Genomic DNA, 126,034 nt, shown 5'->3' on the forward strand with positions numbered 1-126,034 from the left:
TTCTCTTGTTGGGGAGACAGCTATTGTGATCTCCTGAGGGGAAGCATAATGGTCAGCCCATGTTTGTTCTATTTTACATAAGTAAAATTCACCCCAGTGCTTGGCTATTTAACTGGTTTGAATAATGTCTAATTCGTCTTATTTCATATGGCAAGGGACACATGTAGAAACTTAGAGCTGTGGGCCTCCTTCTTGTTTCCTTTAATGTACTAGATACAGGGATAGCCTCTATGTTGTCATTCACCTGCAGTCCTCTAACCTTGGCTTGCACCCTCTGGTGTTGGACGGATCACTACACTCTGAGATTCTGCAGGATGATCCTGGTGATTAGGGCAGGGATGAGGGGTAAACTCCAGAATGCCTTCCCTGTCCTCCAGAGGTCCACCACTGCTCACGCTGACACTTGTCTCAAATTCTGGACAGTTTGTAGGGTTGAACATCCCAGTTCCTTTATCGTTGGACAGGGCTCTGACTCGCTCTAGCCAGTGGGTAGCTGAGTGGAAGCGATGTAAGTCACTTTCTGGCTGGAGCATTTTCTTTAGTTTGTGACTCACACACTTGCTTAACCCCCTACTTTGCCACCCCCCAACCCCGCCCTAGAGTTCTGTTTTTTATTAGCATGGCACTGGTGGCTACTCCATCTGTCTGGGACCCTAAGTAAGTATGATGAGTAGAATCTCCCTAACAATCCTGAATGGGCAGAAGCAGTGAGTGAAAACTAAGCCTTTGTTTCTGAGTATGGAGGATTGGGGGTTCTTGCTGGAGTATCATCCAGCCCATTCCAAATGTCAAAATGATGGCTGAGAACCCATTATCAGAAATCTGATCATTATAGCATTTCAGCATTACAGTTGGATTGAAGTTGTAATATGAGGAGAAAAGTATTTGTTATTTTCCTAGTGTGAGCTGAATTCTACTTTCCAGTATATTCCCTGATTAGGAGAGTCATACTCTTAGGAGACAGTTTAGAGATTGGAGTTGACCACTTCAGCACCTCTGAGTCCTTTGGCCTCAGGGCTGAGATCTGTATTTCCTGTGAGCAGGGAATAAATAACTCCAAACCCTACTTACTTTGTTCTGGTTAATTCTGTCTGAGTTGCTCTGGATCAGTCTCATCTGTGACAGTTCTTGGTGTTCTAGCACTGTAGCATTCATTGTCTTTAAGATTAAGAATGAATGCTCCTGCTGAGGGTGCCCTATGTTCTGAGGTGAGGGGGCGAGAGGCAGTAGGAAAGCCTTAGGATCAAGGGATTGAATATGCTGAGAAAGTCAGTGGCTTGCTAGAGTCAGAATGCACGAGTTCCTGAGAGAGCAACTCTTGGCTGGAGAGTGGCCTATTCTAAACTGAAATAACTTAACTACTGGTGATGGCAAGTTCAAGATTTGAACATGGAAGTGAAGTAACTGAGGAAGTAAGGAGCAAAAACTCACACGAGGAATACAGGTCTAGAAATGTGTGGTGCTCAAAGGAGTTACCAGAAAAGAATTTTAAGAGGCCAGCATTTATGCTTATCTGTATTCCAGATCTTTTAATTTTAACTTTTAAGTCATCTTAATAAATTATGTTACTGATCAACGAATTTGTATTGAATTAGTCCATCATGGAAATTAAGAGAACAGCTTCCTGAGTTAGAAAGACCTGTGTTCACATTCTAAAATTTACTGTTCATTACCTGGGTGGCTTATGTCATTCAAGTCACTGAGCCTGTTTCTTCATCTTTAAATTGGATATAGCAATAAAACCTATTTCCATAGGCTTGTTGTGGAAAAAATAAAGTGCATGAGGTAATGCATGAAAAGCAGCACCTTCCTGGCACACAGTAGCACTCAGACAATGAGAATACCTCTTCTGTCTTCCATTTTCCTAAGAGCGCAGAAGCCAAAGAGGGCGGGAGGATTGGAAGGCAGCCAGTCAACCCTAAGGCGATGCCCTTATTACATTATAGCGCATCACATTGCATATTACTGCATAGCATTTATTTTCAAGCTAACTACAAGATTAATTTTTTTCTTTCAGCAGTTTCTAGCACAGCATTTCTACCCCATAAATTATTCTGAGAAAAAAAATAACACACATACAGACACACCAGAATGCCACAAACTCAATTTGCAAATATTGACAAATTAGATAGATATTCATAACATGATGAAATACGGCTTTTTATGGAAGTTGTGTATTGCAGCTGTTAAAAATCCTTCAGGGCTGTGAGGAAAATCTCAAAACTAGAGCAGATCTTTCTAATTTTCTTGATAGGGAAGTGGTGTGTGTCCTCTGCCTCTGTTCTGTCCTTTCCAAGCCTTGCCATTCACTGAGTCTCTGTAACTGCAGATGCCCAGGACTGATAAATTAGGAGTACTCCAGTGCATTCATGAGATAAAACACCTGAGTTCAAGAAATAAGTTGAAAAAATTCACAGCAATGGCTTGGGAGGCGAGGAAGGAGGATGGCAAATTCAAAGCCAGCCTCAGCAATAGTGAAGCCCTGTCTCTAAATAAAATATGAAAAAGGGCTGGGGATGTGGTTCAGTGGTACAGTGCCCCTGGGTTCAATCTATATAACTTAAAAATAAATGAATAAATAAATAAAACCTGCCATGCTCTTGAAAGTCATTATACTTTTCTGTTCCAGTGGTTCTCAATTGCCTCATATCAACCCTGACCCTCCTCTTTCTTAAAAAAATAAAATTAAATTAATGCCCATTTATTATGCTGAAGTGAGATCCGTTGGTACTATAACCTTATATATACATAAGTAAAAATTATCAACATAATGCCTTAACTGGTACACAAAGAAACAATAAAAAGGGAAGTGATTTGTAATAACATATTACATATTTGAGTCTGTAAATGCTCAGGCTCATCTGCATTAGAAGTCATAATAAAGCAGTCAGACCTGTGTCCTCGTACATTGAATCAGCATGTAACAACTACCAACAAAGTCTAAAACAAGTATGTTTTGTTGGCAGCTCTGATATCATGAACCACTGTAGGTGGTATATAGCAAATACTTGCTCTGAACAAAATGCAATCTTCTCTTCATTTAGTGTATAGAAATCACCATGCAAAAATAATTATTGTACTTTTATGTAAAAGGAGTTGAATTCTAGATTAGGTGATTATGAACAAGCTTTTCAAATACCTAAATGGCTTGCAGGACATGCTAAAATCATGGAGAATGAGGGAGTGATTCTCCATCTTATTGTTACATGTCACCTGTCCTTCCCCTAAAGGACTGCAGTGCTCCCCACTCATTACGACCATGACCCAGTGTCCCACAAAATACTCCTCCAGGCCCTGAGGATGATACCATTTCCACTGAAAACCATGTTCTAAATAAATTGACTGGCATACGTCCAAGGAAAATGTTTTAAAGTACTACAACCCATCCTTACAGATAAATAAATCCACCATTGCCCCCTCATCTTTATATATCAGACAGGTCAAAATGCATATCTTATCTTGTTAACCCCAGGGCCAAGATTCTTAAGACAATTTATGACCCCTGGAATTGAGGATAAGTCCTAAATTCTTAGCACAGTCTCTGACCTCCTCTGATCTGACCCTTGCTGACTTCATCTGGCCTGGTGCCTGTCATTGTGCTCAGATATTTTGTTGTTCTTTCTTAATCTGCTAGACTAACTCACATAGTTCTCACTGCTACACTTACAACCATACAACCATACAGCCTTTTTTCTCAGTAACTCCTGTTCTCCTTTAAATCTTAGCTTATTGACCACTTCTTTGTTAAAAGTGTTTTCTAATCTCCCATCAACTCAAGGCTGCCATGTGAACTTCCACTTATAGCATCCACTGAGGCTCTGATTTTCCATATATTTGCTTACTGTATTCATCTCTGTCTTCCCAGTAGCCTCTGAGCTTCCTGAGGGAAGGAACTAGCTTATTTTCTCTTCTTAATATCTAAAATAATGCATTATCAAATATTCTGTTGGGCGCATGTGCAAATGATTAGGTAGACAAAGGAATTTTTTTTTTTTTTTTTTTTTTTTTTTTTTTTTTTTTTTTTTTTTTTTTGCTTTGAGCCAAGTTTATATCCTGTTGCTTGGAGAACTTAATACTCTCATGCATGACCTATTTGGCAAGAGCAATGTATTAACCTTCTAGAGTGAAGTGGGACTTGTGAGTACTAAAAATGCAAGAGAAGATGGAATTCGCTGGGTTAGGAAGTCTTATTCTTCAGTTGAACAAGCAGTGCATAAACATACAAATTCTTACAGATTAAAGATCCAATAATACCCTGAAAGAAAATGCCTCCTTTTACCTTCCATTTCTCTGCCCCAAATAGCTGTAATTAACAGTTGGATGGCCATTTTTATGACCATGGCCTCTGGATACATATACATATGTGTGTATGTGTGTATATATATATATATATCTGTGTGTGTCTTCAGATACACATGCATGCGTGCATATGTGCATCTGTCTTTCTCAGCTTTGTCTTCTTTTGGAGTCCTATGATATCATATCATGTGTATTTAGCTATAATTTTAAAAATCTATGTATCTACTTAAAGTCTATTTGTGTTTTTTGTATATGAGTGTGCATCTTTTTATTGCAGGAAGTAAATATTTCAGGTATAACAAAAAAGTAGTGAAAAAAGTGAATAACACTTGTGTTCCCATGAGCTAGGTATATATAATATTACAAATACAGCTGAAACCTTCTGATGAATCAAACAGCTACATCTTTTTACTCTGTCCCCATTCCACAACTTCTTTGGTTTTATTATCAACTCTTTTGCCTGCCTGCAACTTTTTATGAATCCCTTCTTATTCTTTTTGGCATCGACATGGTAATTAAGGGTATCAAAGTGTGACTTTTTAATGATTTACTCGTGGATTTGTGGATAGTTATACTGTTTCCAAGTGCTCATTTTTACAAACAATATAGCAATCCTCGTACTTCTACTTGCACTTTTGGACTCCTGAGCAAGTGTTGGAGCGTTTCTACAAAATAGATGAAAATGTACATTCAAAAATTGCTAAGATCCTGCCAAATTAGCATCCAAAAAACCTTGCCAAAGAATCCTTCCACAGCAAGTCCTGAGAGTGCCCTTTCCACATATCCGCAGCAAAACAAAAGATTACCTGTGTAGTATTTTTCCAAACTGATGAGCGAAAATTAAATCTTATTGTTTTATGTTACCCCAACAACTTGCAAATGCATGCATCTTTGGTAAGCTCACAGATGATTTTTAATAAAAATAATAAAAATGAAGAGAAAAGAAAAAAAAGATATATATATATATATATATATATATAAAACATATATGACATGCCCTATGACAACAGGGGCTACGTCTGTCTCATTCTTCACTATAGTCCAAGCGTCATAAATATGCATCAAATATTGATTTGTATGTTAACTAATGGACCAGAACCTCATCTATACTTAAACATTCTCTAAAAAGATAAGAGAATATGAACTAGAAATAATTGGTGGAAAATGAGTCCTAAAATGTTTATGGAACACAATGTTATGGAATAAATAGTGAGGCTGAGGGTGGTTAAGAGCCCGAAACTTTGTGGGTGGGAAGATAATGCTTGAATTGAGTTTTCAAAAAGACAATGGAATTGATGAGGACAGACTTCTATGGCCTCTGTTGGATGTAATACTCTCAAGTCTTGTGCAAAAAATAGCCCATTTGATTTGCAAGTAGATGATTGAAGTATCTGAAAGCAGCACTTTGATCAAAAATGGATAAGTACACATTACTGTAGCAAGTGATGTAACCATATTTCCAAGACAGTCCATAACAGTATCCTTCATTACATAATTTATTCAAATATTTGTTGGATGCCTAGTATGTGCCAAGAAAACTCACAAAGCCTCTGCATTGATTATGAACACTAAAATATACAATATGTTAGCTAAAGGCCATGAAGAAACTAGAGCAGCGTGGAGAATCTAAGAGTGACAAAGTAGCCTGCATTAGTCATGGTGGTCAGGAGAGTCCTCTTTGATGAGGTCACTATTAACATAGACCTAACTGAAGGCAAGGAGGGAACCCAGTGGACATTTAGAAGGTGAGTATTTTGGGAAGGAAATGCTTCACATGCAAAGGTCAGAGTGCACTTGATATATTGGAGAAATAGTGAGGAGGCTTTTGTGGATGGAGCAGTTGGGAGAAAGGATAGCTCAAAAGGTGCCAAATTCCATGTACTCTTGAAGACCATGGTAGGAATTTGGGTTGAGCTAGAAAGCCATTGAAGAATTCTGAGAAGGGAACACACATTTTCTGACTCAGGTGTTGGAGACATAACTCTTTTGTGTGGAAAATAGACCATAAGGGCTGGGAGTCGAAAGACAAAAACTTACTGTAAGAAATAAACTTGTACTAAATAGGTTTGAGGTGATGGTGGCTTGGACTAGTATTAATTGTGCAAATGATAAAAAGTGGCAAGACTTAGGATGAAATTGTAAACTCTAAAGTATCCCTAGAAGGGAAAAGAATTTGCAAGATATATTAAAATTATTACTTCTTTATGGCAACTTCAGGTAGATGGACAAAAACTGAGAATCTGTTCCTTTAAGCTTGACAGCTTAAAGCTACATTTACAATAGAATTCTTTTTTTTTTTTTTTTGCATCAGGAGCACCAATTAGTAAGATAATAACTGGTTGGAGACACAGTACTTGCAGATTCAATGTACTTATCTAGAACAATTTTATGAACAAAGCTAGATATATAGACAATGCATTTTGCAAAAATAACTTGTGCATTAGGAATATACGTTTCATTTGAAAAATTGTGGAAAGGTATAAAGAAGAAATTCAATTTCTTCTAAAAACATCACCTAGACATATCTATGTTGAATGCATGTAATTATAATATATGGGTTTAATGTAAATGTGTTGTTGCGTGTGTTAGTATCATTTACCTGTGTATGTACATACATACATACATATGTGAATAGGTATGTGCCTATGTATATCTCATATATGTACCAAGCATGCATTTAAATTTTGCTCCATGATAATCAGGTGTAAGGAATCAAACATTTCTTTCAACCTCTAATTAACTTTTCTATGTACCTTTCGAGGAAGGTCTGAAGTGGAAATTTAATCTTAGTCACTTTGTGGACCTCTTCTTCTTTTGGGGTCAAGCTGGAGCGTTAGCTTTTCAGTCTGCACTGGCCACCAACCTGGTCCCCTCACGGTGGTAGACTCTGCTGCTTCCATGTCAAGCTGAATACTGGGGCCTTTCATCTGAGTGGTCTGCCTCTGGGCACTGAGGGAGAGAGTGAGGTTCCTTCTCTTTTTGAAATCTGAAACCCTGCCTTCTGCAAGTCATAGCTCTTGAACCTCGTCCTTCCCCAGCTGGCTACTTCTGAGTCTAGATCAGGTGATTTTGCTCCTGCCAGGAAATTTTATTTTCAGCCCTGCATCTTGAAAAACCCAGCTAAAGTTGCTGAGAACCCAAACACAAATCTTAGTGATGTTCTTGGGAAAGAGAAGGAGGATAACCTCTCATTCCTTCTAAACATTTTGTGGTTTTAAGAAAAAGTTCACAATCTTAATCTCTCAGTAGTTTTTTTTTTCTTTCTGGATTCATTAAAAATATACATTTTTTCCTACAGAAAATAGAGCTTTTTAAATGTTTTACACCTATTTTTAGCATTGTAGAGTATTTATGAAAAAATTTCCCTAGTCATTAAATATTCTTTTCAAACCTGGATTTCAATGGCTGTTTAAATTGTCTATGTAAATGATACCCAAATTGAGACATATAGATTGTTTCCACTTTTCCCAAAAATGAACAACATTGTTGGGAATAATAATGAAAATAAATCTTTATGTACTGCTCTAATGATTTGTTTTTTTTTCTTTTTTTTTTTTTTTAAGAATGCATGCTAGAGGTGGAGGTTTGGAGCATGAATGCTCTTAAGGCTCTTTCAACTTTTGTTACAACCATCCTGGGGACATGCTGTAGGTAATACAGTTCACAGGTTTGTCAGGCTGGAAGGTCACAAAAGGCATTATATTTAAAAAAAAATTTTAGTTGTAGATGGACACAATACCTTTATTTTTATGCGGTGCTGAGGATCGAACCCAGGGACCCACAAGTGCCAGGAAAGCGCTCTAATGCTGAGCTCTACCCACAGCCCCATAGCAGGCATTTTAGATGCACCTACTGTGGAGGACTCTCTTTGGCTTTAGAGAGGCCTAATAGCATGTGCAGGAGGAGAAGAAATGAGTAGGTTTAACCCAGGTACTGAACATCCATGTCTAACCTTGGGTAATCTACCATTATTCTCTACCTGCCGTCCTCCATCCCCTGTCCTCCACAACCTTCTCTCCTGCATTGTGTGAGTAATGGCACAGGGAGGGGGGTGCAAGCTCATTGATGGTGAGCTACAAAGCAGAGGTTTAAAAAATTCTGCTATTCCATCAAGATATTGGATACTCCCTACTTCTTTTATGCTTACAGTAGCTCCACATGCTCCAGATTCCTACACCTTTCATTTGTATGAATTTTCAACTTCACCTTCTTTCTTTTTTTCATATCTTCATACATGTATTTTGTATAATGATGACCATCTCCCTTAACTTCACCTTCTTTCTATGAACTTTCGGTACATTTTTTTTTTCTTATCTGCTCTGCCACATTTGCTTTTCTACAAGTTCTGTCTGGAAAATCTTCAATACATCCTTATTCACCATCTCCATTCTCTGGATGTAATTTATACTTGTCATTTCAACAGGCCCCTGCCAACTTACAACATTCTGTTATAATGATCAGTCATCGATCAGGCTGAGTATTTTCCTGTACTGTGAACTAGAAGGACCAGCTCTAGCTAGTATATATGTGAAATGAAAAGAAAAAATGAAAAAGAATAGATAATATCTATAGAGTATTTACTACATGTCAGACAATATTCTAAATGTTTTATGTGTATTTCCTTAATTCTCACAACAACTTCAGTGCCCAAGAGATGACTAGAAAATAGTCTAGGAAGAACTGTTAGCCTTTAGTGTATGACCTGTGACAGGCCTCTGATATGCTCTGGAGAAACTTATGAACTCTTTAGATGTTGGTATATGAAGCCAATAAGCTGTAACCCAAATGGGTGTTTGGTGGGCATGATACACCTGACTCAGGGAGTGGTTTAGACACAGGATTAAATAGGACTATTGAGTTGTAGAAAAAGGGAGAAAAACACCTATGTTGATTATTAGAATTTAAGCTTCTTTTGGGTGAGGGCTACCTTGTTTGTGTTTTTATTTGTTAAATATGTTTGCTGTGCTAGGCTGTGCCAATACCAAATGAGTAAGACAGTGTGTGCGGGGGGAGCATCTTTAAATGAATAATTAAAAATACCGTAATAAGGTATGATATGTAATTATAGGGTGGCATAGAAGTTTTTAGAGACATACTGGGGTGGAGGATGGCCTCTCATAGAATAAGATATTTCAACCAAGTACCAAAGGACATGAAAGGGCTTACCAGGTAAAGAAGAGGAAGAATAGGAAGAGATCAACACAGGCATGACATCTACCTGAAGATTTGTTATTTTACTGAAATTGTAATGGAGAGACATTACGGGATTTTTGGACCAGGGGGAGAGATTAGCAAATTTTTTTCCTGAAAAAAGAAAAATCCACATTTTGACATCCGTGCTGAGAATGGTTGGGAACAGGCTGAACCACCAATGAAAAGGTAGCTCATTTGCTCATTTATCCATTCATTCATCTATTCTACAGATACCTTTTCAGTGCTGGCATGTGCTGGCCACTCTTTTATACATCATTAAACGTGACAGACCAAGTTCCTGCTTTCAGTGATCTGACACTGAAGTCATTCTAGGCTGTGTGTGGAGTGGCACACGCCAGGTAACAGCTGTGAGATCAATAATACAAGACAAAGGAATGAGGGAAGGGGAGGGTCTATTTTAAATGTGTGTGGCCAGGAATGTCTTTCTGCATGGGTGAATCTGAACAGAGACCTGAATGAAGTGAGCCGGTGAACCGTGTGGATTCCTCCGGACAGAGAGCCAGGAGGATGGAGGGACTCAGGTGAGGGCAGCATCAGGTGAGAGACCTCAAGTGAGAGCATGTCTGGCTCATTCTGGGAACAACAAGGAAGCCGGGAGCCTTCACAGATGGAGCAGCATGGGAATGGAAGAGAATGGTAAGAGCAGAAGTCAAAGAAGCAACCAAGAGCCAGTTTTGTAAGATCATTTAGGCTGTGGCAAGGGTTCTGCGCTCAGTGGGATGACAAGCCACACAAGGGCAGTACCCAGGAGATGAATAGAAAATAGTCTAGGAAAAAGCTCATTGTGTCTAGTGGGTGAGGAGTGGACTGGGTGTGGGAAACAATAGGATCAGCAACACCCTTTGCAGTCACCCAGGGGAAGGAACATGATGCACTTGAAACTAGAGAGACCACAGCAGAGCAGCTGGTAAAGGGTCAGAATCTGGATATATTTTGATGATAGATCTGAATTATTTGCTAAAATATATGCAGTATTAGAAAAGAGGCTTGTCAATATTGACCCCAGGGTTGGGACTATAGCTCCTTGGTAGAGTCCTTGTCTAGCATTGCCAGGCCCCCAGTTCAGCCCCCAGCACTGCAAAAAAAAAAAAAGGAAGGAAGACAGACAGATCTCCAGATTTTAGCCTGAGCGATTGGAAAAAACAGATCTGCAACTTGTTGAGACAGGATAGGAAGCCAATTTAAATTTAAATTTCTGCCATGTAATAAACTAATGGCTAAAGACAGAGTGAGTAGTGGGATATCAGTGGTTGGGTGGTTGGGGTAGTCTAGCGAGGCAAAGACAGAAGAAAGACCTCTGTTAGGTTAGAGACAGCAGTTTGAAGAGAAGTAAGGAGATCTAAAGGATACTCAAAGTAGTTAATGACCTTGGTGAAGGAGAAGGAAAAATTTGTTTAAGATGCTTCTTTTCTGGCATGGTCAGCTGAAATGGTGTTGCTTTCCACTTAGTGAGAGAAGATAGAGTGAATCCCAGATAAATTGGCTCCTTTTGGAGGGTTTTTTGTTATTACCTATGAAACTAGTCTAGAAACTTAGTGGCCCTATTCTATATTCTTTAGACCAAATACCACTGGATCCAAAAGAGCAGAGTCACGGAACTTTTTCCATAAAGCTCCAGAGAATAGTTTCAGCTTAGCTGACCACACAGTTTCTGTCTTAATTACTCAGTTTTGCCTGGGTAGTGTGAACATAGCTATAAAACAAAACAAAACAAAAAAAACCCCCAGACATTCAGGTGCAGTGGTTCATGCCTATAATTCCAGAGACTCCAAAGACTGAGGCAGGAGGATCATGAGTTCAAAGCCAGCCTCGGCAACTTAGCGAGACCCTGTCTCTAAATAAAACATAAAAAGGACTGGGGATGTGGGGGATGTGGCTCAAGAGTTAAGTGCCTCTGGGTTCAATCCCTGGTACAAAAACAAAACAAAATAAAACAAACAAACAAAAAAACAGATACACAGACAATAGAGGTGAAGGTAAAGCCTCTCTGGCCATTGTTTGGCTACACTACATAGAATAACATTAAGCAGTTTCTTCCTTCTTTGGGACATTAGATTTTTATGTAATCAGAGGCAAGGGAGGGAAGGGAAACCATAATACTTTGCAACAGTTTGCAAGCCAGGATCCTGGCTAAATATGCAGTCTTGAATGCTTTGGCAATTGAAACCTGAGACAGACCAGCTGCAGCAAAAACTTAGGGTGCAGGTCATTGTTAGGGAGGGGAATTCTGCTTTCCTTGAGTGCTTACCCTTGGGGTAAATGATCAACCACAGTGGAAACGCTGCCTGTGGTCCAAGCTTTTTTCCTGTGCTGGATTTCTCACCATCACAGAAGTAATTTCAAGGAAATAATCAGTCAAAAACTGAAAACATGCTATGTGTTTTACTACAAAAGAGGACATTTCTGTGCTTTTGGGGCATGTTCCTGAACAATTGTGGGTAAAGAGACATTTGCAAAACAAACCAGAAACCCTATATAGAATCGAAATGTAAAGAAAAAGAAATTATCTCTGGAACTGTTTGCTCAGTTACAATCTTGAAAGAATGACTTGTCTCAAAGTGAGAGCTACCCCTTTAATGCACGGGCACTATCATTCAGCATTTTGTTTCCAAGAAGGAAATCCCTGGTAGTTAACACACTGTGCAGCAGTGTGGACTTTCACAAATATAGATGTCACCTTGTGGCATCTGTTATGACTTGGGTTTACATTTGGTTGTGGCCTTAGAGAACAGTGTCTTTGATCTTGCTATCCTTTGTATTTTGGGTAGCTTTTAACTCCATTACGCACTATACAGACTTTGAAGTTTTTCTGATTGCAGCATGTGTGATCTTTGGGTCCTCCAAAACTCTATTAAGAGCTTGCCATAAGAATTTTATTCCAGATGTTCACAGTTCAAAATTGCCTAACTTCACCAGCTGTGCACCAACCACCCCTCTTCTTTTCCTCTTTATCTTTAAGGTCTTCAAAAACAAGGAAAGAGTCCTTTTAAAATTACATTGAAATTTCATTATGCATGATTTCCATCACAGGGGATTTATTTCTTATTGTTCTCCTATTTTCCATAGACAGCATGTTTTTTTTTTTTTTTTACAAGGCATATGAAGGTATCATTATCAACATTTGGTATCTTAATTTTCTAGACAAAAAGTCAAACTTTGTAGCATGTCTTTTTATGCTAAATTTATTCAGTTACAAATTAGCATGCTTGAGACTTAATGGAAATAGCACTGGACTTGCAATCAAAATGTAAGGGTTTAAACCTGAGGTCCATTACTTGATAGTTGTATGATATTGTCTCTAAACCATGATGCATGCCAGACTCTTCTGAAAAAGGAGCATCAAGATGTCAGATCACATTATAATTGTGAAGATGAAATGAGCCAACATTAAAAAAGTCTCCTTAGTGTATTACTTGTCATATGATAGGTGATCAATAATAAATCAGTGTCAAAATCTACCCAATTCCAAGCAGGGGCTCTGAACCTAGTAACAAAAGGACATATTTTACAATGTGGGAATGAAAATTAAGATTAAGGGCATCTTTTACAAAGTTCTAGGTCAATGGCTCTCTAAGTTGGGACCCTAGACTGGTAGTATCAACATCACATGGCAATTTGTTAGAAATGTAAAAATTGTGGCTCTGTCCCTGATGTACTGCATTAGAAACTGGGTGGTTCCAGCAATCCCTGCTTTCACTAAGCCCTCCAGATGATTTCTAATGCTGTTGGCCAGTCTGAAATAATATTGCTATGATGCTACTTATTATGGAACAATTCTTTACAAGTGGTCTTATTCAGTCCTTCTGTAAAAAAAAAAATGGGGGCTGGGGATATGGCTCAAGTGGTAACGCGCTCGCCTGGCATGCGCGGGGCGCTGGGTTCGATCCTCAGCACCACATAAAATAAAATAAAGATGTTGTGTCCACCGAAAACTGAAAAAAATAAATATTAAAAATATTCTCTCTCTCTCTCTCTCTCTCCCTCTCTCCCTCTCTCCTCTCTCTCTAAAAAAAATGGGGAGGGGAGCATATTGTTAAAAAATAACTAGGAGAACTTGAAATTTCCAGGAAGAACTCAAAGTAATGTAAAATGAATGATAAGAAGAATTCTATTCTCCAGAAAGTCTTATATTTAATTTTAAAATGTATGACTAGTTTAAGTATAACATCTAGAATGTATCTTGAATGCAGCAATAAATGAAGACAACACAAATGAAAACAAACAGAAGGTTTTATTCAGAGTATGCTACAGCAAGAGGGTCAGCTACCAACTCTTGCCAAAGCCTGAAAGATGAGTAAGGAAGCAGAAAAGCAGTTTAGTGAAAAAAGCCTTCGGGTGCTCCCTGATTGGAGGTTGCTGGTGGGTGAGAGTGGTACAGTAACAAGAAATGGGCATCTTGTGTAGTTGGTTTTGGAGCCTACTTGTCTCTTTCTGGTGGTTCTTGATTTGAACATAAGTGGGAGTAGAAAAATAGGGAAGCCTGTAGTCATAGATCAAGTCATAACCATTCTGGACCATTTGCAGCAGAGATTGTCAGAGTGTGTTTGTTATCTATGGTCTGGCAGTTGTCCATTTGTATGTTCCAGTCTTTCAAGAAACCTGGGATGGAGGACAGAGTGCATATATATATGAAGAAAATGACTTTAAGAGGCTACAGTTACATTGCTGCTTGAGTTGGTTATAGGGGGGAAATAATTAGCACATTCATTGTCTGTACTATTTCTACTTTAATGAAAAATGTCTTTTTATTTTTATTGGTGCATTATCATTATACATATGATGAGATTCATTGTCATAAATTTATACATGCACATAGCATAATTTGGTCCATTTCATTTGCCAGTAGCATCCCCCTTTTCCTCTCTTCTTCCCTACCTCTTTTCAACTATTCTTTTTTGTATTTTCTTTAGATTCCTTTTTTTTATTCCTTTTTCCTCTGTATCTTCCACATATGAGAGAAAACCTATGACCTTTGACTTTCTGAATCTGGCTTATTTCAGTTAGCACGATGCTTTCCATTTCCATCCATTTTCCTGCAAATGACATTATTTTCTTCTTTATGGCTGAGCAAAACTCCATGGCTTATATATACCACATTTTCTTTATCCATTTATCTATTGTTCCATAACTTGTTTATTGTGAATTGTGCTTGTGTAAACATGGGTATGGGTGTATCACTATAGTATTCTGACTTTAAATCTTTTGGATAAACACTGAGAAATGGAATAGCTGGGTCATAAGGTGGTTGCATTTCTACTTTTTTGAGGAAGTTCCATACATATCTTTACAGTAGTTGTGCTAATTTACAATCCCATCAACACTGCATGTTTCTTTTTCTCCACATCTTCTTGAGCATTATTATTGGTGTTTTTAATTCTAACTGAAGTAAGATGAAATCTCAGTAGAGTTTTGATTTGCATTTCCTTGATAGCTAAATATGTTGAACTCTTTTTCACATATTTATTGGCCATTTTTAATTTCTATTTTGAGAAGTGTCTGTTTGGTTCATTAGTCCATTTATTCATTGGGCTATTTATAAAAATATATTTTAAAAATTAATTCAGATAAACATAAGCACTGGGGATGTAGCTCAGTGGTAGAGCACTTGCCTAGTGTTTGTGATGCCCTGGATTCAATCCACAGCAACACCAAAAAGCATTACTACTACTGCTAATAATATTTTTTGTAAGATATTGCTAATGCAAATATCATGAGTTGAACTCTCCTGCAAGCACTCCAATAGTCATGGATTATGTTCATGGCAAGTAATGAAGAAAGAACATGCATGACATAATTAGTTGTAAAAATGGTGAGTACTATCAAATAAAAAATTGCTTGTAAAACTGTCAAGAGACTTTTAAAAAGCTGTTCATCTCGAAAGGTCAAAGAAAGAATTCCAATTACAGTTGTCTAAAGTGCTCAAAGAAAGGGATCTCAGGGTCTCCAGAGTCAGGAAGAAGCCTGTCTAAAGTTTAATCCAGCTGAATGGAATGTTGGGACCATCTTGGTCAATACCAATCTCATCACTGTAGAAAAACCCACGACCTTACATTTAAGATTAATAAATTTCCCACTAGAACAAAAGTAATTTTAGACATATTATCTCTCTTAAGTCAGAATGTCTGCAATCTTTGTTCTGGCTGTTTATTGGTAAGAGAAAGCAGGCTGGTCAGGAGGGATGGAGGAAGAACTTTCTTCAGGAGCATTTGTGCTGCTTGGGATCTTTTGGGACATGCTGTGTGTATTTTCAAGGATGTTTCCTGTACAGAAGGCACTCAACAGATGGGAGAGGAGGCGCTTCTTTGTGTGTGTGTGTGTGTGTGTGTGTGTGTGTGTGAGAGTGATCAAGAATAATTTTTATTTAGATTATTTTTTATTTGCTCCTTTTAGTTACACATGACAATAGAATCTATTTTGATCTATTTATACAAACATGGAATATATCTTATTCTAATTAAGATCCCAGTCTTGTGGATGTATGTGATGGTGAGATTCTCTGTGGTGTATTCACATATGAACATGCGAAAGTTATGTCCGATTCACTTCAGTCCTTCCTGTTACCGTCCTCCCTCCCTTCCCTTCATTCCCCTTTGTCTACTCCACTAAATTTCTGTCCCCACCCCTTATTGTATGTTAGCATCCACATATCAGAGAAAACATTTGACCTTTGGTTTTATGGTATTGGCTTATTTCACTTAACACTAGTTTCCAGATCCTTCCATGTACCATGTGAATGTCATGTTCCTGGGCTGAAGCTGGACTCTCTAGCTAACACTATTTTATTGCAAAGCTAAATATGTGAAATGCAAAATAATTGCTCTGGTGCCCTGTCTACTTTGCTTCCTTTATGACCAGAAGTGGTCCTCCAGTAGTTCTGGAGAACTATCAAGAACACTTGTTCTTTTTTTTTCTCGTCACTTCAAACTTTCTTTTCTTGGTCTTGCAATACCACACATTCTTTTGGCATTCCTTGGACATTTTGGACATGTTCAGTGTCCTCTGCCAGCTCCTCCTTTTCTATAGCATTACATGGTACTGGAGTTCTTAAAGACCCTGACCTACTTCTTGGGTGATACATCCCTCTTCAGAATGCTCAGTCCCAGAGAAATGCTGGCCATCCTGTGTGCACTCCCTGCCTAGTCATTCCCTCTGAATTCCAGATACATATCCAGTCTCCTATTTCACGCCCCCACTTGAATATCTTAGTTATTTCACACTTTACATTTTCCCTTCTCATTAAACTGTACCAACATTTATCTAGGTATGCAAATTAGAAATGTTTTGCATTTTTACTTTTCTGCACTTACCCATGCAATCTATTAGTTTTATCTATTCTTTATCCCTCAGATATACCTTTATCCCACCCATTTCTCTCCACTTCGGCCACCCTGATGTAGGCCACTTCCTTTTGGACTCTCACAAGGACCCCTGGCAGTTTTACTTCTCTGCTCTCACATGTTCACTCCCTACCCTGCTCATTGCTCTGCTTACAACACTTCTAGTCTTCTCATTTACCTTCCAATAGAACGTCCACTGCTCACCAGAACAGAACAAACTCTCAGAGTATATGTAGCTCCTGACTCCTTTTCTGAGCTTATCTCAATAGTTCAGCCCCTGCTGTTCCCCTGTGATAGTGAACACAAGGTCTTGCCTGTCTCAGGGCCTTTGCATCTGCTCTTCTCTCTTCCTCCCGAATCCTCTGATTTCTCACTTCTGAATCCTCTGCAAAGATCAAAGTTCAGCCAAACATCATCTCCAGTGTTCTCTGGCTACCAGTCATTGCCCTCTATCCTACTCATCTCTGTCACACTGCCATGTTTAGGCCTGTTATAATCTTGCTACTCCAAGTGTGATGCAGGAACCAGCAGCACCAGCATGACTACCTCCAGCTGGACAGAAATACAGAATCCCAGACCTCACCCCAGACCTACAAAGCCAGAATCTCCATTTTGATAAGATCCCTGGTAGGTTTATATAAACATGAAAGTTGGAAGCACTGATCAGGCTGCACTGACTGCCTTAACTGCCCTGTACATTGTCTGTGTCAACCCACAGTACGACGAGCTCCGTGAGGCAGGGACTCTGTCCATTTCCAGCACACTACTTGGCAGGTGGCTGGCGCTCAATACATATTTGATGAATGAAAGATTCAATCTAACTTTCTCAATTAGTCCATGAAGAAAGAGGCTCAGAGAAGTATTTGGAAGTCACACAGGTTCTTGTTAACAAATCCAGGGCAAAACCAATCAAAAAGTATCTTCCCGCCTGTGAAAAGAGAGAGAGAGAGAGAGTGTGTGTGTGTGTGTGTGTGTGTGTGTGTGTGTATAACACAGCATAACCTATAACTTCCTCTGCTATGCGGCCTGTATAGGCTTCTGGTATTGATGACAATTAGTTCTTCGTATTGTACTCTGTCATTTACAATCTAGTCTCACATACACTGACCTATGTGGAATCTTGCCCAGAATTAATGTCTTTATGTTTTCTTTCATTAAAAACAGAGGAAATGGTAAGCATAGACAACAAATTGTGGAATTTCTTTATTAATGGATTGAAAGATCACTGAAAAAGCTAAAACAAAGAAGAGAAAGTAAAAGTTTTCATAAGATTAGCTGTCAAGGAATCAATTCAGTGTAGGGGACAACTCTTTGGCCAGATGAGAATCAGCTGGAAGTGAGTAGTTGACAGTATTCTGAGGGCGTCAGAGGCAACCCAGGAGGCAAAGGTGAATTTACAAAAGTGATTCCTAATTTATTTTAATTATTGTTATTGGATTTACATTTAGTTCAATGGACAATTCTTCCTAATTAAAAGATCTCTTTCTATGGTTGAATTTTGCTTGTCACTCACAGGTTACAGTTTAGCTATTTCTGGCTCTTAATTGGCCTGTCACAAATGAACTATATCTTGAATTTGGTGCCCTCTGATCCTGACATCTGCTTGATTTGAAATATATATTCTCTGGAGCCCGATGTGTTCATCCCAAACAGTCTGAATCTTTCCTCCCACTAGGGTATGTATTTAAATCATTGGTTGTAGACAAGAAAGGGACCTAAAACAACCCAGCCCAGCCTGCCCCTAATATAGGAGCCCCATATAGTGTCTGGGCATCTGATCATCCATGTATTCTTTTTTATTATAATAAAATATAAATAACATGAAATTGACCATTAATATGTAAAACAAGCATTTTAAGTATATACTTCAGTGATATTAAGTACATCTGTAAAAGTGTGAAACTGTTGATACAACTGCCTATTTCCTGCATTCTTCCATCATCGCAAACAGAAACTCTATACGTATTAAATAATACTTCTCCATTCCCCCTCAATTCTGGGTTATGAGGTTCTACCTCTTTCCCTGTAAGAATTTGCCTATTCTGGATTTCCATATAATTGGAATCATATATTTATCTTTTTGTGCCTAGTGTATTTCATTTAGCAAAACATTTTCAGGGTACACTATCCTGCAACATGTGTCAGACCTTCATTCCTTTTTATGGCAAGAAAATATTCCATAGTATGTATATACAACATTCTGTTTATTTATCTGTTCATGGACAATTGGGTAATTTCCACCTTTGAGCTCTTATGACTGATCCCACTGTGAACATTGGTATGCAAGTGTCCATTTGTATCTCTGTTTTCAAGTATTTGAGATACACTTTTTACCTTTTGAGAAACCACAAAACACTTTCCAGAGTGGCTGTACCCTTTTACATTCCCACCAGCATTGTACATGGGTTCCAATTTTCCTACATTCATGCCAACTTTGTTATATTTTTATTTATTTATGTATCTTTCTATTTATTTTTTTATTTAATGGTTGTCCTCTTGCACATGAAGTTGTATCTCAGTGGGCCCAGGTGTTCTTCAGTTCTTTCTGTACTGGGGAGCTTAATATAACACCAGGAAGCCATTGCAGATCATTTTTAGTTGCTAGGTGATTGTTTTCATCCACCACTAAATCTGTCCGCTATCTACTGAGAGCACTCAGCCTTGGTTGCACATCAGAATCACTGAGTGCTTAAAAAAAATCCAATATTCAGGCTGCAAGCCACACCAGTTAAATCAGTGTCTTTGTGAGTGAGGCCCCAGAATCAGCATTTAAAAAATCTCCTTGGAGACTCTGCAGCTAGGGTTGGAAACCTCTGCTTAAAGCCCACTCACTGATCCCTCCTAATCACAACCCAGGCATTATAAGCTGTGACATCTACCACTGATCCCTCTCTGACAACCCCTATGCAATAGCCAGCCTTCACGGGCAGTCCTGACCTCCTCACCCTTCCAGATTTTCTCCCTAAGACTGCATGTACCAGTTGGTATTTCTCATATTTTCATGTGTATCTGTTTATCATCTGCCTTCTGAGTTGCTTCTTGCTGTTTCCCTCGGTCATATGATGCCCACCATGGAGCAGGTGCTCAAAAAATAATGTTGAATGAGTGAGTCTGTAAACCTAATTTTTTTTTTCAAATGACAGTCCTTCAGGTAGTTTAAAAAAACAGCTTTGTCTTATCCCTGGGACTTCTCTTTACTAGATAAAATCTCCCATATACTTTCAAGCAATTTTCAAAAGTGTTGAAAAAACAAACCTCACCATTACGAACATAATCTGTCTTTCACTCAATCAGCAAATAATAGAGTATTTATTGTGTACTACATATACCTATGTGCTACTAACACCATAGACTAGATATTGTGCCAGGCACTGGAAGAGTGAAAAAGATAACCAAAGTCTGGGTTGGGGTGTACCTCAGTAGTAGAGCCCTTCCCTAGCACACACAAGATCCCTGGGTTCAATCCACAGCACCAAAAAATAAAAGTAACCAAAGTCAATATGTGGGGGTGATAAACAGAAATAATCAATAAAAAAAGTCATTTCAATAACAACAAATGGTATAAAGAAATGAAAAATGTTTGTTGGCAGTAGCACATTAAATGTGAGTTGAATTTGATATGAGATCTGAATGACAAGGAGTAGTCAGTCAATTAAGGAGCACTTGAGAAAAGAAATACATCAAATACAGAGACCTAATGGTGGGGGGCAATGGTTAGAGGGACTGTGAGTCAGAGCCTGTAAGCAGCACAAGGAAAAGAACCACCATCACCTCTTTTGTTGGATACTTCACCTTACTTGATATGGCCTAAAATCAAATAAGTTTTTCCATGGCCACATTACCCTTTTTATGTCTTTTTCCACATTTTATTAAATCTTCCCTGTCCAATATTTGTACTGTTGATAGTTGGCACTTAAATGTGGAAGGGTGATTTAGGTGAATATACCTTTTCTTTTCATCTGTATCCCAGCCCTAGATATTTAAATTAATCAATCTGTAGAAACCCTTCTTAGCAAATTGGAGGAACTTTCTCATTCTCCAACCACAGTAAGGCTGGTTTCTCATCCCATTTGGCACTTTGTCTCCTGTGCCTGCCTAAAGGAAGAAGTTGGACCAAAGCCAGGGCCAGACTTGACAGACTGCTGCCCTTGAGGGTCGGTGCCTACCTTGATTTATCAGCCAAAGGAGTTCAGTAAGAACAGATAATCCTTCATGTCTGGACCTTGCGTTCCCAGTGGTGGGCTCCCAGGACGAGCAGCCTCTCCCAGCCTCTAATGTGTTCTGACAGCTCAGATCCCCTAATTTCCCCCACATTTCCCAAATGTGGGGTTTGGGTTCAGGAGTTTTAAGATCCTTTGAAGCTTCATTAAAACAAACATTTTATTAACACAATTAAAATAAAACTTTTTCCTGTAACGTTGGAATAACCTGCAGATATTATACTTTCGTTAATAGAGGTCACTCACTTCAAGTTAATAAAGCAAGTTTTTTACTTAGACCGGGAAGGAAGAATTTGTAAATTAAATCAGATGCTGAAATTGATGAGAAAATAAATTTGAACTGTAAAAAAGTGACATCTGCTAGGTACCAAGAGAAGTGGAGTTGAGGGCAGCTGCAGAAGCCCCTCAGCTCATTGGTTGGCTACTGTCTGTCCTCTGCACCTCAAAGAATCTGATCTCCTCTCCTTGGGGCAGCCCACTTATGAACAGTGGCTTCTGTGTGGGCTGGACTCGGGTACTGAAAACAGAGTGACCCTTGTATGCATGCAGACCCTGGGTCCAGGTACAGTCATTCATTCATCCAGCGCCATCCTTCCTTCATCTGACAAAAGTGAATGACACATTAACTATACAGCAGTGAATACAACAGCTGAGGTCTTGACTTGTGCAGCTTATAATATAGTTGGATTAGACATGTGAAACAGTAATCATCCAAATACATTTCTGAATACCTGCTGAGGTGTAGTCTCTGAAGGGAAACCATGAATTATTATCTGATGGAGAATAGCTGTGCAACCATTGGCTAGTGTGTTCACCTCTTTGGCCTCATCTCCTCATTATATAGAAGTTAGCCAGGATGGCCTGTCCACTGATGGGTTCAGACCCTGGCATGTATTCAGTGCATGATAAATGTCTGCTGCAGCTGCTTCCTGAAGGTCAATGAGGAAAAGACAAGTTTTCTTTCCCATGTCTCAGTCCCCAGCAATTCTTTGTGTTTTTGTGTCTTCCAGTTCCAAGGAGGGCTTTGGTTCATTGGAGAAGGTCTTGCTGCTCACGTTTCTCTCGGCAGTCATCCTGATGGCCATCCTGGGCAACCTGCTGGTGATGGTGGCTGTGTGCAGGGACAGGCAGCTCCGGTAAGCCACTCCAGGGGACCTCCTGGGGAAACATGAGTGGAGTTCTGGAATCTCCCTGGAGAGCTGGGTCTCAACATTTTCATTGTAATTATGAAGGAAAAAGTTCACGTGAATAGGGAAGAGGGATGACACACAATCCTACAACTCTAATATCTCCAGTATAAGCACTGTGGTGTACCATCTGTTTCCCTGTCATGGCTTTTAGTAGTTGTGATCACTGTATACACAATTGTGGAGAGCACATTGAATCTAAGCCCCTGACTTTACCAGTGGTTCTGGGAAGAGGCAGTTGTCTAATGATGGTTCTAGATTTAAACATGGATCTTCTTATGTTTTTACTTCATTATTACCACCCCTGCCTACAATTAGAATCACCTAAAACGCTTTTTTTTTAAATGTTACTATGTGGTGTAATTATGTCCCATGCAATATTTTGGACATACTTATAAATATATTATTAAGATCCACATTGAACTGGGGTTTTTATCTGAAAATCTTTGTGAGGAGGGAGATAATAAGCAACCAAGGTCTATGAACTAATGGAACTGGGATGTAGCCAGGAGCACCAAGATGTATTGAAATGCACTGTGTAGTTCTTGTGTGCAATTTGAAGTCAGAGCCACTGAGTCACCAAAGGGGACACATGACACAGTTCCTTTCCGAGCAAGGCCAGCACTGATCAATAATGATGCGAATGAGGTGTAAAAACACAATCCTGACTGGTGGTACAAATGTGAGGCACACAAGAGTCAGTCTCAGGGTGGAAAATGGTCGAATTTGCTGTTTGTAAGGGGAACACATTTCGAGGGTCCCTAAGAATGCCCTGCTCGGGGCTAAAGTGAGGATGAGATGTAACTGGGCCAGTAATTGGAGAGAGGGAACCCATGCAAAGACCCTTGGAAGGGAGGATGCAAAGAGTGACCAGAAGGAAGAGGGGGAAAAAAAGGGCTTTTGACCTGAGATGGGTCTGAAGAAGTCAGAGAGGCCGGACCACTCAGGAACTTCTCAGCGTATTACAGAAGAGCAGATGAGCACACAGAATCTCAGAATATGTTAAATGTGTGACTTCTTTCCTTTTCCTCCCTCCTCTCTCTCTCTCTCTCTCTCTCTCTCTCTCTCTCTCTCTCTCTTGTCTCCCTTATACTTTTTCACTCACAGGAAAATAAAAACCAATTATTTCATCGTATCTCTTGCCTTTGCGGATCTTCTGGTTTCGGTGCTGGTGATGCCCTTCGGTGCCATTGAGCTGGTTCAAGACATCTGGATTTATGGAGAGATGTTTTGTCTTGTGCGGACATCCCTAGATGTCCTGCTCACAACGGCATCAATCTTTCACCTGTGCTGCATTTCCCTGGATAGGTAAGGGGAGAGCAGGGTGTCTCGTGGAGCTTGGGTATGGAGGAAGTGACCTTGTGTATACTGGACAATGTCTTTTCTTCTTCTCTAACTTATTGCAAGAAATGAATCTCAGAAAGGCAAATTTGGTTATTCAATTATTCATTCAATTTACAGAGGACCCCATTTTAGACAGGCAGTTTCTAAGGTTCCGCAGATCTAGATATTAGAAAGACCTAGAACCTGCTGCAGAGCACTTACCAGATATCTAGATAGCAAAAGATACTAGCAGTCATGTTTACCCTATAGCTCTAAATTCTGTACTTATGGCATGAACAAAATTCTAAGGGAACCAATTGACAAGAATTAAGGCATCTTAATGAAGATCACCTTTAAGGAGTGAGGGGTAGGGTTTTGCCTTAGGTATGTATGTCAAGATGTGGTTGGACATTTTTCATGGACTCAGCATCATGAACATGTGCTTGCTTATCCTCCCCAGAGTGGCCACTGCACACAACTGTAAAAGATTTCCCATTGTCCCTATCAGTGGCGTTTGATGGAGTAATTATTATTGCATGCCAAATGGTTTGGAGGACATTGATTCAAGGAAGCATTTTCCTGATAGATGAAAAAAATAACTCAGAGTCATCTACCCCTGCTGGGAGGTTATGCAGTATATTATTAGCATGCAGTGTATTATGTAATGCATAATCAAAATAAAATGAAAAAAGAAAAAAAATAATTAATACATCTGCCTGATGGGCAGCTGAACCAGTTCCAAATGATAGTGCCTTATATTTGAACTTGACCATTCCCTAAACTACATCTATGTAGTAATATCTATGCATGTGCATGTGATTTTGGAGTTTCATTACCAGAAAACTAAAGATGATAATAAAATTTCCAATAATTACCTGTTTTGGGTATCCAGGTCTAGAATTTCATTTCTATTGCATAATTTTGTTCTTTTTCTTCATATTTGACTTCAGGAGGTGTAATGAGTTGCATCTCTGCCTCATTTGTTGGAGATTTTGTATATTTATCACTTGTATCAGCACTTTTTGTTTTCCAATTCCTACTTATTTTTATTGAATAATAAAGGCAGAATGCAATTTAAAGGTCAGATGATTCCAGGAACATATGTTTCTAGTCATAGCTAAGGATGTAGTTTCCAAAAGAAAGTGTGGGGTGCAGATTCCACGCATTCCCCATCTTGGGATAGATCACTGTTTCTTTATTTGAAGACTAGGAAAAGCTGTTGGCCAAAATTATGGATTGTGGAATACCTAAAATATTTACCTTAAAACAGTAAAATTATAACCTTCCCAGAGAATTATACTGGGAGAGGGGGTGTTGATAGGGACTGAAATCAGTACAGAGAACAGCAGATTCATCTGGTCTCAGGACATCTGCTCATTGATTGGAATGGGAAGCATACTGGCCTGCTCTGTTTAAATTGCTCACTTTTCTTCTGCTAAGAACATATAGTTGAAGGTGCCTAAGTTACATGCTTGTATAATGAAACTACACTGTATGGCTAGAAATAAAGACAATGGTAAAATCAAACTGCCAGATCCCTCACCTGTCATAGTTTGACACCGTGTTTATTTGTTTTTACAACAGTTCAACTTTAGACAGTGAAAGACTTTTTAAAAGCAGTTGGCATATACCACATGAAAGTTTATAATATAGGAAATAAAATGTGAGAAATAAAAAAATGCATGGATATCTTGAAGATAACCTGCATGTATGATTGTTGCTGAAATGAACAGTGAGACTGAAAGTATCAGAGGAACGTAGAAAGACAAGGCTGGGGGTACAGGATGGCTAGTGATCACTTTGAGGATTGGGAAAAATCAAGGGTAAGAAAATAAGCCATGGAGGAAGAAATGGGGGAAGTATGGGACCACCTGGAGCAGAGTGTTCATTCCAGTAGGATATTAATAACGGTAAGATGATCCCTCCCCTCAAAGAACTTGCATTTGAAATGAGATATTGGCAAATAGCCAGTAATTATGTAAATGTTTACTTAGATATTTGACAAATGCAATTGAACAGAGTGATGGGCACATTCTCTTTGTGAGCACTGCTGCAAAAATTCCATTTCTTTCTCTGATAGTGGACATTGAACACTCCAGTACCATAAGTGAGATGGGGTCATATAGCTCTGTTTTGTTTTGCTTTTCTTTGGGAGCCTGGGAAACTTGTCATTTGTTTCCAGTGCTCCCTGACCCAAGATTGATACTCTTATCGGGCTGGAGGGTTTATCCTAAATATTGCAAGGCAGTGTTTTAACTTGGAAGAGTATGGTTTTATCATCCAGTTCTTGCTGTGTGCCTCCTTGTCTGGTATCTGAGCAGGGCCTGGCTGTGGCAAAGAACACAAAGCAAGTGTCTCATTGAGGTGCGATGTCCTCGCTAGCCATGAGATTCTTGGCAAGACATCCTGTCTTCTGGGGTGACTGATGCAGGGTAGTACCTTTGGATCAAGAACACTCACTTTGGGTTCCTAATTCCATCCAAATGAGTCTCCTGGATCAAAGCAGAATGCAGAACTCTTTCAATATGACACAATGCCTTTCTCCAACTACTGTTCTCAGTCCCTTGTTCTTCCTTGGCACGTTGAGAATTGAATCCTTTTAATGAAAGCTTATTGCCTCCTTAAAAATTATTTTCAAACCACAACTAAAATTAATGCTTCTACAGTATGGATCATGAGAGGTCAAAAACGACATTAAAAACTTTATAGTGTAGTTGACGTTTTGAAATCTGAAGTTCTGTGGTTAATGAAAAAACAGCCAAGTAGCTGTACTAGAACATTGCTTTAAAAGTGGAATATTGGGGGTGGGGTTGTGGCTCAGCAGTAGAGTGCTCACCTAGCATGGGCAACGCCCTGGGTTGGATCCTCAGCACCACATAAAGTAAATAAATAAAGTAAAGATATTGTAGCCAACTACAACTAAAAAATAAATAAAGAATTTAAAAAAAACAGGAGCTTATTTTTAAAAAAATAAAATGGAATATAGTGAAGACATTAAAAATCATGAGAAATAGTGTGTGTGGAAAGAGATCATAGGTGTGTCACGTGAGAAAAAGCAATTTTCGGACCTAAATGTTTAACATAATTCCACTTTTATAAAATAAATATATAGATGAACATTTAGGAGTAGTGGTGGGGGAAGGGAGTGAGGTGAGGGGAGAGAAAGAGAGATTGAGAGGCAGGGGAGAGGAAGGGGAGTGAATTTCCACCAGAGCATTAAAAGCTAAAGTTATGAGGGGGTGAGAGGAGGGCATGGTGTTGGCCACGTTGGATGGTCAATGGCATTAGGGCTGACTCATTATTTTTACTAATTTTTAAAATACACCTTTAAACTTCAATTTTCCCTTTGGTTGACCTTAACCTTCTCACATAAAAGTGCACCCGGACTGGACTTTAGCTACAAGTGTTCCTGGGGCGTCACATTCCTCAATTCTTTGAGAACATTCTAACTTCAGTGCTGGGAGTCCCCTGTGAAGTCAGAGCAAGGCAAAGAGCACAGGATCTTCCTGGGTAATGTTTTCTTACAAAATACCCCTAAAATACTCCCTCTGAGGGAGCCCTTATTATCTCCTCTGGACAGATTTCCTTCACATTCATTTTTGTTCACCCATCCCACAACTCACATTTGATCTATTTCATCTCTTTTCTAATAGTCACATTAAAAAAAAAAATCTTAACTCAAAATGACACCTGAGCATAACATGTGTAAAGATATCTTAGGTTTACAAGAACATAAAATGTCCCCAGTTCTCCCCCATCACCTCCACAGCTGCATGCCCTGAAGTGACCACTGTAAATTGTAGCACTTCATGTGCATTAAGTGGACTTGTTATGTGAGTATATTTCAAGTTTATGTTTTAAGTAAGTTTTTAAAAAGGATTTTCTCTTGGATATATGCCAATGAATTGTGTGAAGAGAGTGTCCTTACCAACGTGCTTATCGGATAGCCTATCAGTAAGGCCTCTTTTCAGCAACAAATGACTGGAACTAAATTGATTGGTTCACTCAACTGAAAAATCTGGCAGACATGGCTATCTATAAAGAGGGAAGCAATGTCAACAGATTTCACTCTGTCTCCTCCTACTCTGTGTCTCTATCTTGCCTTCTCTGTCTTCCTCTCTGCTTCCTTATATCTATATCTTCTCTCTTTTTATCTGTCCTCTTTGTCCCCATTCTGTTTCTCAGCTCTGATTTCTGTTGGATTCATTTTCAAGCTGGATTCTTCCACCAGGAAAGCAAATAGCTTAGGGAACATGTCCAAAACCATTCTCAACACATAAATGCGTAGGACAAGAAACCTAAATGCTGTTTCTCAGGGAAGAACTTTGGTTGGCTTTGCTTGAGTCACACCTGCCATTTTTAGCCAGTCACCATGGTGTTGGGATGACACATTCTGATTACTGGGCAGAGGTGAGGCAACATGACTTTCAGCTGTACAGAAGCACATGACTTGGAAGATTGACAGTTCCCACAAGAAAGAGGGCTGTTGGGCAGACAGGAAGAGCAGATGCCAGCTTCTGTTAGGTGAGTGAAGTTCAAGAGATATTTTTCTGGAGTCTCCACAAAAAAGACAGAGATGTGCCATCCCCAGGTTTGCTCTACATTAGACCAAATACCCCTCCATCTTTCCACTGGCCTCATGTGCTATGTTTTTCAGACTTAACCATTCTGATTCCCTCTCTTTGAACATGCTGCACTTTGTCCTATATTTAGAATCAAATGAAATTGCCTTTAAAAAATACTTTTCTTCATTGAGGATGCTGTTCTGTGTAAGCATTGCAAGATTTTCTTTGTGATATGTTCAACCGAATCATCACTCTCTGGGCAGTCCAGAAACTTGATGTGCTTTATCTGCAAAATCCTCCACCAGGTTCTTCAGTCACAGATTTTCTTTGAAAACAGGTTTACATATAAAATGTCTGATTCTGACTCCAAGGTTGCATATTTTATCCTGTGCTAGATGTAAGTGTGTCTACATTTCTTAATGTTCTCCCTGGAGTATAGCTCAATTTTGTAATGTATAAATGAAAAGTGTCAGTCATGGTGAACTCATATCACACAATGACATTTGTTTTCCCAATAGAATTGAGTATATTTCTGCAAGAAAAGCATATTAAAGGTTTCTTTTCCTCACACATTCTTTGCAGGCAGGTTCATGCTTTGTATGTAATAGTAGTATTTGTTGGATTGAATTTCAGGCCAGAGGATCTGAACTGGTATTTTTATATTCATTTCATCAAATATTTATGGAATGCTTACTAATTGCTAGGAGCACTTCTGGGCACTGCAAATATAGTGGTGAATGATTAAAAAAAAAAAAAAAGCTCTGAGCCGCAGAGCTTTTAGTCTAGTGAAGAATGCAGAAATAGGAAATAGGTAATTGCAGTAAAATTACTGATCATTGAAATAGAATAAGTCAAAAAAGCTGGAGCATGCTGTCTCCACAGCAGGGAAGGCTCCTGAGGATGTGATACTGAAGCTGGGATCTGTGGATGATGTAGGTACCTGTAAAGGAAGGGGCAGGAGAGGGATTGTTAGAGGAAGCAGCATGTGAAAAGATCCAGAAGCTTTTTCAGTGATACCTTATGAACTAAAGGCTAAATTCTTAGCTTGGTTTTCAGTGTTTTTCCCAATATGTCCTCAGTTTGCTTTTCCTACCTCACCTCCCACCCATGAATGAGCTATTATCTTCCCCTAAGTTATGTCTCTTCATAACTCTGTGCCTTGAGTCCCTTTTCTTTTCCCGGTGAACATCACCCTAAATCAGTTACTCAGATAAGATGTGTCACCTTCTACAATGACTGAATGGCTTCACTCTCAAGGACCTGTCTTTTCTCCCACTGAGCACCCTCGGAGCATTGAATATAAGCAGAGCATCTCAGTTTTGTTATCGGTTCCTTTGCCTGTCTCACCCCAGAGTATGAGCTCCTTGGGAGTTGGCCCATCTCATCCACTGCTGTGTTCTATTACAGGCACACAGTGGATGTTCCCAGAATGTTTGTCTGAGTGTGTAGAAGGCTCCGAGGTATGTCTTGTACTTGTTTGATATGACTCTAATATTAGTTTTTCTATATTTTTAATAAGGAAAGTGGTTGAGAAGAAAGCTTGGGGTGCTAGACTGCCTAGATTCCATCCTAGTTTGACCAGAGGTATAATCTTGGGAATATTACTTAAATTTTCAGGGTTCCACCTAATCTGTAAAATTGTATTCATTTGTAGTATCCCCCCCACACACACAACTTTGTGAGGAATAAATAAATGAGGGTATGCAGAGCAAATAGACCAGTGCATAGCATTTAGTAGCCCTTCAACTAACATTAGCCACAAATATTGCTACATTATTGCTTTCCTTTCCAAATGCAGATTCTTAGAGACTGCTATTATGGCTCTTGCCTCACAGCTGAGTGTTAAGTCTTCCAGCCCTGGGAATCTCCTCTCTTTCCTTTAGAGACCTCACCCATCTTATTTTTCAACTGTACTTTGCTCTTGGTCTCTCCTTCAATTTTGCCTGACATTGGTCTCCAAGGTCTTATCTCTACCTGCCTGTTAAACATCTTGCCTTAAGCATCTTCCTGGTCTCTCAAATCCAATGCTCAAAGTGAAAATTTCCACTGTAAATTAATATCCTCTTCCACTTTGTGCATCAAACTGCATCTATTAGTCATCGTTTTGTCATTTAAATGCAATTCTTTGAGGTCATCTTTTACTTGTCCACCATGATCACACCGATGCCAAATAGCTGCTATATTTCCATAAATAACTTTTAGATACATCCTCCTTCTTTTTATTCCTTTTCCCTATTTCTGAATTACCACAAAAAGGTTTTTCATTATTATTTCTGAATATTATCTGATCTTCCAGGTTTATTCTTAAATACGCCTTTTTCCTGTGTCTTCAGGAAAAAAAAAAAAAAATCCTTAGGCATTGCATAACATCTCTCCTCTTCCTAGATGGAATTGTTATCCTCTGGCCTTGTCCCACTTCTCAGTATTAGAAGTACAGGGACTTTGGAAGTTGTGTTTTAAGGCCCATTTCTACCATATCCTGGTTGTATGAACTTGAACAAATGTATTAAACTCTCTGATCCTCTGTTTCCACATGTTTGAAATGAGCGTGTTGAGAACTGCGTTGCAGAGTCATTGTAGGAATTTCCTAATCTGTGAAATTCTAAGGCACACTATGTGGTAGAAGATATTTTCTGCCTCATAGTGTGCCCTCAATAAGTTGGTGGTATGTGTGCAGGAGTGGTAGTAGTTGTAGCATCAGAGAATAAAATGAGCAATTGCAATACAATTAAAGAAATGCAGTGTCACAGACAAGGTCCTCCACTAAAACAGGGCAGAGATTGGGAACAGTCACTGCTTTCAGGGCCAGAAAGGGTTTTCCAGGGCATGATACCACTGAACTCAGTCTGGGAGAATTATTGGGATAATCAGTCCGTATTTGCTGGCAGATTAATCAGTTCATAGGCTACAAAATATACATCATTAACCTAGGTAAACCCCTGCCAAGATGTTTTCAGATATTTGTGGCAGATTATCCATTTTCCTTTAGTAGTTCAAGAAGACACCTTTCCTAGCAGCTGACACTCCTCTTGTAAGTTCTCTTATCGTGAATGTCCAGAAGAATATTTAACAGAAAGGACACGGTCAACATTAAATCTGCAGATTGCACAGGGGATTGAGATTCCTGCAAATACCCCATCTCACATCCTCCATATCTCTAACAAAGTGACTCTCCTCCTGTCTCCCCAACCCTATGGTTTTTCCATCCTAGAAACCAAGGTTCTGCCTCTGCCCTTGGATACATTCTCAGCCCCCTTCCTGTCCCTGGCTCCTGGTGAGTGCCCCTACTGACAGCTTGCCAAGCCTGGGGACCACAGGAAGAGGCCTTTAGTTCTCTCTTAAACCTACTGCTGCTTTTCTCTATTTTCTACCTCCTCAGAGGGAAATGAAAAAAAAAAACGAAAATATAATAAAAGCAAATACCAAGAGCAGAAAGGCCAGTTTCTTCATCCGGAGTCAGATCTGCCATGAAACATGCTGGGCTATTGCCTGGAGGAAGAACTGATGTCCAGCCAGTGAATCCCACCATTACCCAGGCGATATCTGACCTGCCAACCCCTGCTGGGTGATCCATCATTATGTAACATCAACCTCCAAACTTAGAGACTTAACAACCGTGTATGCCTTTCATATCCTACACAAGCAACTCCTCTGCTCATAGCACTTCACCTTCAACTCAATTCACCTTTTTTTCCTTAGAGTCCACTATTGGGAGAGATGTTAAACCAAGTAACATCAATTGTATTTGTTAGATAGTGTGGAGATCCTAGTTCCAAAATGTATTTTGGAATATAATTTAAAATGCAATTTATAATATTTATGAAATAAATATGTATTTGTTGCATGTGTATGTGCAAATATATGTGTGGAGGGAGAGTGAGCAAGCCCTATGTGCTAGGAGCTTCCTGTGTTTTCAACTATAATTAGATCAATTCGCTCGCTAAGTGAATCAACAAGGTAGGAATAGTTCTCCCCACTTATAGATGATAATGTATCTTCGAGAGGTTAAGTGTCTGACCACAGAGTTAATAAGTAGTTAAGTAAAGATATAGTTAGTTCCCAATTGCAAAGACACAAAGTTGACTGCTGAGATCGCTGACAGTTCTGAAAGTATAGGATTCCAAGTTGTTCTCCTTGCTTCTTCTGTCTTTTCCTGTAGTTGGGAGGGCAGGAAGTGAGGAGGTAGAATTTTCTTTAATTGTAGGAATAGCAGGGAATGGATTAGTATAGAGCTTAAAATACTCAGCTGTCTTCTAAGAGTTGTCAAAGTAAATTGTGTCCCCAGAGACGTTTAAAAGCAATTTGATCACACATTTGCACATGGCTATAGTTGGGGAAGCTGGTAGCTGATGTACAACAGGGATTTTAATGAAGTTTTATAAGCAATACTTTGAAATGTTTTGCATAAGAAATTACTTTGTAAATAACCTTGCTACAGTTTAGTAAATCCTGGCCATCTGGAAACTTACCTGTCATTTGAATATTCATTTTACTACTTCATAAAAGTTTTTTAGTTAAAGAAGAATGGAAAATGTCCCATGGTGAACAGACCTTTATGAATTAATATGTTCTGAGATGAGATAATTGCTTTACCTGCTCAACACTGTCCATCTAGCCTGCAAATCAATATTTTCTTGAGAATTTGTCGTAATTCAGCTAATTTTGACAGACAGTAGTGTTGATTGAGATGGACATTTTCTAGTTCAAATAATATTTTTAACTCCTTCTAACCTAGCATTCAAAACTACTAAGATAGTGGGCTTTGGAGTATTGTCCCCAATCCACCAGCAGAAGCCTTACCTGGGAGCATATCAGAAGTGCAAATTCTTGAACCTTGCTCCAGACTTATGAGCAATCTGTATTTCAACAAACCCTCCAAATGATTCTGATACACAAGAAGCTTTGAGAGCCTCTGCTCCAAGACCTGCCCAGCCTGTTTAGGTTTAATGCCTTAAAACCCCTATGATCCAGCTCACTTATACTCTGTTTATATAGTATGTGGACATATGAGTATGTGTGTGTATGTGTATATATATATATATATATATATAGAGAGAGAGAGAGAGAGAGAGATACATACATATATAGATATATACACTATATAGATACACACACAGCTTATATTTGTTATATTTTTTATGTGCATATTATATCATATATATATATATATATATCATATGTAAATTATATCATATATATAATTTTATTATCCAGGCCTTTCTGCTGCCTATAGCACCTGGATTTCACTTTCTCCTCTACCATTGTTTTCAAGTCTCTAAAAATGCAATTTAAAAGACATGTAGCTATGTAGATGTGACCTGTTCTATCTCTAGATCATGAGTTTGAAGACAACTTCAGCAACTTAATGAGACCCTGTCTCAAAAAGAAAAAAAAAATAATAAAGGCTGGGGATATGGCTCAGTGGTTAAGTGCCTCTCAGTTCAATCCCCAGTACCCAGACACCCCCCCCCCCCAAAAAAAAAAAAGTTGTGATGGTATGGTGTATGGTGGAAGGTGATCTTGTAATCTTCTCTGTAGGATTCCCCAGAGTATTGTGCTCCTCTTATGGCACCCCACTCCTTTTTTTTTGTTCTTCCTTTATTTTTTAATTTTTTAAAAAAATTAAAATTTTTTACAACTCTTATTACACATATATACCACAATTTTTCATATCTCTGTTTATATGACACCCAATTCAAGTCTTTATACATGTACTTTGGATAATGATGTCCATCACATTCCACCATCCTTTCTAATCCCCTGCCCCTCCCTTTCCCTCCCACCCCTCTTCCCTATCTAGAATTCATCTATTCCTCCCATGCTCCCCCTCCCTACCCTACTATGAGTCAGCCTCCTTATATCAGAGAAAACATTTGGCATTTGTTTTTTTTTTTTTTTTTTTTTTTTTTTGTTTTTTTTTTGGATTGGCTAACTTCACTTAGCATTATCTTCTCCAACACCTGCAAAAAAACATTTACCTGCAAATGCCATGATTTTGTTCTCTTTTAATGCTGAGTAAAATTCCATTGTGTATATATACCACATTTTTTATTCATTCATCCACTGAAGGGCATCTAGGTTGGCTCCACAGTTTAGCTATTGTGAATTGTGCTGCTATAAACATTGATGTGGCTGTGTCCCCCACTCTTAAGAGATAATGATATGTTATAGAACAGAAAGGATATGGAATGTTTACTAATGTGAAAATCACCTCATCTAAACCAGTGATTCTCAATTCTCAATCCCAGCCCTATTGACCTATAGACCAGATAATTCTTTGTGATGGGGAACTTCCTTATGCAGTATGGACTATTTAGTAATATATTCCTGAGCTCTACCCACTGGGTACCAGTGGTATCTACTTCCCAGTTGTGATAACAGAAAACTGTTTCCATAGATTGCCAAATATCTCCTGATAAGCAAAATACTTTAGTTGAAAGCAACTAGGAATATTTTTACCAGCAGAGAGTAAGACTTTAGAGGAATGTAAACGTTCTCTTCAGATGGCTTTAAGACAAACATGTAGAAAAATAGTTACAGATAGAAATTTTAAATTAAACCAGAGGGTAAATTGGAAGTTACATAAAGTCGATATTAGAGGTAATTTTCTTAACTTCAGGACACCTAAAGTTTAGAGTATACTGTGATAGGACTTGGTGAATTCCCAGTCTCTAGCCAATTTACGCAAGCTTGGATACACCCTTCGTATTTGTAGAATTTGGTATTTCATAATTCTGAGCATCCTTTAAGTCCTGATTTTTTTTTTTGTTTGTGTTATTTTTAGAGTAACTTTTTCAATAATTAAATCTCTTGAGGATTTGGGAGAGACAGAGGAATGAGGTGACAGAGATTTTGTTCTGGTCCTTGAGGCAGACTGCCTGGGCCCAGAGCCAGATTGACTCTTCTTACTTCTGAGATCTTGGAAACATTCCTGACCCTTCTATTTCCATTTCCTCATCTGTGAAATGGATGCAATTACAGTACCTCCCTCAAAAGGAATTATGAGGATTGAATAAGACAATAGTAGAGCCTTTGGTAAAGAAATCGGTAGTAGCTATGATTTATTAACTCAGCCAGTGTGCTTTGGCTGACCTCCCAAACCTTGCAAATTTGACTAGCAACTTCTGTCTAGTTGTGGTGTGTGTGTGTTGCAGGGGAAGTTCATGATGGGACTTTTTTGTTTGTATTGTTAATAACAAGGTCAATGCAAGCCAAATATAGAAATTAAAAAGCAAACACAATGAATAAAAAAAATATTATTCAATTTCTATCTAGACCTTGTTCTGTCAGTAAATATTAGTACTTTAAGGAAGCTCCCTTAGTCAGCTAATACTAAGACTCGGTTTTTATAAATTATTTTATCCAGTGGTGTTCGTGTTCACATACTTAATTCCAGTTCTCAAGTGAACCTTTTCTAGATCCTTTGCTTGAAAGCAAAGATCGGAAAGATATGAGGAAAAATATTGAGAGGATATGAAGTGGCTTATTTAACATTGCTGTCTCAAAGGTGTCAAAGCTTTGGTAAAAATCTTGAACATTTAAGTGGATGTATAATTTGAGCTTCAGATAAAAGCCTAATATTTTATATGCCATGCCCTAAAAATCATATTTATTGTAAGAGAAATAGGATGAAGATGTAGAGAAAAATTCAAGTAAAATGTATCTAGACATGATTGCATATTTTTTCTGTGTATATCCTTTTATAGCAATCATAATTTGGCCAACCTAATTTAAATTTAAATAAGATTCTTGTCTCCCTTTTAATCATTGCTGATTTTTAAAGACAGAGATAAAGGATTTTCCCATTTTTTTTTTTTTTGTCAACCTACCCCAGATCATGCAAGAATAATTTCCTAAACTGTCTGGGTGAATGGACACTTCTGTTCTGTATCTCACCTGAGTTCCCTATGGAAGGAACTCTCTAGGCAACTTTATTGCAGGCATTCATTGTCCAGAGAAATGATTGCATGTATAAATGTATAGAGGATTGGTAAACTGAACTCTATATCCATAGCATGCCTCTCAAAGTTGAATTGAAAAGAAAACATATCACCACTTCCTATTTCTCTGTAGCAACAGCTCCTAGTAATGTAGATAATGCAAATTGGAACAGAACAACTTAGCAGAATACTGAGAGATCTCATTGTTCATGGAATGTTTATCATGCCACAGGAATCGGCAATAACCTTGGCCAAGCTAGACTTAGAAACGTCTTTCATGGGCTGAGGCTGTAGCTCAGTGACAAGAGTGCTTGTTTTGTACATGTAAGGCACTGGGTTCAGTCCTCAGCACCACATAAAAATAAACACAAAATAAAGGCATGCTGTCCATCTACAACTATAAAATTTTCTTTTTTGAAAGAAAAGACTTTCATAAAAATGTTATGAGCACCAGTATAATCATATCTTCTAAAGTTCTCTTCTGTAAATTCCATGTAAATGTGAACATCCTTTGAAATCAAAATAATCTCCTCAAGTAAGATATCTTCCCCAAACCCACTTACTTTCTTGCAAGATATTTAATTTAATCTTTTTCTTGAAGTTTTGGGTCTTTGTGACATTGGAGGTTCAGCCACAATTTCTCAAGTCTGCTCTTTTCTCAGTATCTTGGTACCTGGTTTCAAACCTCAAAGGTCATAAATAACACAACAACAAAAAAGGCACCTGTTCTTCATTTATTCCTCTGTTGCTTCTTTGGAGTGGTAGTTGAAGGATAACCTAAGCTATCATCTGGAAGTGTCTTGAATGAAACAAGAACTTGTTTGAAGATATGAAGGACATATCTGGCATCCAAAGCCATCCGCACTCCTCTGTATGAGGCAGGGCCTGGGGTTGCAAGCAACAGACTGTCTTTCAACAATGGTGTTTGTGAAAGTTGTCATAACAAGGGTCAACAAAACTGATGGTTTAAAATAACAGAAATCCATTATCTCTCACAGCTCTAGGGCCTTGAAGTCTGCAGTGAAGTTGCACCAAGGCCATGTTCCCTCTGAAAACTTTAGGGGAGGACTCTTCCTTATTTCTTCCTAACTTCTAGCATCCACATTTGATATCTCTTGAGTTGTTGATGTATCACTCCGCATCACTCTGGTCTTCTTCCTTCACAGGGCTATCTTCCTTCTGTGTATAACAGTGTTCATGTCCAAATTTTTCTTTCTATGACAGTGTCAGTGGAATTTGATCAGGGCTTACCCGAATGACCTTTTTTTGACATCCTCTGTAAGGATTCTAGCTCCAAATAAGGTCACATTGCAAGGTACTGAAGGTTGAGACTTCAACATGTTTTTTGAGGCAGGAAGAACACAATTCAATCCATAACACCAGTTTAAGCAAAATGGAATTTATGGGTAAGATATGAAATTGTTTATTTAATTGATGAAAGGAGAAAAGAATGAGAGCCTGAGAAGAAGCAGGACCATAGCTGCCCAAAGGTCCAATGGGCAGGAGCTAATCCCCAGTCCTGCCCAGAGGCTGCTGTGGAATGTGGCCACAACACTGGCTTCCCATCTTTGTCATCTCCATGACACTGAGTCCCAGAAGATGGTCTGATTGGGTTGCTCCTTAGGTAGAAAAGTCAGAATCCCATTATTATTCCCAGTAATACTGCAAAAGAAAAGAGTTAATTCCTAAAGGATTTGAGATACTATTACTAAGAGCAAAGAGAAAGAATATTAAGTAGACCCCCCCACACACACCCCAAGCAGGAAATGAGGCAAGGGGCAAATTTACAAAAAAAAAAAAAAAAAGGCATCTTTTTTATCTATTCTAAATCTGTCATTAATTCTATGTTAATAATAAACCTCTAATGACTGTTAATGTCACCATTTAGAAAAGTCAGCTACCCAGCTATATTTGCCTTTCTTATAATAAGAATATGGAGGGAATTCTAGCTCATCGTGATTCTTTCCATTACCAAATGGTCTTTAATTCTAATTTGTGACCATGTCAGTTTTGCAGTAGAAAACCTGAGCTCCTGAACAAGCCCCTCTCCCATTCTTTTCCCCATTGTTCAGGTTCTCTGGTCCCAATCAGCACACCCCACATGGCATGCTGGCCAGGCAACGCTTCCTGCAGGATATAGTCAGCAGCTCCTTGAGACCCTAGAGGGAAGGATAGACTTTGTCCTTCCCAGCTCCAGAAAGATCCAGCTCTCCTGCTCAAACTCTGGGCTCTTTCTAATCCACCCTCTCTCCCCACCCATCCTACCACCACCTCTTCAAAGAATATATCCATTGTTATATTAGTTATGCTTTGAATTAAAAAAAGAAGAGGCGGGAAAAATTAACAAAGTGAACTGCATAAGATTAGGGGCATGTGGGGGTGGCTTATTATTAAATAGTACAAAAATCTTTCATAAAAGGCTTCGTCTCTAGCCTGTCTTTTTGTACTTATTTTACGACTCTTCCAAAGAGAAGTAGTTGATCTACCATAGTCTTGTGCATGTTGGCAAATTCCTTACCATGCCTGGGCATAGAAGGGGTGGTCTCTCAGGGTGAAATATCATGTAGGGGCATAGTATCTGGGAGATAGAGAAGAGGGCTCTTTGTGAAGCAGATTCCACCTGTACCTGGAAGTAGGAAAAAAGTGCTGTAGAGAGGATGTGGAATCAATAAAGGGTGAGCAGTGAGTCCCAGGAGGATAGGGGTTCTCAATCAATATGTAGAAAATGATGGAGGAGACAATATTTGGAATTTTACATTCTTGGCATCAGAGAAACAATTAGATTGGCTGTCCCAGAAGTAATGCATGTGAATTCTGTTCATGATTCATGGGCCCAAACCAGTCACTTGGTTCCCCCAACTTAAGGCCAGGAAGTGTATGTGCCCCTAAGAAAGACATAGAACATACTTAGCAAACAACAGCAATGACTCCTGTGGTCACATGCAGACTCCAGGTGGCTCCAACAGGCTCTGATTCAGAAGACTCTTGAGCTCTGCATTTAAAAAAAGGCCTCCTCAGGTGAATTCTGATGCAGGGTGAGGAAGGGAGAATAGAGAGGAATCCCTGGACCACACTTAAAGAATGCAGACATAGAATACCTCCTCAGTGCAGGCAGGTGATAAGAAGAAGGGAACAATAACTAAACTGTGGAAGCAACCTAGATGCCCTTCAATAGATGAATGGATAAAGAAACCATGGAATATTATTCAGCGGTAGAGCACTCGCCTGGCATGCGCTAGGCCCTGGGTTTGATCCTAAACACCACATAAAAATAAATAAACAAAATAAAGGTTTGTATATCACTAAAAAATTTTTTTTAAAAGAGAATAAAATTATGGCAGGTGAATAGATGGAGTTGGAGAATATCATGCTAAGCAAAGTAAGTCAATCCCTAAAACCCCAAAGGCCGTGTCAGGCATGGTAGCACATACCTGTAATCCCAGTGGCTTGGGAGGCCAAGGCAGGAGGATAGTGAGTTCAAAGCCAGCCTCAGAAACAGCAAGATGCTAAGCAACTCAGTAAGACACTGTCTCCAAATAAAATACAAAATAGGGCTGGGGATGTGGCTCAGTGGTCTACTGCCCCTGAGTTTAATTCCCAGTACTCAACAAAACAAAACAAAAAACCCAAAGGTTGAATGTTTTCTCTGATAAGTGGATGCTGATCCGTAATAGGGGAGGGTGTGTGGGGAAAATGGGCAAAGGAAAGGGCGAGGAGGGGAAGGGCATGGGGACAGGAAAGATGGTGGAATGAGTTGAACATCATTACCCTAGGTACACGTATGACTGCACATATGGTGCGACTCTACGTCATGCACAACCAGAGAAATGAAAAGATGTGCTCCATTTGTGTACAAAGACTAGAAATGCATTCTGCTGTCATGTACAACTAATTAGAACAAATACAAAAAAAAAAATTTGAAAAAAAGGAAGGGAACAAATTTGACATAGGACAAAGCCTGGGTCCCTCAAATTGTAACCAGAGAAGCTACGATGCCTGGACTTGCAGCCCAGATGGCTGGGCAGAAGCTCCTAAATGCCCAGGCATGAAGATATCTTTGAAACTGTGCCTGAAACTGAGAAGACCCTCAGATGTGTCAGACATCTCCAGATAATGGGTGATCAAGTGGGATGTGGAGCCACTCCAGGTGACCGTTCTCAGATGAGATCTAAAGTATATTTTTATGAACATTGGCCATATGTTAACATATATTATCACATAATTGCTTATTTTATTTCCTCTGTTCTTTTCTCCTCCCTTTTTCCCTTCCTGTACTGTCTGCTCTTTCCTTTATCTCCCATTATTCTCCTTCCTTCCTTCCTTCCTTTCTTTCTTTCTTTCATTCTTTCTTATTTTTATTCTTTGCTTCTGTCTCCAATTCTTCTCGTCTACTATTTCCCCTTCTCTACACCCCTCTCTTCCCCTCCCTCTGTCCCCTCTTCTCTCATCTATTCTTCTCCCTACTCCTTCCCTTGCCCATGGCCCCATCCCCTCCATTGTCTCCCCAGGTATTATGCCATCTGCTGCCAGCCTTTGGTTTACAGGAACAAGATGACCCCTCTGCGCATCGCATTAATGCTGGGAGGCTGCTGGGTCATCCCCATGTTTATCTCTTTCCTCCCTATAATGCAAGGCTGGAATAACATTGGCATAGTTGATTTGGTGAGTATCCACACAAACCCCGCAGGTTTACCATCTGATAAAGTTTGCTTGGAATTTTCAATAAATAATACTAAGCTGGGTGAATGCTCAAAGGAAGAATCTGACAGTAGCCTCAAGGACAGTTTGTTTAAAAGCTAACATTTTTGAATGCTTACTGACAGAGTCTCCTCGACTCAACTTTAGTCATGGTCTTCTGAATTTTCTTCACAACTAGTCCTCCAATTTTAGTCTTCATATCCATCTTTACATTGCTGTTTTAGCAAGAATCTTGTTAAGTTGACTTAGCCAGAATCCTCTGCCCTCAATACTGGTCAGGTCCTTCATCCTCCATCATCCATAAGTGACATGTGATCACCCTGGCCTGGCTTCAGGAAGAATCCTGTTATGTTGGTTTAATTAGGATCTCCTTTACCACTGATATTTCCTCTTAGTGATTTTTCCATCCACTGATTCTCACCCACCATGCTTCTTGGCTATAAATTCCAACTTTTCCTTGATATGTTGGTGGAGCACAATCTCTGTCTTCTACTGCACAACTTGATCATGGTGGTCACTGTTGAATTTTCATAGGGGGTATTTTTGGTGATACCTGTATTTATAACAACCCTAAAGCATAGTGCTAAAGTGCTGGCTAGTGTTTCCAAGGGCATGAGCACTGTGATGTGAATTATAGGAAAATATGCGTGTGTTAGGTAAACTTTATTCAGGACATTTATTTATTTATTTATTTTTGGTATTGAGGATTGATTCCCAAGTACTCTACCATTAAGCTACATCCTCCCTGCCTTTTTTTAAAAAAAAAAAAAAATTGTTCTTTTTAGAAATACATTACAATAGGGTGTATTTTTACATATTATACATACATGGAGTGTAACTTATTCTAATTAGGATCCCATTCTTGTCCCAATTTTTGAGACAAGATCTCACTAAATTGTCAAGGCTGCCCTCAGACGTGCAATCCTCCTGCCTCAGCCTCCCAAGTAGCTGGAATTATAGGCATGTGCCACCATGCCAAATGCCTTAGCACTGTAACAATATCATGAATAATCTTTTCTTTAACCTTGCTATATGCTAAACAGCACACTACTTTACATATAATCCTAACAGCATTGTTTTGGAAATAGTATAATTTTTTCTCCTCTTACGGATAACAAAACCTAGGCTTACAAGGTTAAGTAGCCCTCTCGATGCTGCACAAATTGCAACTAGTGGAACAGAAATTCAAGGCTTAGCAGTCAGATCCCTGGGTTTGTCATATGTTCAGAAAAGTCTTTGTCCCACTTCACATTGAGAGTCTATATGGCCTCCACTGACCTGAAGAGGATATTTCATCTGGATGGAGGCTGCCAGGAAATGAAGAGAGCCTTGGGGCAGAAACTGAGAGCACTTAACCCTGAGCCCAGCTCCATCACTGTTCTCAGTGGGAAATAGTGTTTGCCAGGTATAGGAGGACATGTGACCTGTGTGCCAGGCATTTCCCAGCCCTTGTTTATGGATTTATCATAGAAACAGAATCAATTATGTGTGTGTGTGTGTGTGTGTGTGTGTGTGTAAATAGACAGAAACAGTAGAGAGAAACACAGAAAGAGATTTATGATAAAGAATTTGCTCATGTGGTTATGGAGGTTGACAAGTCTCAAGATCCATAGTTAGCAAGTTGGTGACCCAGGAAAGCCAATGCTTCAGTTCAAGATCTAAGGCAGGAAAAAAAAAATATGTCCCAGCGTGAAAGCAATAAGGTAGCAGGAGGTTCCTCTTATTCAGCCTTTCTGTTGTATTTGGGCCTTCAACAAATTGCATCGGATTGTATGAGGCTTCATGTCGGGGAGGACTATCTGCTTTATTCAGTCAACCGTTTCAAATGGAAATCTCAGCCAAAAATATCCTCATAGCCAGAATAATATTTTACCAAATGTCTAGGTACTCTGTGACCAGTCAAGTTGACACACAAAATGAACCATCTCACTGTGTCTAGATGCTCTTTAAGAGGCCAGCGTCTCTGATGCACCAAAATCCTAATGAAAATCAAAATCCATAGTATTCATCAGCAGGGATATCTATTTCCTCAGGAAGTTTTCAGGCAATCAATTTCAAATCAGTTTTGGGATTCCTTTTAATGAAGGATGGGGAATAGAGAGGACAGATTGAGGGTGAGCTCCAGCTCCACAGGACCCATGGGAGAGGGAACTGCCCCTGCCTCTCTCTACCCCATTCTTAGCTCCTAGTCCTGCCTTTTTCTTTGTCCATGAAAATACACCCATATCAAGGCCTGGACCAGGATTTTCATGTAGTGTGTCAGAATCAGAGTGCTTGGGCTTCTGAAAGAAATACTAGAGGCAGGAAAGTGGAGAAGTAGAAAGAGGATTCAAACAGGAAGAGCATGAGAGTATTTTCTAGTATCCCAATCCAGTTCTGTCAAACTGTGAGTTTTATCATTCTTGGAGAAATGAAATCCAATTTTCCAAAAAATATTGTTATTCCAATAATAAAAACAATAGCAGCCAACAAAAGCTGAATATGTGCTGTGTATCAAAGCCCATGTTAATCACCATTCTTGGGAATCTCACTTGTGCGTCACAACAACAGTATGAAGTAGACACTATTACTGTCCTCGTTTTATAGATCAGGAAATTGAGCCTCAGTGAGGTTAAGTTATTAACCAAAGTCACTGGTAAGAATTGGTGGTGACTATATCTGAGCCCAGGCTTACTGCATTCCAGAGTCTATGCTATTAATTTTTCTGCAACATTTATTCCCTGGTGGAGAAGACCTTTGGAGCATATGCTTTTTGTTCATGGGGAATTTTTGTGAGGGATCAGCATTTTTACTATCCTATGAGGAAGTTCCAAGGGAAATAATTTGGGAAGTGTTTTTTCATTCATGGGAATGAGATAGAGGCACCCCCTATTTACTTCACCTAATCAGTTAAGGGGGCATCTATTTTCTATTAATATGCTTTATATTTATATCTCTCCACTCATATGCACATTGAACCTGCTAAAAGATCCCAATACATATACAACTCATTGTTATTTATAGTAATTACATTTTATAAAGTCACTACATACACTGAATTAGGAAGTACTAAATCTTTGTTCCCAGGGGAAATAGAGGGTTAGATTTCAGCAAGTCACATTTTCATCAACCAATCAATACTCAGCCTTATCTTCCCTTTATATTTATTTAAAGACACCAATTAATTCATATAGTTGATTTATTAACATTGAACTGATGGTTAAGGCACTATAAGTCATGCCTGAATGAAGTTTACCTAACACATGCATGTTTTTCAATAATTCACATCACAGTGTTCATGCACTTGGGAACACTAGACAGCAATTTAGCTTTAGGGCCATTATAAATACAGAAATCACCAAAAATACCCCATATGAAAATGCAAAATATGTGGCAGTAAAGAGCAAAAAGAACACTTGAGAAGTGGAATGAGAAGATAGAACATTGCTGTTTGACTTCAACTGGGAACATGGCTATCAGGCACTCAGATTCTACATTGTTCTGTGCACAAGTGTGTCTGAAAATGAAACACCATACGAATTGATCTTTGGAGACTACAAATAAATTTTAGTGAGCAGGTAAATTTACAAATATGTAATCCATTAATAAAGAACAAGTATACTCACATGTTTAAATCTGCACACACATACATAGAGAGAATGCCCAGGGCAGGAACCTACTCCAAAGACTTACTTTGCTCAGTTGACTCACCTGTTCTTTTAAAGGTAGACTTGTCATAGAATCTCTACTTTATCCACAAATTGTACAAGTCAGCAACCACACCAACTCAATGCAGTTATTTACATAATGTAAAAGAAGCTCCCTAAAAATTTAAAGCCCCTAAAAATTCACATATTAATAACTTAGACTGTTTCTCCACTATGTTCCTAAACCTAGACCCTACTTAGTAATATTATTTGATTTTTCATCACTAACATTTATTAAGTATTTTAGGCAATATACTAATATTTTTACATGTTAATTTTATCTAATCAACACGTTAATATTCATTTTAAAAAGGAAACCTCATGACTTTGAAATCCAAGTTCACAATATATACCCTATTCGCTCATTTTTCTATTCAGGCAATAGTAATTGAATGCTGACTATATTCTATAGAAAACTGCAAAGTCAGTGGTGAAAAACATTTCAACTCTTATGGCACTTAACATCTAGTGAGGAGAAACTAATATATGTCAGGGGTTACATTTTATTTAAAACAAAATTAAATAAAAAATGATGAGTGATAGGAAGATGCTATTATTTTGCACGTGAAATTTACCTCTAATAAACAAAGACCCTTACAAGAGTATTCAAAGGAACAAACAGTAAGGAAGAAAACAGAGACAAATTTCTTGGAAGCCAAATTAATAACATATTAAAATTAAGAAAGAAGAATTAGGTTCCTGCATACAATGGAAACTATCATAACTATAAAACTGAATAAAAGACACTACATTATTACCTTAGATTAAGTAGAGGAGAGTTGAAGGGAGGAGAGGATATGGAGATAAGAAGGATACTAGAATGAAACAGACATTACTACCTTATTACATATAACTGCATGACCAATGTGATTCTACAACATGTACCGTCAGAAAAATGGGAAATTATACCCCATCTATGTATGATATTTTAAAATGCATAAATGCATTCTACAGTCATGTATAACTAATTAAAACAAATTTTAAAATATTACAATAAAATGAAACACTGTTTGAAGGCATTGGAAAGTAACCAAGGCAAATAAGACTTGAGTAGCTATTATTCCAAATAGAAAAAGAAAATTTTATCAAAAAAGTCTTTATTGATTCATTAATATGGAGATAGAAGGATAGAAGCTGAATAGAAAGCAAGAGCCTTGGGCTTATAGTTGTCTCTCTAAACTGGGAGAATATTTTGGAGATTAAAGGTGCCAATTTACCTGAGATTTCAGTGATTGAAGTTCTAGAGAGGTGAAAACTTCAGAGATATAAATGTGAAATTTTAGTATACATTTTTTTTCTTGAATCATCTGCTACTACTAAAGTAAGAACCAAAAACAAAGAAGAGAAAAAAAGCAACATTACATTTTCATAGGCAATCTGGATAATGGAGTTATTACATAAGAACTTTAAGTAACTGCAGTTAATATAGGTAAACAGAAAAGGAGAAATATGGAGAACTTTACTGGAAGACTAGAATTTACAGGAAAGACAGAAAGAGGCAAAAAGAAAGGACAGAAGGAAGGAAGAAAGGAAAATATAAATTAATTTTGGAACTAAGAAATACAGTGAATGAAGAGTGATGATTTTAATTGTAGATAAAACACAGATGAATGTACCTAATCTAAACTGGAGTGTAGGTGTGTAGAAACCTCCAGATTGAGGAACATAGAGATAAGTGGATAAAAATCAAAGACAATTATGTCACATGCATACACGCGCGCACACGCACACACACACACACACACAGATATTCTCCAGAAGAACAGAGAACAGAAATAATATTCAAAAAAATAGTGGTTAAGACTTTTTCAAAACAGACAAAAAAGCATCAGTCACAGATTCAAGAATTTTCATGAAACCTCAGTAGGTTAAGTTAAAAAAGAGAAAACTATCTAAAAGATACATATTTTCAAAGCTGAAAATTGAAGATGAAAGAATAAACCTCAAAGCAATTAAAGAAAAAAGATAAATTAATTTTAAAGGGAAGTTAAGACTTACAGCTGACCCTGCAATGAAATGATAGCAATGAGAAGGCAATGGAATGATATCTAAAAATGATGAAAAAAATTTGCAATATAGAATTCTATATCCAATGAGAATACTCTTCAAAACTTAAGATGAACTAAAGACATTTTCAAGCAAGCAAAAACAGGGAAATTTTCAGCAGCAAAATATTTTTTAGTCAAAAAATAAAACAACAACAATAAAAAAATAGACAAATATGTCACATAACAGGAAAGAATGCAGAAGTAGGTAGGATAAAAGAATATTGAAAGTTCAGACAACACTAATATTAATGTTTTGTGACTTTTAAAAGCATACATAGAATTAAAATACATGAAAACAATACTATTAAAGGCAGGAATTGGGTAGGAAAATAGAAGTAAGGAGCTTACAATCTTTGCATCGGCAAGGACATGGTACATGTATTATGTAGAATGAATTAAGTTGTAACATCTAAAACAAAGTAGTGAAAGAATGTATAACCATAACCTAATAGAGGGAGGAATATCAAGGTGATATCTTAAAAATTGATTATTCCAAAAATAACACAAGAGATAAATATAAAGCAGTAAGAGAGTAGACTGAAATCTAAGTCAATCTGTGATTACAGTAAATATTAATGAATAAACTCTTCAAAGAAAAGCTGCTAAAAGATAAAAATTTTTAGACTGAATCAAAACAGAATACATACATATGCTACTTGAAGAGATGCCCATTACATGTAAAGTGACAGAAAGGTTGAAAATAAAATAATGAGAAAATACATGCCATACAAGTACTAATAAAAGATATGGTATAGCCCTACTGTTTGTGGTAAAATTTAAGTAAGTAGCATTACTTGAGATAGAGATATTTCATAATGTTAAAGTCATCAATCGAATAGGCAGACATACTGTCACATAATACATTATAAAACAAGGTTCTAAATATGTACAAAACTAATAAAATTTTATATTTGTGTATCATGTATGTATATATATATGCATATGTGTTTTATATATACACATATTAGATGTATGTACACATACATTTTTTCCATGTCTTTATTCATGTATATAATCACAATGGGTGTAGGCTGACCCCAAGCAGGGGAAGGGACACTGAAAGAGGCTCCTTTCAGTAAAGGTCTATTAGTAGAGAAGGTTACTGAGGTAGAGCTGTCAGCAATCCGTGTTCACAGTTGGGAGAAAAGCTTGCAGTCTTAGAAATCTAGTGTCTTACAGTGTCCAGGACAAGTATAAAGGAATGTAATTAATTAATGTAATTTACTAGACTACTAAAAAGAAATGGGGGAAAATCCCCATGACCCATCTCACTACTGCTAACAATGAATTGATAAAATACAATATTCATCCAGGATTAAAAAATTTAAAACCTCATTAAACATAATAATAAAAGGAAACTTCCTCAATTAAACTGTCAAAATTCATATAGAAAATGTCATACCTAGTAGTAAAATACTGAAGGTTTGCTCCCTAAACCTGGAAATAAAACAAGGGTGTCTACAATTACAACTTTTTCTTTCAAAATTATAATAGAGATACTTTGAAGTTCAATAAAGCATGAAAAATGAAATGAAAAGTTAATACTCATGTGCATATTCATGGAGAAAACTGACAAGAATCTAGAGATGAATTATTAGTTAATAACTCATTTAGTCAAGTTGCTGAATGCATAATCAATACACCAGAAGATCTTCACAGAATTCCACATACAAGCAGCAATTTAGGATAAGAATTTTAATATGGTATCATTTATAATTGAATAAAAATTTAAACACTTAAGAGCAAATGAATAAAAATGTACAAGATGTTTATACAGAAAATATAAAATATTACTGAAATAGATTTTAAAAGACTTACATAAAGGGAGGGATTATTGCAAAGATGTTCTGACTCATATTATTATAATTCCAGAAACCAAAATCTTTGAAGATTTCCATGGAAATTGATAAACTATGTCTAGATTTGATATGAAAATACTGAGATATAAAAATTACCAAAGCAGTCTTTAAGATGATGACCCACAGTTCAAAGATTTTAATATGGAGTATCCAAAATTAATAAAGTTACAAATTAAAATGGTATGGTGCACAAAGAGACAAATCAAGAGAACAAAATAGAAGATTCAAGCACGGAGCCATGGATGTTTGATTCCCTGATTTATGACCAGAGACATACTGTGGTGTATCTGGGGAAGGGTGGTCTTCTAATCCATGATACTGTGTTAATTGGCTATCCATAAAGTAAAATTTAAATCTTATCTCCTACATCACACCATATTGAAAAACTAATTCCAGGTGGGCTAAAGAAGTCAATGCGAAAACTAGCACAATAATATGCTAAGATATAATATACGAGATGTCTTTAAACAGATATGAGAATATCTTTATACTGAGGTGTAAACAAAGATTTCTAAAATAGGCCACAATGAGTGTAATTAAAAATATAGGTTCTTTTAAGAACTTCTATCACCAGATTCTAAAAAGAGAAAACTGTTCAGACTTTAACACATAAATTTGATAAGTCATATCCAGAATATAGGTGAACTATAAAAAATAAATAAGAAAGAGAAGGACAACCCAGTTTTTAAAATGGGAAAATACCTGAATAATCACCCCAGAGAGGATATCTAAATGGAAAAATGGTAATTGATAACACTAATCATTGGAAAATACATAGAAAAATCACCATAAGATTCTGAAGGGTCCTGATGAGTTTAGATTGGATTCAGATTATTTTATTTGATCTAAATTTTAATCAGGCTGGTGGGGGATGGCAAACAAGGAACAGAGGTACAGAGAGCAGAGCACATGGAACTTGAGATGACTTACTTGGCTTGAGACTGAGGATACGACCCCAAGAAGAATGTGCCTATAAGAGCTAGGCAGTGTCTCATCATATAAAGACAATACTCTGGTCCTATGAGGGAATCAGTGATGATCATGAAACAGAAGCAGAAATTTAGTCTCACATAGTTTCTAAAGAAAGCGATGTCAGTGCACCGTAACCACCCGGGAAGGGATGCCTGGGACGATTTTGGTCCAAAGTTATAAAATATGACAAATCCTAATCTAAACATATCGGCAGAGTCACAGATATGTGGAGTGTTTTACTGATGTAATCAAATCCACTTTACAACCATTAATGGATCAAGCAAACCCACAATGAGATAAGACCCCACACTGACGATACCAAGTGTCAGTGAGGAGACACTGTAAGTGGGGCTCTCCTAGCCTGGTGGGAGGAATGTCAACTGATAGTCCCTTTGGGAGCCTTTTGGCTGTACATACAAAGGTGAACATACATTTACCTATGACGCAGTGACATCAGCCCTAGATATATACCTAAGAGAAATGAAGGCTTACATATACAAACTTGTACAAGAATATTCATAACAATCTTATTCAAAATAGCTCAAACCTGAAAACTATCTAAATGTCTGTCAGTAGTGAAATAGATAATGACTGAGGTTTACTTCTCAAATGCCATGAAAAAGAAGAAATTATCTGTGGTTTCAGACATCCACCAGGGAGGTCAAAATGTATCCCCTGTGGATAACAGCAGACTTCTGTACGTAGATTGAGTGGGGCAAGACCATGAGGGAACTGGGAACTCAACCCGAGTGGAGACCTAGGTAATACTCACTGTTTCCCATTCTCCCCTGAACCCACTAAATTCAGGTATTCATCCCAATCATTTTAAATAAGGCATCTTATCCTTGTCTTTAGAAGAAAAACAAAGTGGCTGATATATCTTCTTTCTTTCCCTTTCTCTTTTTCTCTAATTCTTCTTTTCCCAATCCCCTTCCCTTCTTTCTGTTTTCCTATCCCCCCCTTTCTCTTCTTATTTTCTCTCTTTTCTTATATTTTCCTCATTTTGTCCTCCCGTTTCTTCACTTTTTCCTTCCCTTTCTCCCTCCCTTCCTCATTTCCTGTCTCCCTCCAACTCTCAGATAGAAAAAAGGAAATTCAACCAGAACTCAAACTCGACCTACTGCATCTTCATGGTCAACAAGCCCTACGCCATCACCTGCTCCGTGGTGGCCTTCTACATCCCGTTTCTCCTCATGGTGCTGGCCTATTATCGCATCTACGTCACCGCCAAGGAGCATGCCCACCAGATCCAGATGTTGCAGCGGGCAGGAGCCCCCTCAGAGGGCAGGCCCCAGCCAGCTGACCAGCACAGCACTCATCGCATGAGGACAGAGACCAAAGCGGCCAAGACCCTGTGCATCATAATGGGTTGCTTCTGCCTCTGCTGGGCTCCATTCTTTGTCACCAATATTGTGGATCCTTTCATAGACTACACTGTGCCCGGGCAGGTGTGGACTGCTTTCCTCTGGCTCGGCTATATCAATTCTGGGCTGAATCCCTTCCTCTACGCCTTCTTGAACAAGTCTTTCAGACGTGCCTTCCTCATCATCCTCTGTTGTGACGATGAACGCTACAGAAGACCTTCCATTCTAGGCCAGACTGTCCCCTGTTCAACCACAACCATTAACGGATCCACGCATGTACTGAGGTGAGTGTTTAGGGCCCATTTGGTTCATTTGCTTTATTTATAAGGGGTAATGCTCCAGCCTTCTGTTTCTAGGAGGTTTATTTCTGAAAACCTGCACAGGGTTTGCAGAGCTTATGGAAGATTGTACCATTTGATCATGAAATAAAGTAGTGGGATAGGACTCTGGCTGTGGAGGGAGAACTAACCCACATTCTGACCTGATCTCTTAGTTCTCTGACTTTAGGGAGGTCATTTAACAATTCTGAGCCTGATTTTTTTTTCCAGATTATAATTGCTTTATCTACATCACAGGATTTTTGTGAGGATCAAATTAGCTACCATGTGGTGCACATAGCATAGATCCTGACACCTGGTAAGCACTAAGGAAAGGTGATCTGCCACTCTCTAAAGGTAGTATCTCAAAGGAGTAATCAAAAGCATGGACTTAAAGCAGGCTGGTCCTTATCCTGATTCTCAGTGCCCCTACTCACCTTCTGTATAATCATTCTTGCATTTGCTTTCCTCAAATATAGAAACAACAATAAGGATAGTGTCATTCTCACTGGATTTTTGTGACAATTAGAAATAATGTATTTATAGGGCCTGACACAGAGTAAGTGCTCATACTATTACTAATAATCTGATTAATATAAATAGAACTGTTAGTAATCTCATAGTGCCTGATAGTCTAAGATAGCCCTAAAGTAATGTAAACAACTCAAATAAACAGAATAATATACAATAGTAATGCCATATGATAAATGATGTAATGGAGGAATGTACTACCTCAAAGAAGGGTATGAGTAGGAAGAAAGCTGATTTTGGCTGAAGGAATTCAAAAAGGCTTCACAGAAAGGCATTTTTATAAGAATTTGAGACATGGAGAGCATATCAGGAAGCAGACAGAAGAACAGGAAGAAGGAAATAGAATATGAAAGCATAGAGAGGTTAAGTGACCTACCCAAGTTCACACAGGTTGGTGGAGGTTGAAGTGACATTGGAGCTGAATGTTCATAGCTAGTCCCTGAGAACTTTCTGGTCACACTGTGATAGAATTTTTCTCGACTATTAAAAGTCATGTGTAATACGGATGTTCATTCTGTAGCAAAGTGAGTTATCAGTGGTGTTTTCTTTTTTGCCCTGAGAGACATTGGAATTCCTAAAGAGCAGCTCCTTTTTGACACAAGCATTTAGTTATTCTGATGATGTCAGTATTCAGCTGTGCTGGCAGCTGAAAATTAGGGAATTTTCGTTTACTTGTGTTAGAAAAGAAGAAGAGAAAACAGAACTACTGTGAAATATAAACACAATGTCACAGAGACTCCTCAGAAGCATGAATCCAATTTTTAGCTACCAGTGTGGGCAGTCTTGGACCTAAAGCCTTAGTGTGGGGTGGAGGTCCCAGCTGGTGGAAGCCCCCAAAGGATCCTCTAAGAGTTTGATAGTCTCTCCTAATTATTATGCCTTACTGAGTGTCAGAGAAGGAATCCAACCACAAAGTGAGTATAAGAATTTCTGTGTGGGTGCTGGAGAGTTTTTTAGCTATTTAAGCTCGCAGTTACCTAAGTACAGGCTGTCAGTGAGTTGCAAACATCATATGTTTCAGCAATACGTGTCCTAACACCGTTGTTTATAAGTTGGTGGCTTTTTCCCCGCAGACACCAACACAGAAAGAACTTGGAAGTTTCTAGGGCAGCTCAAGAAAGCCTGTTTTACTAACATGGTACAATTTTTTTCCTCTTATTTTTTAGTAATGTGTAGTATGTTATCAAGCAAAGAGATGGAGGTTTAGCAATAGCTTACAGATGTGTCCTCCGTATTCATTCCTTATACCTCGTCATGAGATCATGAAAGTACAGGAAGCCGGATGGAGGTATTTTTCTGTGGGGATGAGGAGTCTTAGTAAAGGGAATGAAGCCTATGCAGAGAAGAAAAAACTATTTCCAACCTGAATCCACTGCAGGGTAACTCTTACAGGGACAGGAGTTGTGCCCATTTGATTCACAGAAATAAACAAAATTGTCAACATGATATACATATAGGAACTTAAACTTTTGATGAATAAATCACAAATGAGCTCTCCAAACCAATTGTTTTAACATAATGCATCTTAAGATGATTCTGCAATTTTCTTAAAAATTCCTCAAGTACATCATCAACAAATTCAGGTGAATTCAAGAAATATAAAGCCAAAAAAAACCAAAAAGTAAAATCAATTTTTATCCTGCTAATGCTTATCCCCAGAGACAACAATTAACATTAATCTGGAGATCTTTTCAATGTATTTATAAACATTCATAAAAACATAAAATCATAGCTTTTTCTCCCATTACTTTATATAAATGGTACCACTGGATGTGTACTTCTCTATATCTTGCTTTTTATTCTTTAACAGCACAGTTTAAAGATAATTCTATTGGAGAACGTACAGATATAGCTCATTCTTTTTTAGCTGTTCCATACTCTTTTGTACTAAAAATACATATTAAATGTATTTTTAATTATTTAATTATTTTCCATTAGTGGGCACGTAGGTATTTCCAAATTTTTGCTATTACTAACTGTACTATATAGAGCTCTGAACATATTTTTTTGTGCATGTGCCAGTATTTCTTTCTGAGAGCTACAAAAAGCAAAATTGTTAATTAACATGTGGCCACATTTAGGATTGACCTCCAAGAACACTGCGGCAATTTTATGTTCTCATTAACAGGATATGAGAGTGTTCTTTAGTCTTTTCCCTCACCAATATTGATTATTATCCATCTTTTCTCATTTTGTTAATTAAAAAGACACTCTCATTTAATTCACAATTCTCAGATTTCTTGTCAGGTTGAAACTATTTTAAATTAATTCTTAACTCTTCATATTTGACCTTCATGGACTATATCTTTCTATGCTTTATCCTTTTGGTGACAACTTTGTTGTATTTTTCTTATTAATTTCTGGTGTTCAATATAATATTCTGGATATTAATCCTTTAGTATCTGATTTGCAATACATCTCCTCTTCTTCTGCTTGGTTTTTAACTTTAGACAACTTTTATCTTCTAGATATTTCCAATTTTGAAAACAGTCTTTTTCTTTGACCTCCTGAAGTCAGCCCAGCTTGTTTCTTAAAACTCCTCCTACATCATATTTCCTAAACCTTGCAGTTCCCTGGTTTTCCTCCTAAGTCCTAGCAACCCCTTCTCCATCCCTCTGAGGAGCTCTTCCTTCTCTGTCTGGCCTCTCGCTGTTGGAACTGTTCAGTGCCTGGTTCTTGCTACTCTTCTCCACCATACTCTTCCTCTGTATGATGGACTGCACCACCCAGTGCAGTGCCATCTTCATGCTGTCAGCTTTCCCTTTGATTATAATCTCAAGTTTGCAGTTCTCCTCTGGGCTCCAGATCAGAAGATCCAATTTTCTTCCTGAAAATGTACACTATGTAGATGTCTGTTAGGAATCTCAACTATAATGCAACCAAACAGAACTCTTGGTTCTATATTGCTCCTCCATCTAGCCACAAGATTCCTGAGTCTTCCCTATCCAAGTAGATTCAGCTTCTATCATGTTTCTTACATTTCTGAGTCATTTCTTTAGAAGGATGACTGAAATATTTAAAAAGAAAAAATAACCAAAGTGTGATCAGGAGGCTACTTGTGCTAATATCACCTAATAGCTTGGAAAAAGAACAGATTCCTGGAACCCATTCACTCAATTCATGGTCAGGCTAGTAAAATAACATTTTAATGAAGATGAATATTAAGCTTATGAATATTAAGCTTTAAGAATGACAGTCTCCTGGAGCTCCAGTGGCACAATCGGTTAGTGTGTGGTACTTATAAGAACGACAGTCCCAGATTTTCATGGATCAGAATGATGAGTCAGGGATTCAGGTTATGGCACATATTGTAGCTTGTTGGGTTCTTATAATGTCTCTTAAAGGGTAATAGTTTGATCTGAGGATAACTAGTAAAGTGCAATAGAAAGTTCCTTTTGAAAGCTTGCCTCAGTTCAGCCATGCCCAGTTTAAGACAAATGGTTCTCCTTAATTTGGAGACAGTATGACTACGTAGACATGCCTTGTGGCCACGACTAGGTGACAGGTGGTAAGAACAGGTTATTATAATTTGATTTGGGATTCTTTGGGGATTTGATTTTGGGGTTCTTTGTCTATTGAATTAATGCTGAGGACCTTGCTATTCTTGTTCACTGCTGTTTCCTGAGGGCCTAGTTAAATGTGCCTGCAACACTGCAGAACTTGGCAAGGGGTTGAAGGAAGGCTTCTTTCCTGGCCTTGCTTCTCTGTTTAACCACCTCTATGATGCTTAGCTCAGATAATGCAAGGCAGAGCAGGGACTCAAGGTGCTATTACTTTAGAAAGAGATTCTCTCTGTGAAATCTGCTAAGGATTTCAGTTTTGGTTTTGTGGATAAATAATCCCTGACTTCCTATCTCACTATCTCATTGTGAAAATCAAACAAAATAGTGGATGTGAAGTCATTTTGCTAACTACGTAGTTCTATCCATACGGGAAAGATAATTTTAAGAACAGACTTCTGATAAATTAGGCAACACAGAGATTGCATACAGAGTTGGGCTATGGAGATGGGTTTTTCTTCTCTCCTACAGGACTTAGATATCTTTTCTATTTCCCAAGTTCAAATCTAACTCAAACTTAAGACATGGCCAATTTTTAAGAAGGTGAGAACCTCTGGAAGTACTTTCCAGAGAATTCATTGCTCATCTAATTTATTTAATGGTGATCATCCTCCTTTATCCTCCCATAAGCCCCAAGATAGGCAAGTTTTCCATTGACTTAAAGATCGCTAGAGCTGTTATGATTTGGATGTGAGGTGTCCCCCCAAAGCTCATATGTGAGACAATGCAAGGAGGATTAGAAGAGAAATGATTGTTATAAGAACCTTAATCTAATCAGCTATTTAATCCCTGATATGGATTAACTGGATGGTAATTATGGGCTGGTAGAGTGTTGCTGGATGAAGTGGGTTCCTGGGGGTGTGCCTTTGGGTTATATATTTTGTTCTTTTTGAGTAGAGCTCTCTCTCTCTCTCCTTCCTGGGCTCCATGTCCTGAGCCATTTTCCTCCACCAAACCCTTCTGCTATGATGTCCTGTCTCACCTCAGGTCCTGAGGAATGGAGTTGGCCATCTATGGACTTTGAATGCTGAAACCACAAGCCCCCAAATAAACTTTTCCTCCTTTAATTGTTCTTGTCAAGTGTTTTGGTTGCAGCAATGAAAATCAAAACAAAACTGTTTAAAACAGCTGTGTAGACTAGGGTAACCACTAGCCACATGTGCCTGTTTGCATTTTATCATAAGTAAAAAGAAATAAAACTACAAGTTAAATTACTTGGTCATCCCAGTCACATTCCAAGTGCTAATTAGCCTCTACCTATAAGTAGTAAATTGGCTTCTGGATTAGACAGTGAAAATGTAGAACATTTCTAAGATTACAAAAAGTTCTAAGAGTACAAAAAGAGCTCTAGAACTTTATGAACATTCTCTCTGGAAGGAAGCAATGCGACTTTTCTTCAGATTTTCTAACTCTTCTTATCAATCAAAGCCAAATAATAAATAAATCAATTCTAGTGGATGTACTATATAGATCTTTGACATTTCCATGCAGAAGGTCAGTACATTCAGATTTATATAGAGTCAACAGAAAAGGAAATTATCAGATAGATAAAAAGTAAAAATGAGAAGAGTCAAAGAAAATGAGCTCCTCCTCCAAATAAATAAGAACTATTCTTCTGGGTTATTGCCCTTTATTGTTTCCTTTGTAAGTAACAATTATCAGCATTTATAATTGCATTTTTATTAAATGATTGTCTGTCTCTCCAGACTGTCTGTACATGAGGGCAGTAACATGTCTCTTTCACTCCCTAGTTTACCCAGGGTGCAGACATTGCTCAATTAATAAATTTGTTGAATGGATAGATGAATAGCCTATTGTTTATCTGAACTGTATGCTGGAATAAGTTTTCATCACTTAAAATATCCATTATTGGGTTCACGATGTAGCTCAGTGGTAGATCACTTGCTTAGCATGTGCAAAGCCCTGCATTCCATCCCCGGCACCACAAAAAAGTATTATTGTTTTTATTATTATTATTACTATTATTTCAGTATTGCAGGTGGAACCCAGGGGCATTTTACCACAGAGCTATATCTCCAGCCACCCACTCTTTGTTTTGAAACAGGATTTTGCTAAGTTGCTGAGACTGACCATAAATTTGTGATCCTCCTGCCTAAGCCCCCAGAGTCACTGGGATTACAGGGATGTGCCCCTGTGCCTAAATAAATATCTATTAATTTAGTGGCTAAAATGGTAGTTTTCCACCGTGAAAATACTTGTCAACTTTTCAAATCATCACACCCAGATTTTTTTTTTTTAAATAAAGGTTTTTCACAATGAATTGGAAGATTTTGACCCATAGATAAAGAAATAATTTACGTTTGATTCACTTTGGAGCCTTAGAGGTTTCTACTAATGTTGGAAAGGTTCTTGACATTTAAAAGACATTTCTTATGCCCTTTAACTTGAACTTTGGAGATTACAATTGGATTCAACATTTACCTCATTGTTTTGAGTCAAAGCAGACTTAATCCAGGTGAATCAAAGATAGATGAAGATGACATTGTCTTACCTCCCTTAACCCCTTGGATCAGCTACATAATTTTCAGGCCCCAAACAAAATGAAAATATGGACTGCTAGTTCAAAATACCAGAGAAAATTGCCCTGAAGTACTAAAAATATAAAACTTCCATTTTCCACTGTGCCTCTCTATCTCTTTGTTGGTTTTTATATCTATTTACCCTTGTTTAGAAGAAAAAAAATAGTTATTCCCATAACAATTAAAATTCTTCTCTATATCATACAATACTAGTTTTAAATGAAAATATAGAATCATTTAATGTATACATAGAATTATCAAAATTACACAAGTCATATTTTCTGATGTATTTTTTGTGTGTGTGTGTTTTACCAGAACAGAGTACAAAGCTAACTCAAACTGTTTTTATTTCACTTCTTCATATATACATATTCCATTGATTTTCACAAGTTCAAATATAATAGTTATTGAGAATTTCAAGATGATAACAGCATAGCATTAAAGCCAGCCCTGGATCCCTACCTGACTGCACCCACAAATTGGCCCTATTCCCAAACCTGCTCCAATTCTAACATGAAATAACTTCTCAGAAAACATAATCTTGAAATCACACAAGGAAAACAGGGACAACTTCCAACGAGCTCCACTTGCCTCACTGAATACTCAGGATTAGAAAAGTTAGGACTGTTTTTGGAATGTACCTGTTAATCAGATGGCCTAAAGTCACCTCCAGGATAAATGGTTTTAGGCTGAAACATTTCTCTCCCATTGAGATGTTGGTGGAGGATAAGTTCCTGTCTTTGATATAGTGGCTGCAGAGGCTAGCATTTGGCAGACCTGGGGTCAGTCCTGCCAGTTATCTACAGATTAGTATCAATATGACTTCGAGCATGTGGCCAAATATTCTGGGTTTGTTTCCTCATGTGAAAATGGAGATAGTATTAGAACTCATCTTACAGGGCTTTTGTTAAGGTTAGCTATGATGACATGTGCAGGGCTAAGCCTGGCCTCTATTACATAGAAAGCACTCAATGAATCGAAAACATTATAACTATTGTCATTGTATATATATAGCATCCTTCACATCTAGAAAAAACAGCCTTCTCCAGTTTTACAGCTGTTTTCTCAACTTCTTTTTAAGTATCTCCTAAGAAATGAGTCAGTAAAAAATCCCTATTTCTAAATGCTGCTCTTTAAATAAGGAATGCAGAGCTCCCTCTGCTAAAAGAAAAGCCAGAAATTAGTTAAATTAATCACACTGTTTATAAATAATTATTTAAGCAACATGAGGCAAGACTTGTTTCCTGGGTACATCGTGCCCTGTGCTGAACAGTTGGACTGTTATTTTGAATAAGCCTTCTGGCTTCCAGATTACCTGTAGGCATTTCTTTGACCAACATAAAAGATGCTAACCATACCACACAAGCTGAGTACACTGTGTGTGTATTTGTTTTCCCTCTTTTGCTCTGTAGGTGTACCTCTCCTCAGGGTGCTAGAGTTCCAAGTATCAGCCCTCTGAGGTTGGCACCCACAGTGAAGAGGGATTATGCATGCTGGTCTTATGCAGGGCAAGCCCCAAATAATGTTTAAATCTTGAAATGCCCAGAGTGGTATATCTGAGGTCAAGAATGGAGGCAGTATGGTAGAAGGTACTGGTCCTCCATCCTGCCTGCATGTTAGAGCTACTTGGGAGCTCTTAAATAATACCTGGGCTCCATGTACAGAGATGCTATTTTATTTGGTCTGGTTGGAGACCAGAAATCCATATATTTTAAAAGCTCTGTTGAACAGCAGGGTTGAGAATCACCAGTATACAGAAAGAGCAGGATTCCTGTCTTCTAATCCCTTATTGATTACCAATCAGACCTCATCCTCAGCAGTAATAAAATGAGGAAATTGAATTAGATGATGCTCTCAGTAGGCCTAGATTCATATCTTAGACTACGGAGATCATGTGAGTTTAAAGCCATAGTTCTCAACTGATGTGATTTTGTTTATCAGGGAACATTTGGCAATATCTGGAGGCATTTTTGGTTGTCACAACTGGCATGTCACTGGCATTCAGTGGTAGGAGGCCAGGGTTGTTGGTAAAAATTTGATAGTGCGCGGGACAGCTCTCCACAATAAGTAATTGCCTGACCCCAATTTTCAAGACTCTGCCAAGGTTAAAATAAAAACCTTAATTTAAACTAGTCACCTGGGTTTTACAACAGAGAATTTCCGGTCATTGCCAGGGGACAGTAGGAGAGTCTTCAACAAAGCTAGGAGGCACAGCCTCTGTACCATTTGGATCTTTTTAAGCCCTTACCATTCTCAAGACAAGATGAGCCCCATAGAAGATGATCAGAGCTCTCCCTGGGAGAAAGGGTGCTGAACTTCCATGGCTGGAGTGTTGGCAGTAACCTTGCAGATAAGCCTTTCCACAAGGCAGGCTCTATGCTCTTGTTCTCTTACAGCATGTACTTGGCAAGGACACAGCCCTCCCAATTTAGTCAGAGCAGCTGTTCAGGAAGGAATCGCCTCCAAAGCACACTAAGAGACCCACTGGAAAACCATACCCCCATGGAAATGCGTGTTTGCTCCATAGTGAAATGATGTAGGTCCCGGGCCTATGAAGTAGTAGGAGCTTATCTTATAAAAGAAAATGACAAATGGGAGTATTTTTGGAAGAAGGTAGATACCATGACTTTTTTCCTGCAGGGTTCAAGATATATGAAGAACAGTGGGAGAAACAAGGGATGCTGGGCTTAGAGAAAAGAAAACTCAGAACATAAGCATTGTTTTTATATTTAAAGGGCTGCTATGGGAAAATGACATTTGATTTGTTCTTCATGGAGTAAATGATAGAAATAGGATACAAAGAATTAGGGTTATAAGAATACATATTTTAGTCCAAAGTAGAATAGTAGGAACTTACTTAGAATAGTAGGAACTAACTTAGAATAGTAGGAACCTTACTCAGGGAGTTCCTACTAGAGTGGAAAGAGAAAATTGGATGACGGATGACCAGTAAAAAGTGCTGACTGCCTGTCAGCCACCAGTCAGAATTTCTGAGGAAGGGGTGAGATATTGAATGAGATGTTCTTAGATCTGCCTTAAAATTCTATGAGTTCCAGAATCACAGGCATCTTCTCACAGTTCAGCTAAAATACAGGAAAGAACAAAATCTACTTCAGTCTTCTCATTTGGTTGAAGCTGGAGAACATCTGGAAAGATTACCTGTGAGTAGAGATGTTGTAAGTGATAATGGAAATTTCAGGGGTCATTGTCTTCTTTTGATGATTCTTCTAGCAATCTGTGGCAGGTGGGAAATTTAGACACTTCTAAAGGAGACAGTCATCCAAAGTTCTATAGATGCTCAGTAGTATAGAAGTGATTTAATACCTGAAATTGCACTTGGGGAAGAGATTAGTCCTACCCATAGGTCAGGATAACTTTTTGTTGTTTGGACCTTGAATATTAATGGAATTACTGCTTAAAGATTTGCAATGAAATGGAGTTGGTATTAAGAAGACCTCCCCTCCTTTTTTTCATATAGAGACAGTTAGGACAAGGTCCTCAGCCTTTGAAAAGCACAGGCAGCATCCTAGTCTGGGAGGAACCTGTTTACCATTGAAGAAGTTTAGTGTTAGGGATAAAAGCACAGGAGTTAGCATTTGATAAATCCATTTGCTTCTGGTCCTGCTTCCTTGAAGCTAAGTGATTCTGGGTATGCTAACTAATATCTTTCTGAGCAAAATAAGGGCAAAGATGGTTCTGACCTAATAAGACAGTTGTGAGGCTTGTATGGATACTGTGCACACCGAGCCTGGGGCACATCAAATTATTGATAAGTTGTATTCTCTTAATCGTAATCATCATCCTCTTATAAGACAAAAAGGCAGGAACAAGCCTTCTATTTCTAAAACACTGGTTCACTCTCAGAATAGGGTATGAAAGAAATGGCGTGTTGTCAAAAATAACCATTAAGTCTTCCTGAAAAAGAACAGGGTAATTCCTAGGTAGTGGGCTGGTGAAGAGGAGGAAGCATGCTTCAATTACAAGGAGGAGAATTGAGGGGTAAGGGGGCATGCAGAAAGTTCACGCTTCTGTCCTTCTGGGAATGCTGCAAAGTCTTTAATCCTGGAGCAGGGAGCCTCATCAGATGGCCTCTCCTTATAGAAACAGACTGAGCACACTCTGCGTTATATTCAACCAAAGTGCCAGGAATCGACTTTTCACAAAATTATTTCTGAATTGCTGTTTCTCTTTTCCATGCCTATTTCAGGTTATTTTTAACAAGATTCTTAGAAACATTTCACAGTTAGAATTGCTCTTGGAGAGTTTTTTTATTCTCTAAGAAATGAGTGAATCCTTATTTTGATAAACCTGACAAACAAATATATTTGGTGTCTGCTCATGTTCTTTTATGAGCAGACTCTCCTCTTCTTTGCTGGCTGGTACAATTTTATTTTTCCCTCTGTTTGTAAAATGGCATGTCTATCTTTGAGTTTCTTTTTTATTTTTTAAATATTTATGCTTTAGTTGTAATTGGACACAATACCTTTATTTTATATATTTATTTTTATGAGGTGCTGAGAATCGAACCCAGGGCCTCACAAGCACTCTTCTGCTGATTCACATTCCCAGCCCTTATCTTTGAATTTCTGAATTTGAGGAAAGAAGTATGTGGGTCTTTGTGTGTGTAGGTATAAATACATACACACACATAGACATGTATGTGTAAGCACACATGAACACATACCTACACACTCATATATGCACATATATAGTTATATAGTGTGTATATATATGTATACACACACACACACACAGACATATATATATATATATATATATATATATATATATATATATATATATATATATGGATTGTCATGTGTAATAAGTAGTTACTTAGGTACTATTATCCCCATTTCACTTATGGGGAAACTGAGATTCAGAGAGATGAAATAACTTGGCCAAGGTCTCATAACTGGTGAGTGGTAGGAGTAGGATTCTAACACATGTCCTTCTGATTTCAAAGTCCTTATTAATAGTCATTATGTTCCTTGATAGTTAACTCAAAACTCTTGGAAGAAGGCAGAGCTGTTGATTCTCGGTTATGAAAACAGCATCAGAAGTGATCTGGCCAGATATCCCAGCTGTGTTAATCAGCTCCTCATCATGAACACTGACTTCATTAATTTACGAAGAGAAAAGTTTTGTTTCGGCATAGTTTTGGACATTCCAGTCTATGATTGAGTATTCCCATTCCTTTGGGTCTGTGGCAAGGTAGTACATTACAGTCAGAGCAAGTAGCAGAGCAAAACTGATGACTTCATTAGCCAGGAAATAAGAGGGAAAGAGAAACAGAGCAAGGTTCCACAGTCCCCTTGGAGAACACTCCCCCAATCACCTAAGACCCTCCCAGGAGGCCCTGCTTCCTAAACATTCCACCATCTTTTAATAGCGCCAATCTGGAGAAGAAGCCTTTAATACGTGAACTTCGGGGGAACATTCAATGTCCAAACTCTAATACCAACCAATAAAGTGATCTCTTCTACAACTCTTTTGCTAGGTAGTTGTGTATTTCTACTTCCAATAAGGAATAGTGTGTTATTATCTAAGGATTCTATTGTTCCACCAGTTATAGTTGTTGCAAAATTTGGTCAAATCTTACTTTCCTGTATCTTAGTATCATGAATGATTAAAATCTTATTGCTGGAAGTGATAACAGAGTTCAAGTAATGCAGTGGTTTTTAAACTTTTCTTTCAGGTGTAGTAACCTTCTTTTTAAATGGAATCTTATTGGTAAGTATGAACAATAAAAAGGAACTGTTTTAATCAAAACAGGTATTGGTATGAAGGTATTGTGTATGCACATAATTATGACGAGGTCCCAATCCATGAAATGTCTACAGTGGAAATTTCAGGAGCTTATTTGACTAAGTCTTGTAAAATTTAAAAAAAACTGAAATAAATTGCTGAACCCAATATTTTATAGAAAAAAAAACTTGAGGTTCAGAGGATGTAAGTTTGCTTAAGGTGATATAGCAGAAGAACTCCTTTGTCCAACTCCTTGTACAACTTCTCACCTACTCATTCATTCATCAATTCATACATTTTTGTCTTATTATTAAATGCCTAAATAGGGTTCAGAGACATTGATCTAGGTGGTTGGAATATAGTAGAGATGTATGTAGGCACTATCCCTGCTGTTAAGGAGAATAGCCAAGCTTTTACTTTCCCACTTCTTTTTTATGGTCCAAGCCTTCCCCTTAGAACACACACACACACACACACACTCACACACACCACATGCACATTAGTCAGACCCATTCTGGGCAACTTCCTTATTCAATTCAGTTCTTCTATGACTATCGGAAAGTGTGTGCTACATTGAGCACAAGCCCATCCAAGTATTTTGGGAATTTGGGGAGCTCTTTCCTTGACAGGGTTGCAGATTATAACTTATTTTATTTTATTTTTTCTGACTCTGTTTTCCTTTGGGGACTGTGTCTGATATGAACATGGAGAGAGAAGCTGTTTTGCATGCTACCACTCAGAGGATGGAAAGGCCACTCACACATATGGGATTTAGACGGCAAATGCCAGCTGAATTGGGTTGTATTAGAGTAACCTTGAGCTGTGATAGTGTGGCTTACAGTGAGCTAGTAATGAAAGGCATATGAAACCCTTTGGCCTTACCCAATCTCGGTTTCCAGCTCATTTCCCTCTGTTCTCCCCGCTCCCCCTGTAGCCCTGCTGCCCTCACCTAACTCTTTATGCAATAAACATACAAGATTGTTCAGCTTTCCCCCAGATAATTAGTGAGTTCTCCTGCTGCTGACCATTTGGCTGCCTTGAATGCTCAGTCTCCCTTTCTTGCCTTGCACAAGTCTAATATTTTCTCCGGGCACAGTTCCAGTATGATCTTTCTGAACTTTCCTCATCCCAGACCCTCCATCTCTGAGCAAGAATTTATCACTTCTTCCTCTGGACTTTTGCCATTTGCTTCTTCTTCTTTAAAAAGCTGTGTTCATCCCATGAGACTTTAAATATTTTTATGCACCTGACACACCCTCATTTACCTGGAAAGCAGATTGCGACCAGTGTCGGGTGGTTTAAGGGTGCCTGTGTGGCTGGTGCTCATTTAAAGGTGCTGGTTCAGTGACACTGAATTCAGATCCCAGCTCCATTGCCCACTAGAGTTCTACCTGGGCAAGTTTGTTGACCTCATTCTACTCAACAAGAGCTGCAAATAATAAAACTTCTGTGACAGGAATGTTATAAAGATTTTATGAGGGAATCTATAGATCTTATATAGTAATCTGTATCACTCAGTAAAAGTTGGCTGTTTTTACTGTAAATCCATGGCTTAAAGACATTTTCTTCTAAATATTTTTAGAATCTCTCATGTTGAAATGATTCAGGAAAAAAGGAGACACACACAGTTTGGCCCACACAAAGACAAAGTTCTAATCTCTTTATTTGTTAGTTAGGAACTGTGATAGACAATGGTGAAAAAACTCACAAGGAGATTGCCTTGACCTTTCAGTTATATATGCACATTGGGAAATAGGGACAAGGTATATTGAGATTAGAATAGGTCACACTTGGTCTTGCACTTTGGCATGTTGGGACAAATACATATCTGAGGCTAGTGATTAAAAGAGAACCTGGAAATATAGTTTTCTCCAGAGACCACAAGGATTGGTATCCCAAACTGTGCAAACTAAGCTATCTGGAATCCCTTCTTCAAGTCACGCAAAATAGTAGAAAGAACAGTGACCTAATAAGCCCTGGTGTCTGCCCTAAAGATATGTTGCTTTCTGGAATGAATTGCCCTCTGCAATTTGGTTTTCTCATCTGTCTGATAGAGGCTTTTATTGTTTGCATATACTTTCACAGTTTTTTAAACATACTGAACTTCTACCCATGCTAATATTTACTTGTTTTTTTTCTTTAAATGCATTTTAAATCTAAATAAGTGTATTTAAAAAGAAAACTGCATCATAACCTTAAATAAAAAAAACAAGATGATATTAAAATAGATGCAAAGAAGACAAAAGATAGTTATCAAAACTTAACATGATCCTTTTGCTTGCCAAGGACTCTGATCCTGAGAGCTACTCTCCACTTGTTAGAAATTTGGGACTTTTTAAAGGTAGAGTGGGACCAGGAGTTTTTCTCTTTAAAGTAAGCAGAGGAGTACAAGAAATAATTTGAATTCCCTTGTGGTGATTCAAGCTGTTTAATACTGTCCCACTCTCAGGCACCCCCATGGAGCACAACCATGTTGGAAAACCTTGTCTTCCAGCAGCAATATTCTGTTCTGATTAATGGTAAATCTAAGTTAAATGCAATAGTTGACCTGAGGCATCGCCTTTTGAATATGCAGACTTCCAAGAAGTTTGTTAAATAATCAGTGCACTCACTATTTTTGTACAACTCAGATTTTACTCAGCTTATGGTACCTAAGCATTCTATTTATCATCATACAAAGAGCACCTAGAAAATATTGTTTTGCGTATGTCTCGTTACATATTTTGCTTTCTCATTATTATGATTTGTTACAAGTGCCTCCTTACCTTTTCATCTTCAGTGTCATAAAAACCAATAGATAACCCCTTGTCCACTTTGCTGACATGGATGCTTTTTAGTTTGTTTCATTGCTTCCATTCCAGTCTGTTCTGAAGAACCACTGAATGCCTTGTACTTCTATCTCTGGCCCTTTGGATTAATCTGTTCATTCTCTCTACTGGCCCCTCCCCACCACCTCAGCTCTCCCTCAGGTATCCACATGCTTAGGAAATTCCTACTCCTGTATGTATCAGAGTCAGTTGAGAGAAATTTTCTAAAATGCAGACTTCTTTCCCTACCTTCCTAGGGCTGGTGTGAACCTGGGAATCTGTATTTATTGAAGGTAACTGATATGATCCTTATGTAGATAGTTTTTGATCTTTGGGAAAAAAATGACTCAGCTAGGGAATCCTCCTCCTCCTCCTCCTCCTCCTCCTCCTCCTCCTCCTCCTCCTCCTCCTCCTCCTCCTCCTCTTTCTCCTTCTTATGGAACACAGGTAATTGTGCCTGTTTAATTGACTATTAATTAAACCTCATTACAAAACTCTTCCCACCTCACAAATGATTTCTGTTTTTCCCAATGGATAGAGAATCCCAATTTGGGGGACAGAATTTACAGCACGAGATCCACCATTAGCTGTCAGTCCATGCCTCTACATTGCACTTTGCTCCTGCTCTGAAATGGAAATAATACTCTGTATGTTCCTCCCTTACAGACTTGTGTTGAAGATTTAATGTAGAAAAATGTATGAAAATGTGTTATAAATTGCAAAGGATTTCATCAAAACTAATAAAACAAGAAACTGCATTTAAAAAGCTCATCTGTTAGAATATTGGAGAAGGAGTCTTTTTAAATGATGTTTTGCATCAGGGACTTTGAGTAGCTCTGCCAATGTTTTTGATCAAGCATATGTTTGAGGAGAGACAGTTGTGATCTCACTGCATTTTAAGTTGTGGCATCTCAGCCCTACCATGTCCTATTATACTCAGATATGTTTAACAGCATTGCAATGTAATTTTACAGATTCAAAAATTGAGGTCTTTCATCTTCTTTAATACAAATGCAAAAAATAAAATTACCCTCTCTGGGTTTCCAGCAAACCCTCTTCCCTCCACATAGAATATAAAGTATCAGATACTAACAATAGAATATTAAAAGCCAAATTTGAAGCAATTACCCACAGCTTTGGAGAACAGTCCCACACACAGCTGCCACCCAATCAGAAGGCCTGTGTCTGTCACCCACCATCCCTGCTACTCACAGAATCAGAATGTCAGAGCTGAAAAGGATCTTGGAGATTATCCTCCCCCTCACTTAACAAATGGGGAAAGTGAGGCACAGGAAAGGGACTGTGTCATCAGAGTCACTCAGCTGGAGGCTAAAAGGCTTTAGAAGCCTTGTCCCTGTCTTCTGATATATTGCTTTACTGCTCATTGTGCTGTACTCTGCCCCTTCATGTGCTGGTTTAGTTGAGGGACCTTGAGCTGAGAATGAAAGGTGTCCCCTGGGTGTTAAAGCCCTGAGCATGGAGTGTGATCTGCTGCACTGGAAGACAGTCTGTACTGGTGTGGTACAACACATCCTGAATTTTTTAATCTTGTATGAAGCCCTAAGAGGTAGATGACACTAAACTGTTAATTGTTAATAATTACGTCAGTATCATAAGGTGAACATTGACTGTTATGGGTCAACCAGGACATTAAGTCACTTTTTCTCTCTTCCCAAGTCCCTGTTGGCCCCACTGACAGGGAGATGCTGTGAGTCTTCCATGGAGTTAGAGGCTGGGCTGCTGTCCTTTCCACATGCCTCTATTTGGCTATATCACTGTATTCTGAATAAAAAGGAGTGGCACCAGCCATCAAATAGCAATTGTAGAATGTTTTATACAGGTTTTTCCTTGCTGTGACCAAACGACTTGACAAGAACAATTTTAGAGGAGGAAACATTTATCTGGAGCTCCCAGTTTCAGAGGTCTCAGTCTGTGGACAGCTGGCTTCATTGCTGTGGGCCCAAGATTTGGCTGAACATCATGGCTGTAGAGTGTGGTGGAGAAAAGTGGCTCAGGACCTGGCACCAGGAAGCAAAGAGAGTTCCTTACCAGAGACAAAACGTATACCACAAAGGCAAGGCCCCAGTCATCCTCCAGCCACACCCTACCTGCCTACAGTTACCACCCAGGTAATCCTTGTCAGGGGATTAGCACACTGATTAGGTTAAGGCTTTTTTTTTTTTTAATTTTTTATTGTTGGCTGTTCAAAACATTACATAGTTCTTGATATATCATATTTCACACTTTGATTCAAGTGGGTTATGAGCTCCCATTTTTACCCCATATACAGATTGCAGAATTACATCAGTTACACATCCATTGATTTACATATTGCCAAAGCTGGGAATGGAGCCACCATTTGACCCAGCTATTCCCCTTCTGGGTCTATTCCCTAAAGACCTAAAAAGAGCATGCTACAGGGACACTGCTACATCGATGTTCATAGCAGCACAATTCACAATAGCAAGACTGTGGAACCAACCTAGATGCCCTTCAATAGATGAATGGATAAAAAAAAATGTGGCATTTATACACAATGGAGTATTACTCTGCATTAAAAAATGACAAAATCATAGAATTTACAGGGAAATGGATGGCATTAGAGCAGATTATGCTAAGTGAAGCTAGCCAATCCCTAAAAAACAAATGCCAAATGTCTTCTTTGATATAAGGAGAGTAACTAAGAACAGAGTAGGGTCGAAGAGCATGAGAAGAAGATTAACATTAAACAGGGATGAGAGGTGGGAGGGAAAGGGAAATTGCATGGAAATGGAAGGAGACCCTCAGAGTTATACAAAAGTACATACAAGAGGAAGTGAGGGGAAAGGGAAAAATAATACAAGGGGGACAAATGAATGATAGTAGAGGTTAAGGCTTTTTTAACCCAATCATTTCACCTCTAAACCTTCTTGTATTTTCTGCACACATGAGCTTTTGCGGGGACATCTCATATTTAAACCGTAACAGAGATACTTTTCAATCTTTATTTGACTCCCTAGAAGAATTTTACAAGACAGCCAATATAAACTTTGGGGATACTTCTCAAAGACCCTGTTGCCCTCTCTCCAGGCTCCACACACCCATTCCACGCCCCCAGCTGTGCCTTTCCTCGGCCTCTGTCTTCCTGCCTAGTCTTCCATCCTTTCTTCTCAAGGATCTTCTTTACCATGTTTACTTACCCTGCACCTCTCTTTGAGTATGTGCCCCCTAATTTCTTCCCATCTTTGCAGGGTTTTTGTTTTTATTTTCCTTTTCCACGAGGTGTCTTCAGTTGTATGTCATAGAAAAAAACATGAGCCCTATTGGCAGTGGCTCTCTGTCGTGCAAGAGAGGTTATGGGGAAGAGTCCCATCTTAACCTCTCAGGCATACTGTGTTGCAATGAAAGGGGAAGGCATGTCACGCTACAGGCTTCCCACAAGTGGGACAGATATAACATCACCCCGTACATATTCGCCTTACCCTGGAGTCTGCTTGTAGGGGGACAAGGAAATTCGAAAGACAGCAGAACTGAACACTGGATTTAGTGGGATAGTTCTCAAGATAATAACAATATAGCATAACAACTAAAAGCACAATAATGCACCATAATTTCTAGGTATCTAGAAATTATGCTACCTATAATTACTGCTACCTAGAAATTATGATCTTCCCATGTGCTTGCAAAATCCTTAAAGTCTAGTCAAAATAGACCCAAATGTAAGTTCTGACCTTGTCATTTATTAACTGTCCACATTTGAACAAATTATTCAAAGTCTCTGAAAACTCAATCTGGTGAATGGGCACAAAATACATGAATCAATTCATACAATGCACCTGGTTTAGTGCCTGACCAGGGGTGCTGCTCTAAGGGGTGGCTTTCTTTATTATTGCTAGTTGTGATAACAATAACAAATATGCTACAAATAGAATTTGTAAAAGAGATGTGCAATCCTGTCTTCCTTCTTTCCTTCCTTCCTCACTTCCATTAATTTTTTTTACTATTAATAATCATGTTCAACAAATGAGATAGATAAAAATATAAGGGACATATAGAGACATGAGGGCACATCTTGAGTCATCCAGATAACTTCCACTTTCAAATGGCACATGGAATATGTGGACTATTTTGATTCAAGAATGAATCAAAAGCTATGTTCAGAGCAAGTAGCAAACCCAGAAATAGTTAGATCTCATTACTTAGGGAAGAAATATTGCATATTCTGCTGCAATAAGAATAGACTTCTAACTGTAAATAAGAGCCTTATAGGAAGAAAGTTGCTGTCCAGAATTGGTGGAAAGCATTTAACTATCTCTGAGCCAAGACATATCATGTAACTCAGGATCTTAAAGGCTGGTAGATAACACCTCTGAATGGTACTGTGCTAGGACTGGGAAAATAGTGGAAGCCCAGAGACCAGTAAATATTGCCCCAGCCTTCTCAAGAAAGATGAAAACTAGATTCCAGAAACTAGACTCAAATAAGTTTTTACTAAAATTCTAAGACATCTATTGCACAAATGATTCATGAAGAAGAATCAGTATTATTTCATTTAAAAAGTTCGTTCCAAATAAGTTCTCCATCAATTAGGACAGACTTGATGTTTAGCAAAATCATTTCAACAAGGCAATGGGCAACATCTGCCATAGGTGGGTCCATTTTCAGGCATGTTGGGGGTTATGTTCAGGGGCGGGAAGCAAGTCTGTGGTGGTGTACCATGATTCTCTGTTTTATCCCTGTCCTGCTCAATATTTCACCTTAACTGAAAACCTAAAAAGCAGATGACAATACACTCTAAGACCTAGGTAGCACAATAGATTGTTTGATCTTCCTATGTGCTTGGCAGAATCCTTGAAGTCTAGATTTAGTAGGTGCAAAATAATTATCATCTTAAAAGTTGAAACTTCTGTAATTTAGAACACTCTCGATTGACCAAGCCTATAAAATGAAGTTTAACTGAGACAAATGTAATATTCTTTATTTTGGCTCAAATAAATAAATAAAGGCTACTATAATGACAGAGGAAAGAACCATAGGAAAGGAATTGACAACTGTTGTGTCCAAAAGATAAAAGTTGGCAGCAAACTCAGGATCAGCCAATTGTATATCACCCTTGTTAAAAATGAACTGAAATTGATGCATTCATTTAAGTGAACTAAACTCATAATGAAATGTACATGATATGCCAGGCTCACTGTGAAAATTTGTGTTTCTTCTGTTATTGTATGTTGAGAAAAATCATCATAATATGAACTGTGATCAGAAGACAGCATTTATTATGGGATATAATCTGGAAACCTGTAATATATAATGGATTATTAAATAAAGTGGAAATGTATATGCAGGCTGGAGAAGAGAAAAATTGGAGGATATAATCGGCAGAGGGCAGAATTTTGAGTGAGTCTGGAGGGCATGGTAGTTTCACTGGGTAGAAGTTGTACGAAGGCAGATCTTGAAACCTCAGTAGACTATTTTTAGCAGCTAAGGTTGTTCAAAACTAACTGCAGGCTGCTCTGCCACTGGAGAGTCCTAGGTGGAAGCTGAGCATGGCGCAAAAGCTTCCTGCGTTGGGTGGGCTCTTTCACAACCTGTTCCTTGACATCCAAATCCAACACTGAGGTTCTCTAATCTTCTCCTCTCCAGGGATGCAGTGGAGTGTGGTGGCCAGTGGGAGAGTCAGTGCCACCCCCCAGCAACTTCTCCTCTGGTGGCTGCTCAGCCCAGTGACACTTAGACCCCGGGGACAGTGACCCAGAAGACAGCTGTGGCTCCAAGAGAGGGCCAGGTCCTAAGCTGCTGCGTGTGCCTGACTGCACCTGGCATTCACGTCACCAGAGGCCTTCCTCCGCGGCTGGTGCAGGCACCCCTCGCACACCGGGCTTTTCCTCCGAAATTCCAGCAGGCGGCGTTTTGAGGGAGTCAGGGGACAGAAAGGCCTTGGTGCACTTTTCATTCTCCAACATTCCATCTTCGTGGAGTCTCCACTCTTGCTTGACAGTCTCTAGTATTCCTGACATGTTGCCCTCGCTGTGACTGTGTCTCAGTCTTGTTCCAAGCACTCTCGCTCACTGTGTCCTATCTCAATCATAGATGTTTCCAAATATGCCTTCTTTGCTGTGTTGGCTTACAGAAAACACATCTTCCCTGTGCCTGTCTTGGCCATAGTTGTGTTCCAAGAGCTCACATTTCTGGCTGGGTCACATCCGTCAGAGTCATGTCCAAACTACCTTCTGTTCCTTCTTCATCCTGTTCTGTCCCAGATGTTCACACTCTTTCCTCCCTGTGTCTGGGTCCAAACGAGCATCCTCTTGGCCAGCCCCTGTCTTGGTCACAGACTTTTACTTGCTCTTTCCTTTGTCCACTGTCAGTCTGTCTCTTCAGGACATGCTCCATTTATTTACCACAGAAGACATAGGAGCAGAGACTGTCAGTGGAACATGGTCTCTGCAGCAAGCCTGGAGTGAGCTGAAGACAGACGGTTTATCCTAGTGCAGGGGCCAAGGGCCCATTTGCTCTGAGATGCTCATCCTTCTTTTGGGTTAGAACCGGACATCTCTTAGCGAGCCTAGGGCAGGGTATCAGCATTGTACATGTTTACTAAGAGACTTTGAGATCTTTTCTGTGAGCTTGTGGTGAAGGCCACGGTACCAACTGAAAATCCTTAAAACTGGGCTTATTCCTCCCACAGGAGGAAACTTTCGGAAGTTCTCACTATGTGACCTGGTCACCCTCACAGTTCCTCAGGTGGGGGAGCACAGAGCTCAACAATGCTGGGAACACAAAAAACAATGTTTGACTTGAAGCCAGAGGATCTGATGCCAGCTCTGGCTCTGCTCCTGATAGGCTGTGAGATCTTAAATAATGTCCTTCCATCTCCGAACCTCACTTTCCACAGCTGCACCCCGAAGCTTGGACTAGGGTAGTAAGATTTCCTTCCATTTTTAGGATAACAGGAAGCTGTTACAGCCATCTGCTACCTCGAAAAGCCATGGCCTGCCTGCCTTTTGGCTTTGTTCCAAAGGAACTACTATCCATTTGGGCCTCCTCAACCCCTGACCTTGTCCAATCAACCTGGTTGTCATTCATGCACTGATGAGTCCATGGCTCTTGCCACTGGCCTAGAGTAAAGGTCCCAAGGAGAGAGGGCCACTTCCCAGAGCTGCTGTGGAGCTTGAACATTCATCGTGCCCATGGTTTGATAGCATCTCAGGATTATTTATCATACTCTTTCATACTGTCTTCTCTCTTGCTGCTCATGAAGCATCACTTATCATTTCCGTTGACGTTTACTCAAGTTCTAGGATCGAACTTGACAGGAAAGAGACTTGGAATGAAGAAGAGAAGATTCTCTGTCTTGTGAAGGCTTAGTTTTGTTGGGCAGAAAGCCACGCCTTAGGAAGGGAAGCCGCGGAGGGTGCACCCTCATTGACAGCCCCCGACTGCTGCTGGGAAACTGTGCTCCCTGCCGAGCCACTCCTTGTGGAGCCTGGGACTCTTCGTCATCAGTGTAGCAGGGGATCTATTCTTGTCAAATGTGAAGAGAGCTTACTTAAGTTCTAACTTGCACCCTGACACTGTGGTGGGACCAGTCCCCTTTGATTTTCCAAGTCCCTGCTCTGGGGCCATCACCAGGCTCAGCAACCCCCGCTCACTCAGAAGCAACCACCATTTTGAGGATAATTCTTCTGTAATACAAAGAAGGGAGCATCAAGTTTTTGAGATCGCAGCTCCAGACCCAATGAAGAGACTCAAACAATCTGCCCTGGCTGCCCGTGCACCCTACCTACCTGCTGTCTCCGTGAGCACGCTGCTGAAGAGGGCTGTAGCATAGAAGTGGCAGGTGCACTGAATCAATGAATAACTGAGTGAATCAAACTAATTGCTGAACACCTCTGGCTTCAGGGGGAATGTCTTCTGCCTATTTCATAAAGTTGATGTGGAGATTCAAAAAAAAAAAATCTTTGTGAATGCATTCTATGAATCATAAAATGGCATCCCACCGTGTTCTGGATGTTTTGAGTTACTGTGATTGTGCCTGAGCTCTCAAGGGCTGAGTTTATTTAGTTTAGAGAATGAGCTTTTTATGTCAAAAATGATATGGGGGGGTAGGAGGGTGCTTTTTAAGTACCAATTCTTCCAAGTCTGCCCCTCCTCATTTGGTCATTCCAGGTTTCCCAAGAAACAAATTCTTAAACCACAAACACATTCATTTAAAGGGATTTTGTGGTTCTCAAAGTAAAGGGGTGGATGGAGAAAATGGAAGATTATAGGCTAATTTGGGTATGAATGAGCCTAAATGTTCATGTCATATCAACTTAATTCACATGCCTGCTTGTCATAAAAAATATATATATATTTGAAGGAAAAACTACCTGGGCCATTGAAATCATTTCACTTTGTAAATTGAATATATATATACATATATATATATATATATATGAATTTTATTAAAAAAGAAAAAAGCAAACATGGACTACACTATAAATGACCAGCTGAAAAGAAGGTTGCATAAATGTCTACTAAGATACTGAACCAGATAACTTTTGACATTGTTCCTGTCTGTGTAAATGATGTTAATTATGGTTAATGCTATTTTAGCAAACACCTTAATTTTGTTTACATTTTTAATAAAGTAGAGTAACAAATGGGACAACTTTGTACAGTTTATAATGCACTATTCCCCTTGTATAATCACTATACAAAATACATGTGGGCCATGATGCGGAACATGGAACTTCATTTTACAATTTCAAAGGATTACAAACTTTGGTGATGGTTGTATCTTTGGTTTTATGAGATTGCTACTTCTGTCTGTGATTATTTGTAGCAAAGACTTTGAAAATACTGGGATCAATTCTAACTTCATTCCCATGGAAAGCTCCCTTGGCTTTATGATCGCCTATTTTTTGATGCAGTTCCCATGAATGTGTTCTTGGAAAAACAGGAACCTACACAGTTTTTTTTTTAATAGATAAATTCTATTTATTGATTAAGTTGATAAATGACATGTGTTTATATGAATGCATTCTGTACATGTTTCTATAACTTATATATTAAAGGAAAAGTATAAGTCCTAAAGCTAATAACTGAATTTTGAAAATGCAATAAAATTCCAAAGTCGATTCCCATGTCTCAGAACTCTGGAGCTTCTCTGTTGTCCTAGGAGCTCAGTGCATTGCCCAGAAGCTTCATTTGAAGCAGAAGTATTTTGTCTCCAACACCAGTTCCCTTTAAAACAAAGCTAGAAGCTCGGGGCCTCCATTTGATATGATCCTACCTGTGCAGCTAACTCTGTGTCACTTTCATCAAGTCTGCAAGCACTAAATCTGACCTCTCTGACAAGGTCACCCCGTGAGCAGAAGATAGTGATTTCACCCAGTCACTCAGGACACAAATCACAAGGAGCCCTTCACCGCAGTGAAACAGTTGTATACCTAGAGGTCTTGGCATGAGAGGTTTATTAAACATTTGCCTCTGGACTGAAAGTGGTTTTTTTTTCCCTTTAATTTCTTGTTATGAACTGCCCAGGAGCCTGGAGTCCAGCTCTCATATGACCAGATTATGTGTCAATGAAATCCAGATCCCTTCTCTTCTGATTGTGGGGCAATAGAGAGATCCCACCAATAGTAGGGAGCAGAGAGCTTTTGGGGCCTCTGTCTTCTTCCACTTAAAATGCAGGAAATAAGCAACAATTAAGTTTTCAAGTCAGAATCCTTTCTTAAATCCCATTGCATAAGCAGTTCAAGCAGGATGGAGAAGAGTTAGGTCTGGATCTCCATCTTTGCTGGTTCAAACCATGCCCTTGAAGGAGCCTTCTTGGGATCCTAAAGCCTGGAACAGCTGGACCAGGAAATTTCCTCTAAAGGTCTGTGAGAGCACATGTCCCCTCCCCCCACCCATTCTTAGTTTTTCTGAAACAGTGTTCATAACATTGCTGTGAACTATTTTTTCCAGATGACAACCTTTACTTCAGAATCATTCTTCTCACTTAGTTAAGAAACCTTTTTCTCTATATAGAGATCACTCTACCTCCTGAACCTTCCTCCCTAGAATGAAACCGGAGCCTTCACCATGTACAAAAAGCACCTGCTGCATCCAAGCAGATTACAAGACCCTAGAAATGTCCTGCACAAGCTGTCTCCAGACCAACCTACCTTGAGAGACTGTCTTTCTCACTTTTCTCTCACATTGTCTCTCTTCACTTTGGAAGAGACATCCAAGGGAGAGAAACTAGCATTGACATTTCTATTTGTGCTACGGTTTTCATTCAACAGTTTTTTTTTTTTTTAACACAGTATGCTAAGGTCTATTGCCAGAAGTCTGACAAAGTCTCCTCTGAAAGCTAGAAAATAAACAAGGAAACACGTACATCTGAATAAAGCAAGTTTAGATACTGACATATGCTTTAAAGAACATAAATAAAGGGCTGGGGATGTGGCTCAAGCAGTAGTGCGCTCTCCTGATGTGCGCTGCGCTGGGTTCGATCCTCAGCACCACATACAAATGAAGATGTTGTGTCCGCCGAAAACTAAAAATTAATATTTAAAAATGATCTCTCTCTCTTTAAAAAAACATAAATAAAAAGTAGGGATCAGCAAGGGAATAGTGGTGTACTTTCACGTGGAATAATTAGGGAAGAATTGAAGGAAGAAGTAAGCCCAGTGACTGGGGACAAGAAGGCATCTGTTATGTATTTGATCTGGAGGAATATCATACTGGGCAAAGAGACAGCAAATGCAAATGCTCTGGGGGCAGGAATGAGCTTGAGGGGTGTCTGGTGCTCAGTGAAAGCAGGAAAATGGCAAGAGGTAGGATGAGAGAAGTAAGCAAAGCCTGATCCTAATTCACCAGTTATTTATGTGTGTCCAGCTTGTCCAGGTGGGAAATGGTTACACATTACATGGTTTAGTCCTATAAGGTAAGTATCCTTTTCCTATCACGTGGATAAAGAAACCAAGCTGAACAGAGATGTTAACCTGGCATTTGCCCAAGGATGCAGACACTCCCTGGAGCTGGAAATGGAAAGCAGATCCTGCCAGGTCAAGCCTTCATCCCCACCATCGCTTACTGAAACCTCAAGGTCCACCTGTTCTCTCAGCAGCATGAACTACGTCAAAATGTATGGACTCTCTCCTTGTGCACTTCCCCCTTGCCTCCCTTTCCCTCTCCATGGAGTGTTTGGCTGTCTGTCAACAAATACAAATAAATTTATAAAGAAGTTCTTCATTTATAAATAGGTTCTTCATTGGTTTTCAGTTAACTAATTCCAAATAGTATCTGATTAGAAGGGAAAAAAACAAACTCTCAGCCAGCCAGAAAGTGGTTTCCTATTAAAACTATTGATCTTATCAGAAACAAGGGAAATTCAGCTTGGTTATATAATCAGGTCTTCTCTAGCGGGTCCTTATCTCCATTCTTACTGACATCATCCTTTCATGATTGACATGATCTTTCATCTTGACTTGGGCTTTAGGCTCTAAAATAAAACTTTTTAGAGTGTTCCATGACCCCATCAAAACCCCTCACGGACTCTTCATCACCTACCAGATTCTAAGCTCTCCATTTTTCTAAGTGTGATGATGACAGTTTTGCCTCCACTTATTTCTCCTCATCTCTGCAAAGCAAAGCAGTCTGCTCCGTGTTCCACATGGCTTTCTCTGGCCTTTATTTTTACATTCAGGCTGCGGGTCCAGCTGTTCTTTCCACTGGGCACATGTCCCTTGGCCTCTCTTACATGGTGCATCTCAAATGCCACTTATCCTTGAAGCGTTTTCTAGGCTCCAGTACAGCAGGAAGGTTTTGACCTATTCTAATCCCCAAATGCTTTATTCTTCTCTAACATTTTGGTATGCTTTTCAGTGTCTCTTCTTCCTGATGCCTTTTCTGAGCTCCCCTACCAAATTTTGAGATCCTTGAGGAATGGCCACTTTTTATTGCTTACCTTTATTTTTTTTTTCCTCCTTAGTGCCCAACACTAGAATTTTATACACTGAAGCTACCCAGTAAATTCACTGAATTTATTTGTCTAGAAGAATTCAAAGCTTTAAATTGTTAACGACATCTTCCCTGCATCATCCCACTTTATTCTCTCAGCCCCAAACTTCACTGCGGCCTGCTATTTAATACTCCACCCACTGCAAAAGCTGCAGTCTTCTGATAAGAGGAAAATCTTTCTGTGACAAATTTTGAATAAAATCAAGATGTTTATCATAGTTCTTGCAAGTAGAAAAAGGATTAGAGTTTTAAAATACCATTACTTCCCTGCTTTATTGCAAGTTTCTTTTCTGGTCCATGTCTGTCTATTGAAAACGAACTTAAGCTTAGAGGTTTGTATTTTTAGAATGTAGAGATGAATCAGACTGAAATTGTGTGGGTTACTTGACATTATATAATCCTAGAGGACACTGGCTACCATTTTACCACCGATGGCATTTGTTAATATGACATAGAGTGAACAAAAGGTGAATTAGGTCATGAATGTGGCCGTCCATGGGTGGGTTACTCAGGCTAGGTTATAATAGAGAATCTTCAAAAGATGTCAGCATCTTCAAAAGATGTCCCCCCAGCATCCTTACTAAATTTCCTTATGTCAGGGCACAACCTTGCCCATTCTAACTTCAGTTTTGCCATCTATAAATTGAGATATTTTCTCTAGTTAAGAACTTGGACTTTGGCATTAGCTAGACATAGATTGACATCCAGGCTTTACTAGTTACTGGTTGTGTGACTGCAGCCAATTTTCATAAATCTTTGAACTTCAATTTCTTTTTTTCTTTTTTCTTTTTCTTTCTTTCTTTATTTTTTTTTTCAGAAGAAACACAGTGGTATAAAGCAGATAAAGAAGGGCACACAGTCTCTGGCACACAGTAAGCTTTCACTGAAGTGTAGCAGTTGCTATTGTTACTCTGGATTCTGTGACATTCAAAATTCATAAACAGCATGTCGAGTCATATGGTGAGGGTATTGAGAAACCAGGAGCAGGGACGTGGTGGAAATTGCAGACAGTGACTGTTTCTGTGCCAGGTATCTAATCTGGCAGAGTGCAGGCCAAGAAGACAATAAAGAAGACGGAGATGTTAAGGGATGCAGTTATGGAGTCTGAGAAGGATACTCAAAAGGATACCCTGGATGGAAAATGAAGTCTAGCTGTCATTCAGTGCCTTGTTACAGAGAGTCTAAGAAAATGTCTCATGATCTTCTCCAATTCACATGCCTTTTTCTTATAGGTAACAGTCATGCCTCATGTTCTAGGAAGGTAAAAGAATGAGACTTTATTGAGCATCACAGAAATGTCAGTACTGCATAGACACTTTACATATCTAATAATATTTAATTTTTCAAAAAAGTATCAACTGGATTGACTTCCAGCTTTCCAACTTGTTAGTTGTATTTCTTTGGGCAAGTTAATTATTTTCTCTGAGCTTTAGTTCCTTCGTAAAAATTGATAAAAACAGAGATAGTTAATAGTACCTACCTCATGAGGTTGTAAAATAAAATTACATATATGTGTATGTGTGTGTATTATATGTGTGTGTGTATATATATATACCCATATATATGTATATACATATATATATATAATATATATATATAATATATATAATATATATATATATAATATATATAATATATATATATAATATATATATATAATATATATATAATATATATATATAATATATATATATAATATATATATATATATATAATATATATATATAATATATATATAAAATCGCAATTAGAATGTTGCCAGTCAAAAATCAATAGTTTCTATTATGCTTTTTATTAGTAATTTTACATAACTCCCATTTATGGAAAAGTTAAATGAGGTTTAATGAGACAAAGTTTCTGACCAGAGATCATACAAATAATAATAAGCAGAGCCAGGACACAAACCTAGTTTTGCCTGTCCTTAGAATCCACACTTATTTTCCCATGTGTCTAGAAGGTGAGAGACAGAAGCAATAGAATCAACCTTGAAGACATATTACCTTTCCCTAGCTTAACATTTTGTAATATGAATAACTGTCTAGCAGCTTCTTGGACGAATAGCCATTTAAATTGATCCAGAGCCTTGAAGGAAAGGAAAGAATTGTCTATATTGTTTAGAAACTCAACATGTTGAGATTGGATAATTTCATTCTAATTGAATCTTTCTTAGTACAAGTGTCACTTATGTCACTTATGTCATTATAGCCTTGGCCCCCTGAATTAGCCTGATAGTCATCAGTATATGATCTCCTTGTCAACAGTGTCCAATCAGGGCCCATGTGCCATTGCTTAATAATGGAATTCTTAGCCAGAACACACACCCACCCTCCACACCACATTCTTTCTCCAAAGCCTTACAGCAGTCTCTCTTAATCATCTTCAGGAACTTACCACAGGGTACACTGTGAGTCATCAGTAAGTTTTGTAAAAGGGAGCTCAATCAGGGTTTCATAATTTTGAGTGGAAAGCTTGTAGACGGCCGAGCTAGTGGGACCCCTTGTCACAGCCAGATAGAGCATGGGCAGTTTGGGGGGTATGAGTCAGCGGAAGGGACCAGGAATGAGAAGTCTTATCAAGGACACCCTGATTACTACCTCTTCTTTCCTGAACACAAAGCCTCTGGAAACACTGAGCTTGTAAAGCTAAAAGGCCAAAATCATTCTAGAATTCTGCCTCATCTAATAGTAGCCCTCTCAATAGAAAGCAGTCTGTTTATTCACTAATTTCCTGGCATTTCATTGCTATTCTGATCTTCCTGTTTCAGCTGATTGTTTTACTGTGGTTGCCTGACTAATGGAAAAAAAAAAAATGGATTCTGATTCCACCTTGCATTTTGCACTCACCAGTTGGGTGGATGCTGGCAAGCCACTTATCTTTCTGATCTTGAACTTCTCGTGAAATAAGTGAACTAGATTACCAAATTGTATTCATTTATTTCACCAAATTTTATTTGTTCACCTGATGAATGTTTTGTGCTGTTAAAGGAGAGATACATAAATTAGTTTTGTCCAATGACCTTTGATGACTTCCAAGTTAATGGGAGTGAGAGAAGAGCTATAGTCACAAAAAACCAAAAGCCAAGCAAGAAGTGTTGAGTCCAGTAAGGTTAATTGAGATATTATATTCTAACAGGTATGAGACTGGACAACAAATCTAATATATGACTACTTTTATTCTTGTTTTTCTAATATTTCAGGTGGGAATGTAAGGAATAATTGTTACCAATTTCATTGTTATGTTTATCTTCATTTAAATAAATTTTTGTTAAATGCCTACTGTTCAGTAGGCATTGCTTGTTATGGCTGTCTCTGTGGGCCTGATTTTGGAGCTAAAGATAAGATGGAAGAAATTTTCCACTTCTGTTTTCTTTGGTTGCCTTTATGACTGGGTTTCCTGAGTGTGGGTTGCCGCATCCAGCCTAATCTGATGTAATTAGCTAGATGGATATCAGACCCAGAAAGCCATGCCAGGAGTAGAACTGTTGAGCTACTGCGGGACACCAGGCAGATATCCTGAGGATAAAACAGAGCTCCACACTGACAGAAACATCTAGAAAACCTAGTGCCAATCACTATACACCAACAACTTACATCTTTCCCCTTTTCTCGTCAGGTGTAAACTACATAGAAACAAGATTGTTATAGCAATAATATCTAAGGCCTTCATAAAACCTTTGGAGTGCTTATGAAATAGTTGGCATTTCTCTAAAATTCCTCACATGTGCATAAAAAAGTTTAAACACATTTCCAAGTTTTCACTTATCTCAAGGTTAAATAAAAATGTGAGACTTTATTGGTGAGTACAATAATGTTGATTTATGATGAAATCACAAAGTTCTTTCTATTGTTCTGCCTCTGGTTAGTGATATATCTATTTCAAAGTCATAAGTAGAGTCTTTAGTGCCACTTTCATTAACTGAATTATTATTTATAAAGATGATATTTCTTCACATTAATATTTTTCCAATACTTCTACACAAACTATCTCATAAGTTGCTTTTTAAAAAAAAAGTTCCCTTTAAACTAGATTAAGGAATGAATCATTATCTTCATTTATATCCTCAAACACTAAGTCCAGAAGTTCTGAGCAAATGATTGAGATCTTGAAGAATGACTTAGTCCAATCAGAAATCAGAATTATTTCACTCAATAGGGATGTATCTATTGTATGCCTGCTTCATGTTGAGCACTATGCTAGGATTTGGGATTGCTGAATTTCAGCCTGTTGTTTTGTCCTAAGGTCTATTCCAAGAGGGAAAAGCATATTCTCTTTGGAAATTGTCTGAGGTGAGTAGTCCCTCACCGCGTGATCATACCTTATATGTTAACAGCATACCTGGAGATAGTGTAGTGTGCACTGACACAATTCCTGAGAGCACACACACTGGAATTAGAATCTTGATCTCATCACTTCCTGAATGAGCTAAGGCAAGTTACTGAAGCTCTTGATCTTTAGTTTCTTTGTCTATAAAACTGAAATTATTTCTAGAGCAACCATTGGCAAACTGCAGAACTGTGGGCCAAGTTCAACCATCAGCCATCATTGGGGGTGAACTCCAAGCTAAAAATGGCTTTTACATTTGTAAAGAAGTGTAAAAACAAGTAACAACAATGATGACAACAACAAAACAGACAACAGGAAACAACAAAAAAAAGGGAGTTCAGGAGTGTTTGTGGCTCAATATCTATTTCCCCATAGCAAAAGTTGGGCAAATACTGTTCTAGATTCAGAATGCCTGTGTGTGAGTCCTGCATGTGGCCTTTCAGCAGCCTGATTGTGGACAAATTATTTAACTTCCATATCTACTTTTCCCCATATGTAAATTGGAAATGATAATGGTACCCATTTCACATGATGTAAGGTTGCAAATGTTGATAAGCTTTAATGCTTAAACTGGAGGCTAGTATATGGGCAAACATGTAAGAAACGTTGGCTGTTCTGATTAATATCATCTCTACCATAATCATCAAATCCTCAAAAGTTATTTGAGTAGCGAGACAGTACACATGGAACACCTGTATGATCACAGGCATTCAATAATTGTCAGCTGTCAGTATTGTCATCACCATCACCATCATCTTCATCACAGTTTTCAAAGCTCTTCATATACATCATCTTGCTAGAAGCTCCCAACAGCCTAGTGGTTGGTGTTATGATCTCTCTCTAATAAATGAAAAACTGTGAAGCTTGGAGAAATAGAGATAGACGTGGCAACACAAAGAGAGCATGTGGACTTACACCAGAGATTTTGCATCCCAGACCAGTGAGTTCTCTTCCCCCACCACCCTGAGTTTCCACCAAAATATCCGAGGATCTGTTGTTTGTTAGTTTTCCCCAAATGATATGCTTTGAGTCATGGGAGCCTGAGGAGGAGGCAAACATGACCACGTTCATTCCTCCCTAGTTGTGCTTGGCAGACAGGAAGCTGGGATAATTGAATTCCAGCCATTTGGTCTCAGGATTGCATTTGTAACCAGCCAACTGCTGATGAACAAACTTAATGGAAAAAGCCCTGACCAAACAAACACAACCCCCCAGGAGGAACTCTCTGTTTATGCTGCAACGAGGGTTTAACCAAAGGCAGCCAGTGCTTTCCAATGGACCCTGTCCAGGGCAGAGCTGACATCCGAATGTGCCAAATCTCAACCTGCCACTGGGGACAAACAGAGGCACCTGGAGTAAAGGAGTGTTTGGATGAAGAGCCAGGACATTTCTGACAACAGAACGGATGTGATTAGATCAGAACTAATTTTTATTTGGTTTGGGCCAAAGACAATGGCAAGGCTCATTTACGCAGGGTGCCTTCAGAGTGATATTTGTAGAGAGTGTTAACAGCACAGTGGTTAAGCATCAGAGTGAGCTGATGACTATAACAGTAGGTAACATTTCAAAGTTAGCTCCTAAAAGGTGTCATTATACCTATGTGTCACCCTGTCATTTCATGTAGTACTTACGCCAGCTTTAGCTTATCTGTTTTTTGTTTTTTGTTTGGTTTGGTTTTTGGTTTTTCTTTAAGGCAGTGGACTCGAATATGCTCCATTTCTAAGCAGTATGTAAATTTGTGTTTTATGGTAAAGTTGCTGCAAAAATAATAAAAATTACCCCTAAGAAGCTTTATTATTGTTTCTGACACATTGAGTGGACTGAATGAAATACATTCTGGAGATAGGGACTCATCATGCTCAGGTAAGCAAATAACATCTGCCTGTGATGGTACAATAAGTTTTGATCAGAAATAGCTCTGGGACTTACTCTCCAACTGTTGTCCAGGAGATAGAGCTCTCTGTCTGAAGAAGAAGATGAGATGACCTCCTTGCCCAGGGAGACACACCTACAGGTCCCTATGGTAGCCAGATATAGTCCTTTCTTCTCAGGTGATGGAAAATCAGCTCCACAATTGTGGATAAGATACTTTTAAGTAGCAAAGCTATCCTCAAGGGTAAAGGGCATAGAGTAAAGAGGGAAGGTCAGGGTTCTTAGAATGTCAAAGCAGGTCTAGGAGTGGAGCAACTGGAGCACCCTGAGCTATTACTTCGGGGCTCTCACTCTCTGCATGGCCCTTCCCTCTGTCTGCCATGTAAGCCTTGGCTTTGAGTTTTTTAGCACCCACCACCAGGCAGTTGGCTAAGCACCATCCAATCCCTGGCCATATCACATCACCAGCCAAATGGCAGCCAAGCTGCTGCTTCTGATGCTTCTTCCTGCTTCTCCCTATCTCAGCTCTGTGCCAGGCTGACAGGCTAAGATTCCGCCTATACCAAACAAGCCTCAACTTAAGAAAGGGGTGGGGTTGTAGCTCAGTGATAGAGTACTTGCCTACCCAGTGAGGCACTGGATTTGATCCTCAGCTGCCGGAAGCCATCCATGAACTCTGCATGAATCAAATCAACATGGAAGCCATTGGGTAGGAAAGTCTGGTATCTGGGCACCCCAAGGCACTCCTGCTGGTTTGAGATGCCCATAAGATGTGATATTCTACCTAACTCTGCCAGGGTCAGCACTGCACTAGAGTTAGGGTGATCTGCCAGAGCCACATAGCCACACAGCCTCTCAGAGATGGGTGTGGCTTGCAAAGATGCCAATCAACCTGTTGACTGCAAGACACCATGAAGCAAGAATCTACCTGCTGAAATCTCATCCCTGCCTTTGATGTACTCTCCCTTAAATAAAGGACTGCAGCCGTTTTCTAGTCATTCAGTATCAGTTCCTATGTGGACTGGACCTATCAGGTGCTCCACTTCCTTTAAACCTAATTTCTGGCCCTGTCTCTTATTTATTTACTAAATATTTCAGAATTTCGTTTTCTCGGGTGGCTCACAACCTTCTGAACAGGGAACTACTTTGGAAGGGTGCTGGCCATCCCACAATAATCAGTATCATATAAAAATAAATAAAATAAAAATATTGTATCAATCTACAATTTAAAAACAAAATGGGGATGTGGCTCAGTGGTAAAGGGCCCCTGGGTTCAATCCCCAGGGGAAGAAAAAAAAAAAGAAAGGTAAGATTAGCCAGCTCACACAGGCTAGTGTGGTCATTTGAAGGATTTTTGATTGTGTGGGTAGGAGGAGGGGAGGCTGACACTTCATTTGTGTTCAAATTTTGAAAATATCAACCTCATGGTATTGTGTTGAGGAGAGAATAAATTAATGATGATAAAGGCTTTTGTAAGATCACATTTTTCACACAGATGTTAAATGTCATTTAACATCTGTGTGAAAGAGCTCTGTTTGAGCTCTTTTACATGCTCACTCGAGCCAGTGAAAATGTAAGCAGCCAGAGATTGCAGTAAAACTCTGCAAATTCAGAAAGATTGTCATAGACTGTAATGGGTGTTACAAAAATTGTACTGCTTCCCCAAATCAAAAATTTTATATTAGAGTAATATTTAAATTTCATCTTCACGTAAAAAAAAAAAAAGCATTTGCCAGCATCACATCCCCTTCTGTGGTTTCATAAGAAAATGTTCTTTTTTGCCAGAATTTGCTCAAGACTTTCATATATATTACTCTGAAAAGTTTAGTCATTTGACTTTTAAGGTTATATCCAAGAAAAATAATTTTTTTTACTTAAGTTGAAAAGAAAATATAGGAATGAATTAAATTGTAAAATTTGCTGAATTTTTAAACTATTATTAAGCTCTAATAAAACAATAACATATAAAATATAACATATGCCAAATATTAGTGATTTATAATGGTTTCTAGTAATATCATCCCATATGTAACACTGAGCCCCGTATGAATACTCCAATCCCCAGCTGTAGGAAGTCCGGAGCAGGGTTTCAGCATCGTGCACTGAGACTCAAGGCTCCTGATGTGTAAGTGACTGGGTTCTTATTGCCTAGAAGTTGATTTTCAGAAAAGCATGTTGAGCAAACAGTCACTCAGAAGGTAAAATCCTTAGCTGATTATTTATAGTCATTGGAAGTTTCTGAATTTCTCCAATTTTCTAATGATTACATATAATTATTAAATTGGAAAATTCTATAAAAGAGTGTTCAGATGGTACCCTTAGGCATCTTTGTTAGTTAAGGCTACCAAAGCTAAGCTAAAGACAGCCTATTTAAAGACCGGAGAGAACCAGTCAAAGGAAGAAAACAAGCGGAGTTCAGACCACCAGTTCATCAGGCATGAAATTCACTTAAAGTCTGACTGAAATAACATGAGCTGATTTTTATGAGCACTCTTGGCACAACGCAGCACATCCACGATGAGCACATCTTGCTTCACCTACTAGTCACCGTAACTCTCTGAGGGAAGTCCCATTATCACCTCTGGGTGGTGGATGTGGAAATTGAGCCATGGGAGGTCTAAGGCATGGTCTAAGGCATAGGTACTAAGGAATGGAACTGAGATTAGAATTCTGGACATTTGACTCTCAAACACCATTCCTCAGCTAATGGTCAGTGAAATCCTTCACTGTGCTGGATGAATAAGTCATGGCTTCTTTCTCCCAGAGGTGTGTAATTTATCTGGAAACACGCTATTTAAATGAATGTACAGTGGCATTTAACAAGCTACAGCAAGGGCTGTTACAAGACAGTTTATATTGTCAAAGGAATCAAAGAAGCAGAAAATACTATGTTTATTCAAGAGAGGAAAAGGGAATATCATATTAGACGATCAGAAATGACCACGTGTGGGCCTGGGGTTGTCGCTCAGTGATAGAGCATTTGCCTTGTGTGTGTAGGGCACTGAGTTCTGTCCTTAGCACCACATATAAATTAATAAAGCTTTTGTATCCATTTACAAATAAAAAAATTTTAAATAAATTTATGACTACATGCAGGTTTCGACTGTATTTTCAAAGATTTTTCAGCATAGACATATCATAGAAGGTTGGGTAAAGAGGATGAAAACGGGAGGCTAAGATTCTATATTTGGTCAACGAAGGTAGTAACCTATGAATGCCCCAAGTTGTTACAAGACTAATATGAGATATTGTCTGAAAAATTTCTTTTTATACATACAGCGTGGCATAACTATTGTGCCATACTTACGACCCTTTCCTACCCCTTAAAAGTACTTTAAGAATACTGGAATGCTCACTTAAACTGAGATCACATGTCTACTAACCTCCTTGTTTCTTTTTTTTTTTTCTTTTTCTCTTTTTTTTTTCTCAAATCCTGCTTGGCTCTCCCTCATCTATGGCTGTTTTCTGTTTCAAGTCAAAGTGGCTGTTCCTCTGTCTCCAGCTTCTTCCTGCTCTTCTGCAATAGACCAGTTCCTGTTTAACTCTGAACGTGCTCTGTAAGTCTGTCCCTGTCTGTACTGTGAGTCTGTCCATGTCTATCCATTCATTTCTTCATGCAAAATATCCATCCTTCATGTTCATTCTCCTGTCCTCACTGGGTGAGGCTGAGTGTGCACCTGGAAACAGAAGCCTCATGGTCATTGGCAGAGACCTGCCAAGCCCGAAGTTTTTCCTGGACCTTAATTGCTGTTGACTTGACAGCCAAAGATTCATATGGTCTGGGAGATTTGCTTTATCTCTCAATTTCATAATGATGTTTTTGGCTTCTCCCCTTATCTGGGAGCAGAGCCTTCTTGAGTGTGATGGAAGATGAGCACTGGGATGCACTTAATTTACCCAGTGTAATCGTGGTCCCTTATCTAGACTATCATTCATGTCCCAATTTGGCTTTTATTCCCTTCCCATTTCCTAAAAAAATGATTGTAACTAAACCAAAGTACTTTAAAACACGTTTTTGAAAAATAGACTTTAGTTTGTATTTTTTTTATTGGTTGTTCAAAACATTACAAAGCTCTTGACATATCATATTTCATACATTTGATTCAAGTGGGTTATGAACTCCCATTTTTACCCGGTATACAGATTGCACTTGTTATACAAAATTACATATAAGAGGTTGTGAGGGGAAAGGGAAAAAAAAAACAAGGGAGAGAATTGAATTAGTTTGTATTTTTTAAAAACCATAATGGAATATATCTCACTTCAACTAGGATGACTGAAATTTTTATTTTATTTTTTTATTTGTTATTTTTCAATATACTTGACAATAGATTATATTTTGACATATCATACATACATGGAGTATAATTTCCCATTCTGTGGATGTACATGATGTAAAGTTACACTGGTCATGTATTCATATATGAACATGGGAAAGTTATATCTGATTCATTCTACTGTCTTTCCTATTCCCATCCCTGCTCCCTTCATTGGATTAGACTTTGGTTTTTAGAGCAGTTTTAGAGTCCAAGAAAAACGGAGAGGAAGGTACAGAGATTTCCCATATACTCCCTGCCTGCAACGTGCATAGCCTCCCTCATTATCAATATCCCCCACCAGAGTGTAAATTTATTACAACTGATGAACCCATGTGGACACCTCAGTATCACCCAAAATCCTTAGTGCTCATTAGGGGCTTTTGGTGTTGGACATTCTATGCATTTGACAAATTCATAGTGACATATGTCTACCATTATAGTCTCAAACAGAATATTTTCTATCATTTTAGTATTTTATAGAATAATTACATTGCCCTAAAAATCCTCTATGCTCTGCCAATATATTTGCTTCTTCTTTTCCTCCCTAACTCTTGTCAACCACTGATATTTTTATTGTCCCCATAGTTTTTCTTTATCCAGAATTTCTTATGGTTGGAATAATACAATATATAGCTTTTTACAAATTGGCTACTTTCACTTAGCAATATGCATTTATGTTTTCTTTTTTTAATGTGTCTGCATTACATTACCCATTTTTTAATCTCTTATTGATTTTATTATTTTTTTAAATATACAACAGCAGTGGAACGCATTACAATTCTTATTACCCATATAGAGCACAATTTTTCGTATCTCTGTATATAAAGTATGTTCACACCAATTTATGCCTTTATACATGTACTTTTTTGCATTACAATTCTTAATCACATATAAACCACATATCTCTGTTTGTATATAAAGTATGTTGACACCCAATTCAAGTCTTCATACACGTACTTTGCATAATTTTCTCTGTATTTTTTCATGAATCAATAGCACACTTCTTTTGGGCGCTCAATAATATTGTGTGGTGAGATGCACTACAGTTTATTTATCCACTCTCCTGCTGAAGGACATCTTGGTTGCTTCCAAGCTTGGGCAATTATGAATAAATCTGCTATAAATATCCATGTGGAGATTTTTGTGTTGACATTGAGTTTTCAATCCTTTGGATAAATATCAAGGAGTTCAATTGCTGTGTTATATGGTAAGGGTATGTTTACTTTTATAAGAAACTTCCACACTGTGTTCCAAAGTGACTGTTCCATTTTGCACCCCAACCAGCAATGCCTGACTTGCTGATGCTTTCCATCCTAATCAGCACTTGAATTTTGGCCATTCTAATAAGTGTATAATGGTATTATCTCATTGTTGCTTTAATTTGCATTTCCTTAATGACATGTGGAACATCTTTTCAAATGCTTATTTGTCTTCTGTATATCTTATTTAATGAAGTATCCGTTAAGACCTTTGATCTATTTTAAAATCACGTTGTTCAATTTCTGATTATTGAGCTTTAAGAGCTTTTTGTATTCTTGGAACAACAGCCTTTATTAGATATGTCTTTTGTAAATGTCTTCTCCTAGTCTATGTCTTATATTTTCATTCTCTTGGAAGTATCATTTGCAAAGCATGAATGTTTACATTTAGTAGATCCCAGCTTATCAATTATTTTTTTCATAGACTGTGCCTTTGGTATCTAAAAAGTCAACACCAAAATCTAGGTTTTCTCCTATAATATCTCCTAGGGGTTTTCAGTTTTGTATTTTACATTTAGGTCTATGATCTGCTTTGAGTTAATTTTTGAGAAGGATGTAATGTGTTTCTAGATCCTTCTGCATGGGAATGTCTAGTTGTTTGAACACTCTTTGTGGACAGGACTATCACTTTCCCACTGTATTACCTTTCTTCTTTTGTCAAAAAGCAGCTTACTGTATTTATGTGGGTCTGTTTCCTGGGCTCCATATTCTATTCCATTGGTCTATGGGCTGTTTTTGTCCATTACCACACACTGTCTTGTTTACTGTGGGTTGCTAGTAGGGCTTGGGTGGTGTTAGTCCTCTCTTTTTGTTCTTCAATACTGAGTTGGCTACTCTGGGTTTTTGCCTCTCCCTATAATTTTTAGAATCAGTTTCTACCTACCAACAGAATAACTTGCTGAGATTTTGATTGCGATTTTGATCAATCTGTACATAAAGTTGGGACATGCTGATATCTTGGCAATATTGGACCTATTGGTATAGAATGTACCTCCATTTATATAGTTCTTCCTTAATGTTTTTCCTCATAGTTTTATAGTTTTCCTCATATAGATCTTACAAGTTTTGTTAGGTTTATACCAAAGCACTGCATTTTGGTATATAATATTCCATTGTGCCACATTTTTGAAGGGTGCTTACTTATAATGTAAGTAGCAATATATTTGTAGTTTCAAATTCTACTTGTTAATTGCTAGTGCATAGAAAAATCCCTAACTTTTATATATTAACCTCATATTCTGCTGACTTGATATAATTGCTTACTAGCTTAGCAGGTTTTTTTGTAGATTCATTTTTCATTTTTGATATAAATAATTATCATTATATCATCTGTAAAGAAAGTTTTACATATTCTTTCTTAATCTACATAATTTATGTTTCCTCTTGTGTTATTGCAATCTGTGTGACTTCCAATATGATGGTGAAAAGTAGTGGTAACTATCACTTTCCCACTGTATTACCTCATTGTGGCTTTAATTTGCATTGTTCCTGATCTCAGTGGGAAAGCTTTCATTTCTCACCAGTCAATATGATGTTAGTTGAAGATTTTTAATAGATGTTCTTTATCAAATTAAAAAGTTCCTATCTATTCTTAGTTTAATTAAAGTTTTTTTTGGAGGGCCTAGCCAGAATAATTTATTTTTTATTTACTTTGAAATTGATTTTATTTTTTAAATACATGACAACAGAATGTATTACAATTCTTATTACACACGTAGAGCACAATTTTTCATATCTCTGTTTGTATATAAAGTATATTCATACCAATTCATGTCTTCATAAATGTATTTTGGATAATGATGTCTATCACATTCCACCATCATTTCTTACCCCATGCCCCCTCCCTTCCCCTCACACCCCTCTGCTCTATCTAAAGTTCATCTATTCCTCCCATGCTCCCCCTCCCTATCCCACTATGAGTCAGTTATCTTATATCAGAGAAAACATTTGGCATTTGGATTTTTGGGATTGGCTAACTTCACATAGCATTATCTTCTCCAGCTCCATCCATTTACCTGCAAATGCCATGATTTTATTCTCTATTATCACTGAGTAATATTCCATTGTGCCACATTCTTTAATCCATTCATCCACTGAAGGGCATCTAGGTTGGTTCCACAGTTTAGCTGTTGTGAATTGTGCTGCTATAAACATTGATGTGGCTGTGTCCCTGTAGTAGGCTGATTTTATGTCCTTTGGGTATAGACCGAGGAGAGGGACAGCTGGGTCAAATGGTGGTTCCATTTCCAATTTTTCAAGAAATCTCCATACTGCTTTCCATATTGGTTGCACCAATTTGCAGTCCCACCAGCAGTGTATGAGTGTACTTTTCCCCCCACATCCTTGCCAACACTTATTTCTGTTTTTATGCATAATAGCTGCCATTCTGACTGGAGAGAGATGAAATCTTAGAGTAGTTTTGATTTGCATTTCTCTAATTGCTAGTGATGATGAACATTTTGTCATGTATTTGTTGAGTGATTGTATATATCCTCTTCTGAGAAGTATCTGTTCAGGTCCTCGGTCCATTTATTGATTGGGTTATTTGGTTTTTTTGGTGCTTAGCTTTTTGAGTTCTTTATATACCCTAGAGATAAGTGCTCTATCTGATGTGTGAGGGGTAAAAACTTGCTCCCAAGATGTAGGCTCTCCGTTCACCTCACAGATTGTTTCTTTTTCTGAGAAGAAACTTTTTAGCTTGAGTGCATCCCATTTTTGATTCTTGGTTTTAATTCTTGCACTATAGGAGTCTTATTGAGGAAGTTGAGGCCTAATCCAACATGATGAAGACTGGAGCCTACTTTTTCTTTTTTAGATGCAGAGTCTCTGGTTTAATTCCTATGACCTTGATCCACTTTGAGTTGAGTTTTGTGAATGGTGAGAGACAGAGGTTTAATTTCACTTTGTTGCATATGGATTTCCAGTTTTCCCAGCACCATTTGTTGAAGAGGCTATCTTTTCTCCAATCCATATACCTTTGTCTAACATAAGATAATTGTAATTATGTGGGTTAATCTCTGTGTCCTCTATTCTGTACCATTGGTCTACCAGTCTGTTTTGGTGCCAATACCATGTTGTTTTTGTTACTGTTGCTCTGTAGTATAGTTTAAGGTCTGGTATAGTGATGCCACCTGCTTCACTCTTCCTGCTAAGGATTGCTTTAGCTATTCTGGGTCTCTTATTTTTCCAGATGAATTTCCTGATTGTTTTTTCTATTTCTATGATGAATGCCATTGGGATTTTGATCAGAATTGCATTAAAACTGTATAGTGCTTTTTGGTAGCATGGTCATTTTGATAATATTGATTCTGCCTATCCAAGAGCAAGGTAGATCTTTTTGTCTTCTAAGGTCTTCTTTGATTTCTTTTTTTAGGGTTCTGTAGTTTTCATTGTATATATCTTTTATCTCTTTCATTAAGATGATTCCCAAGTATTTTTTGAGGCTATTTTAAATGGGGTAGTTTTCCTCATTTCCCTCTACAAAGATTTGTACCTGATTTACGGAAATGCCTTTGATTTATGGGTGTTGATTTTATATCCTACTATTTGCTGAATTCATTTACTAGTTCTAGAAGTTTTCTGATGGAGCTTTTTGGGTATTCTAGGTATAGAATCATATTGTCAGCAAATAGTGCTAATTTAAGTTATATATATATATATATATATATATATATATATATATATATATCCCTTTAATTTCATTCATCTGTCTAATTGCTCTGACCAGTGTTTCAAGAACTATGTTAAATAGAAGTGGTGAAAGAGGGCATCCCTATCTTGTTCCAGTTTTTAGAGGGAATACCTTCAATTTTTTTCCATTTAGTATGATGTTGGCCTGGGTCTCTTGTTTTTAATTCGATCTGCTAGCCTATGTCTTAATGTAGATAGCTTTTATGATGTTGAGATATGTTCCTGTTATTCCCAGTTTTGCTAGTGTTTTAAACATGAAGGGGTGCTGTATTTTGTCAAATACGTTTTCTATATCTATTGAGATGATCATATGATTCTTACCTTTGAGTCTGTTGATACGATGAATTACATTTGTTGATTTCCTTATGTTGAACCAAACTTGTATCCCTGTGATGAATCCCACTTGATAATGGTGCACAATCTTTTTGGTATGTTTTTTTATTCAATTTGCCAGAATTTTATTGAGAATTTTTGCATCTATGTTCATTAGAGATAGTGGTCTAAAATTTTCTTTCTTTGATGTGTCTTTGCCTGGTTTTGGAATCAGGGTAATATTGGCCTCATAGAATGAGTTTGGAAGTGCTGCCTCTTTTTCTATTTCCTGAAATAAATTGAAGAGTATTGGTAATAGTTCCTCTTTAAAGGTCTTGTAGAACTCAGCTGTGTATCCATACGGTCCTGGACTTTTCTTGGTTGATAGGCTTCTGATGGCATCTTCTGTTTTATCACTTGATATTGGTCTGTTGAAATTGTGTGTATTTTCCTGATTCAATCAGAGAAAATCATATGACTTAAGAAATTTGTTGATGCCTTCAATATCTACTATTTATTGGAGTATAAGTTTTCAAAATAATTTTTAATTATCCTCTGTATTTCTGTTGTGTGTGTTGTTATATTACCTTTTCATCACGTATTCTTTCTCCTTCTCTTCATTAGTGTAGCTAAGGGTCTGTAAATTTTATTTATTTTTTCAAAGAACCAACTTGTTGTTTTGTCAATTTTTTCAATTGTTTCTTTTGTTTTCATTTCATTGATTTCAGCTCTATTTTTAATTATTTCTTGCCTTCTACTGCTTTTTTTGTATTTTTTTATTGGTTGTTCAAAACCTTACACAGCTCTTGACATATCATATTTCATACATTAGATTCAAGTGGGTTATGAACTCCCTTTTTTACCCCAAATACAGATTGCAGAATCACATCGGTTAACATAATGCCATATTAGTAACTGTTGTATTCTGCTACCTTTCGTATCCTCTACTATCCCCCCTCCCCTCCCCTCCCATCTTCTCTCTCTACCCCATCTACTGTAATTCATTTCTCTCCTTGTTTTTTTTCCCCATTCCCGTCACAACCTCTTATATGTAATTTTGTATAACAATGAGGGTCTCCTTCCATTTCCATGCAATTTCCCTTTTCTCTGCCTTTCCCTCCCACCTCATGTCTCTGTTTAATGTTAATCTTTTCCTCCTGCTCTTCCTCCCTGCTCTATTCTTAGTTGCTCTCATTATATCAAAGAAGACATTTGGCATTTGTTTTTTAGGGATTGGCTAGCTTCACTTAGCATAATCTGCTCTAATGCCATCCATTTCCCTACAAATTCCATGATTTTTGTCATTTTTTAGTGCTGCATAATACTCCATTGTGTATAAATGCCACATTTTTTTTTATCCATTCATCTATTGAAGGGCATCTAGGTTGGTTCCACAGTCTAGCTATTGTGAATTGTGCTGCTATGAACATCGATGTGGCAGTATCCCTGTAGTACACTCTTTTAAGGTCTTCATGGAATAGTCCGAGAAGGGCAATAGCTGGGTCAAATGGTGGTTCCATTCCCAGCTTTCCCAGGAATCTCCATACTGCTTTCCAAATTGGCTGCACCAATTTGCAGTCCCACCAGCAATGTGCAAGAGTACCCTTTTCCCCACATACTTGCCAGCACTCGTTGTTGTTTGACTTCATAATGGCTGCCAATCTTACTGGAGTGAGATGGTATCTTACGGTGGTTTTGATTTGCATTTCTCTGACTGCTAGAGATGGTGAGCATTTTTTCATGTACTTGTTGATTGATTGTATGTCCTCCTCTGAGAAGTGTCTGTTCAGGTCCTTGGCCCATTTGTTGATTGGGTTATTTGTTATCTTATTGTTTAATTTTTTGAGTTCTTTGTATACTCTGGATATTAGGGCTCTATCTGAAGTGTGAGGAGTAAAAATTTGTTCCCATGATGTAGGTTCCCTATTTACCTCTCTTATTGTTTCTCTTGCTGAGAAAAATCTTTTTAGTTTGAGTAAGTCCCATTTGTTAATTCTTGTTATTAACTCTTGTGCTATGGGTGTCCTATTAAGGAATTTGGAGCCCGACCCCACAATATGTAGATTGTAGCCAACTTTTTCTTCTATCAGACGCAGAGTCTCTGATTTGATATCAAGCTCCTTGATCCATTTTGAGTTAACTTTTGTGCATGGCGAGAGAAGGGGATTCAGTTTCATTTTGTTCCATATGGATTTCCAGTTTTCCCAGCACCATTTGTTGAAGATTGCATGCTTTTAGTCCCTTTATCAAATATAAGATAGTTGTAACTTTGTGGATCAGTCTCTGTGTCCTGTATTCTGTACCATTGGTCCACCCGCCTGTTTTGGTACCAGTACCATGCTGTTTTTGTTACTATTGCTCTGTAGTATAGTTTGAAATCTGGTATCACTATGCCGCCTGATTCACACTTCCTGCTTAGCATTGTTTTTGCTATTCTGGGTCTTTTATTTTTCCATATGAATTTCATGATTGCTTTCTCTATTTCTACAAGAAATGCCGTTGGGATTTTGATTGGCATTGCATTAAACCTATAGAGATCTTTTGGTAATATCGCCATTTTGATGATGTTAGTTCTGCCTATCCATGAACAGGGTATACTTTTCCATCTTCTAAGATCTTCTTCTATTTCTCTCTTTAGGGTTCTGTAGTTTTCATTGTATAAGTCTTTCACCTCTTTTGTTAGGTTGATTCCCAAGTATTTTTTTTTTTTTGAGGATATTGTGAATGGGGTGTCTTTCCTCATTTCCTTTCAGAAGTTTTGTCATATACAGAAAGGCCTTTGATTTATGCGTGTTGATTTTATATCCTGCCACTTTGCTGAATTAATTTATTAGTTCTAGTAGTTTTTTTATAGACCCTTTTGGATCTTCTAGGTATAGAATCATGTCATCCACAAATAGTGATAATTTTAAGTTCTTCTTTTCCTATTTTTATGCCTTTAATTTCTTTCGTCTGTCTAATTGCTCCGGCCGCCTTCTACTGCTTTTGCTGCTGATTTGTTCTTCTTTTTCTAGGGCTTTGAGATGTAATGTGAGTTCATTTATTTGTTGACTTTTTCTTCTTTTAAGGAATGAATTCCATGAAATGAACTTTCCTCTTAGTACTGCTTTTATAGTGTCCCAGAGATTTTGATATGTTGTGTCTATGTTCTCAATTAACTCTAAGAATTTTTTAATCTCCTCCTTGATGTCTTCTGCAACCCATTGTTCATTCAGTAGCATATTGTTTAGTCTCCAGGTGTTGGAGTAATTTTTATTTTTTATTTTGACATTGATTTCCAATTTCATTTCATTATGATCTGATAAAATGCATGGTAATATCTGTACTTTTTTGTATTTGCTAAGAGTTGCTTTGTTGCATAGAATATGGTCTGTTTTAGACAAGGATCCATGTGCTGCTGAGAAGAAAGTATATCTGCTTGATGCAGGTTGAAATATTCTATGTATAACAGTTAAGTCTAAGTTATTGATTGTATTATTGAATTCTATATAGTTTCTTTATTTAACTTTTGTTTGGAAGTTGTACCAGTGGTGAGAGAGGTGTGTTAAAATCACCCAAGATTATTGTGTTGTGGTCAGTTTGACTCTTGATCTTGAGAAGAATTTGTTTGATGAACATAGCTGCACCATTATTTGGGGGCATATATATTTATGATTGTTATGTTTTGTTGGTGTGTAGTTCCCTTGTGCAGTATGTAATGTCCATCTTTATCCCTTTTGATTAACTTTGGCTTGAAGTCTACTTTATTTGATATGAGGATACAAACCCTGCTTGCTTCCACAGTCCATGTGAGTGGTATGATTTTTCCCAACCTTTCACCTTCAGGTCTGTGTATGTCTTTTCCTATCAGATCTGAGTCTCCTGGAGGTAGCATATTGTTGGGTCTTTTTAAAATCCAATCTGCTAGCTTATGTCTTTTGATTGGTGAGTTTAAGCCATTAACATTCAGGGTTATTATTGAGACATGGTTTGTATTCCCAGCCATATTTGTTCATTTTTATTATTTAACTTGACTTAATTTTCTTCTTTGATTAGATTTTCCTTTAGGGTACTACTTCCCTCTGCTGATTTTATTGTTGGTTTTCATTTCCTCTTCATGGAATATTTTTTCCAAGAGTGTTTTTAGTGCTGGTTTTCTAGCTATAAATTCTTTCAACTTTTGTTTATCATAGAAGGTTTTTATTTCATCTTCAAATCTAAAGCTTAATTTTGCTGGATACAAGATTCTTGGATGGCATCCATTTTCTTTCAGAGCTTGATATATGTTGTTCCAGAGTTTTCTAGCTTCTAAGGTCTGTATTGAAAAATCTGCCATCTAGTTTTTCTTTATATGTAATCGGATTCCTTTCTCTTGAGACTTTTTAAATTCTCTCCTTATTCTGTATGTTGGGCATTTTTATTATAATTACCTTGGTGTGGATCTGTTGTGATTTTGTATATTTGGCATCTGTAGGCTTCTGGAATTTGGATTTCCACTTCATTCTTCATGTTTGGAAAGTTTTCTGATATTATTTCATTGAATAGATTGTTCATTCCTTTGGTTTGGACCTCTATGCCTTCCTTTATCCCAATAACTCTTAAATTTGATCATTTTATGCTATCCCATATTTCTTGAATATTCTTCTCATGGTTTCTTACCATTATCACTGTATGGTCTGTGCTCTTTTCAAGATTATATATTTTGTCTTTATTGTCTGATGTCCCATCTTCCAAGTAGTCTACTTGTCTACTCTGTTGGTGATGCTTTCATTTGAGCTTTTAATTTGGTTTATTGTTTCTTTCATTTCAAGGATTTCTTTTGTTTTTGAACCTCTATCTCCCTGTTGAGGTGATCTTTTGCTTCCTGTAATTGTTTATGTAGCTTCTTGTCGAAGTGATCTTTCACTGCCTTTGTTCTGTTATATCTTCCTTGAATTCACAGAACATTTTAACCATGTACATCCTAAACTCCTTCTCTACAATTTCTTCTGCTGTGGCTGCCAATGATTCTAATGATGTGTTGTCTTGATTTGTTTGGGGCACTTTCTTCCCTTGTCTTTTCATGTTACTCGTGTGTCTTCCTTTCTAGCTCCATGAGTCTGGGGTGTTATTGTTTTTACCCTATAGGTTTGGAGTGCTCTTTTAGGGTTCCAAGACCTCTCCTGGCCACTGAAGATCTGATCTGGGAGCTGCCCCCACTGAATATGGCGAGAATGTTGGGCTTTCAGCACCAGGGTGTCTGGTGGGGTGGGGGGAGCCGGGTGATGGCTTATTCTGTGGGTAGGTAGCAGCTGAGTGACCTGCATGGGAGCGGAGTAAAGTCTTGGAGATCTGCAGATAAGTTGAAAGGTGATTCTGCTAATGCACTCGCAAGCCCTGCATTGGATAGAACTTCGGACTTTGGGTGTTGGGAGCCAGGAGTCCTACTCAAATGCTGAGCATCGTGCTTGAATGCTAAGGCCTGGAGCCCTGCACGGGGTCACAGCGCTGGTGATTTCTGCAGAGAGCTTATGGATCGGGGTCTTCTAACACTCTCAGAGATGCAGTATTCTGATTAGGTGAGATCTGGATCACAGAGCAACACAGAATGCGGCCTCTCTCCGGCACGCCATTTTCCTTCTTACTTAGAGTTTTTTAAAGAAGGATTTTTTTTTTCCTCTCCACACAGCAATAGTGGACAAAACACAGAAGATTTATTTTTTCTCAATCCCTATTCCTTCCCACTTTTACTCCCCTCCTCCCTCCCCCATTCTTCTTCCTCTACACTGATCTTCTTTCACTCCTTCATTTATTTATTTTTGATGGATACTTTCTACATATACATAATGATAAAATTCCCTTTGGTGCTTTTGTGTGGGTATGTAATGTGATTTTGTTTAATTTACTCCATATTTATTCTTCTTTCCTTTCCTCCCTCCCTCTCTCTTGTTTTACTCCACTGATCTTCCCTTTATCTTTATGATAGCCAATCCCCTCCCTACCTTATTTCTCTTATTTTGCTCTGGGAAAAAAACACTTAGGAGAAAGCATTTGGCTGATTTTCTGAATCTGGCTTATTTCATGTGGCATATCTTTCTCCATTTCCATCTGTTTACTGACAAATGTCATTATTTCATTCTTTTTTGTGGCTGAGTAAAAGTAAAACTCCATTATGTATACATGACACATTTTCCTAATCCATTTATCTATTGATGGACATCTTCATTGATTCCATAATTTGCCTATTTTGAATTGTGCTGTTGTAAACATTTCAGTGTTGTATCATTATAGCATGCTGATTTTAATTATTTTGGATAAATACCAAGGAGTGAGATAGCTGGGTAATATGGTGGTTCCATTCCTAGTTTTCTGAAGAATCTCCATACTGCTTTTCAAAGTGGTTGTACAGATTTGCATCCCCACCAGCAATACATTTTACTCAGAGTTTTTACTCATTAATGGGTATTGGGTTTTGTCAGATCTATATATATATGATCATGTGTGTTTTCTTTTTTAGTCTGTTGATGTGATGAATAGATTACATTAATTGGTTTTCTAATGTTAAATTTGCCCTGCATCCCTGGGATAAACCCTGTCTGGTGTTGTACAACCCTTTGTTACACTGTAAGATTTATTTTACTAATATTTTGTTGAGTTTTATGGGATCTTTGTTCATGAGTGACTGCTATGGCTTGGATATGGTTGCCTAAAGATTCGTGTGTTGTAAGGTTAATTCCCATTATAATGATATTGCAAGAAGATGAATAGAGGTAGTGCTAGTAGAAAGCCATTAGGTGGAGGTACCTTCCGAAATTAGTAGGTCAGGTCTCATGGGACCAGTTTCATCCCTATGAGATTAGATTTTTCAATTTCCACTCTCCTGGCTCAACTTCTTGGTTCTTCTTTCACCATGGTAGCTCTTCCACATGTGCCACTTACCATGTTGTAATGCAGCCAAAGGGCTCTCACCAGATGCCAGTGCAATGCTGTTGGACTTTCCAGCCACAAGAATCATGAGCCAAATAAACCCCTCCTTTTTTTTTACAAGTTACCCAGCCTCGAGTATTTTGTTATGGCAACACAAAATGGACTAACAAGAATATTGATCAATCATTTTCTTTTTGTAATGTCTTTGTTTGGTTTTAGTATTAGGGTAATACTGACCTCATACAATGAGTTTGAACATATTCCTTCTGCTCTTATCTTCTGAAAGATATTGTAGAGAATTGATATAACTTCTTCCTTAAAAGTTTGGTAAAATTCACCAGAGAACACATCTGAGTCTGCTATGTTGTGTTTCAATAGGCTATTAATTAGGGATTCAGTTGATTTAATGAACATATCCCTGTTCTATTAAGTTAAGTAGATATAAGCCAATTCTATTTCTTCTTGGTGAATTTTGATAAGTTATGTCTTTCAAGGAATTGGTCCACTTAAATTTAGGTAATCAAATTTGTTAGTATAGAGTTGTTTCCTTGAATTACCCTTTTTAATGCTCATGGGATTTGTAGTGATGTCCCCACTTTCATTTTTGATAATAGTAATTCATTCCTTTTCTCAGCTAGATTGTAAGCTTATCAATTTTATTGACCTTTTCAAAGAACTAGATTTTGGTTTCATTGATCTTTCTTTTTTTAATTTTATTTATTCTAATTTGTTATACATGACAGCAGAATGTGATTCAATTCATATTTCACATATAGAACACAATTTTTCATGTCTCTGGTTGTACACAAAGTAGAGTCACACTTAGGCTGGGATTGTGGCTCAGCCGTAGAGCGCTCGCCTAGCACGGGTGGAACCCAGGTTCAATCCTCAGCACCACATAAAAATAAAGGCATTGTGTTGTGTCCATCTACACCTAAAAAGTAAATATTTAAAAAAAAAAAAGTATAGTCACACCATTCGTAGCTTCATACATGCACTTAGGGTAATGATGTCTATCTCATTCCACCGTCCTTCCTACCCCCATCGCCCCCCTTCCCCTCCCTCCCTTTGCCGTGTCTAAAGTTCATCTCTTCCTCTCATGCTCCCCCCACCCCCATTATAGTTTCATTGATCTTTTTATTGATCTACTTTTAATTACATTGAATTCTGCTCTAATATATCTTTTGTTGAACTTACTTTGGATTTAGTTTTCTTTTACCCACTAGTTTTCTGAAGTAGAAAGTTAGATTATTGATTTTAGATCTTTTATCTCTTCTAAATATGTTTTCAATGTCTTAAATTCCCCCCCCAAGTACTGATTTCATTGCATCTTTAGAAATTTTAGGTTATGTTATCATTTTCCTTTAGTGCAAAATATTTTTTAACTTCTTTTGAGATTTCTTCTTTGACCCATGAGTTATTTAGAAATAAGTCAATTTCCAAGGTTTCTTTTTGGTGAGGGAGGTACAAGGGAAGTTTTCAACTATCTTTTTTTAATTGACTTCTACCTTAATTCCACTGTGGTTTTAGAGCAGACATTATATGATTTCTATTTTTTTTTTGATTTGTTGAGGTGTGTTTTATAAAGCATGTGGTCTACAATAAAGGATTCTTCATATGAGCTTGAGAAGAATGTCTATTCTGTTAAGTTAAATTATATATATAAATTTTATTGATTGATAGTTCTGTTGAATTCAACTATGTCCTAAATCTCTTGCTTCTGCCTCTGTACATTTCTGATAGAGGAGTATTGAAGTCTCCAGTTATAATAGTTGATTCGTCTGTTTCTTCTTGAACTTTTACCAGGTTTTGCTTCCTGAATTTAGACATTCTGTTGTTAGATACCTACATGTTAAGGATTATTATGTCGTCTTGTAGTATTTTCCCATTATTATGTAATGTCCTTCTTTATCCTATAGGTACACATACACACATATTCACATACAAACATACATAATGGAATACATTGTTGCAATATTTGAACAAACTCTTATCTGTCAGATGAATTAAGAAAAAAACAACAGGTTTTATTTTATCTTAACTTTTTCTTAGATGCTCTCCTTTCTTTGTGTAAATATTAAATTCTGGTCTCTATTATTTTCACTTTTTCTAAAAAAATTCTGTTAACATTTCTTGCAAGATATTGCAAGTATAGTGGCAAGAATGAAATTCCCTCAATTTTTTTCTGGAAAAGACTTTATTTCTTCTTCACTTTTGAAGAACAATTTTACAGGGTCAGAATTCCAGATAAGTGTAGATTTTTTTTTTTATTTCTCTCAACACTTTAAATATTTTGCTACACTATTGTTTTGCTTGCATGGTTTTGAGAAGTTGAATGTAATCCTTATCTTTGTTCCTCTATAGATAAGGTTTTCTTTTCTCTGGCTTCTTTCAGATATTTTTCTTTATCTTTGATTTCTTTAGTCAAATATTATATGCCAGGTATAATTTTATTGGCATTTGTCCTGCTTGGTATTCTCTCAGGTTCCTGGATCTGTGGTTTGGTGTCTAATTTTAATTTGGGGAAAATTCTCATTCATCATTGCTTCAAATATTTCTCTTTTTCTCCCCTCCTCTTCTTCTGGTATTCCCATTGTGCATATTTTTATCTGTTGTAGTTATGGAATAGTTCTTGGATACTCTGTTAGTTTCTCAGTATTTTTTTTCTCTTTGCTGTTCAGTTTTTGTGTTTTCTGTTAAGATATTCTCAAGTCCAGAGACTCTTTCCTCAGTCGAGTCCAGTCCAGTAAAGTCTACCAAGGGCAGTACTCAATTTTGTCACAGGGTTTTTGATCCATAGAATTTCTATTTGGTTCTTTCTTAAAATTTCCATGTCTTTGGTTATATTACCTGTATTGCATGCTGTCTACTCTATTCATGAGAGTTCTTAGCATAGTAATCATAGGTGTTTTAAATTCTCTATCTAGTAATTCTAATATGCCTTCCATATCTGTTTCTGATGCTTGATTCACCCTTTAAACTGTATTTTTTACCTCTTGGTATGCCTTGAATTTTTTTTTTTTTTTTTTTTTTTTGATAGCTGGATATGATGTGCTAGGACTGCCTTTGGAGATGTGGTGCTAGGGTGTGAAGTGGGAAACTGTTCTACAATTTTGTCTTTTACTTCAGAAGGACTTCTCAGCTCTACCCCTGCCCACACCTTAGGTGGAGTACAATGGCAAGATGGGGACAGAGTTGTATATTTCCCTTCCCCGACATCAGTTGAGCTCTGACCAAACCCCAATAGATTCGGCTCTGTTAAGCTGTTTCTCCTGAAGGCAGACCTCGTTAAAAAGAACAGAATGCTCTAGGATATTTTGAAATACTTACTGTTCCCTCTCCCTGCCAGATGCACAAGGAGATTTTTCTCTATTGACTATGAAAATTCATTGAGCTCCTGGAAGCAAAACTCACACAAATGTGGGGGGTTCCCTATTACCAGGGTCCCCTGGAGTTTTCTCTCTCAGACTTGCCCAATCTGAGCCTCTAGCAATTGGCTAATTGCAGTTTAGATATTTCTACTCTGGCACTGATTCCCAGGGAAGTTTCTGCTCCAGTCAATTTTCTTTTCTGTATCTGTCTGTCTGTCTGGAGTCAGTAGTTTGCCCAGCAACCTCACCTCTCTAACATATCTAAGAAGAGCCTTTGATCTTTTCAGTTCGTCCAACTTTTAGCCTAGAAAATGCTTTTATATTTCAGTTGTACAAAAACATTTTATTTTGAAATAATTTTATTTCTGTAGAGAATAGAAATAGTACAGAAACCCTGTATACTTTCCACTCAGCTTTTCCTAATACTAATATTTCACATAACCACGGTACACTTATCAAAAATAGAAAACTAGAGTTGGCCCAGTACTGAACTGTAGACTTTATTTGGATTTACCCAGTGTCAAATAGTAGCAAATCAATTTTGAAATGACTTTGTTGAGGTAATCTTTTCAAATTTCCGTTAAATTATCCTGTAGTAAAGTAATGGCCTTGGGAGATATGGAAATATTTTTCTAAAATACAGTTAATGGCTCCCGTAGTCTTTCTGTGTTGATTTTGTTGTCTTTTATGGTTTTTTTTCTCTTTGCTAAATGTCAGCTACCATTTCCTTCCATCAGTTCATTGACTACTAACATTATATATCTCCCTTCTCTTTCTAGTTTCCAGTCTCTGTTCTCCTGTGTGTTGCAAGAAACTAAGCTTAAATATTTTCTGAGAGAAAAACTGGGAAATACAACAAGACAAGTCCAAACCTTTTGTGACAACAGTGCTATGACTCAGAGTCCTTTAAAAACAACCAGTGCAGGTGTCTAGATAGTGGAGATGCTGCATCACTGAAGGGCTGCTGGAGGAGGCCCATACAAACACGCATGGCACACTCCCTGGCTTTTCAACCACAGGGTTTCCATGGTAATGTCCCCACTCAGGATTTGTGAACAAGATTTTTCTAGTGTCCTTCACAGAGGGAAACCAAAACTCCAAAACAAGTCTACATCAGGGCTATGACTGAAAAAGGACTGTGTGGAGGGGATTGTACCTCCCCTTACACCCACAGAGAAGATACAGCATGGAACACAGAGAAATGGAAAGAGACATTACAGATGCAGAGATTTTCTGCATGTGTAACACATAAGGGCTCAGTAAAGATCAACAGGAGAATACTTGCCCACATCTTTTGTAACTAATTCAAGTGCCCAGCAATGTTAAAAGATCATATCCTTCTGTTATCTAGTCAACAAATATTTCCATAGATTCTATGATATTCTTCAGCATCTGTGAGGTATCAAGGGCTATATTTAAAATCTTAAAAATAAACAAGACTGAGAATCACTCATAGGATAAGGGGCTCTGGATTCTAACCTGCCAAGGTTCCAGGCCTGGCTCCACCAATCACCCCTGAGGGGCTTCTGGCAAATCTTCAACTCCGAGTTTCAGTTTCCACAGCTGTGGGATACAAACTTATAAACTAAGGGTACTGACAGCATAGACAATAAAAACATTAAATACAGTAATTTAAAAGCACACAGTGCAGACTCAGCTATAGGGCTGAATGATTGTCTTAAGAAAAGATGTCTCCTAAGATGTAAACTGTGCCTTTCAGAAACATCAGAAGGTCAGACGTGTGCCTTATCTGACCCCTGACATTAGCAGATAAAATTTGTGTTCCTACAGAAAATAAATGCTGATAGATGTGTAGGTGGCTTCTGGAAGGAGAAGGATGTTGATCTGGGTCAAAAAGTGTAGGTAGAATTTAGATGTGGTAGAATGTGAGAAGATGGCATAGACAAGCAAGTCAGGCATCATGGGTGGTACATCATTGAGAACACTTTGACCCTCAAGGATTAGAATACCTACTTGAAATTAACATAAACAATGAGGTCATTTATCAGGTTTTTTGCATCTTTTTGTTTTGCAGTTTTGGTTTTTTTGTTGTTGTTGTTTTGTTTTGTTTTGCATATCTCCACCCTGCTTCTCAGTCTGTTCTTTTTCATCTTAGGATGACCCCCTCGGGGTCAAAAAAGGGCTGCCACAGCTTCAGACATTGCATCCTCCTAACACAACCCCAGTCACATGAAATTCTTGCATTATTATTTTAAGCATTCTCCAGAGGACTCCCCTAGCAGACCCTTAGGTTTGGAGAAAAGATCACGAGCCGGTTCCTTAACTGTCATGCACGTGGTGGCACGTTTGCTCTTGCAGCAGGTAGCCTCTGCCAGGAAGAAAGAAGAAAGTGTGGGTGCATGCTCTCAAGAATGTCAAGCACAGGTTATAAGTCCATTCATACGTACTAAAGAAAGACCAAAGACACATTTGTTGGAAAGATACAGGGATGTCTAATGGATTGCTAGAACAAGAAGTATTCTGGCCTTCACTGGTAATTAAAATAAGGAGCATGGGTTTCTTCAGGTTCTAACGTTCTAACTCAGATCATCCATTTTCAAGATAAGCTGATTTGAGAGTCGAGCAACCAACACGTTGAAGAGGAACAGAAACCCTGTTCTGTGAGAGTGCTGATCACCCCAGGTCCAGCTCCTGACAGGGGCAGTGCAGTCGGGGAGGGGACCCTGTTGTTAATGGCATCTGTATTCACTTTCTGGCCCACCTGAAAACCCAGACTTGCCTTGGACACCGCTTCTCAGCCAGTCCCACCTGGAGTCAGTGATGGCAGCAGGCCCATCGCCCTGTACAAGGTCTTAATCTCTCCTGCCACCTTTACTGCTTCTCTTGCTCAGGACCTCGTCTTTCCTCTTCTAGAGATGGGTCTAGAGATTGGGCATAGTGTCACAGGTTTATCAATCTCAGCTACTTGGGAGGCTGAGGCAGGAGGATCATTAGTTTGAGGCCACTCTCCCCAGTGCAGCAGTGTTCATTTCACTCTCCATCGCCTAAGCATGCAGCCTCCTCCGTCTGCTAAGACCCTCAACAGTGATGGCCCCACCTCCTTCTGGGCCTCATCTCTCGGCATTCTCTGCCCCGCTGTGTGAGCTCTCCTCACCACTGCTCAAGTACGGCTCACCACTCCGCACCATTTCCTGCCTGGTGCCTTTGCCAGCCCATGCCTGTGCCGGGAAAGCCCTCACCGGCCCTGTGTGCAGTGCATCCTCAGGTCCTTTCAGCTGAACCTTCAAGGTGTATCCTGAAGCCTGCTACATCTCACCACCTCCACCACTGCCACTCTGAGCCACAGACATCTCTGGACACCTCAGAAATCACCTGTGGGTACCCAGCCTAGTGGCACGCACCTATAATCCCAGCGATTCGGGAGACTGACATAGGAGGATCAGAAGTTCAAAGCCAACCTGGACAATTTAGTGAGACTCTATCACAAAATAAGACATCAAAAGGCCTGGGAAGGTAATTCAGTGGTCGAGTACACCTGAGTTCAATCCCCATTTTTTAAAAGAAAAAAAAAAAAAAACACCTGTGGTCAGTAAAATAATGACCACCCAAAGAGGTCCACATCCTCATCTTCAGCACCTGTGAACATGTTATTTTATGTGGCAAAAGGGACTCTGTAGATATATATGATTTTTTTAGGCTATGCCTCTGGAGAAGGTGAGATCGTCTGGGATGGTCTGGGTGCGCTCACTGTAATCACAAGTATCCTTAGAAGCAGGAAGCAGGAGGGTCAGCGTCCCAGAGGGAGCTGTGATGATGGAAGCAGAAGTTGGAGCAGTGGGCCTAGAAGTCGAGGAATGTGGGAGTTCTCTACCAACTAGAAAAGGAAAGGAATGAATTCTTCTGCAGAGATCTCCAGAAGAGCACAACTCTGCCTACACCTTGGTTTTAGCCCTGTAAGACCCATTTTGGACTCCTAAGCTCCAGAACTGTAAGATAATTAATTTGCATCATAGAAGCCACTAAGTTTATGGTACTTTGCTACAGCAAGAACAGGAGACTAAGATTCCCCGTAATTTGCCTCTGGGCTCACACTTCACCCTCATTCCAGTCCAATCTCCATACCACAGCCAAGTGACTCTGTAAAACATAAAGTCCTCCTGAGCTCCCTCTGCTTACAGCCTTGGCCAGCTTCCCACTGCTCTCAGGATGAGGACAACAGTCCTTAGTTTGGTGGCCTCTGGGGACTCTGCACCTCATCTCAGACCATTGTCCACCCTGTTCTGTCCCACCACTGTGAACCTTGGCACTTGCTGGTCCTTTGCCTGCATGCTCGTCCCCTTGGTCTGGTTAACCCTTTATCATCTTTCAGTTCTCCTTTCCTGTCATTTCCCCGGTGACCCTACCCTGACAAGGCCACATTCCCCTGACACACTCTCTTAATGCCACCAAATATCTTTCACTCCTAACATTTCTCAGGACTATGATTTTACACCTGACTGTGGGTCTCTTACTCTACACTGTGAGCTCCAGGAGGACACCGTAGTGTCGGAATCACAATGGGATACACAAAATACTTTTTTTTTTCTTTCAGTGCTAGGGATGGAATCCAGGGCTTCACACATGCTAGGAAATCACTGTACCTCCGAGCTAAATATTCAGCCCCTTTTTTATTTTCAAACCAGAGTTTCACTAAGTTGCCCAGACTGGCCTCAAACTAATGATCCTCCTGCCTCAGCCTCCCAAGTAGCTGAGATTTATAAACATGTGACACTATGCCCAGTTCAAAATACATTTTAAAATTAAATGGCTGAATGAAAAAAGTCCTAGGACTTGAAAGTCTCATTTCTTCCTGAACATTGAAAAAATAGCCACTGTAAAATCTTAATATCTAAGTCTTTAAGACTCCAGCTTTTGCGGGGGAGAGGAGGTTGGCGTAGAGGTGATGGTCCAGGAGCGATGCTAGGGATGGAACCCAGGACCTTACACAGGCTAGGTAAATTTTTGACCACTGAGCTACAGCCCCAGCTGGGGATTGAACCTGCCTGAGGATTGACTCTCTTTAAATTGAGGCAACTTATATTTTAATAATTAAAACATCTTGCGTGAGCCAGCACTGTGGTGCAGGGGAGGGCTGTGGTGATGTGTGATGCAGTCTAATCATTTCCTGATAACGCCAGGCTGGGCAAGCTATTACCACGTTACTAATTACTGTGTCCAGGCTGCTGTAAGTGCAATGCTAATTGCTCAGTGAATGGATGGTAGACTCAGGTAATTACCAAACCTGATGTGGCTCCTGTCATATCTGAGTAAATTATTGTAAAGGGAAAAAGCAACCCATCTTGAAGGGAACTGCCTGGTGGACTGCCGTTGCTTGGGAAACCACAGTGCTTCTTCGTAAGGACCCAAAGCTGCCAGGTACACTGATTCACCTGGGGGCAGCTTTCCACCAAGGGAGCTGCCGGACACCCAGTCAGATCACTCATCAGAGTTGTGAGAGTTCGGCCACCCTGACAGATAATGATTTCTCTTTGGGGATGATTATTTGTAAAGACATCTAAAAAGTCTCTTTCAGCTATGTGATCAGTTAACAGTAAGCAAACACACTTGATCAATTCCTAAGGAATAGATTTTTGCAATGAATCAGTGCCCAGATCAACCAGAATAATCCAGAGTTAGTAAGTGGCCAAGCAAGGATTTGAATTTGGCATTCCTCCTCAGGAGCTCATTTCACCTTACCTACTTTTTTTTGACTCTGAGAAAATCATGTTTTCTGAACCTTGTTTGTCTTTCCAGTGGAGATTCCTCCACTCACTGTGGGTTCTCTTCTGCTAAGGCATTTGTAGATGTTAATTTTAGGTGTTAGGTGAGTGGGACTAATTTCCATGTTTAGGTCACATAACTAGCAGATAGGGATTTGGGATTTGAACTGTTCCATTTGCCTGCTGTGCTACGTGCTTTCTTTTCTCTTGATATTCCCCACATCCAGGATGTGTAGATGCCCATGAACATGTCCATAGACTACTGGGGATTCCAGTCCCCTTCTTAGAAAAACATTGCAGGAAATTTTCCAAAATTACTGCAACATTGGGGCAATCTACCTGAATTCAGACAGTATGCATTTATGGGCAGCCATCCAGATGATTTCCAAATATGCTCATGTTATATACTATCAAAATAAAAGCACCAAAATTAAAAATATGTACCACATGGAGACTTGGGAATGCCCCACCTAGACAGTACCTCAGAATGGGATGCAATTGAGATGCTGTCTTGACGTGGTGAATTCTGCCAAAAGGCTAAGACTAGTCCCTCCTTTCTGTGCATGTCACCCACCATAATCAGGCAAGAGGTCCACCCAGATGTTGTGAGTAGAAAATCTATCCATCTTCTCCCCCTACATCTGCAGAGAGCTGCTGCCTCTCAGCTGGTCTCTGAATAGAGGAGTCTGCACTGAGTGTCCACCGGAGTCCTACCCCTGTTTTCTAGTCCTCCTGGCAAGTGACTTATTAGCACATGGGAAGCAGACACTCAGGAAAGATGTGTGGAAGGCTGCTGTGGAGTACACAGGGCTGTAAAGTTTCCCTGCATTCTGTGACAGTGCATCTTCATACATGATCACAGCTATGGGGTTGCCTTCTCAACCAGGGCACCCTGTTTGTATGAGCAGTGCTAGGGGTGGAATCCAGGGCCTCACACATGCTAGGCAATCACTCTACCTCTGAGCTAGATATTCAGTAATGGTGTCATTTACTGTCAGGGAAAGTGATCTCTTAGCTGTAGAACAGGACAAAGTTGGGGAATATGCTTTGAGATGAAGAGTATGATTATCATGCACACTGTGACTGCTTAACTGCTCTGATCCTCAGTTTTCTCATCTGTAAAATAGATCTTAGTAGGGTGCCTGCCACTTACAGTTACAAAAAGCAAAAGAAATAAATTAAGTCATGTATGTAATTATTACAAGTTGTACCTGGCATGCATCCAAATTCCTGAATATAATGAGCTGTTCATGATTTCTTACTATGAACATTAAAGTTTTTTATGCATAGGCATCTGTTTTTGGCATATCACTCCCACTCAGATACCAGAGTACAGCCACACTTTTCAGGGGTTTTGGATTGGAGTCCCCTTTTGAAGATCCATATTTAAGTCATTAAGCAATGCTGCTCAAGACAAGCCAAGGGTGGGAGTCTGACCTGAGGCCTGGCTGGGCCCTGCCTCTCACCATGATGCCCAGGATCCTCACGCAATTGCTTGGAGCCCACTTGTTTTTTCTTTATAAGATTGGTCGTTTCGCCTGCCTGGCTTAACCTAAAGACAACGTGACTACGAAAGGAGTCCACGGATGGGGACAACAATTGCTTTACATGTACAAAAGCCAAAGCCTTACAGGGATCTGTGAGCCCACCTGACCACCTGGCTCTGAGTACCTTCCATTGCTCCTCTTGATCCTTTCCCCTCACTACCTCCTACCCCTGCTGTTTTTCCAAATGCCAGGCAGGATCTAGACTCAGGACCTTTGCACTACTGTTCCCCACCTGGAATATCTTTCTTCCAGGTATGCACATGCTCCCTCCCTCAGTATAGGTAACAGGGTTCTGATCACACCAGCTATTAAAACAACATTGTAATATAAGAAGGTGTTAACTAAGCATATAGTTGTTATCTAATGAAATGGAAAAATATCTCATGGTCTGTTTCATGAGTGATGGAAAGACCATGCACAAGACTCAGCAGCCCCTCTGGGAGGGCTCTCCTACTGCAGGTGAAGAAGTGCGGCAGGGCTGATGCTCATAGCAGCCACCACAGATGGAATGACACGGGGAGCAAGCCCTTTTCCTTCTCCCAGCTCTGGTCTCCCTCTAACATTCCCTATTTGAGGAGTTTGACAAAAAGCCAACAGAGCAATTCATTGGATTTGCAGAATGACAGTGTCCGGAATAGAGGAGGGTTTTGAGACGGAGAATGTACTGCTCAACAGCAGCAGCGCTAACTTCACTGAGGTCTGTGTATCTCATGGGGACCTTTCCTGAACACCCCAGCTAACGATACATGATCTGAGCCTTTCTTCTTTCCTGTTTTGACTTTTCCCTAACACTCATCTAGCTGACTAGCAGTAGCAGATGCTTTTTGTTCTGTTCGCCACATCCCCCAGCCCACCTCTGCCATGGCAACAGCTGCAGTGGACACCAACTCTTGTCCTTCCCTATGTCTGTGTCCCTCAGTTAACATCTGCTTCTAGCCAGCTAAGAGGACTGCTTATTCTACATCAGGGCTTCTTGATCTCACCACATTTGGAGCAGTGTTTCTTTGTTGTGGGAAACTATGCTGTGTTGTACAATGTTCAGTAACACTCCTGGTCTACCCATTAGATGCCAGTAGCATCACCCCTTGATGACAATCACAAATGCTTTCCATATGGCCCTGGAGGCAAGGTGCTCCTTGTTGAGAACTTCTGTTCTAGATGTAGACTTATATGTGGTCCATGGTTGTGCGAGGCCCAGATAAGCAAATCTGTGTTGGCATCAGATTGAGTGGGTTTGATTTCATACGATGTCATATCTTACCTTGGGCAAGTCATTAACTAACCCTGACTAGGCATCATTTTGTCCAATTATAAAATGAAAATAATACTATCTCATGGGGCTTTTGTAAAGATTAAAAAAAGAAATCCATAAAGAGTGATTAGCACAAACCGATCAATACAAGTCAGTACTAAGTTATTGTAATTCAAAGCAAAGCATCAAGGCACAGCATGAGAAGCCACATTGTTTTGCCAACAAATGATGCTGAATATCTAGTAGGTGTTTATCTCACTGCTTGGGCTTGATGCTGGTTTCAGGGAAGTGAGTGGTGATCATGCTACTAAACTGCACAGATTTCATATGAGTGACTGTCAGATGCTAGATTCTGGGTGACTGTTAAGGAGACACTCCTGCCATTGAGATGGATTTAAAGGCAATTAACATTTTGAGTGCAACTGTATGACACTGAAGAAAAAGAATAAACACTTGTTAAGCAGTAAATTTCACTGCAATGCTTAGAGTTAACTTGCTGTTTGCTTCAAAATCAATTTATAGTTGTAATGACACCCAAAAGAATCAAAGTAACAAATACATTGAATTTCAGGCCCCTGAGTGGTTTATTCATCTCAGTATTTGACAGTGCTGAATATGAAGCTGTTGCTGGTAGAGGAAGCTTGACCTATTCCGATAAAAATCCATTCTGGTGAATAGCACAGGAGTCCCAGGCTTTGGAGGAAGGAAAGAAATCTGGGTCCCCGACTAGCCTGCTACCCACTCACTCCTCCAGAACAGTTTCCTCACCTTTAACATGAGCAATCCAGCCGAGTTCTTTGGCCTTCTGTGAAGTTCTATTCCATCCCACTCCCATCTCACCACACCCTCAGAAACATGCAAAGAAAGGAAGTCAAGAGCAGAGGTGGTGCTCTCTTTGGTGCCTATGAAGGATGCCTGTTAAACTCTTGTGCCTTCTTTCCTTTCTCCTTAGGTATACAGTTCTGCATAGTGAACATCACCAAGAACTTGAGAAACTGCCCATACACATCGACCCAGAGTCCCTGGAATCATGCTTCTGATAGAGGATGTGGCTCACCATTTGGTCATTCATTCCCATTCATGTTTGTACAAACAGGACACCTTGGCATCATGCCTGATCCTCATCATCACCAGTAAGGCACGAGGCAGTGGGTCCGAGGGCCCTCTGAAGGTTCACAGAAGAGAGTGTTGGTCAGGACCCAAGGTCAGAGCATCGAGGATCTCAGAGTTGTGAAGGGATATTCCAGGCATCTTCAGATACAGCCTCCCACCCAAAGCAGAAGTAGCACTTTTCATTGCTTCTCTGGAAGTTGGTCAATTTCAGTTTGTGTGTCTCCAGGGACAGGAGCTCACTGCCTCCCAACGTAGTCGCTTCTGTGCTGTGAAAGTTTTACTTATAAAGAAGTTCTGTCCATCAGGGGCCATTCAATTGTCCCCTCTCCCCCTGAAAGCCCTTCCATACTGGAAGACAATGGCCTTCCATCCACCACCTCTTTCAATCTGCCCTCTATACTGAACATCTCCCATTTCTTTCCCATTCTGGCCATTTTCTTTTGGGTGTGCTTTGGTGGGTGAACTAACTCTCTGGATGAAGTTCAGATGACATCCATGCCAGGATGTCGTCCAGAAGCACTGAAGGACTGACAGTGAAGCATCAAGAGTTTTTGTTTATAGTCATGAACACTTAAATTTTCTTCCTTCTTTTGTCTCCCATCCTTTGGGGATATACTTTGGAGATGCTGCTTAGGTTTTAGATCCATTACCAAAAGGCATCTTCACAGTTGATCTGGTGTGTGTGTGTGTGTGTGTGTGTGTGTGTGTGTGTGTGTGTTTGAAGTTGGCATTTTCTTACTGGAAAACTGGTGATTGGGTCATTTGAAATAAATCCTCATTCCCTTCCCTTCCATGACCATGACCGTGGGAAAACTATCCTTTTCCAAGAATGTTGATTGAGAATGGGGGAAATGGTGTGTCCCATGGGACAACTTTTAGGGACATTCAGGGCCCTGTGCTGAGTAGCACCTGGGTCCAGTCAGGAAGGTTTTCTCCTTTGGGAAGAGATATAACCACAGGGGAAATGTCAAGCTCCCAGGGCTCCATTTTCTACACATTCTAGTAGCATCATGTTCCCGCCAAACTTCTAAGCTACTTCCCATTCAGTGTTGAAGCCATCACCTTCTGGCTTAATCTTAGTTAAATATGCCCCACGTTGAGACTCTCTGAGCCATTTTCTTCTAGCTGCCTTTCCTTTGTTTGCAGGGGGGTGGGGGTGGGGGTGGGAACTATTGAAAAGATTTAATTGCTGGTCCTTATGGTGAAACAGGGAGGACAGGGAAGGTGGGTGGTGGTGGGAAGGTGGGTGGTGGTGGGAAGGTGGGTGGTGGGAAGGTAGGTGGTGGGAAGGTAGGTGGTGGTATGGTGGGGTACATACATAACACATACTGCAAGGTAAATTTCTGCCTGAAATTTAAACTTCACAAGTTCTCCTTGTCCTCTCACTTGGTCTGTTGATCCTTTCTCTTCCTCGGGTGTTTTAGTTAGCTTTTTTTGCTGCTGTGACCAAATGGTCTGATAAGAATAATTTTAAGGAGGAAAAGATTACTTGGGGCTCATGGTCTTGGAGGTCTTAGTCCATTCCTTGGGGCAGGAGGTGAAGCAGAGCATCAAGGTGGAAGTGTGTAGCAGAGGTGACTCTGGGGTTATAGAGTTCTCCACATGCTGTTTGAACATGACCCTGTTCTTGAAGCATAAAGCACTCCTTAGGGAAAGAATAAAACAGAAATGAGAAGAATCATATTCCAGTGAGTAGAAATACACTTAGAATTTCAAGGAGCTGGTAAACTTTGATGCCCTGCACATTGATGGGCTCTACTTTTTAATACAGGTGTGCATTTACACATACTTAAACACAGTAGGATTTCTTTCCTGTGAAATACTTCTCTTCCCAGCAGCTTAGCAAGCACATCTATCTGCTCAAGGAAAATATTATTTCTCAGTGGCAGGTATTCCATATTAAGTAGTGACTTGGATTCAGTAGGATTCCAAAGATGACAACATAGGAAGGAAAATGAGATGTCCCTGTGTGGAGGCCCTCTCCCTCTCCCTGACTCTCTCTGGTCATGCTTCTGGGAGCTGGCTCATGATTGGTGTCTATGGAGGTCACACACAGCCCCAGACTAGGGAAGGACAGCAATGGCAAAAATAGTAGCACTTGTCATTATCAAGAAAGTGGTCTCCCTTGCAGAAGAGAGCTTCACAAGCAAGCTTTGCTATCTCTTTGGACTAGGGTTGAGATGACATGGTGATAAGCCAAATGCCCACAGTCAAAGGATAGGATCAAATTTGTTCTGCCTGGACAACGGCCAGCCTGGCATTAGTTAGAACTGTGGCTTCCTGGAATCCAGATAACATATCTTGTATGGAAGACTCAAAAGGAGAGGACTTCTAGCTGTTCAAGGATGGGGCGTGGGGACCTATAACTTGTGCTCTTCTCTAGAAAGGCCCTCCTCCTCCTCCTTCTCCAGGAAGCTTGCAATGTCATGAAGAGATACTCCTGGGACTGAGGGTGATACAGCCCCAACCAGTCTGCCATATTGTCTTGACAGTCACCAAGGTAATGGATGCTGCAGCCAGACCGTCTCCATGCCTGAGACAAAATCTCCCCTTGATTCCAGTCCAGAGGACTGTCCACCCCCAGGCTCTCATTCCAGCCCTCTCCACTAGCAGCTAGGAAGCAAATGAAATAAAACCCACTCCTTCAACTGTGTGTTTGTAGAAAAGCGTTTTCTTTCTGAAATTCACCTCGCCTCACCATTTTCACTTCATGCTGCTAACCTGCTCTGTCGGGAAGCCAACTGCTATCTATCTGGGGCCTGTGGAGTGGGCGTGGGGGTGGAGGAGGGAGGGGCAAGGGAGTGGAGTAACTAAATTGCTTTCAATATTGTCTTCAAGTAAGAACAAAATAATAATGTCTTCTTGGTGCTGTGTTGTCTACTCATTTATCTCCTTGGTATTGGAGCTCTCTGGTGAAAGATCAGCGTTGCTTTGCTCTTTCTATTACTCTGCGTCAAAATCTTTCCTGAAACACCTGATCTAGGAAGGAAAAAAAAAATTAATACATTTACTTCCTTGGGCCAAAATTTGCAATCTCTTTTCTACCCAGCCTTGAAAACTCAGGCTCCATATTTGGTTTGGATTTAAACAACTGAGGTGCGTCTTGCCGCTTTGGTCCTTACTGGGCACTTGCCTCCTTGGTGTGGCCTTCATATTCTCTAAGCTGGGAGGGTCATCACAGTTGTCTCATGCGGGTCACTGAAGGCCTCTGTTAGGAGTTTTACCAAATATATGCTCTTCCTGTACTATTAGTTACTTAATATCATTATTTAAGTCCCTTTAAGTTTTCCTTTGCACAAATTGATTTTAGAAGGAAACATTATATCGGTATCCAAACTAGACAAGCAGGTTTGCTTGCCATAAATAGAGAGCAGCCATAGAGATAAACAAATGAAAACAACACAAGGCTATTAGGTTGGAGCCACATGCCAGCACTTCCACCTTGTCCTCAACTTCTATGTTGACAAGTGTCCAGTGTCCTGTCCAGGAGCTGTTAGAGGTACCCCACCTCCCCTGTGGGATTCTGCCTGGTAATTGGAAGGGTAGGATGATATTTTATAAGAGAATGAACTTATAGACTTTAGGAGATCCTGTGATTTAAGTACATGCTGCATTCCATACTTTGGGGAACATAAATGGAAACTATGTAAAATTTTTAACTACTGTTCAATTTCATTCAGTTTAAGTTTCTCCTTCCCTTTACCTTTTCTTTTGACTCACCCCAGAAAATATCTTAATAATAATAACAACAACAACAACAAAAGTGAGAAAAACTAACATTTTATTTATCTATTTTTTATTTTGAACCCAGATGTGCTGCACTACTGATTTATATCACAGCCCTTTTTGTTTTTATTTCATATTTTTTATTTATTAATTACTTTGAAAATTTTTTTGGTACTGGGTGTTGAACCCAGGGGAACTTTACCACTGAACCACATTCCAAGCCCTTCTTATTTATTTATTTATTTTTATTTTGAGACAGGGCCTCACTAAGTTACTGAGGCTGGCTTTGAACTTCTGATCCTCCTGCCTCAGCCTCCCAAGTTGCTGGGATTACTGGTGTGCACCACTGTACCCAGTTTTATTTTATAATTTTGAGACAGGGCCTCACTAAGTTCCGGATACTAGTCTTGAATTTGCCATCCTCCTCCTTCTGCCTCTGGAGTCCCGGGGATTACAGGTGAATGCTATTGTACCAAGCAAAGAAGTTATTAATGAGCTCCATGGTGCTAGGCACTGTGGATAAATGCTTTACATGAATTATGTCATTTGAACCTCATAAAATTCTTAGATAAGTGCCAAAATTACCCCCACTTTACAGGTGAGCAACCTCAACTGAGACACCTGTTAATAACCCTGGGGTGTATGGATTTTTGAATGCAAATTCGGGAAGTCTGATCATAAAGTCCACAGTACTAAACATGCCCAACTGTTCTTATTTGGTTGGATTAATTCAATTCATATTCATGTGTGAGACCCTGAGCTAGGAGAGAACTGTAAACAAGCTCTCACCTGTGGCCTGGGTATTTTTCTTCTTCATCACCTGCAGATCTGAAGAGCATCTCCAGATGTGGCTATTCCAGTCTGAATTCTGCCACTCAATTGCTCTCTTCTCTGGACCTCAATTTACCTACTTGAATGGTGGAGGGATTCAGGTCTAATCAGGTCTAATTCAGGACTAATCAGCAGGAAAGGCTCTCTGCACTGATCTTTCATAGTCTTTCTAGTACAGACATAGTAGCCTGGTGTTATTGAACAACCAACAACAGACTGTGAGGCAAAGAAAGCATGGGTCCTTTATATTCCAGATTCTCACAGGGACTGCTCATAGCAGGAGTGGCCCCTACCGAAGGCTGTTTGACTTCCTTGCATTTCTTGGTTGGAACCTGGAACATTCTTTGGCTATGATCACACTTGTCCCAGTAAATATCAACTCTCCACTGCAGGCACTTGACGTCCTGTCTCTGAGTCTCTTACAGGAGCTTGTGGGGAGGCATGGTTGATTTCATTTTACTGGAGAGGAAAAGGACTTTCTTGGTGCAAGTGTCTTCCTGAAGACACAGAGCTTATTATATGGGGCAGAAGTCAGGATGGAAAACACTTTAGGTCCCTTCATTCTAACAAAGTGCTTTTGTTTTTTCCATCTTCTTTAAATTTATTTCTAAATATAAAAATGAAACATTTTAGATTATATAAATTATGGGTTTACACAAATGATGCATTTATGCAGTTGTTCCCACTATAAAAAGTTCTAATTCCATGGATGCAGCAAAATACCCTTTGACCCCAACTCAGTCCCACTTGCCTCCCCAGAAATAATTGTTCTTATCATTTGGTTAATATAATTTAAGATTTTTTCTAGTTAGTTATTATAATGTACAAATAAAAATATGAGGTGAGGTTTTTTTTTGTTCTTATATATAAATTAATGAATCTGTATATGATTTGCAACTTTCCTTTTTAACCCCAAACTTCACTTTACACAAGTTATTCTTTTTTTTATTGCTACTGTTGTGTATGAATTTTCTGTTTCAAACATTGTATACTTTGCAGTGTTGTTTCTTTTAGTTCTAGTTACATCTGTGTGTGAGCCAGGGATCCAAGTCCTGCATCAGAGAATCAGCAGCCTCCTTTTGCTGGGACTGTGCTAACCATATGAAGGGTAGCTGGACTGGTTTCAAATTTAAGCAGCAGCAGCAGCAGCTCTGGTTTGGCAGCTTTGCTGTTGGGGAAGGTCCTGCAATGGACCTCACCAAACCTCCTCCCACTTTGAGGGACTGAGAAATTGCCCCAGCTGTGCAGGCTTTCGAGTCAGACATATGACACTTCCACCAATTCGTAGATGTGTGTTTTCTCAACCTGTTAAACCCCACCTTCCTCTAAAGTATGATCATACGTTTTCTAAAATGTTAGTACAAGGAGACAAAAGCCCTTGGTAATCACTTTAAAAAATGTGAGCTTTCGTTTCATGCTTTTGTTATGTCCTCTTGACAGCCTCAGTTGTTCTGTATCCCACCATCCGTCCTGGGGTCTGGTCTAAAGAACGGGTTATAGAAAGATTAGTCCAAACCTCCCCTACCTTTCATAAGGGGAATTATGAAAGTAGAAGCAATACTACCTCCATTTGCATCATGTTGTCCAATTCACTTCCGGTTCTCATTGGACCTTCACGACTGCCCAGCAGGTGAGTAATATTACTTATTACCATTTTACAGAAGAGGCTAAAGGGCAAAGGTGGTGACTATTCTCTTGGCCATCAAGCAGTTGTTTGAGGAAGTCAGAATCTGCATCCAGTTCTTCTGATTCCATATATGAAGTCACAGTTATGAGGAATTGTGGTGCAAGTTGTTATTTAGAGAAAGTTTTAGACTCATACCTGGCAGCAAGAGATACAAGAGTCTCTTTCTGATACTGACATTTAATTACATACCATCAAAATCAACATTAATTCAGTCATAGATCATCAATATTGATACTAATTCAGTCATTTGTCATCCATGAAATATTTCTTAAGGCCTTTAAAAAAAAAAACGCACACCAGATACTATACAAGCTGGTAACATAACTGGAAAAATAGGATAACTCAGTTCCTGATGGCAAGTCTGTGCAAACTGTGGCCTGAGGCCATATTTGGTCAGTAAGCCTTTAGGATGGCTTTTACTTTTTTTTAAATGCCCGAGGAAAAAAACTCAAGCATAATATTTGGTTAAAATTATGTGGAATTCAAATTTGTATTCCTAAATAAAGTTTTATTGTAACAGCCATGTCCATTCAAATATACTCAAGACATTAGTAGATCTCCCAGAGAATTGTGGTCCATTGAGCCTAATACTTACCCTCTGACCCTGTACAGGAAGTTTGCTGACACCTGCTGTAAGGCAATTTTTATCCAAACAATTAGTCTGTACACATTTACCAAATGCCACAAAAGTGGGCATCTTCCAAGGTTTGTGTTGTTCAGTTGTCTGGTCTTGTTATATTCACAATCATTTCTGTGCTTGTTGTACTTCCTTACCAAACAGGGTTAGAAGATAAAAAGATGAGAAGGATACACCAAGAAAAGTTGAAAAGCAGCGGCCTCTTGTGGCTAATGTATGCATTATTTAGAGGATTTAATTGTTCCTGTGACAGTTAACAACAACAGCAACAAAAATAGGCCAGGTGAAGTGGTACACGCCTGCAATCCCAGCAAATGAGGAGGCTGAGGCAGGAAATTAGCAAGTTCAAGGCCAGCCTCAGCAACCTAGTAAGGTCCATAGCAAGACCATGTCTCAAAATAAAAAATAAAAAGTGCTGGGGTTGTGGCTCAGTGGTTGAGTGCCCCTAGGTTCAATCTCTGCTACCCAAAACAAAACAGGATTAGATTGGATTTTTGCTAAGGAACCGGGGATTCCATATTGTTCTGAAATATCTGGGATATTCAGATTATTACTGATTATTAGTTATAACTTGACTAGTTGAATTACACCTTTCTAATTAAAAGGAAAGCTAGCTGAGTTAAAAACAATGTGATAAATAGATGAAGGAATGAAATACTTATACTTTCTAAGGTAATAGGTAGAATTTTAAAAGCCTTGAGAAAACAAAAAGAGACCTTTGAAAAAAGAGACTGATAATCACTCAAATACTTTAGTATTAGGAAAACTTACTGGCAACCGGCCTTCCTGTTAGTCATAGTGAAGGCAGTGTAGTGGGAATAGACACTTGGCTGCTTGTCCTACCCAGCCCACACCAAGCCCTGACCATGGGTGAGCCATTGTCCCCTGGGCTTCAATATCCCCTATAAATGAAGGGGTTGGACTAATTCTGAAGGACTTTATACCTTGTACAGACCACAGTTCCTTGAGTCTATTTGGAAAGTCCCCTTTTTGTAAACAAAGATAGTTCCATCAAATCTTAATCTGTTGCTGGTTTTGTTGAAGGTGCTATGGTAATCATGGTAGTGGTGTGTGTCGTAGGATGGTTCTTCTTATGGCATGGTGATATAGTGGGTATGTTGTAAATTGGAATCAGAGCTAGCAGACCAATTAGGAAGGGAAGAATCCACTATTGAAGATTTATTACTGCAAACCAAGATGAAGGGGATAGAGAATGGATAAATTGTGTTAACCGTTGTATAGTGTTATGATGTTCTTGTGGTGTAAGAAGAGAGAATTGTTCCACTAGTTCATTCTGAAGTGCATTAAAATCTTTATCACGAAGAAATGCAAAAGGAGATAACAGCAATTGCTCAATATTTGATGAATTTCCAGAGGTATCATTGTAAGGTAAAGATGTGACACAAAATCGAGGAAACCCTGAGTCTCATTCAAGTTATTGTCTAGTCTATAAGTCTTCTTGATGTTCCCCAAGTCATAAAACTGATGCTTTGAGAGTGTCTAACCTTTGTAATATCTGTCAGTCAATATGAGTCTGTTTTTTATAATTGTGATGTAACAATTTGCAGATAAGTATTCAATTGATGAGCTGTTTGCAAGGAAGGGGCTAGCATGTGGCTACTGTAGCAGCAGTTGCTGCTGTGACAGTAATAGCAATAATAATGACTATGACAGTAGCAAAAAAAAATTTTAGGTCTATATAATATTAATTTTATATAGATAATCCATTATGCCACAGATGGATAGGATTAACTGGCATCCATCCATGAGCTCATTGTTTTAACATTACAATTTCAATAATATTTAAAGTGGTGATATTATGGGCAGAATAACCAAGGGTTAACCACATCTTATTTCCTTTACTTTATAGGGATATGATTCATAACTAGTATTGCAAATGTTTTTAAGTTGAATTAATGCCAGAATAGAATATAAGGTTTAATTGTACACACAATTATATAAGCTTCCATTTCATTCCATTTCCATAACCATTGCATAGAAAAATGTTCCCAATGCCTGTGCCTGAGATCTCAGGGAACAAAGGCTAATCCCAACCACCATATAATAGTATGAGGCTGGGAACATGAATTAGTGGAATTTATACATAATGCTCCCATGGCACTTGCCAGTCCTGGATTCTAATTGTTCCAGCCACGGTGCTAGCCACTTCCTTGCAAACAGCTCATCAATTGAATAGTTGTATGCAAATGTTACATCACAATTACAAAAAAAAAGACTCATATTGATCAACAGATATCACAAAGGCTACAGGCTCTCAAAGCATCAGTTTTATGGCTTGGGGAATATCGAGAAGACTTATGAACTAGACAACAACTTAAATGTGACTTAACAACTTGAATGTGACTTCCATTATAATGAAAGGACAATGAAAATGCCCATGTGGTAGCATTAAGTGGCAGTAAATCCAAATCTGCTGGTTTCCAGTTTTCTAGAATTAAATCTGAAGTTAAATTTTGTTTAGTAAAATGGGGGAAACTGCAAATGCTCCTGGATTAGTCCGGGAGATATAGGTCATGGCAAATAGGAATAGAGCATTTTGAGTGGTAATGGTATTGGGAATTAGGTCATCCTGTAAATCCTATCTTTTTATTAACCTCTGATATTTCATGTCACTCATGTGAGATTTATTTTTGTTAAGTATGATTCATGTACCATTGTTCTGTTATTTGAGCACATGGTATACTATTGATAGTAGATGGGAAGACTAGGACTACATACACTCCAATCTCTAGACATTTTATGCCAAATCAAAGAATTATCGATAGATGTAGAGAGTTCCTGAAAGAGTTGAGTTGGATTTAATTGTAGCCCAACAGTAATCATTGGAGTTAATGGGAAGCTCAGGATGAATCCAATCTACAGCAGTAAAATAAAGTGAATTCAGAACACGTGTCCAATATATATAGGCTTTCCCCATGGGAATGGAAAGAATGAGCAAAATTATAAGTATCCAACTTCCCTGATTATTACTACCTGTTTAGATGAATTGTTAGTAATCACAGAGATCATAATCAAAAATAAGATTTTTGGTGTCTTAGCGGCCTTTAAAGTCTCCCCAAGTTGGATGATTCGTAAAAGGCTGGAAAGGGTAGTGGACAGGGTCTCAGGGGAGGAGTCATACACGGAGGAAGGCTGATTATGACCTTGAAGATGGAAAAAAGATCCTTCTGATTGAGTCAACTCATAATAGGGTTTGATAAGAAATCCAGACAGTACCAGATGGTAGTGAAATAGCACATAGCCTCATCCCCAGGTTATCAGTAAAGCAGGATCCTATTATTTCAGACCCTGTTCTGGTAACCTATATAGTACTCGAAGATGCATTTGTTCCAAAACAGACGGGGATGTGTAAAAGAAGTGTCACTGTGTGGCAGTTAGCCCGTTCATTTGATTTAAAAAATTTAGTTAATGAAGCTTGCATTAGTTGCTCTTGAGGTATACATGGTAGATGTATATTCCCCCCTTCTTAAGCTTAAATGACATATTTATTAAGGATTGATGTGTTCTTTCAATGATAGCTTGTTCTTGAGGGTTATAAGGAATATCATTTTTGAGATTGATGTTCCCTTGAGTACAAAAGGATTGAAAAGCAGTAGAAATGTAGGCTGGGCCATTATTAGTTCTAATAGTAGAGGGCATCTATAGTAGCAAATGCTGACAGAAAGTGTTGTCTAACAGTGCAAAATTTCTCTGGATTGAGCTGTTGAATGCACCTAGATATTAGAGAACGTACATGAATGTATTCTAGTTCTCCAAAAGGCAAGAGGAACTAGAACTTTCTTACAATCTTGATTAGCATTCTCATAAGCCACAGTAAGGGCCAACACATTAGCAGCTTCAGTGCTTTCAATTTTTTAATTGGTTCTTTTTGGTTATACATGACAGCAGAATCCATTTTGATATAATTATGCAAGTATGGAATATGTATATTTTTTCTAGTTAGGGTCCCATTCTTATGGATATTTTTTTGATGGTGGAATTCACTGTTGTTTTCACATATGTACATGGGAAAATTATATGATTCATTCCACTGCCTTTCCTTTTCCTATCTCCTTTCCTCCATTCTCCATTTTGCATCTTGTTGACAAAACCCACATATGGCTCTGTGGGTCCCTGGAAGATTTGTGAAAAAGAGCCAGTGGGAGTTTTCATATCAGGCATCTATGCCAGGTTCTAACTGCAGCCTGAGAAGACTGCACCCCAAGTCATTACTGGTTGGCCTACCATACTAGAGTTCCTTTGGCCTGTAAGTTGACCAAAAATTATGGGGACCCCATTATTGAGATTATTAACTGCAAAAATATTAAGGTCGTCTCGCCATTCTTGGAACCAGAGGTTCTATTGGGCAGTTGTAAGTATTGTTCTCATTAGCGTCTCCAATCCCGTGTAATCATTTCATATGCTTTGGCAATGCCTTCAGTTAAGCCTCTGATAGAAATGGCACTGTACCCCATTCTCCATTACAGACTTTTGCATCTCCTTAAAAGCTGCAAAAGGTAAGCCATCATGTGGTAGATTATGGTTATTTTTGTCTTAGCACTGGAAAAACTTTCAGCATTTCACCCGATTGTTTGGCCTCCTCTATACAACATTGTAGTGCAGGTTCCCACTTAAAATCACTCTTTTTAGAAGTTATTAGAAAAAGGGTGGTGGTAGTGGGAAATCTTCCAAAGGTGTTAGGGGGATGTCCTCATTTAATCTAGGTTCCTCATACTCAGAAGCTTAAGGAAGGGGTTTATCAGGAGACAGGAGAGTAAGAGTTGATGTCTCCATTTTGGATTGGTTGGATATTTAATAGGCATTGATGCCATACAAACGTTTTAATGTAACCTGTCCTACAGCCATCCTGAGACACTGTGTGCTCCTGTTTCTGTTTCTCAACTGCCAGTATCTGAAACAGATACTCAAGCTAAGCTGCTTGAGTTTGGCTCCTCATACTTTTTTCATCAGCAAGTAGCTTAATATGCCAGTAAGCAGGAATTCTATTTTATCAGTACAGTGTTTTTATTCTGTAACTAATAACTTCTCCCCCAGGGTATGTTCTAATTTTCTGGAATATTCTGTTTGCAGAACTCAGATGTAAGTTTTTGCTATGTGCAGCATGTTATTATGTTTTTAATCATAACTTCCTTTGATCTAATATAACCCTTTTCCCAGTATGCTACATGGCAAACAATTTGTTTCACTGTGATTCCAACAGGGGAGGGTTTTGAAATTTTTTCTGAAGAACTTCAGTTGATGTACCTTGCTAACTTTACTCAGCTCCCAAGTGGCAAAGCCA

At 38.7% G+C, this 126,034-nt stretch overlaps 1 protein-coding gene across 1 annotated transcript; it reads left to right on the forward strand.

Annotated features, from left to right (window-relative positions):
• Positions 1-17,493: 17,493 nt before the first annotated feature.
• On the forward strand, positions 17,494-113,778 carry Htr4 (5-hydroxytryptamine receptor 4). Its single transcript, XM_071612799.1, has 6 exons — positions 17,494-17,624; positions 22,081-22,206; positions 23,365-23,565; positions 40,594-40,747; positions 50,428-50,996; positions 113,691-113,778. The coding sequence occupies exons 1-6, from the start codon at positions 17,494-17,496 to the stop codon at positions 113,776-113,778; spliced, it is 1,269 nt and encodes a 422-aa protein (XP_071468900.1).
• Positions 113,779-126,034: the final 12,256 nt, after the last annotated feature.

The sequence above is a fragment of the Marmota flaviventris genome, chromosome 5 (genome assembly GCF_047511675.1).
Source record: "Marmota flaviventris isolate mMarFla1 chromosome 5, mMarFla1.hap1, whole genome shotgun sequence".
In the NCBI taxonomy this organism is placed as follows: domain Eukaryota; kingdom Metazoa; phylum Chordata; class Mammalia; order Rodentia; family Sciuridae; genus Marmota; species Marmota flaviventris.

What these genes read in the sequence shown, in the direction of transcription:
- Htr4 (XM_071612799.1), top strand. Translation starts at nt 17,494, where the DNA reads ATGAAAGTTGGAAGCACTGATCAGGCTGCACTGACTGCCTTAACTGCC. An exon ending in TGCTGCATTTCCCTGGATAG is followed by an intron (nt 23,566 to 40,593) that starts GTAAGGGGAGAG and finishes TTGTCTCCCCAG; the next exon opens with GTATTATGCCATCTGCTGCC. An exon ending in ACATTGGCATAGTTGATTTG is followed by an intron (nt 40,748 to 50,427) that starts GTGAGTATCCAC and finishes TCCAACTCTCAG; the next exon opens with ATAGAAAAAAGGAAATTCAA.